The sequence below is a fragment of the Oncorhynchus keta genome, chromosome 15 (assembly GCF_023373465.1).
Source record: "Oncorhynchus keta strain PuntledgeMale-10-30-2019 chromosome 15, Oket_V2, whole genome shotgun sequence".
Lineage (NCBI taxonomy): Eukaryota > Metazoa > Chordata > Actinopteri > Salmoniformes > Salmonidae > Oncorhynchus > Oncorhynchus keta.
In genome coordinates this window covers 38786436-38930614 of record NC_068435.1, presented here as the reverse complement: position 1 = coordinate 38930614, position 144179 = coordinate 38786436, and the positions used below count along the sequence as shown (strand labels likewise).

Genomic DNA, 144179 nt, shown 5'->3' with positions numbered 1-144179 from the left:
TTTTTGAGCCTGAATGGATCCACTGCTTCAAAATGAGACTCCATTTTGAAGCATCCATCAAGGGGCCCTGGGTCTGAACTCCTCCCTGTGCAACTATACTTCCTGATGGGCCGACCCCAGGTGATGAGGGTGTGTTCTCAGCCCACTCCTGTACTCCCTGTTCACCCAGGACTGTGTGGCTACGCACACCTCAAACTCAATCATCAAGTTTGCTGATGTCACGACAGTGGTATGCCTGATTACCAACAAGGACAACAACCTACAGGGAGGAGGTTAGAGCCCTGGCAGTGGTGCCAGGAAAATAACCTCTCTCTCTCAATGTAAAAACAGAGGAACTGATCATGGACTACAGGAGTCAGAAGAGGGAGCCCGCCACCATCCACATCGATGGGGACACAGCAGGGGGTCAAAAGCTTTATGTTTCTTGGCGTGCACATCAGCGAGGACCTGAAATGGTCCCACCCCAACCGACAGTGTGGTGAAGAAGGCGCAACAGCACCTCTATCCTCAGGTGGCTGAAGAAATTCAGCAAGGCCCCTAAGACCCTCACAAACTCCTGATGCACCATTGAGTGCATTCTGTCGGGAATGCCCTCAACAGAATGGCTCTGCGGTCTGCCAAACGCATCACAGGGGGCATGCTGCCTGCCCTCCAGGACTGTTTACTCTGTGCATTTATAAACTGTATTCTCAACATAGCTCCTCCTAATCTACCTACTACTGTGAAACCTAATTTTCTTTACAAAATTATGTCCATAAATACCACATATTTATATTCTGTATTCTCACTGTAATATATGTACTTTGGATTGTTCTTTTTTTTTAGATTATTTGTGTATTAGTATTGTATTCGCTAGACATTCTACTGCACTGTCGGAGCTAGTAACAAGCATTCTACTGCACTGTCGGAGCAAGCAACACAAGCATTCTGCCACACTGCCGAAGCTAGCAACACAAGCATTCTACTGCCCTGTTGGAGCTAGTAACATAAGCATTCTGCTGCTCTGTCGGAGCTAGTAACACAAGCATTCTGCTGCTCTGTCGGAGCTAGTAACATAAGTATTATGCTGCTCTGTCAGAGCTAGTAACATAAGCATTCTGCTGCTCTGTCGGAGCTAGTAACATAAGCATTCTACTGCTCTGTCAGAGCTAGTAACACAAGCATTCTGCTGCTCTGTCGGAGATAGTAACATAAGCATTCTACTGCTCTGTCGGAGCTAGTAACATAAGCATTCTGCTGCTCTGTCGGAGCTAGTAACAAGCATTCTGCTGCCCTGTCAGAGCTAGTAACATAAGCATTCTGCTGCTCTGTCTGAGCTAGCAACACAAGCATTCTACTGCTCTGTCAGAGCTAGTAACACAAGCATTCTACTGCTCTGTCGGAGCTAGTAACAAGCATTCTGCTGCTCTGTCGGAGCTAGTAACAAGCATATTCTACTGCTCTGTCGGAGCTAGTAACAAGCATATTCTACTGCTCTGTCGGAGCTAGTAACATAAGCATTCTACTGCTCTGTCGGAGCTAGTAACAAGCATTCTGCTGCTCTGTCGGAGCTAGTAACATAAGCATTCTACTGCCCTGTTGGAGCTAGTAACATAAGCATTCTACTGCTCTGTCGGAGCTAGTAACACAAGCATTCTACTGCCCTGTTGGAGCTAGTAACATAAGCATTCTACTGCCCTGTTGGAGCTAGTAACATAAGCATTCTACTGCTCTGTCGGAGCTAGTAACTTCTGCTGCCCTGTCAGAGCTAGTAACACAAGCATTCTACTGCTCTGTCGGAGCTAGTAACAAGCATTCTGCTGCTCTGTCGGAGCTAGTAACAAGCATATTCTACTGCTCTGTCGGAGCTAGTAACAAGCATATTCTACTGCTCTGTCGGAGCTAGTAACATAAGCATTCTACTGCTCTGTCGGAGCTAGTAACAAGCATTCTGCTGCTCTGTCGGAGCTAGTAACATAAGCATTCTACTGCCCTGTTGGAGCTAGTAACATAAGCATTCTACTGCTCTGTCGGAGCTAGTAACATAAGCATTCTACTGCCCTGTTGGAGCTAGTAACATAAGCATTCTACTGCCCTGTTGGAGCTAGTAACATAAGCATTCTACTGCTCTGTCGGAGCTAGTAACATAAGCATTCTGCTGCTCTGTCGGAGCTAGTAACATAAGTATTATGCTGCTCTGTCAGAGCTAGTAACATAAGCATTCTGCTGCTCTGTCGGAGCTAGTAACATAAGCATTCTGCTGCTCTGTCGGAGCTAGTAACATAAGCACTTCACCTACTAGAACATCTGCAAATCTGTGTACGCAATCAAGAAACTTTAATTATATATTTTTTATAGCTGGGAAGGAAGAGTAGGCAACAGTTTAGCAGAGGAAAGACAAAAAAACACGATTGAGCAAAAAAACATTGTTTACTAAATACATGGAATTGTTTGATTAAGATGTTTTATTGTCACATACACTGGATACGTGCAAGGAAATGATTTGTTATTCTTTTACAGAGTACTTTACAGTACAACAGCATGTGTTTGTGAATTGGGATACAGTATTGAAATAACCATCTTCCAACATTTAGAAAATTAAACAATGTGGAACCAGCACTTGCAACATCAATCTACAGAAATAACCAGAAAAGCAACTAACAAAGTAGTACACCAACATCATAAAGACATGCTATAAAAAAGTTTGTGGTAAAATTGACAAATAAGAAAAAGTCATTAAAAATGTTACATTATGAAAATCTGAATACATTTTTTTTCTCTTCTCTAATCTGTATTAATACCGATAAAATACACACAGTATCAACATACACAAATACATTCAATTAGCAGACCAGTTGTTGTGAGGTTGAATGAGGCAACACTTACTGCATCATGGACATAAACTCCACAAACAATATTTCAACAAGGCACTAAACAAAAGGTCACATTTGGCCTTGCAGATGCTTGTCAGAACTCTAGCATCCTGGTTTGATCACTGTACTTGACTGACTCCATTTTTCCTTGAATGAACCTAACCGGGCCCCACTTTCCACGAGCAAAATATCAACAAAAGGTTCACTGTCCCTAAATCAGTTTTCCCTCCTACTTACTACTACAGAATCAAAATAAGCTTTCTGAAAAAATAAACATCTGATTTGATGTCTGCACAAGGAGGCCTCTCCAAATACTCACAAATACAATTTGGTAAATCAAAGCACGTGAACTGTTGGCAATACTGGGATCATAGTGAAGCTCCTATATAACCGTTTTGCTGAGGATTCAACACCTAAACACCAACCTACAGGTCTGTCTAGTAACTAATCCAGTTACAAGGACATCGTCAACTCCATCTGATGTTAACACTCCTCCTCCCTCTCTCTCACCATCTGGCACCATCTGGCACCATATACCGCTGCTTATAGAATCTTAATTCCCGGCTCGAGTCTTCATGTATAGCTAAACATACTGTCAGTTCCTCTTTGTTCACACGACAGAATCAGGCACCTGTAGGTCGATGACATCACACAACCTGTGTGTGTATAGTTCTTTAGTCAGTTTTAAGGTCATTGTGGGAAATGATCACATTTTGTCAGTTAAAAACACCTGTGCGCACGTGTGGAACACCACACATTTGTTAATTTTTTTATTTGTTGATAAACTGATCCATCCCTATACTTTCAATGCATTTTTCCGCAAAAGGTAGATAAACTGTTGCACCCCAAAAAAATTGCTGGGTCAACTTTGTTTACTTCTGTCCTCCACTACACCCCCTGCACATTTTACACAGTGAACATGTCAAGCAGCAACATACAACTGTAAATTACAACATACCTCCCAGAGTAATAACCTAGAACCATTTGACTTCCATTAAAAAAAAATCACAAGCCCTTTTTGTTGTAAGAGCACAGTATTCTCCTACCGATCTAAAAATGTTACATAAGGCCTGCAGGATTGAAACACTACCCCCTCTGGATAGAGAGAACATTATATATTATATAGTATTCAGACCCTTTGTTGAAGGACCTTTCGCAGCGATTACAGCCTCGTATCTTCTTGGGTATGACACTACAAACTTGGCACACCTGTATGTGTGGAGTTTCTCCCATTCTTCTCAAGCGATATCAGGTTGGATTGGGAGAGTCGCTGTACAGCTATTTTCAGGACTCTCCAGAGATGTTCGACTGGGTTCAAGTCCGGGCTCTGGCTGGGCCACTCAAGGACATTCAGCGACTTGTCCCGAAGCCACTCCTGGGTTGTCTTGGCTGTGTGCTTAGGGTTGTTGTCCTGTTGGAAAGTGAACCGTCACCCCAGTCCGAGGTCCTGAGCGCTCTGGAGCAGGTTTTCATGAAGGATCTCTGTACTTTTCTCTGTTTATCTTTCCCTCGATCCTGAATAGTCTCCCAGTCCCTGCCACTAAAAAACATCCCCACAGCATGCTGCCACCACCACCATGCTTCACCGTAGGGATGGTGCCAGGTTTCCTCGAGACGGGATGCTTGGCATTAAGGCCAAAGAGTTTAATCTTAATTTCAACAGACCAGAGAATCTTGTTTGTCATTGTCTGAGAGTCCTTTAGGTGCATTTTGGCCAACTCCAAGCGAGCTGTCATGTGCCTTTTACTGAGAAGCATTCTTCCGTCTGGCCACTTCACCACAAAGGGGGAGTCTGGCCCTTCTCCCCAATTGCTCAGTTGGCCGGGAGGACAGCTCTAGGAAGAGTCTTGGCGGTTCCAAACTTCTTCCATTGAAGAATGATGGAGGCCACTGTGTTCTTGGGGACCTTCAATGCTGCAGACATCTTCTGGTTCCCTTCCCCAGATCTGTGCCTCAACACAATCCTGTCTGAGCTTTACAGACAATCCTTTCGACCTCATGGCTTGGTTTTTTGATCTGACATGCACAGTCAACTGTGGGACCTTATATAGACAGGTGTGTGCCTTTCCAAATCATGTCCAATTGAATTTACCACAGGTGGACCAACCAAGTTCTATAAATATCTCAAGGATGATCAATGGAGACAGGATGGACCTGAGCTTAAGTTCGAGTCTCATAGCAAAGGGCATTACTATTATTCTCCCCAATTTCTTGGTATCCAATTAGTTACAGTCATGTCTCATCGCTGCAACTCCCGTACGGACTCGGGAGAGGCGAAGTTCGAGAACTGTGCGCCCTCCGAAACACAATCCAACCAAGCCGCACTGCTTCTTGACACAATGCCCACTTAAACCGGAAGCCAGCCACAGTCGGCTGCGACAAAGCCTGGACTCGAACCCAGAATCTCTAGTGGCACAGCGCCTTAGACCACTGGACCACTCGGGATTCAGTAGGTAAGGTATTTCTGTTTTTTAAAAACCTGTTTTCACTTTGTCATTATGGGGTATTGTTTGTAGATTGATGAGGAAAACATTAGAATAAGGCCATAACATGTGCGAAAAGGAAAGGGTCTGAACACTTGCCGAATGCACTGTATATCCTCCTCTTTCTTCTCAAAAACAAGCTGACATGAACCTCAGGTCACCTTCTTCCTTTAACACTAGGGGAAGCAGTCTCACATGTCCGCTCCCCCTGGGGGCTAGCGTTTGATCACCACCTGCTCGTAGGGCCCAGCCCCAACCCTGAAAGAGAACACCAGACATAAACACATGTTACCTCACCAGCCAAAACTCACACAAACAAGTGAAAGGGCATTACTGAACAACTCTTCACAACCAACAAACAGTCTATCAATCAAATATTCTTTAACTATCGATTGGCCCTCGTGCAGTTAAAAAAAAGATGAAATATCAGTGACAGTGCCTGTTGTGTCATTCTATTTCTGATGCATTAGGTAATGTCACCAACCTGGTGTGTTGGCTGCCCAGCGCCGTGCTTCCACCAGGACCAACAAACAGCTTGAGCCCCTCCTCTGTAACACGCAAAAACAAGTAAGTTACTGTCAATCAACGCAAGGTTGCAGCGCTGCGAAAATTGCTTAGGAACCAACAATGAGCCATCTAAAAATAAGTGGTTATTGACAAGAGTGTTATTCACAATGAGAAAGAGGCATGGCATAGTGGGACTTTGCTTTAGCAGCAAAGAACTAGAAATGTGTTACTTCAAAATGGCAAATATAGTAATCTGTTAACCCATTAGTCTAATCCATGTCTAAACCAGGGGAGGAGGTTTCTACTAAACTATAATGAATTGTTTTAAGAATGTCATACCAAGGATCATTTTGCTATTTGATTTCAAATTTTAAGACCCCTTGATGTATCGAAAAAAATGACAATTATTTTATGGAAAATCTGATTTGGCCTTTACTGCCCATACAAACGCATTGAATAACAGATTCACTACAACATCAAATTGATCAGAAATACAGTGGAGACATTGTTAATGTTGTAAATGACTATTGTAGCTGGAAAAGGCTGATTTTTATGGAATATCTACATAGGCATACAGAGGCCCATTATCAACAACCATCACTCCTGTGTTCCATTTGCATGTTGTGTTAGCTAATCCAAGTTAATCATTTTAAAAGGCTAATTGATCATTATAAAACCCTTTTGCAATTATGTTAGCACAGCTGAAAACTGTTGTGCTGATTAAAGAAGCAATACAACTGGCCTTCTTCAGACTAGTTGAGTATCTGAAGCATCAGCATTTGTGGGTTCGATTACAGGCTCAAAATGGCCAGAAACGAAGACCTTTCTTCTGAAACTCATTAGTCTATTCTTGTTCTGAGAAAGATCTCATACAACGCTGTGTACTACTCCCTTCACAGAACAGAGCAAACTGGCTCTAACCAGAATATAAGGAGTGGGAGGCCCCAGTGCACAACTGAGCAAGAGGACAAGTACATTAGAGTGTCTAGTTTGAGAAATGCCTCAACTGGCAACTTCATTAAATAGTACCCTTTAAAACACCAGTCTCAACATCAACAGTGAAGAGGCGACTCCGGGATGCTGGCCTCGTCACTGTCGACGTTGAGACTGGTGCTGAGAGAAGGACAGTATACAGTCTAGCCATACTCCCAAGTACTTGTATGAGGTGACTACCTTAAGCTCTCTAAACCCTCAGAGGTAGTAATCATACCGGTGGGGAGAGGGGCATTCTTCTTACCAAACCACATGACCTTTGTTTTGGAGATGTTCAGAATAAGGTTAAGGGGCAGAGAAAGCTTGTTGGACGCTAAAGAAGGCTTTGTTGTAGCGCATTTAACACAAAATGCTGGGAGGGGCCAGCTGAGTATAAGACTGTATCATCTGCATATAAATGGATGAGAGCGCATCCTACTGCCTGAGTTATGTTGTTGATGTAAATTGAGAAGAGTGTGGGGCCTAGGTTCGAGCCTTGGGGTGACAGGCAGTGGCTAAGACAGCAGATGTTCAGACTTTATACACTGCACTCTTTGAGAGGTGGTTAGCAAACCAGGTCAAAGACCCCTCAGAGACACCAATATGCCTTAGCTGGCCCACAAGAATGGAGTGGTCTACCGTATCAAAAGCTTAGACCAAGTAGCAGCACAATATTGCTTGGAATCAAGGGCAATGGTGACATCATTGAGGACCTTTAAGGTTGCAGTGAGACATCCATAACCTGAGCGGAAACCAGATTGCATTCCAAAGAGAATAATGGACATCAAGAAAGCCAGTCAGTTGATTATTGACAAGTTTTTCCAACACTTTTGATAAACAGGGCAAAAAGAAATATACCTATAAGTTAAGACCAGCCTGATCTCCCCGTTTAAATAAAGAACAAACAGTGGCTGCCTTCCAAGCAATGGGAACCTCCCCAGAGAGGAGAGACAGGTTAAAAAGGTTGGAGACAGGTTTGGCAATGATAGGGGCAGCAACCTTAAAGAAGGGTCTAAACAATCTGAACCAGATGTTTTTTGGGGTCAAGTTTAAGGAGCTCCTTTAGCACCTCAGACTCAGTGACTGCCTGCAGGGAGAAACTTTGTAGCGGGGCAGGGGAAAAAGAGGGAGAAGCATCGGGGCTAATCGCATTAGAAGGGGTGGGAGATGAGGAAATGTTGGACTGGCAAGGAGGCATGGCTGAGTCAAATAGGAATCCTGACTTAATGAAGTGGTGATTAAAGATTGTCAGTAACAACCACATCATCAACATTAAGGGACATGGGATGCTGTGAGGAGGAGGGTTTACTCTCCAGGTCTTTAACCGTTTTCCAGAACTTCTTGGGGTTAGACCCACAGAGAGAGAACTGCTCCTTAAAGTAACTAACTTTGGCCTTCCAAACTTTGAGCACACTTATTTCTCATTTGCTGTGTGCCGTGCCTTTCGCCAAATGGAATTCTTGAGGTGGAGTAACTCTGCAAGATTACGGTCGAACCAAGGGGCTGAACCGGTTTATAATTCTTATTTTCTTTATGGAGGTGTGTTTGTTAACAACAACATTGAAAATATCAAAAAAGAAGGTTCAAGTGTCTTCGACAGAGGGAATCAAGCTGATTCTATACCAATTTACAGAGGCCAGTTCATGAAGGAATGCTTGCTCATTAAAGTTTTTTAGCAAGTGTCTATGACAAATCGGGACATGTCATTTCACCAAGCAGCCATTAAGAACACAGGCTGTAAAGCAGTGATCACTAAGGTCATTACGGAAACCACCAGACTGATACCTATCAGGATTATTTGTGAGGATAACATCAAGAAGAGTAGCCATTTCTGGGTGTTTGGAGTCATACCTTGTGGTATTGGTAATAGTCTGGGAAAGATTTAGGGAGTCCCATTGTTTAGGACTTGGTCAGGTGGTTTAAGCATGTCCCAGTTTAGGTCACCAAGCAGAACAAATTCAGACTTAGTGTAAGGGACCAGGAGAGAGCTTAGGGCAGGTAGGGTACAGGCCGGTGCTACTGGTGGACGATAACACCCGGCAACAGTCAACAAAGAGCTATTTGAAAGTTTAATGCTTAAAACCAGCTAATCAAACTGTTTGGGGACAGACTTGGTGGAGACAACCAAGCACTGAAGGTGATCCTTGGTAAAGACTGCCAATTCCCCTCTGAACTAAGCCTAACCCTCTGAATTAAAGCCAGGGCTTGTGAGCGTACCCTCAGTGCTGGAGTCCAGTAGACCGTGGCTGAAGTCCTGGCTCTGGAGGATCTTATCCACAACGTCGTCCGCATCCACCCGGGTAGCATCCACTCTCTTCAGCTGAGACTCCACTGAGTTCTGCTTCATCAGATGCCTAAGGCACACACACACACGTAAGACAAAAAAACATCCACTCTCTTCAGCTGAGACTCCACTGAGTTCTGCTTCATCAGATGCCTAAGGCACACACACACGTAAGACAAAAAAACATCCACTCTCTTCAGCTGAGACTCCACTGAGTTCTGCTTCATCAGATGCCTAAGGCACACACACACGTAAGGGGAAAAAAGCACTGGTGGATGAGATGGAAAGAAAGACTCCTGTTGATTTACATTGCGATACTCATCTCTGTTCTTTCAACAAAGTATGTGAATATTACCTGCTCAGTCTCTCGGAGGCAGAGCTCTTTGCGGGGGTGGGGTGATATTCAGGCACGGGGAAGTAGGCACAGGTGATAGAGACCGGGGGTGTAGAGCGGGCCTCCTTCTCCCCCCTCTCAGTCCCCCGGTCCTCTCTGGGTTCAAGAATGCTTGCAATGCCCGTCGAGGCGGAGCCTGCTGAGGGGTTCCTCTTGTGCGTGAGCTCTGATAGGCTGGAAGAGCGCGAGTGACCTGTGCTGTAGCCTATGGGGAACGAGTAGGTAATGTTACCCTCCACACAACAGAGACACAGATTTCACAACAAGAACCATAACTTTGACAGCAAGCTATAGCTTTTCAGACATTCATGCCTACTGTTCATATCTTATTTAGTTCATGACACAAGTCATAGCCTTTTCTCATCCGCATTTGGTTCAGACGAGGCGTGTAGCTACTAGCTACCTGAGACTTTGGACTGTTGGCTGGCGTAGCTGGACGTTCTAGAATGGCCACATGCTCCCAGTTCATCAGGAACAGATACACACTTCCCTGGGGGCTCTGAGCAGGAGAGAACAGCAGTACAATATTTTGGCAATGTCAATACACAACATTAGCACTAATGATTACTGATTAACAGGGTTTAATCCTGCAATCCTTGTAAATCAAAGTGTTATGTGTACAGAGCCGGCGGGAGGTATGTGTGTGTTTGGGTGTGTGTGTGTGTGTGTGTGTGTGTGTACCTGGGACGGCGAGGCAGGGTGTTTGTGTGTCCCCTCCCTTCCTGTCTTCGTGGAGACACTCTGCCTCAGCCTGCTGAAGGCCCAGTTTCATGGCCGTGGACGGTGGCCTGCAGGGACATTGTCAGTCACATCAACTGCTTTCACTGACTCGATCAGCTGCTTTACAAACAACACCATCTGTTCCAAACCTACTACTCCCTACCATGCATGGTTGTTGATTGGTTTGAGTCTTTAATTTGTTTGTCCAAATGGTTATTTCAAAGTCAGTGGCTGAATTGAATACATGTTAATGTAACATCTAAAGCCATAATTGGCATATCCATTTAAAGCCATTTTTTTTTAAATGCAAAGTTCTTCTGTGGAACTGGAACATGTGAATCATATCCTATCAGAAGTGCTGATCTGTTAGCAAGAGGATTTTATGAGCCGTATCAGTTTAGCGGAGCTTCACGTTCTTCTTTAATAACCCCACTTTCACAACACAGGAAACCACCAGGTCTCACTTCTTTTATTTCTAAGATGAACGGGTCTAACTCAAGATTGGAGAGCGGGTGGACTCACATTACATACCAGAGACCAAATGATATACAAGAGACAGAGACCGTGAAAGTGAGGGAGAAGAAGAGAGTGGGAGAGACATTTAAAGAGAGACACTGGGAGGAGACAAAGTTAGTCAAAGGACCAGTGCAGTCAAAATTCTGTTCTTGCTGATAGAAACTAAAACTGTAAAAGTGTGAGAAAAAAAAATGTATCAGTGTTATTTCCTGATTGTATTTTCAACCAGCAACTATCTACACAGGACCTTCTAAATTCAGCCTGTTTGCACGGGCGGAAGTTTCAGCTTGCCACCACATCAAATCTTATTTGTCACTGTGAAATGCTGAATACAACAGGTGTAGACCGCACTGTGAAATGCTGAATACAACAGGTGTAGACCGCACTGTGAAATGCTGAATACAACAGGTGTAGACCTCACTGTGAAATGCTGAATACAACAGGTGTAGACCTCACTGTGAAATGCTGAATACAACAGGTGTAGACCGCACTGTGAAATGCTGAATACAACAGGTGTAGACCTCACTGTGAAATGCTGAATACAACAGGTGTAGACCTCACTGTGAAATGCTGAATACAACAGGTGTAGACCTCACTGTGAAATGCTGAATACAACAGGTGTAGACCTCACTGTGAAATGCTGAATACAACAGGTGTAGGTAGACCTCACTGTGAAATTCTTACACGCCCCTAACCAACAATGCAGTTTTAAGAAAAAAACGTGTCAAGTAGAAAAATAACACAGCAGTGAAATAACAATAGTGAGGCTATATACAGGCGGTACAGTCAATGTGCAGGGGCACCGGGTGGTAAATTGGTTAATAATAGACCAATAAATATTCTTTATTTATTTATTTGGATCCCCATTAGTCGACGCCAATGGCGACAGCTAGTCTTACTGGTGTACATTACAGACAAAATACTTTAAAACTAGCTGTTATTGGCAAATTTGTAAGTTTCCCCTTCCCTTCTACAGAGCTCTTACAATACTCCCAACACACACATTGTGTGTGAGTCACATTCTGTAGGAGGAAAGCTCAGTAAAAGACAGACACACTCTGTGGGGGACACCGAGGAACACTGAGGCACACCAGAACTTCATGATTGCATGAAAGCTTTCTCCCAGAATCTCTCCACTGTGTCATCAGAGGCATTGGCCAAGGCAACCCTCCCACACTCCCACACTCACTGCATTAGTGAGGACTGATTCTAAGTCCATTTTCACCCCCTCCTCCATGGTGAAATATAAACGTTATATTCCATTCGGTTTCCTGTGGGATTCAGACAATAGAGCGACGTGTTCCGAGAGAGAGCACTGGGGCGGTGCAGTAGAGTGTGATGCAGTGTGTGTGTGTTTGTTTACGAGGGTGTCCAAAGGAAAGGCGCCGCCAGGAGTGTGTGGGCACGTCATGCTCAAATCAGTCCTTTCTAACAGACAGAATCTGTGAGGAAGTTCTCTTATCATATCGAAACAATAGAACTCTTGCTATTCATTTTCAACAGGAGAGGTTGGTTTGATTTGAGTCCACAAGTATAACTTGACTTCAAATTGTTCATGTGGTGCTGAGGAAACTGTGCCAACGCTTGAACTTTCACAAACACGGGACGGTAATTAACCCCCTGTGTTTCTGTGACTCTGTTTCATAAAGCCAGAGATAGCAGCCGTGTCTGGGTGTACTCAGAGACAGGATGCTGAATGCATATGTAGGTTGGTGGTTTGCTCTGTGTGTCTGTGGTCTGGCCAGATGCAGACTTCTGTCTGTCACATCAATGTTTCCTACTTACCTTCACTGAATAATGGGCCAAAACTGCATTCATTTCCGATAAGCTAATCCTGCAGTTGTACCACTGATCCAAAATAAGTGAAGTGCAACGCACCAGAAGGATGGAACAAAGACGGTAATGAAAGGTGCACTTACGTTTTAAAGCAGGGGTCCCCAGACATGAGCAGTGTACTAATGACAACCTGTGACAGAGGTGACAAAAACAATGTCAGCCCAAAAAAAATGGCAGCACGGCTCATGCACATCCACAGGCAATACGAAATAGGATGAAGTGATCCTAGACCTGTGTCGAAGTACAAATTCTACCCGAAGCATGTACAATATACATTCATGACACAGGTACTTCTCCAATATCACAGGCTCAGAGGTGCCCGTCTTCACGTACATGTTAGAGCAGTTGCATCATTAGAATACCTAATCCTGAATGGTGACTAGGGGGCCGTGGAGGGTGATAGCTAACCATGTGCTTACTCCCAATGTGTGCCAATACTTGGGTATGTTGGCTATGACCCAATACTCTCACATGGTTCCCTTCCTGGTCTCCTCTCCCTCATAAACACTCATTAGTGAGACTGGATAGCTGACGTTGTGTAGGCTAATCCGTGTATTTCTTTCATCTATCCAGTCCTTTAAGAGCAGTGATCCCTGTGTAGACAAGTAGGTCTCCTCATTCTAGAGTCATAGGACAGAGCCAAGTGGACTAGGGCAGAGGAGGACAGACTCCAGTGTCATACACACATCCTATACAGTAGATGTTTTGGAGGCTTGTCTAACTGTACTGAAGTGTACCTTGAGTATAGAGTTGTCCTGTCTGGAGTTCTTGGTGTCGTAACCCTCTAGTAGGCATCGGCGCGTCGTTCTACCAGAGCCAGCAAACTCTGACAGGTTCAGGTCAGCAAAACCCAGCTGCAGAATAGAGAGAACAGATCTATTCAGGTTTATGGTAATTGCTTTTCAGAGCCTCAGTTCCATAGAGTTCTAATACAGAGCACTCTGTTTCTAACAATCACATCTGTAAGGAGCTATTGTAGTGGTCTTTAACCATTACATTCAGAAGCCGGTGATTGTCAAGCAAATAACTCCTGGTAATTGACCATTAACACATTTAGCACCTCCTGGCTTCCACGCATAGCCTACTTATGTAGACCTTTGGAACATCTACATAACATTTTAAAAAGTCTTGTACATCCATGTAATATAGCCTACACCTTCACAATAAATCCATTATTTATTTTAGGTCTAAAGAAGCATGATAAAAAAACGTACAGAATAGCGGTTAACAAAGAAATAGATCATTAATAACTCTAAATGAAGCATATAGGAGCAACTTAAGTTGTTCTACAAACGCTAGGCTCTATGTTTTGATTTTTAATACATTGTAAGGCTGCATGACGCGACTAATGATGATTTGAAAAAAGTAGCTTGAAAGGCATGAGCTCTGCTTTGTTTCTTTGTGCAGGCTGTACACACTTCATCAGTCTCTCATTCACAATTTATCAAGCACTTGATAATGCCTCAAATTTCACGGCGGCATCCCCTTTGTGGCCGTAACACAACCTAAAAACTTTTTTAAAAATCCATGCCTTTTGCGGCTAGTGGCCGTTGTGCCCTTGGCCCGGAGTGCTGCGTTGTGCTCTTCACCCCGAGCACTGCGCGCTCCGAATAGCCTCTCACTCACATCTCCATCACGTGATCAGGTCTTTCTCACAGGCTACAAGTGAAGACAGACACATCGGGAAGGTAACTGCGCACCTCCTTATCCAATTCCGAGGTGCATATTGAAGATATTGGGAAAAACTGTCCACAATTACTTTGTCAGCCAACAAGTTGAGTAGGCCTAATGAATAGCAAAAGTCCTAGCTTATGTCAATCTACTATCACCATAGTACAAAAGTTGACCTATTCTGTGAGAGAAATAAATATTCCAAACAGTCTGGGGACATTAATACAACCACTAGCATTAAAAAAAAGTTTTTTACACAATGTGGCTGATGCAACAGATCAGAACACTAGCTTAAAATGTTGATAAATTATTATGCTATTTATTCATATTATAAGCGCAGCAATGCGTACATGGCACTAGCCATGCTGTTGTAGGGGTCTGTCTAACCCAGCTGTAGTTAGTAGTGGTCAGTGTCTCTTTCTTAAAAGAGTGTGAATGTTCTATTAGCGGGGAAACACCATTATCAAAAATGACCGCAAATGCGATTATGCATGTAATGGCAATTTCTTATGCTGGGTATCATTCACAAGTTATGATATATAATTCACACTTAGGCTAATATTGTCACTCAGACTATTCTTGATTTAATCTTGTACTAAATACTATATGTGTGAAATTTGTTTTGATTTAGAACGGACCATTATCATGTACCTGTCTCGAAACAAGGGCAGCGTAAAAAAAAAATGCATGTCATCTATGCACTTAAATAGCGAATAGTGGACTCTTTTCCCGTGGTTCATTTTCATGCCAGTCAGGTAGGCTATGATACTGTTGTTAAGAAAAGCAATGTGCTTAATATTAGGAAAGTTGAGAAATAAATATATTAGGCCTAGTCTATAGAAAGCTGATGGGATCCTCCTCTATTTAGTAGAGGCCATCACTCTGTTTTCTAATGCAATTGCATAGCCTATTGAAACGTTGCACAACATCGACTATCATGAAGTGTTTGATTAGATTTTCCGATCACATTTGCATTGATGTCAGAGTGATTAGAGGGACAATAGAGTGCTGAGTACCAGGCAGTTAGCAAGTTTGGTAGGCTACTAATGACCACCAGCAGCATCAGAGCCAAGTCTTGGACCAAGGGGCTCCTTCACAGCTCCTACCCCCAAGCCATAAGACTGCTGAACAATTAATCACATGGCTACCTAGACTGTTTACATTGACACCCCCCTCCCTTTTTTTTAAAAACTGCTGCTACTACTCCCAGTTTGTTATCTATAGTATGCATAGTTACTTCACAAATGACCTCAACTAACCTGTACCCCTGCACATTGACTCGGTACCGGTACCCCCTGTAATAGCCTCACTATCGTTATGTCATTTTCTTGTGTTACTGACAAGTGATCGCCGGTGTGGCAGTAATACAGTCACCGCAACAGCCCTACTTTCAATATACTTCCCTTTTAAGAATGAGTCATGCGGTAGTGACGTCATTCTTTAGTTATTGCCATATAAGGATTAATGACTGCTTAAGGACAGATAAGTGTTAAACAGCAATCAGTAACCAAAGACGGAAGTTCGCAGTAACAGGCTAACTATACTCTTTAACCTCACCTTTACTAACAATGGACAAGTTACTTTCAGGCGGTGAATGACTAACTATGATTTGCATTATGATAAGAATGCTCTGTTATGTATGTACTTTAAAATGTCAGCATGCCAAGATGGTCATTGACTGAATTCAAAAGCAAAAAGATTACCTTGGCAAAGGTCTTTCCACCCTTCATTTCCTAAAATGACAAAAAAAAAAAGTGTTATCCATCAAACAAACAATCCTTGTCTGCTACAAGTACATCTCCACATTCGATCTCAAAACACAGATTTTGTAGCAATAGTCTTAAGAGTGATTGACATCTTGACAGCCTGTAGTTGACCAAGTGGTAGACATATTTTAGCAGTTGAACTTGACATAGCATTCACATAACTTTGGCAGCATTGTTGTAGTGAGTCCTGTACCTTGCGCACAGACACCCGACACACACAGGGGTCCAGTACTCCTGTCCCAGCGTTGGCACTCATCTTACACAGGAAAGAGAACCTCTTCCTCCAGCACACACAGTTAGCCTGGACCTGCTCCCTGGAGAAGACAAAGTTAGTAGCAGTACAATCAACAACAAAAAAACAGAACTGTGTGACAGTTGATTGGAATGTTTAGGTACAGTACACATTCATCCCCTGATCTGATTAATGGCTAAGATAAATCTAGGCTGTCAACAAAGAACACAGTCAATGAGAAGATCCTGTGTGCGAGAGATGAGACATGGAACATAAAAGCCTTGAAGTAAAAACAAACTTCCCCATGCTCTTTCCCTTCCTATGGAGTAGTCTCACATAAATAGATGTAGGCTAGGCTAAGTGAATTATAGATTTGTGACGGCAGTGTTCTGCGCTTCTGGCCCCTCACAGTGACAGAAGTAGGCTCCGGGAATGAAGAACACTATGCATTGGCTCTTTAGAGCAAGTGATATGTAAGGTGCTTCAGCATTAATGCAGGTGAAAAACTTTGTTGTATTCACGCATGACTATTTCGCTTTGGATAAGAGCATCTGCTGAATGGCATATATATGTACCATTCAAAAGTTTGGACACCTACTCCTTCAAAGGTTTTTCTTGATTTTTACTATTTTCAACATTGTAGAATAATAGTGAAGACAAATATATTAAATAACATATATGGAATCATGTAGTAACCAAAAAAAGTGCTAAACCAATCAAAATATATTTTAGTCTTCAAAGTAGCTACTCTTTCCCTTGATTACAGCTTTGCACACTCTTGGCATTCTCTCAACCAGCTTCACCTGGAATGCTTTTCCAACAGTCTTGAAGGAGTTCCCACATAATGCTGAGCACTTGTTGGCTGCTTTTCCTTCACTCTGCAGTCCAACTCATCCCAAACCATCTCAATTGGGTTGAGGTCTGATGATTGTGGATGCCAGGTCATCTGATGCAGCACTCCATCACTCCCCTTCTTGGTAAAATAGCCCTTACACAGTCTGGAGGTTTGTTTTGGGTCATTGTCTGTTGAAAAACATTGATAGTCGCACTAAGTGCAAATCAGATGGGATGGTGTATCGCTGCAGAATGCTGTGGTAGCAATGCTGGTTAAGTGAGCCTTGAATTCTAAATATATCACAGACAGTGTCACCAGCAAAGCACCCCCACACCTCCTCCTCCATGCATCACGGTGGGAACCACACATGCGTAGATCATCCGTTCACCTACTCTGCATCTCACAAAGACACGGCGGATGGAACCTAAAATCTCATTTGGACTCATGAGACCAAAGGACAGATTTCCACCGGTCTAATGTCTTTTTCTTGTAGTTCTTGGCCAAAGCAAGTATTTTCTTCTTATTGGTGTCCTTTAGTAGTGGTTTCTTAGTAGCAATTCAACCACGAAGGCCTGATTCATGCAGTTTCCTCTGTACAGTTGATGTTGAGGTGTGTCTGTTACTTGAAGTCTGAAGCATTTATTTGGGCTGCAATGTGAGGTGCAGTTAACTCTAATGAACTTATCCTCTGCAACAGAGGAAACTCTGGGTCTTCCTTTCCTGTGGCGGTCCTCATGAGAGCCAGTTTCATCATAGCGCTTGATGGTTTTTGCAACTACACTTGAAGAAACTTAAAATTTTCTGGATTGACTGACCTTCATGTCTCAAAGTAATGATGGGACTGTGAATTCTCATCTCCACAGAGGAACTCTGGAGCTCTGTCAGAGTGACCATCAGGTTCCTGGTCAACTCCCTGACCAAAGACCTTCTCCCCCGATTGCTGTTTGGCCGGGCAGCCAGCTCTAGGAAGAGTTTTGGGGGTTCCAAACATCCATTTAAGAACGATGGAGGCCACTTTGTTCTTGGGGACCTTCAATGTTCAATGAAAGGTTTTGGTACCCTTCCCCAGATCTGTGCCTCGACATGGTCCTGTCTTGGAGCTCTATGGGCAATTCCTTAGACCTCATGGCTTGGTATTTGCTCTTACATGCACTGTCAACTGTGGGACCTTATATAGACAGGTGTGTGGCTTTCCTAATTATATGCAATCAATTGAATTTACCACAGGTGGACTCCAATAAAGTTGATGAAACATCTCAAGGATGATCAATGGAAACAGGATGCAGCAGAGATCAATTTCGAGTCTCATAGCAAAGGGTCTGAATACTTATGTAAATAAGGTACTTCTGAAAACCTGTTTTCACTTGGTCATCATGGGGTAAGAATATTATTTTTTAATCCATTTTAGAATAAGGCTGTAACGTAACAAAAGGTGGAAGAAGGGAAGGGGTCTAAATACTTTCAGAATTCACACACACACACACACAATTCTCAACTGGGTAACGGTTAGACTTCCCTCATAGAACATTAGAGAGAGTTCAAGGAGTGGTCGAACAGACATCGGCTGTCGACCAAAGCAGACAGGTATTCTAGTAAAAAGGCTTTTAAATAATCACATCACTCAGTGCCGCCTTCTCCATTCTTTCAACTCAATCACACATTCAGTGACTGAGGAGGCCAATGGCCTGTCGGTGTGTGTGTTCCAATGAGCCTAAGGAAACGTATAATATTAATAGAGCAGAAAAAACATGTTTCTCTAACAAGATACTCAATCAAAACCTCTTCACAGGTTAAAAATAACAAGACAATGGCTTGAGTCATGGCTACGTACAGTATGGTACATTTACATAATTGGACAAATGCAGGCAGTTCCTCTGGGAATGCCAACCGAGTCGAACATTAAGAGCTAGCACGTGCTCCAGTTGTGTCCACTACTTTCCAGTGACTGACTCATTTAAGTGCAGTCCTACTCAGTGCGGTTGAGTGGCTTGACATGTGAATCTCTTAAAATACCACAAGGATCCGTTGGAGCTGTTAGATCAGTTCTCTCTAGGGAAAACAAGTCTGTGTGTTCAAATGCTACGGACAAAGTCCTATCCTGAATTCTGAGGAGGGGATGTTCCAGAGTCTAAACAGGAAGGAATGGTGAATGGGTAACATGAGAGAAATGAGTTAGACGCTGTTAAACGTGACTTGACTGATCCAATCTTTAACTGATTCGAAACTAGTTTTTAGACAATATATGTCTAGCCATCTCAATGGCTCTGGATCCTTGGAGAGCAAGTAGTTCTTGTTGCATCAACTGATGTTGAGTGGGATAATGAGGTTTTAGGTAATGTATGGGACACCCTTTAAAAAGTCTCATATGATGGGGTTCTTGAAACATGTTACTTGTAAGAAAAATATACATTTTCCAGCAAAGTGTTGAATGTGTGTTTGTTATAGAGTTCACTATGCGTAAAATCTCCCAAATGTAAAATCTCCAAATGTACCATGAAAACAGGGTTGGATTGGGGATTTCCACGTTTTTTCAACTAGTCTGATCAATAAGACCCTAGCCAGTCTAAACTAGGAGATATTAGAATATCGGTTTTAACAAAATGATAAGCAAATCCATTACTTTTCCTTGGCATTTCAGAGTGGGAAATGGAATCTAGCGAACGTTAATACTGACCTTAAGTTGCCAGACGTTTTAAGGTAGGCTACATAAAATGTCAGATATGACAGAAGAAGCAAGTCATGTTTGACAGTGGGCCTCGTGACTGAGGGTGTTTTGCTGTGTCAATCACTCACTCAGAACTAGAAGGCAGACGAGTTACCATGGAAACTACATCAAAATAACACACAGGTAGAAATACCAGGCTACATATTGAATAACGTTAATACACGAAGAGAGACATTGTTAGCTATTAACTTACACACAGCACATTATTCACATGCACCGCACTGTCTTCGTGACTAAGCTAGCTAGCTAGCTAGAGGGTGAAGTTAGTTAGCTAACTATAGCTGCTAGCTGTATCTGGCTAACAATGCCACTACTGCCAGCAGTTATCGCTCTCACCTCTCTGTACGCTGCTTAAAAATAGGAAAGACGTTCTTACCGAGAGGACTCTTCTGTAAAGCCACGGTCTAGCAGTCGTACTTTGCAGAACAGGACCCCGTTAACAAAGGGAACAGAAGATAGTTCGTCCAACTCGAAATCTACCTTAAATTTGAATTTCTTTTTCTTCATCATAATGAACGACATTATGCTAAAGTAACTTGGTGCCTAATTATAATAGTAACTATAGCTAGCCAAAAGTCGAGCTTCTTGACTGTCACTTCTCCCACTTGTCACTGGCTGTCTGAGTTCATTTAGCGTTTGACGTTGAGTTCAAATACTTCTCGCCCCCGTACCTATATCTAGGGTTGATGAGTAGCAGAGCGACACGGCGCAGTGAGTGTTAACACTAAAGCGACAAGCGACCATTTGAGAGGAGGCGTTCTCGTGCATGTTCAAAGAATGCAAGTAACGAGGGGTGGAGTTAGGGTAGATAGCCCGTCCACTCTGTTGCACTTCTAGAACCGGATACTGACAAATAAATGACCATAGGACATCAAATCTCATTTTATTGGTCACATACACATGGTTAGCAGATGTTATTGCGATTGTAGCGAAATGCTTCTGCTTTTAGTTCCCGACAGTGCAGCAATATCTAACATGTAATCTAACAATTCCACAACAGCTACCTAATACACACACATCTAAGTAAAGGAATGAAATAGGAATATATACATATAAATATATGGATGAGCAATGACAGAGTGGCATAGGTAAGATGCAATAGATGGTATAAAATACAGTATACACATATGAGAGGAGTAATGCAAGATATGTAAACATTATTAAAGTGAGTTGTGATCAATTTATTAAAATTATGTCAAGTTTGTATGTAGGCAGCAGCCTCTCTGTGTTAGTGATGGCTGTTTAACAGTCTGATAGAAGCTGTTTTTCAGTCTCTCGGTCCCAGCTTTGATGCACCTGTACTGATCTCGCCTTTTGTATGGTTGTTGGGTGTACAGGCAGATGCTCGGGTGGTTGTTGTCCTTGATGATATTTGTTGCCTTCCTGAGACATCGGATGCTGTAGGTGTCCTGGAGGGCAGGTAGTACACCCGGTGATGTGTTGTACAGACCGCACCACCCTCTGGAGACCCTTGCGTTTGTGGGTGGTGCAGTTGCCGTACCAGGCGGTGATGTAGCCTGCCAGGATGCTCTCGATTGTGAATCTGTAAAGGTTTGTGAGGGTTTGACGTGACAAGCCAAATTTCCTCAGCCTCCTGAAGTTGAAGAGGCGCTGTTGCTCCTTCTTCAACACACTGTCTGTGTGGGTGGACCATTTCAGTTTGTCCATGATGCGTATGCCGAGGAACTTAAACTTTCCACCTTCTCCACTGCTGTCCCGTCGATGTGGATAGGGGTGTACTCCTTCTGCTGTGGATAGGGGTGTACTCCTTCTGCTGTGGATAGGGGTGTACTCCTTCTGCTGTGGATAGGGGTGTACTCCTTCTGCTGTGGATAGGGGTGTACTCCTTCTGCTGTGGATAGGGGTGTACTCCTGCTGTGGATAGGGGTGTACTCCTTCTGCTGTGGATAGGGGTGTACTCCTTCTGCTGTGGATAGGGGTGTACTCCTTCTGCTGTGGATAGGGGTGTACTCCTTTTGCTGTGGATAGGGGTGTACTCCTTCTGCTGTGGATAGGGGTGTACTCCTTCTGCTGTGGATAGGGGTGTACTCCTTCTGCTGTGGATAGGGGTACTCCTTCTGCTGTGGATAGGGGTGTACTCCTTCTGCTGTGGATAGGGGTGTACTCCTTCTGCTGTGGATAGGGGTGTACTCCTTCTGCTGTGGATAGGGGTGTACTCCTTTTGCTGTGGATAGGGGTGTACTCCTTCTGCTGTGGATAGGGGTGTACTCCTTCCGCTCTGTGTAGCTGATGTGAGTAAGACCTTTAAACAGGTCAACATTCACAAGGCCGCAGGGCGAGACGGATTACCAGGACGTGTACTCCGAGCTTGCGCTGACCAACTGGCAAGTGTCTTCATTGACATTTTCAACCTGTCCCTGATCGAGTCTTTGTATGATTGAGTGTAGTCTGGCCCAGGAGTGTGAAGGTGAACGGAAAGGCTCGGGAGTAACGAACCGCCCTTGCTGTCTCTGCCTGGCCGGTTCCCCTCTTTCCACTGGGATTCTCTGCCTCTAACCCTATTACAGGGGCTGAGTCACTGGCTTACTGGTGCTCTTTCATGCCGTCCCTAGGAGGGTGTGTCACTTGAGTGGGTTGAGTCACTGATGTGATCTTCCTGTCTGGGTTGGCACCCCCCCTTGGGTTGTGCCGTGGCGGAGATCTTTGTGGGCTATACTCGGCCTTGTCTGATGGTAAGTTGGTAGTTGAAGATATCCCTCTAGTGGTGTGGGGGCTGTGCTTTGGCAAAGTGGGTGGGGTTATATCCTTCCTGTTTGGCCCTGTCCGGGGGTATCATCGGATGGGGCCACAGTGTCTCCTGACCCCTCCTGTCTCAGCCTCCAGTATTTATGCTGCAGCATGTGTCGGGGGGCTAGGGTCAGTTTGTTATATTTGGAGTACATCTCCTGTCTTATCCGGTGTCCTGTGTGAATTTAAGTATGCTCTCTCTAATTATCTCTTTCTCCCTTTCTTTTTTTATATATAGCCCTAGCTAGGACCATGCCTCAGGACTACCTGGCATGATGACTCCTTGCTGTCCCCAGTCCACCTGGCCAGGCTGCTGCTCCAGTTTCAACTGTTCTGCATGGGCAATATTATTATTATTCGACGATGCTGGTCATTTATGAACATTTGAACATCTTGGCCATGTTCTGTTATAATCTCCACCCGGCACAGCCAGAAGAGGACTGGCCACCCCTCATAGCCTGGTTCCTCTCTAAGTTTATTCCTAGGTTTTGGCCTTTCTAGGGAGTTTTTCCTAGCCACCGTGCTTCTACACCTGCATTGTTTTCTGTTTGGGGTTTTAGGCTGGGTTTCTGTACAGCACTTTGAGATATCAGCTGATGTACGAAGTGGCTATATAAATACATTTGATTTGATTTGAAAGGGATGCTGGCCTTCTAGGCAGAGGTCCTCTGTCCAGTGTCTGTGTTCTTTTGCCCACCTTATTATTTAATTTGTATTGGCCAGTCTGAGATATGGGTTTTTTTTTTGCAACTGTGCCGAGAAGGCCAGAATCTCGGAGTCTCCTCTTTACTGTTGACGTTGAGACTGGTGTTTTGGGGGTACTATTTAATGAAGCTGCCAGTTGAGGACTTGTGAGGCATCTGTTTCTCAAACTAGACACTAATGTACTTGTCCTCTTGCTCAGTTGTGTACCGGGGCCTCCCACTCTTTCTATTCTGGTTACAACCAGTTTGCACTGTTGTGTGAAGGCAGTAGTACACAGTGTTGTACGAAATCTTCAGTTTCTTGGCAATTTCTCGCATGGAATAGCCTTCATTTCTCAGAATAAGAATAGACTGATGAGTTTCAGAAGAAAGGTATTTGTTTCTGGCCATTTTGAGCCTGTAATTGAACCCACAAATGCTGATGCTCCAGATACTCAACTTGTCGGAAGAAGGCCAGTTGTATTGCTTCTTTAATCAGAACAATACATTTACATTTACATTTAAGTAATTTAGCAGACGCTCTTATCCAGAGCGACTTACAAATTGGTGCATTCACCTTATGACATCCAGTGGAACAGCCACTTTACAATAGTGCATCTAAATCTTTTAAGGGGGGTGAGAAGGATTACTTTATCCTATCCTAGGTATTCCTTAAAGAGGTGGGTTTTCAGGTGTCTCCGGAAGGTGGTGATTGACTCCGCTGTCCTGGCGTCGTGAGGGAGTGTGTTCCACCATTGGGGAGCCAGAGCAGCGAACAGTTTTGACTGGGCTGAGCGGGAACTGTACTTCCTCAGTGGTAGGGAGGCGAGCAGGCCAGAGGTGGATGAACGCAGTAGTTTAAAACAATAGTTTTCAGCTGTGCTAACATAATTGCAAAGGGGTTTTCTAATGATCAACAAGCCTTTTAAAATGATTAACTTGGACTAGCTAACACAACGGGCCTCTGTTCACCTATGTAGATATTCCATTAAAAATCAGCTGTTTCCAGCTACAATTGTCATTTACAACATCAACAATGTCTACACTGTATTTTTGATCGATTTGATGTTATTTGTAATGTACAAAAATGTGCTTTTCTTTCAAAACCAAGGACATGTGGTGAGTCAAAAGAGTGAGTGCAAAAAGGATACATGCGGATAGTCCGGGTAGCTATTGGTTAACTATTTAGCAGTCTTATAGCTTGGGTGTCGAAGCTGTTCAGAGTCCTGTTGGTTCCAGATTTGGTGCATCGGTGTCTGAAGTCTTTGAACATTTTAAGGGCCTTCCTCTGACACCGCATGGTATAGAGGTCCTGGATGGCATTGAGCCTGGCCCCAGTGATATACTGGGCCGTACGCACTACCCTCTGTTGTGCCTTGCCGTCGGATGCCAAGCAGTTGCCATACCAAGCGCTGATGTAGCCAGTCAAGATGCTCTCGATGGTGCAGCTGTAGAACTTTTTGAGGATCTGAGGGCCCATGCCAAATAATTTCAGCCTCCTGAGGGGTAAGAGGCATTGTTGTGCCCTCTTCATGACTGTGTTGGAGTGTGTGTGTGTGTTTGTGGACCATGATACTTTGTTAGTGATGTGGACACAGAGGAGCTTGAAGCTCCCGACCTGCCCCACTACTGCCCCATCGATGTGGATGGGGGTGTGCTCGGTCCTCCGTTTCCTGTAGTCCACGATCAGCTCTTTTGTCTTGCTGACAGGTCTTTGACCTCTCTGTAGGCTGTCTCATCGTTGTCGGTGATCAGGCCTACCACCTTTGTGTCGTCTGCAAACATAATTGTGGTGTTGGAGTCGTGTGCGAACAGGGAGTACAGGAGGGGACTAAGCACACACCCCTGAGGGGCCCCGTGTTGAAGGTCATTGCAGTGGACATGTTGTTGCCTACCCTCACCACCGGGGCTGGTCCGTCAGGAAGTCCAGGACCCAGTTGCAGAGGGAGGTGTTTAATCCCAGGGTCCAGGGTTCATACAGACAATGGCAAGTCAAATTCAAGGACTTTTAAGTACTTTTTCAAGCACTAATATTTATTTTCAAGGAACATCAATTTCTAATAGTTAATATTATGCAATTATTTCTAGTCACCATTAGATGGCAGTATAGCACCACAACCTCATGAAAAATAAAAACCTTAATTTTCATCACCACCTTACAAGCTCTACTCAAGAATAAACTCAGCAAAAAAAGAAACGTCCGTTTTTCAGGCCCCTGTCTTTCAAACATAATTCGTAAAAATCCATATAACTTCACAGATCTTCATTGTAAAGGGTTTAAACACTGTTGTTCACTGTTTTCCATGCTTGTTCAATGAACCGTAAACAAGTAATGAACATGCACCTGTGGAACGGTCGTTAAGACACTAACAGCTTACAGACGGCAGGCTATTAAGGTCACAGTTATGAAAACTTTAAAGACTAAAGAGGCCTTTCTACTGACTCTGAAAAACACCAAAAGAAAGATGCCCAGGGTCCCTGCTCCTCTGTGTGAACGTGCATTAGGCATGCGGACTGCAGATGTGGCCAAGGCAATACATTTCAATATCTGTACTGTGAGATCCCTAAGACAGCGCTACAGGGAGACAGGACGGGACAGCTGATCATCGTCTCAGTGGCAGACCACGTGTAACAACACCTGCACAGGGTCGGTACATCCGAACATCACACCTGCGGGTCAGGTACAGGATGGCAAGAACAACTGCCTGAGTTACATTAGGAATGCACAATCCCTCCATCAGTGCTCAGACTCTCCACAATAGGCTGAGAGAGGGTGGACTGAGGGCCGGCTTGTAGACCTGTTGTAAGGCAGGTCCTCACCATACATCACCGGCAACACTGTCGCCTATCGGCAAAAACCCACCGTCGCTGGACCAGACAGGACTGGCAAAAAGTGCTCGTCTATGACGAGTCAAGGTTGTCTCACCAGGGTGGATGGTCGGATTCGCTTTTATCGTCGAAGGAATGTTAGTCACATGTCTGTGGAACTTGTTCAGTTTATGTCTCATTTGTTGAATCTTGTTATGTTCATACAAATATTTACACATGTTAAGTTTGCTGAAAATAAACGCATTTGACAGTGAGAGGACGTTTCTTTTTTTGCTGAATTTACAAGGAAAGTTTTAAGTGACACCAAACTTTTGAACGGTAGTGCATGTTCTTTGATTTTAAAGAATAACACCTTGCTGAGTTTAGTACAACTGTCTTACCTTATCATTACCAAAACACCTATGATGCATTTGCTCAATTGTTTACATTTGTATTGTTGGCCCACTCTATTTATAATAATAATATAATAATAATATATGCCATTTAGCAGACGCTTTTATCCAAAGCGACTTACAGTCATGTGTGCATACATTCTACGTATGGGTGGTCCCGGGGATCGAACCCACTACCCTGGCGTTACAAGCGCCATGCTCTACCAACTGAGCTACAGGACCACAGGGGTATGTGGATTGTGGGTCCAAATCACAGAAAATAAAGTGTACAATTCGTCCGGAAGAACAATATAAAGTCATTGTAAATAATGACGTAAAATGACAAAAAAAATATCTACTTCATTAGCCTATCCATTTCAAAGCCTACAGAATTTCTACGACAGTGAATCCTGTCATTGTCTTCCGTCTATCTAAGGCGATCCAAGCATAAAACGCCACCTAGTGAGCAATATTTTCAAAGCGTGAAAGGCAGCTAGAAATTTGACACCTACATGTTTTAAAATAAAAGGTCTCTGCTCAATCCAGACCACCAAGCCAACGCCCCTAACAAAGTAACCGCATCCTGCACAGTGCAAGCTATTGTAAAGGCCACCTTAGTTATAAAACACGTTATTAACGTTGACAGGTTATTAACTTACTTATTGCACTGCACAGCCAGGGGCTCTCACTACATAAAGCGTTGTGCCAACCCTCAGCCTTTGCGTGTCTTCTACATTACCGTTCTCCAAGCAGCAGGATGTTATTCTGGTAGCACGATCGCGACTACATTTTATTTCAAAATAAGAGTCTCCCTGCAAAGATACGTTAAATTGGGAATTTAGTAATCTAGTCCAGTTCCATTTTTTTTCCACAGCATTGCTACCACCTTTTAAGAAATAAATTGATAACTTTATGTATTTTACTGGTATGTTGAAAGCCAATCTGTAGGCTATATTTAAAGTACACCTTTAATAATATATGTTATTGAAATTACTCTAAATAGAGTCATGGTGTAAATCGGTCTCTTGTGCTGGGCAAAGGGTTTAATTCACAGTGTGGTGGGTCCTTACTCCGCCCACTCCATTCACTGCAATGGAATACACTGTATATGGGATAGTTATTGGTTTGTAAAGAAAAAACCTGTTTCGTATCAACTGGGGTGGGAAATACTCAGTTGGGTCTCTACTAACAAAATATGGTTAGATTTTGGGGGAGGACTGTGTCACACGGCCTGCTGCTAGCTTTTCACTCTGCCCCCTCCATAGCCCCCAATGCAATACACTTTACATGGGATACATATTGGCTTGAAGAGAGAGCACTTACAGTTGAAGTCGGAAGTTTACATACACATAGTTTGGAGTCATTAAAACTTGTTTTTCAACCACTCCACACATTTCTTGTTAACGAACTATAGTTTTGGCAAGATGGTTAGGACATCTATTTTGTGCATTTCCAACATTTGTTTACAGACAGATTATTTCACTTATAACTCACTGTAATCACAATTCCAGTGGGTCAGAAGTTTACAGACACTAAGTTGACTGTGCCTTTAAACAGCTTGGAAAATTCCAGAAAATTATGTAATGGCTTTAGAAGCTTCTGATAGGCTAATTGACATAATTTGAGTCAATTGGAGGTGTACCTGTGGATGTATTTCAAGGCCTACCTTCAAACTCAGTGGTTCTTTGCTTGACATCATGGGGAAATTAAAAGAAATCAGCCAAGACCCCAGAAAAAGATTGTAGACCGCCAAAAGAAATTGTAAACCTCCACAAGTCTGGTTCATCATTGGGAACAATTTCCAAATGCCTGAAGGTAACACGTTCATCTGTACAAACAATAGTACGCAAGTATAAACACCATGGAACCAAGCAGCCGTCATACCGCTCAGGAAGGAGACGTGTTCTGTCTCTTAGAGATGAACGTACTTTGGTGCGAAAAGTGCAGATCAATCCCAGAACAACAACAAAGGACCCTGTGAAGTTGCTGGAAGATATAGATACAAAAGTATCTATATCCACAGTAAAATGAGTCCTATATAGACAACCTGAAAGGTAGCACAGCAAGGAAGAAGCCACTGCTCCAAAACCACCATAAAAAAGCCAGGTTACGGTATGCAACTGCACATGGGGACAAAGATCGTACTTTTTGGAGAAATGTCCTCTGGTCTGATGAAACAAAAATAGAACTGCTTGGCCGTAATGACCGTCGTTATGTTTGGTGGAAAAAGGGGGAGGCTTGCAAGCCAAAGAACACCATCCCAACTGTGAAGAACAGGGGTAGTAGCATCATGTTGTGGGGGTGCTTTGCTGCAGGAGGAACTGGTGAACTTCACAAAATAGATGGCATCATGAGAGCGGAAAATGATGTGGATATATTGAAGCAACATCTCAAGACATCAGTCAGGAAGTTAAAGCTTGGTCGCAAATGGGTCTTCCAAATGGACAATGACCCCAAGCAAACTTCCAAAGTTGTGGCAAAATGGCTTAAGGACAACAAAGTCAAGGTATTGGAGTGGCCATCACAAAGCCCTGACCTCAATCCCATAGAAAATTTGTGGTCAGAACTGAAAAGCTTGTGCGAGCAAGGAGGCCTACAAACCTGACTCAGTTACACCAGCTCTGTCAGGAGGAATGGGCCAAAATTCACTCACCTCATTTTGGGAAGCTTGTGGAAGGCTACCCGAAATGTTTGACCCAATTTAAAGGCAATGCTACCAAATACTAATTGAGTGTATGTAAACTTCTGACCCACTGGGAATGTGATGAAAGAAATAAAAGCTGAAATAAATCATTCTCTCTACTATTATTCTGACATTTCCCATTCTTAAAATAAAGTGGTGATCATAATTGACCTGAGACTGGGAATTCTTACTGGGATTAAATGTCAGGAATTGTGAACAATTGAGTTTAAATGTATTTGGCTAAGGTGTATGTAAACGTCCGACTTCAACTGTATATACCGGTCTCAGCTAAAGTGGGGTGTAAAATACCCAGTTGTCTATACTAACCAAATATGTGCAGGTTTGGAGGGGGACTGTATTTTACATATCCAGCAACACTTTGTTCTCCACCCCCTCCAGAGCCCCCAATGCAATGCATGTCAGATAGTAGGTGAACTGGGAAGGAACCAGTACACACTGCAAACTATTGTGAAGATGACTGAGATTAAGAGACGGTAATCAAAAACATAGATGTAGGACCATTGATAAGCACGGAAACACTTGAGTGTAATGATTCTGTGGATGAAGTAGATAAACAGCCTATAATTCAAGCAAGGTCAAGAACACTCCAGTGTGTTTTGTCAGCTGAAACAACTTCTAAGCAATTTAGGCAGGAAACTGCAAGTAAGTCAGTGTTAATGAATGGGAAAAAGTCCATTCACAAAGTGTTGTCAAGCATTTTAAGACATATAGCTGGGAAGGCTTATTTGCAGCAGAAGTAAAGGAAAAAAATCCCTATCATACAATTATTTTTAGGAATCACCACTTTTCCGTAAGTAAAAAAAAAATGCAGTGAAACAGGACAGGCTACACAACCATTGCTTCAACAGGGGCTTCAAAACAGCTATATGTGTGACATTATAATAATCTTTTGTGAAGGAAATGCTACCTGCAAAAGTCTTACCCAATGATCTCCTCCACATCCAAAGTTAATGCTCTCAAAATTGCAGTCGGTGCAAGAAAGCCATTGATAGCCAGGGTAAATAACAAATAGTTGAACCAAGTAATATTTCAGACCGATAGAAAAGTTCTCTCTACAAGAATATATGCATGCCAGTATATTAAGTGTATTTTATTGGGGGCTATGGAGGGGACGGAGTGAAAAGCCAGCAGCAGGCCATGCGACAAAGTCCCCCTCCAAAACAAACCATATTTGGTTAGTAGAGACGCGACAGAGTATTTCCCTTTAGCTGAGACAGGTAGAAGTTCTCTCTCTACAAGCCAGTATGTACCCCATGTATAATATTGTACAGTGTATTGCTTTGGAGGCTATGGAGGGGGTGGAGAACAAAGTGTTGCTATACTGAAACTATTATCTTTGACTGAAAAACAAACAAAAATAAAATGATAAATTATGCTTAGATTTAGATTTTTTTCTTCTAAACTTTTCTAATGGTGTTTTCAAGCTTCGGCATCTAGAAGGGTAAATGCTGCGAGTAGATGTCAATGTTTCTAATTGGCCTAGCTGGTGCATCACTATCACTATCTATCACTAGCTAAGGTCAAGAAATCCAAGGTCAAGCACAGAGTGTGACTGGGTCAAGCTAGAACTTGCAGTCAACTACTGTTGCAAGACAGTTGGCACAGGTCCTCCTGAAATCACAGCGTGAGCGCTTCGCATGCATACTGAATCCTCTGGTAGCCAACTTCGATCCAACCCCTGCAGCAGCTTGCTTGATGGACCCAAGCGTGTCTGGCACTTCGCTCAACAGATATGGAGCCAATGATGAGAGAAACAGAGACTTTTGCACTTTAGTTAATCAGAGTTCAACCGTGGAGCAACAGGCAACCAGGAAGATGCCAGCATGATGAATCCAGCAAGCATCTTGGCCACAGTGCTTCAGACATGCAATCTTCCTATCAAGGATTTGGACAGGTGTCACTGTCCAGCCAGAGGGTCAACCTGGCAGGGCATTATCAAATCAAATGTTATTGGTCACACATATTTAGCACATGTTATTGCAGGTGTAGCGAAATGCTTGTGCACTAATATGTAACAATTAAAAACAACACACACAAATCTAAGGAATTAAGAAAAATAACTTTTAATGTAAGAAAGAACACACAAAAAAACAAAGTACTACAAAGTGACTTAGCAGCTACAAGCAGAGGTTCTATGTCTGTCGGCGCCATTTTACGGGTGCACTGTGCAGAAATCACTCCACCATTTTCTGGTTGCTAAAATTAGAATAGTTAGCCTAATTTCAGTTTGTGTGACAAAACAAGCACGTATAGTGTAGTGCCCTCAAACTCAACTCTGGATCTCAAAGCCAGTACCTGTCACGTTCCCTGGAATAATGATTGGACCAAGCTGCAGCGCGATATGGTTTAGACATTTTATTTATTAGAAACGCACAAAACAACAAACCGTAACAAAGAGGTGTAAACATACACTAATCAAAACAATATCCCATGAAACACAGGTGGGAAAAAATGCTACTTAAATATGATCCCCAATTCGAGACAACGATAGCCAGCTGCCTGTAATTGGGAACCATATCAAGCACACCAACCTAGAAATAATAAACTAGAATACAACATAGACATACATATACTAAATCACCCCCTAGTCACGCCCTGACTTACTATACCATAGAGAAACAATTTTCTATAACCAAAAAGATTGTATTTTCAGCTGTTTGAAGCTGGTGTACATAACCAGAAGTAAAAGATGCAAAACAAAACTAAACAATGGGAAGAATAGAAATAGCGCACATAGAACAGATTTACTGCTTCTTAAACTTGCTTTTATTGAGAATTACATATCTATAACTAAAATTTCTGGTCGCCCAAAAAGTTACATATTGCATCTTTAAGTGCCCAGCGTGAGCTGTGGAAATAACTGGAAGAAGGAAAGGGGGGTATGTTTACAGTCACCTCTCCAATTCTGTCAGACAATGATGGCTTTTTATCTAAAGCTGTGCCCTGTGGCACTAGATCTGGTTTGTGTGTGTTCGTGGAGACAGTATTCTGTCTGTGGACAACTGTCATCATACTTGAGAAATTGAACAACCACTTCTCTAGAACCCAGTCTTCTTAAAAATAAACCAGAGCATCTTGTTTGGTTGAACAGAAACGCGTGCACACACACAGAAGCTGGCTGGCTGTGAACTGGGATTGGTAATAATCGGAGAAACATTTAGGGAGTCCCATTGCTTTAGGACTTGGTCAGGTGGTTTAAGCATGTCCCAGTTTAGGTCACCAAGCAGAACAAATTCAGACTTAGTGTAAGGGACCAGGAGAGAGCTTAGGGCAGGTAGGGTACAGGCCGGTGCTACTGGTGGACGATAACACCCAGCAAATCCAAATCAAAGTCCAAATTGGGGCTGGCAACAATAGATGGACCAGGGTGTACGTTCACATTTCCAGATATCATCAACAGTAATACAATCAAGACACGGCAGAGGACAGGGAGAGCTCTGCAGTGTTGATTTATGACATTTGAATGTGCATCAGATGGCAACACATAGCAAGGCTCCTAACCTCCCACACATAGGCTACTTTCTCTCCCTAAAACTAAAACTGAAACTAAATAATATGACAACTAAATAGAAATGTTTTTATCAAACTGAAACTAAATAAAAACGAGTAAATCAAATCTGAAAACTAACTGAAACTAACTCAATTTCAAATAAAAATCTAAAAGTGAATATAAATAAAAACAAATTAAATCACAAAACTATAATAATCTTGGTAGAGATCCTGCTGAGTCTCCCTCAAAAACGAACCATATTTGGTTAGCAGAGTCCCGGCCTACACTGTAGTTTCCAACCCATTTTAGCTGAGACAGGTAGAAGTTCTCTCTACAAGCCAATATGTATCCCATGTAAAGTCTATTACAGTGTATTGCACTGTATGGAGGAAGTGGAGTACGAAGTGTTGCTGGATATGTTTGACACAGTCCCCTCCAAACTATACATATTTGGTTAGTAGAGACCCTACTTAGCATTTTCCACTCCACTTTAGCTGAGGTAGAAAAGTTCTCTCTACAGCCCAATACTATTAACATTCCAGTGACAACATGGTATTTTTTCATTTTTGGTCTTTACTTTCATAAATTACTTATTGCCTTTTCTTGTTGGCACAATACTAGTGGCCAATGATTAAAAAATATATACATTTTTTGAACGAATTCTTCCCATTGCAGTGGTTTGAATATCGGGCTTTTTAAAAAAAGGTTTCGAAATTACCATACAAACGTGGCGTCATGATTTGTGCTGCTGGCAGGATACTGGTGCGTCCTTCCGCACACCCTCAATTTGACTGCAGTCATCCCGAGAAGTGCGTTTCAGGTTATTTACTGATATGCAGCAGTATTTGTAGGACGGATTACGACGAGCGACCCTTTTCCCAACCCGCGGTTCCGTATTGACTGAGTACTATGCATTCAACTGTCTGAAAAACATTGGACCTTGGCTATCTGTAGCCTCTTTGCCAACAGCAACAATGTATCATGTTATAAAAGGACTTGTTCTAACAGAATCCAGATGCTGGGATCCCGATAGTGAAAGGTCATACCAAGAATTATTCGATCAACTGGACACCAACAAGGATGGGAAGGTCGATGTTGCTGAATTGAGAGCGGGCCTAACCGCAATGGGCATGTCATTCCGCAAAGGTGCAGCGCAGGTAAAAGTAGAGCCATGCGGTTTCCTGACGTGAAATGATTTGGGATTGGGACATACAGTATGTGTAGAAAATATACGCAACACAGACCTAGACATATGCCACACATTCTCATTCACTTAGCATATTCGCCCATTTGTGGGCATTTCCCTGTAAATAAAACAACCTACACTTTATATAAACGAAATACTAAACTTTAGCCGACTAACTAGTTTCTCCCTGTCACATTCTGGAGCGATAACTCCGTAGTAACAGTGTTAGTGTCTGGTGTTATCAGGGCAGGGCTGGTTTAAAGGGGCAATCTGCGACTCAAACAACAAAGCGGGCACCCCACCACTGTTTCGGTAAACAGCTGAGGGATGAGGCTGGATAAATGTTATGTAAAAAAAGGGGGAGGGGGACTAGATCTGTCTCCAGCCATATGTTAGTACAACATTTGATGTTGTAGCCCGGTTTTGACGAAACTTGGGTGAATGGTATTGAGATGTGACATTTACAAAATAACACTGATTGGCCCAAGAGGGGCGCTGCATCATTTTTGGAGGACGACATGTTGAGTGTTGCCTTGTTTTAACCATGTTTTGAGGCTATACAGTATTTGTTTAAAATGAAATAACTCAAGTAAATCAAGTTTATGTTTTGGGTTCTGATGGGATTAGACAGTTGAACTAATCTCAGGAGGCTTTTATATGTCATATTCTTCAAGAATCAATGAGTATGTATCATGAATTTAAACGTTCAAAAATGAATGTAGCAATCACAGATTGTCCAGTGGGACACAGATTTCATCATCAATATGACATCTACAAATGACTCATCACCAGTATCAGGGAATGAAAACAGATAATGGTTTGTGTTGTTACTAGCACCACTAGAGGGGAGATACCTGCCCCATTGACTTGGCCACCATCTCCAGTATCAGGGAATGAAAACAGATAATGGTTTGTGTTGTTACTAGCACCACTAGAGGGGAGATACCTGCCCCATTGACTTGCCCACCATCTCCAGTATCAGGGAATGAAAACAGATAATGGTTTGTGTTGTTACTAGCACCACTAGAGAGGAGATACCTGCCCCATTGACTTGGCCATCATCTCCAGTCATTATGCAATATTCATTAATGTGCACAAATGCTCTTGTGGTTACATAGTAACGCTATAACATTAGCCTACCATTTAATGATAGCATTGAAAAACGATACTGTTCCTGTGTGAGTCACTATGCAACTGCATGAATTAGTGAGGCAGCCTATGTTATGCCTATGACTCGTAGTTGTGTGTGAGTAACCTTGCCAATGTACAAAGTTCTGCTTCAGCGGTTCAACTTCCAACAGTGAGGCAAATAGACTAATCCTCTCATTTGTCTTTGTGCAGAAAATTGTATCGTCTGGTGACCACAACAAAGATGGAGGGCTTGACTTCAATGAGTTCAACAAATATCTGAAAGAACACGAGAAGAAACTGCGCCTGACGTTCAAGAGCTTGGACAAAAACAACGATGGTAGGTTACCATAACATATCCTTCTCCACAAGGCACGGGTGATTTGGGGGGGGCGGGGTGACACAAAGTTTAGGAAGTACAGTACTTGATGAGCAGCGAGATCACTACAGATAGACTTCAGTATTTGACATTTGTCCAGGACCCTAGGATGCCGGGAGATGCGTCCAATACCGTCCACTAGGGGCAGCGTGAGCATGTATTACTATCTGGCTCCCAGATAGGGCGTTGTGAATGGGGATACAGGAAGGGTCACGGCTTCAATCTCATTTTGATTTCTGTTTGAACCTTATCCCAAACCTTAACCAGGCGACATTTATGCCTAAACTTAATCCTCAAGTTTTTATGATTAACCCTCAATTTGTTCTGTTTTTACAACCTTCACCTTTGACCTACTTTCACTTCACCCATAGATGTTCACCCCCCTGGACAATTGTTGTTGAAATCTGAAGTGAGACTGTGATCTTGTTGTGCTGAGACCTGTCTCTGTCAGAATGACTGCACATGATTCTCACAACAATGTAATACCACTGTTACAACAACAAGGCATGATAGAACATGCATTATACTTATGAACTAGAACATGTACTTAAACAAAACCCTTGAAATGTTTCTATCATTTCCTCCAGGGCACATCGATGCCTCTGAAATCAAGCAGTCCCTTGAAGAGCTGGGCATGGACATAACCAAGGAAGAGGCCCAGACCATCCTACAAAGGTTTGTCCTCATAAGCTAAGTGTCCCTTCATTAGCCATGTCATTTCTTACAAAACATAAACATTTTAGTTTATTCCACTTATCAACTAATCATCAAACCCTTGATGAGTTAAATTAGTGCTGGGTTGGAACAAAAATGGTCAGGTTGGCTAAAGCAGAAGTAGAATGGTAACCAGGCTAGTACTGTTACTATCTGCTCTGTGACCTCATATCCTGTCTGTGCAGCATGGACATTGATGGCACCATGATGGTGGACTGGAACGAGTGGAGGGATCACTTCCTGTTCAATCCTGCCCATAACCTGAACGAGATCATACGCTACTGGAAACACTCCTCGGTGAGTGGGTTACCCAGTCCGGAATCAGGATTCACACCTGCACCCACACACCCCTTGAAAGACAAGATGTGTACAAGCAATATTGTAGAGAAACTCCTATTTTATTGACTTTCTTTCAACAAAATGTTCATCTCCAGTGGATCAGCTTACAAATTCTGTTTCTAGGAGATAGCGAGTCCCTTTTATAACTTTTTGCTGAGACACTACATGCTAGGCTGGTGTTGCTGCAACTTCTCAAGCCACAACTGGTGAGATAGCAGGTCTGGACAAGACGTTCCTCTCTCAGCAGTGTGCAACTTTATCAGTCAGGCCTGTTGGTAGGGTAGGTGGTAGTGTGTGTTTCTCTACAGAAAGTTTTGTTGACCACAATGTGCTACTTACAAATAGCATGCAGTGGATCTTACAGGCCTGACTGATGAAGTTGCAATAGTATAAAAGGCTGCAGTGCACGGGGGCTATTGATGGGGGCTATTGATGGGGGCTATTGATGAGGGCTATTGATGGGGGGTATTGATGGGGGGTATTGATGAGGGCTATTATGGGGGCTATTGATGGGGGCTATTGATGGGGGCTATTGATGAGGGCTATTGATGGGGGCTATTGATGAGGGCTATTGATGAGGGCTATTGATGGGGGCTATTGATGAGGGCTATTGATGAGGGCTATTGATGAGGGCTATTGATGGGGGCTATTGATGGGGGCTATTGATGGGGGCTATTGATGGGGGCTATTAATGGGGGCTATTGATGAGGGCTATTGATGAGGGCTATTGATGAGGGCTATTGATGAGGGCTATTGATGGGGCTATTGATGGGGGCTATTGATGGGGGCTATTGATGGGGGCTATTGATGGGGCTATTGATGGGGGCTATTGATGGGGGCTATTGACGGGGCTATTGACGAGGGCTATTGACGGGGGCTATTGACGGGGGCTATTGACGGGGCTATTGACGGGGGCTATTGATGGGGGCTATTGACGGGGGCTATTGACGGGGGCTATTGATGGGGCTATTGACGGGGGCTATTGACGGGGGCTATTGATCACCACTGAGTGCAAAATGCTATGATAAATGTTCAAAACTCTTTGTGGTGGTTGATGGGCATAAGGACAATATAACGTCATTCTTCTTTCACTCACTAGGTGCTGGACATAGGTGAGAGCATTGCCATCCCTGATGAGTTCACAGAGGAGGAGAAGACCTCTGGTGGCTGGTGGAAACAGCTGGCTGCCGGGGCGATGGCTGGGGCGGTCTCTCGCACAGGCACCGCCCCCCTGGACAGGATGAAGGTCTTCATGCAGGTTGAGTACTGGAAGGGTTGTTACTAAAGAGGATGGGACTACAATGCTTTATAACTACGAGTATGATTTAACCACAACCCTTATTCCTAACATCATACCTTGTGAAAAAAGACTACAGTACAACGAATGCAAACATTTCATCAAAATGGTGTATTCTCCAACCCCTGTGGTTGTGTTTCAGGTCCACTCCTCCAAGTCCAACCGGGTCACCCTGCTGGGAGGATTCAAGCAGATGATTAAGGAAGGGGGCGTGGCTTCATTATGGCGAGGGAACGGGGTCAACGTGTTAAAAATAGCCCCTGAGACTGCTATCAAATTCATGGCCTACGAACAGGTTGGACAACGTTTCTTCTGTTTTTAGTTTGATGGATGGAGGGGGACAAGCAGGAGGAGAGAGACCTATAGAGGAAGTTACAACGAGACATTTAGAACAGGAAGTAAATAGTACAATGATGGCGGGAATAGGAAATGGGACAGAGAGGGGAAGACAGACAGGGAAAATGAACACCTACAGTATGTGAGAATGCTGTTCATTGACTACAGCGCAGCTACAGACAGTGTATGTCCTAAACTATGGACCCTCGAGTAGGTTAAAGTACTTGAGTTTGGCACTGAAATTCAAGTACTGGTATACCTTGAAAAACAGACATTTTCTCAATTTGACACTTGAAAGTACTTGAATTAATATGAGGGGAGAACAGATAATGATCAAATATGTTTATGAAAAATTATAGAACAATGTATTGGTTTTGCAAACTATTTTCCAGGCAGACTCCCAAGTTTTATTTCCTGTTGGTGTTTGGTGCTGTGGTTGCCAGGCGAGCTCGCTCATTCCACCCACACTGCCACTCAGCCAGGCAGGTACAGATCTGACTGATTAGGCGCGGCCAAACGTCACATCGATAGCTAAAATTCCCAGGGCGCCCGCAATATTCCACTTTATCAAGCGGCAGCTGTGTTCCTGCTGTTCTGGTGGCCGTTTACGTGCTGTTTTCCTCATACAGCCCTCCCGCCCTTCTCCAGTAGGCATGTCCCAAAACTCTGCTCATCACTACTCAAATTACAAAATCATCAGTACTGACTTACCACTCATGTATGTAGTAAATAAGTAGTGGAACAGAGTAGAACTTGTAAGGTAGTGATGAATATTATGGTTATTTTCTTTTCATGAGGTTGTGGTGCTATACTGCCATCTGGTGGCGATTAGTAACAATTGCATAATATTAACTATTAGAAATTGATGTTCCTTGAAAATAAATATTAGTGCTTGAAAAAGTACTTGAAAGTCCTCGAATTTGACTTGTTATTGTCTGTATGAACCCTGGACCCTGTGATTAAACACCTCCCTCTGCAACTGGGTTCTGGACTTCCTGACGGACCAGCCCCGGTGGTGAGGGTAGGCAACAACATGTCCACCCCACTGATCCTCAACACGGGGCCCCTCAATGGTGTGTGCTTAGTCTCCTCCTGTACTCCCTGTTCGCGCACCACACCAACACCACAATTATGTTTGCAGACGACACAAAGGTGATCACCGACAACAATGAGACAGCCTACAGGGAGGTCAGAGACCTGTCAGCAAGACAAAAGAGCTGATCGTGGACTACAGGAAGCGGAGGGCCGAGCACACCCCCATCCACATCGATGGGGCTGTAGTGGTGCAGATTGGGAGCTTCAAGTTCCTCGGTGTCCACATCATTAACGAAGTATCATGGTCCACACACACACACACACACTCCAACACAGTCATGAAGAGGACACAACAATGCCTCTTCCCCCTCAGGAGGCTGAAAATATTTGGCATGGGCCCTCATATCCTCAACAAGTTCTACAGATGCACCATTGAGAGCATCCTGACTGGTATGGTAACTGCTCGGCCTCCAACCGCAAGACACAGCAGAGGGTAGTGCGTATGGCCCAGTACATCACTGGGGCCAGGCTCACTGCCATCAAGGACCTCTATACCAGGCGGCGTCAGAGGAAGGCCCTTAAAATGTTCAAAGACTCCAGCCACCGATGCACCAAGTCTGGAACCAACAGGACCCTGAACAGCTTCTACACCCGAGCCATAAGACTGCTACATAGTTAACCAACCTGGACTATCCACATTTGTCTTTTTTGCACTCACTCTTTTGACTCATCACATACGCTGCTGTTACTGTTGTCTTTCCTGTTGCCTAGTCACTTTATCCCTACATGTATGTACATATCTACCTTTCACTGCTAGTCTACGGCTGTTGTTTACAGAGGGAGAGAGAGAGGGGTTCTAATAGTATCTCTGTGTTATCCTCATGGTGTTATCCTCATGGTGTATCTCAACTCTCTCCCCATCAGTATAAGAAGCTGCTGACACCAGAGGGAGGGAAGGTCCAGACCCACCAGAGGTTCATGGCTGGCTCTCTGGCAGGAGCCACCGCCCAGTCATCCATCTACCCCATGGAGGTGAGAGGACCACCCACTGGTACCGAGGGTTTCCGTCACTGTCAGATCCATGGAATTCGTTTGATCAAGTAGCAATCCCATAGTACAGCAACATGAATCAGTCAACTGCATTCACGTTAGCAGGTGGTATACAATTCATTTAACATAAGAAACACTTTATCTCAGGAAGAAATAGGTCCCAGAAAATATATTTCTGGGGTACATTTTGAACCTAAAAGTTTCAACTTAAACGTTAGTGTAACCGAACATACGAACGTTTCATGGGAACGTTGCAGGAACATTTCTGTGTATCGGTTGTCTGGACGTCACCTGATGGTCCCAAAGAATCGTTGTTTCTTTTCATTTACACGTCACACCTTGTTACTGTTGTGGAGTCTATCAAGGCCCTGATTGGTGAACCACTGATCCATTCACAGCTCTTTGTTTTTGGCAAGGTTAGGGACACTCACACACAGGGATTTTAACATAGTGTTTTCAACTTTCATACTGTATTTGACACACATCATGTTGACATGATTACATTGTGCATTTTCATTCATACAGTCATTATTATGCATTATTATGCAGTGTGCAAAGCTGTCATCAAGGCAAAGAGTGGATATTTAAAGAATCTTTGTTTAACACTTTGTTTGGTTACTACATGATGTTATTTAATAGTTTTGATGTCTTCACTATTATTCTACAATGTAGAAAATAGTCAGTTAAAAAAAAACCTTGAATGAGTAAAACTTTTGATCGGTAGTGTATTTTAATGTAATTATTTGGCAAACACCCTGAACTGATCAAATTAAAATCAGTTTGTCATTGAAAGATTGCCATCTGTAGGATCAGCACACATTATGACAGCATTTCCACCACCTCTCATAAACTATCAGTACTTATTAATTCTATATAGCTGAGCATCGTCTCTCCATTCTCTTCTTTCTCCTTTAGGTGATGAAGACCAGACTGACTCTGGGGAAAACTGGCCAGTATAATGGAATGTTTGACTGTGCCAAGAAGATTCTGAGGAAAGAGGGCATCAAAGCCTTCTATAAAGGCTACACTCCCAACATGATAGGCATCATTCCCTATGCTGGCATCGACCTTGCTGTTTACGAGGTCTGCAGGCTGACCATTTCTATCATAGAGTCAATGCTGTTTCTCATTCCACATTGTAGTACTGCAATGATTTACAGTTCACTGACGTGTATTACTGAAAACAAAGAATTCCAACATGTTGGACGTTTTTCAGGACTCAAGATTGAATCCACTGAATTGTGTTCATCGAACGGTTGTGTTATTCTAAATGAGAGAAGGCTGACCACATTAATGTGACCACTGTCTGGACACCGATTCTCTTTGGTGCCAGTCACATCCCCTAAATGATGATACTTCCCTTGTCCCTTACCCCACCCTCTCTTTGTGCACCCTAGAGCCTGAAGAATGCATGGTTGTCCCGCTATGCCAAAGACACAGCCAACCCTGGCATCTTGGTGCTGTTGGGCTGTGGCACCATCTCCAGCACCTGTGGCCAGCTGGCCAGCTACCCCCTCGCCCTGCTTCGCACACGCATGCAGGCACAAGGTAATAAATACATCTGCAACTAGATGAGATATTCTTTATTTATTGAAGCCGAAAAACATTCCAAATCATCTCTCCAGCAGCACAGAAAGAAATCTTTGACGAATTAAACCAGCTGCTACTGATATGTCCTGATATGTAGGCTGCTACAGACGGTGTATGTCCTGATATGTAGGCTGCTACTGATATGTCCTGATATGTAGGCTGCTACAGACAGTGTATGTCCTGATATGTAGGCTGCTACTGATGTGTCCTGATATGTAGGCTGCTACAGACGGTGTATGTCCTGATATGTAGGCTGCTACTGATATGTCCTGATATGTAGGCTGCTACAGACGGTGTATGTCCTGATATGTAGGCTGCTACTGATATGTCCTGATATGTAGGCTGCTACTGATATGTCCTGATATGTAGGCTGCTACAGACGGTGTATGTCCTGATATGTAGGCTGCTACAGATGGTGTATGTCCTGATATGTAGGCTGCTACAGATGGTGTATGTCCTGATGTGTAGGCTGCTACTGATATGTCCTGATATGTAGGCTGCTACAGACAGTGTATGTCCTGATATGTAGGCTGCTACAGACAGTGTATGTCCTGATATGTAGGCTGCTACTGATATGTCCTGATATGTAGGCTGCTACAGACAGTGTATGTCCTGATATGTAGGCTGCTACAGACAGTGTATGTCCTGATATGTAGGCTGCTACAGACAGTGTATGTCCTGATATGTAGGCTGCTACAGACGGTGTATGTCCTGATATGTAGGCTGCTACAGATGGTGTATGTCCTGATATGTAGGCTGCTACTGATATGTCCTGATATGTAGGCTGCTACAGACAGTGTATGTCCTGATATGTAGGCTGCTACAGACAGTGTATGTCCTGATATGTAGGCTGCTACAGACGGTGTATGTCCTGATATGTAGGCTGCTACAGACAGTGTATGTCCTAATATGTAGGCTGCTACAGACGGTGTATGTCCTGATGTGTAGGCTGCTACAGACGGTGTATGTCCTGATATGTAGGCTGCTACAGATGGTGTATGTCCTGATATGTAGGCTGCTACTGATATGTCCTGATATGTAGGCTGCTACAGACAGTGTATGTCCTGATATGTAGGCTGCTACAGACAGTGTATGTCCTGATATGTAGGCTGCTACAGACGGTGTATGTCCTGATATGTAGGCTGCTACAGACAGTGTATGTCCTAATATGTAGGCTGCTACAGACGGTGTATGTCCTGATATGTAGGCTGCTACAGACGGTGTATGTCCTGATATGTAGGCTGCTACTGATATGTCCTGATATGTAGGCTGCTACAGACATTGTATGTCCTGATATGTAGGCTGCTACTGATATGTCCTGATATGTAGGCTGCTACAGACAGTGTATGTCCTGATATGTAGGCTGCTACTGATATGTACTGATATGTAGGCTGCTACTGATATGTCCTGATATGTAGGCTGCTACAGACGGTGTATGTCCTAATATGTAGGCTGCTACTGATATGTCCTGATATGTAGGCTGCTACAGACGGTGTATGTCCTGATATGTAGGCTGCTACTGATATGTCCTGATATGTAGGCTGCTACTGGATATGTCCTGATATGTAGGCTGCTACTGATATGTCCTGATATGTAGACTGCTACAGATGGTGTATGTCCTGATATGTAGGCTGCTACAGACGGTGTATGTCCTGATATGTAGGCTGCTACAGATGGTGTATGTCCTGATGTGTAGGCTGCTACTGATATGTCCTGATATGTAGGCTGCTACTGATATGTCCTGATATGTAGGCTGCTACTGATATGTCCTGATATGTAGGCTGCTACAGACAGTGTATATCCTGATATGTAGGCTGCTACAGACAGTGTATATCCTGATATGTAGGCTGCTACAGACAGTGTATGTCCTGATATGTAGGCTGCTACTGATATGTCCTGATATGTAGGCTGCTACAGATGGTGTATGTCCTGATGTGTAGGCTGCTACTGATATGTCCTGATATGTAGGCTGCTACTGATATGTCCTGATATGTAGGCTGCTACTGATATGTCCTGATATGTAGGCTGCTACTGATATGTCCTGATATGTAGGCTGCTACAGACAGTGTATGTCCTGATATGTAGGCTGCTACAGACAGTGTATGTCCTGATATGTAGGCTGCTGACAGTGTATGTCCTGATATGTAGGCTGCTACAGACAGTGTATGTCCTGATATGTAGGCCTGACAGTGTATGTCCTGAGTAGGCTGCTACAGACAGTGTATGTCCTGATATGTAGGCTGCTACAGACAGTGTATGTCCTGATATGTAGGCTGCTACTGATATGTCCTGATATGTAGGCTGCTACAGACAGTGTATGTCCTGATATGTAGGCTGCTACAGACAGTGTATGTCCTGATATGTAGGCTTCTACTGATATGTCCTGATATGTAGGCTGCTACAGATGGTGTATGTCCTGATATGTAGGCTGCTACTGATATGTCCTGATATGTAGGCTGCTACTGATATGTCCTGATATGTAGGCTGCTATAGACAGTGTATGTCCTGATATGTAGGCTGCTACAGACAGTGTATGTCCTGATATATAGGCTGCTACAGACAGTGTATGTCCTGATATGTAGGCTGCTACTGATATGTCCTGATATGTAGGCTGCTACTGATATGTCCTGATATGTAGGCTGCTACTGATATGTCCTGATATGTAGGCTGCTACTGATATGTCCTGATATGTAGGCTGCTACTGATATGTCCTGATATGTAGGCTGTGTAACCTTTTCTTTCCTTCTGCATCCTTTTGTTCATTGACTGTCTCTCTCAGCAACTCTGGAAGTGTCGGACAAGTCCACCATGACTGGACTGATGAAGGGGATCATGGCTAACGAGGGTTTCTTTGGACTGTACCGGGGTATCCTGCCCAACTTCATGAAAGTGATTCCTGCTGTGAGCATCAGCTATGTGGTCTACGAGTACATGAAGACCGGCCTGGGGATCTCCAAATGATGCAGGGACAGTCAGACAGGATGTTAAGTCTTTAGGTCTTTTTGGACAGATCAGTTGGAACTTAGTGATCCGCACAGACTTTTATGATCTCACGTGGACAACCAAACGTTGCCATCTTGTGATCACTCTGTGTACTGGGCCTTACGAGGAGAACCATGAAATCAAGGTTGGGTCTGAGATAGGCCATAGCAGTAGACTCTCCAAAAATGATGCTCTCCTCTTTAACTCAAGGTGAAATTCCAATATGGTGCAATATACCTGTTAAGAACTGCATTATGGATCTTAAAACATAGAGGACGAGGTATCGATGTCTTCAGGTGAACACTGTGAACAAGGTTCAAGAGCTTTGTCGAAACTATTTTTGTTCCACTGTAATATTAGATGCTCCATGCGCACATTTTAGAGAATCCCACACTACTACAGTTTGCTATAGAATTCTGTGGTAAATTGTAGTCTTCCACTGCCTGTACTCCGTGTCATATGCCTAAGATATATTTAAAGAATGAAGAAAGACCCCTCTCTTTGGCATATGACATGGAGTACAGGTAGTGGAATGTTAGCTAAATTGACTGGTACCCATCATCAACGATCACTCGGGGTTGAGTATAATTGTCCTCCTGGTGGGTCCTGCTTGTGGGTCTTCAGATGGCTGAAGAGGCCGATCCGGGAACGACATATTTTGATGCGGTATGGGCCAGGGTGAGTGGTGGTGGTGGGTGGGCGTTCTTGATGGGAACTCTCTCCTTTTGAAAGTTGCCACTTGTCCTCTGCGGCACGGCAGAGATTTTCTTTGTACCATGCAACTTCGTCATGGACAGCTTTTCTCCATGTCGACCTGTCGAGGAGTGGAATATTAGCCAAAAAGGCTGGTACCCAGGCTAAGCAAACTGTAGAATACTATACTGCACACGGTAGAATCCCTCGGTCAGGGGTATTACTTAATATATAATTTGGTAGAATACTATACTACACAGTGTGGTATTCCTCATTCATGTGTAGTACTTACTGTAGAATTCTGTAGTGAACTGTAAAATATTTGAATATGCCCAGCCAATTTCCCCCCCCCCATTTTCCAATTTGTGCCACCCGTGAGTGAGAAGCCTACATGCCAGGTATAGACCATATATTGTGTTCCCTACAGGTTATGGGAAATGTGCTCTTAGTATTTTTCCAGTAGGTTTCCTCAAGGAGAAAGCCCCCACTTCTATAGCAAAGATAATAAAACAAAAGCACTATAGTAAATACTACAGTAATGTCTAAAAAACACCACAGTAAATACTATAGTATATATTCTACAATTTTTTAACTATAGTAATATTACAGTATGCTATAATAAATTGTAAATACTATAGTGTATTAGTAATATATGCATAAAACACTATAGTAAATAGTACAGTAATGTCCACAGAACACTGCAGTACATACTATAGTTTTTTTAAACTATAGTAATACTACAGTATTTATAAGTGTGCCTTACCCTGAGTTCAATATCATATGTTTCTATCTTATTTGGTTGGTTCTATTTAGTTGTACAGGTTAGTGTCATCTACCTTGTTGTTGACTGTTAAGCTGAATCTCAAGCAAAAATATTCATAGTTACAAAAGCTTGCATGCAAATATTGTCTATGAATCATTACTGGACCTGAGGGGGGAAGTCTTAAAAAAATGCTGCCTCTTTTTTTGCTAAGCTTGACTGAAATTCAAGTAGGTTGTGTACACTGTCAATACTGGTTTTCAGAATCACTTCAGGATCCCCCCTACACACACACTCCATATGCATGCAATGCACCCACTAAAGACTTTTACTACTTGAGGCCAATGGTTGTAATGTTGCCTCAATGTCTTATGTCTTAATTATGTTTGAATATGTAATAGGTCTACTATGCCTTAATCAATTGACATTGTGAGAGTTGTATGAATGTCCTGACAAAGCTTAGACTGAAAGTGTTATGGGTCGAAACAAATGTTTACAGATGGTTGTCCATATAGATATTCACAATGGAATGTTTTCAATTGAATTTAAATGAATAGTGCACACCCAGTGCAAAGCCAACTCCAAATTGTCAATGATGTGTGCATGTCGCATCTAGAGGTCTTGCAGTGCACGTTTGTGAATGCTTATTCCGCGAATGATTTAATTGATCTGTGTCAATCAACTCTAGATCATCGTCATCCCTGTGCGGACATCCAAAAACCTATCCAATCAATTTATCGTGTACCTTTAAAAATATATATATATTTTTCATAATACAAAAACAACTTACATCAAACATGTCTAACAAAACAAAACACAGGTATTAACAAGAAAATACTCAAACATACAAAAAATATCAATAAAATAATAAAAACAACTATTCTAGTGCAATTGTATTCACTCTGAGAAAATGTCATGATTAAGGAAGATGTTATTCACTAGAGATAATGTCTTAACAAGAGAATTCAATCAAATATATGTGTAATTTTGGTATAGAATTCTGGAATTTTTGTTTGTTTTATAAAGTAATTGGCAACAAGAATTTTAAAAAATGCAATCATTTCAATGGTCTTGTTATCATTGCAATAGTAACATATTATATCCTTCATGTCAAAAACATGGGCAGTGTTCATAATGGTAAATAAGTATTCTGCAAGGTTTTCACAGAATTCGGACACACATTTACATTCAAAGAACGAGTCAGATTCTCACCTTTTTTCCACAGAAAACGCAGATATCATCAATAGCCACAAATTTGGACAACAGAATTTACATGGATATATCTTACGTGGGGCGGCAGGGCAGCCTAGTGGTAAGAGCGTTGGACTAGTAACCGGAAGATTGCAAGTTCAAACCCCCGAGCCGACAAGGTACAAATCTGTCGTTCTGCCCCTTAACAGGCAGTTAACCCACTGTTCCTAGGCCGTTATTCAAAATAAGAATTTGTTCTTAACTGACTTGCCTGTTTAAATAAAGTTTAATTTTTTTTTTTAAGTGCACTTCCTTACATTTGTTTGGTATACAATAACCAAGCTTTTTCTAGACAATGTCAGGAATAAATAAGCACGTTCCATAAAGATTTTCCTCTCGTTGTAAGTTGGTTTTGTGAATGAAGAATTTGTCTTATATATTTATTACAACTAGATTTCTCAAGTAATCCCACACCTTCCAATCTCAGTTCTGGATAAACTCTGTGATCATTCCCAAAGCTAAGATGAGTTTTCATTAGTGTAGTTAAACCACTGGGAATGGCTTTGATCACAGAAATAAACTCTCTGAAAGGTCTTGGAAATTCATTCAATGTTATAAATTGTTCATATGTAAGAATATTACCTCTGATGTCAAAAACATCAAGAACAAAGTCAATATTCCTTTCATGCCAGCTGGGGTAGAACAATGACTTATTCCTTACAGGTATGTCTGAACTATTCCACAAAAGAGCTTTATGAGGGGAAAAATAGTCCAGGAAACATTTTCCAGGCCATTAAAGCTTGTTGGTAAAACCTAGCCAATTTAGTGGTTAACCAAATCCAACCAACACTTCCAGACCGCCTTCAGATCTTTCATTAGAGAGAACTGACTCTTTTAGTTTGTGAGACTTATTTTTCCAGATGAAGTCTAGAAAGGTCTTGTTGATCTCTTTACAACTAGAGGGACTTACAAATAACGATAATGAGGGGTACACGAAATGAGACAGTCCCTCTGCCTTGGACAGAAGTACTCTCCCAAGTAAAGAAAGATCCCTTTGTAGCCAATTATTCAATTATATTTTTTGTTTTCTTAATTTTAGGAGAGAAATTCATGTCTGACTAAGTGCTTTTTTTGACCGATGTATTCATAAATATTTAACACAGTCTTTTACAGAAATGTTTTCTATTTCTTTATCATCCGTCATATAAACATAAGATTTCACATGTAGAAACGTTCAGTTTTAATCCTGATGCAATAGAGAATGCAGTGATAGCATTAAGGGCATGGGCGACCTGGTCTTTGTTTCTTTAAAAAAGAGTATCAGCAAGTTGGGAAATTTGGATTTCTTTGTTAAAAATGGTTAAGCCATACAGATTTGCATCATTCAGAATATCTAGAGAAAGAAGTTCCACAACCAAAATGAATACAAATGGCATCTCTGTTGTACACCTCTGCTGATACGGAATATTTTGGATGTATTAAGGTTTAGTAACACAGAACTCTTTACACAGTTGTAAAACATGCGAATGACTTCGATAACATTTTCACCGAAGCCAAAACGTTTACCGATTGAAGCAAATCGATGTTGATGTCGTAATCGATCGAACGCGATGAACTAACAAATGTTTTTGAAATGAAACACAATATAGATTTAAACAGTGCCACAAAAAAACGTTTATTCATAGATAACTGTTCGCTATAGAGCTCAGCTTACTACTGAATATGGTAAATTGTTGTTCATCATGTTTACTGAGCTTTCAAGAATGTACTATATTTGTAATCTGTCTCGCTATTTGTATAGGAGAAACCCTGGGTGAAAGAATTGAAATGGGTACTAGAGGATTTGAAGGATGACCCTAAGAAAGCTGTCTATCGACCAAGCAGCAGGACCGAAGTTAAGAAAATTGTAAGACCTTTCTAAATGCGCCATCAACCATAATATGGAGGAAATGAAGTATACATTTAACACATAAGGATAATCACGTCACCCCTACCTATATCCTATATGTACAAATTACCTCGACTAACCAGTTCCCCCGTACACTGACTCCGTACCGGTACCATAGCCTCGTTAGTGTTATTTTATTGTGTTACATTTAATTATTTTTTTACTGTAGTTTATTTGGTAAATATTTTCTAAACTCTTCTTGAACTGCACTGTTGGTGTAAAGGGCTTGCCAGCATTTCACGGTAAGGTCTACTTGTTGTATTCGGCGCATGTGACAAATAACGTTTGATTTGTTTGATTTGACTTGAAGTAACGAATGAGATCAATTTAGGTCTGCATTATTGGTGATTCTGGAGAAGATAATGTATTAAGCACATGTTATTCTTATTCTTCCAGAATCCTTATACTTGATATATGCGTTCTCTAACTAAAGACATTTCAAAAGAAATTTGATTTAATAAAAAAAAAAAATAATAATACATTTGATTTGATTTGATTCTTATAGTACATAACCGCTGATAATCAAGAGTATCTGAAGGTTAAGAAGAGGACCAAACAAAAGTCAGAGAAGGTATCTAGCGATATATTTTACATGCCGATGATGCCATCCATAGTTGATTATTTTATTCAACACCTCCATACAATCAATAGATTAACAATGCCTTGTGCCATTTTGTGAATGAAATGCGTCTCAGTTAATGTTATTAGGCATCTAAGCTCAAAACACAACTTTGATAGAATAATAATAAACAGAAAGTCCTAACATATAACTGGTAAACCCAATGCCTTGTCTACATGCTCTCTACCCCTCAGCCCTATTCCCACTCCTCCAGAAGCAGGGCAGTGATGACCCCAGTTGTCCCTATAGCTCTGGGGGAGCTGGAGTCCCCTGGGACCAGTGATGATGAGGAGGCCACAGACCGGAAGGAGAGGGTCTCCAGTGCCAGGGAACGGCATGAGCAAGCCAGAGCCATGATGGACACATTCACTGAGAAGTTCCACTCTATCGCAGAGGATCTCCAAGAGATGAAGGTACTGGTCAGAGAAGGGACCAGTGGTCTCCAACCCTAGACTTTGAGATTGACAGAGTATGTATCAACCTTTGTTCCTACCCAGCACTAACTGATTCTACTGATCATCAAGACCTTCATTAGCTGAACCAGGTTGGTTAGTGCTGGGCTTTAAACAAAACCTTGTACACCCTGTGGTTCTCCAGGACCAGGGTTGGCGACCACTTAGAACTCTCCACCATAGCGCTGTTGATTGCTAGTTTGTCAGCATAGATATGTGTGAAAACCCTGCGCCTCTGAAGATATACTATGTTTATATCAGAATCCTACATGAGCTGTAGAACTGTGATGTGCTACTTTCCCCCTTGACTGCACCTAGATTCCCAGGAAGAGGTCCACTCGACTGCGGTCATCATGCTCCCAGTCTGCCAATGAGGATGGATCCCCCCTGACCTCTACCCAATCAGATAAGGCCCTGAGGCGAGACTGGTCACGACATATGATTACAGCCGGAGAGGCCGGTGGTGACATCATTCAAACACCTTCATCAGCGTCATTATTCTCTTTGCCAACCATTCATGAGGTCGTCAAGGGGAGCAGGGAGTCCAAACCTGATGTTTCCGGAGATGATGTCAAAAAGAGCAAGACGTCCAAATGTAAAGTCAGGCAAGGCTTTCGCTATTTCACCAAGGCTTTGACTGGACTGTTGGTTAGTACGTTTTATTTAAAAAAAAAAAAACATTTTACAGCTTTTTTCTCTGTGTCTGATATGAGACCTTAACTGTGAGTGTAATTGTTATTGTTAGGGGAAATAACCACACAAGTTTTCCATCGGTGCTATGCTTCTGCTGGTCTACAGTATCCCCCAAAACACGTTACAAATGCCGTGGTCTATTGATTGAGTCATTCATTGTAAGTTCCTTATTTATATGAAATAATGAATGACTTCGTGTCTCTTTTACTTTTCATGAACCTCCCAAAGCGTACAAAAGATGACCCTTCTGGAGATGGACGGATTGCGCGAAGTGTGACACCATCCAATGACGCACTCAATATGGTCATGGCTCCTCCACATCCACTCACTAACTGGCATTTGTGAGCTACGTTCAGACAAAAAGGCAACCACATTTTGTATGGATGATATTTAGCAGAGGATATGTTTTTCTTATATAAAGGATACAAATGAATAATACAACTGTTCTGTTGGGAGTAGCGGTGTTTGGGTGGAATCACTGGGGAAGCCAGAAAAAAAAGCCATATTACAACCTATGTGTTGTGATAATTGCGTTGTTTGCTCTATAAATCCTGTTAGTTCGTGTGCATTGCGACCGTGATATACAGCTCTGTAAAGAAATTAAGAGACCACTGCAAAATGATCAGTTTCTCTGGTTGTACTATTTATAGGTATGTGTTTGGGTAAAATTAACATTTTTGTTTTATTCTATAAACTATTGACAACATTTCTTCCGAAATTCCAAATAAAAATATTCTAATTTAGAGCATTTAATTTGCAGAAAATGACAACTGGTCAAAATAACAAAAACGATGCAAAGTTGTCAGACCTTGAAAAATGCAAAGGAAAATAAGTTCATATTCATTTTTAAACAACACAATACTAATGTTTTAACTTAGGAAAAGTTCAGAAATCAATATTTGGTGGAATAACCCTGATTTTCAATCCCAGCTTTCATGCGTCTTGGCATGCTCTCCACCAGTCTTTCACATTGATGTTGGGTGACTTTATGCCAGTCCTGGTGCAACAATTCAAGCAGCTCGGCTTTGTTTGATGGCTTGTGTCCATCCATCTTCCTCTTGAATGTTTGTATCAGGATCACTGTTATAATCATTGGCCAATACGGAGAATTAAGTAAAACCACAAGTCCAAATCCCTATCTCACATCCATTGCTAATTAGGAAAGGGGCAATTTTAGCTGGCTGGCTAGCAACCGGAGGACAACAACACAATAAGATGCAACAATTCAAGTTGTTTCTGTTAATAACATATGCTCTCAATGCGATTTGATACGAGGGCTTCCCTCGTAGAACAGCTGAGCGATTGTTAAAATACTTTTTAGCCCTTCCCCTTCCCAGCCCTTGTTTCTCTTTATTTCAGCATTATTAAAGTGACTGGTGTTCCATTATTAAAGTGGCAAGTGATTTCAAGTCTATGTATAGGACAGCAGCCTCTAATGTGCTAGTGATGGCTATTTAACAGTCTGATGGACTTGAGATAGAAGCTGTTTTTCAGTCTCTCGGTCCCAGCTTTGATGCACCTGTACTGACCTCGCCTTCTGGATGATAATGGGGTGAACAGGCCGCAGCTAAGATGGTTGTTGTCCTTGATTATCTTTTTGACCTTCCTGAGACATCGGATGCTGTAGGTGTCCTGGAGGGTAGGCAGTTTGCCCCGGTGATGCGTTGGGCAGACCACACCACCCTCTGGAGAGCCCTGCGGTTGCGGGCGGTGCAGTTGCCGTACCAGGCGGTGATACAGCCGACAGGATGTTCTCAATTGTGCACCTGTAAAAGTTTGTGAGGGTTTTAGGTGCCAAGCCAAATTTCTCCAGCCTCCTGAGGTTGAAGAGTCACTGTTGCACCTTCTTCACCACACTGTCTGTGCGGGTGGACCATTTCAGTTTGTCAGTGATGAGTACGCAGAGGAACTTGAAGGTTTCCACCTACTCCACTGCGGTCCCATCAATGTGGATTGGGGGGTGCTCCCTCTGCTGTTTCCTGAAGTCCACGATCAGCTCCTTTGTTTTGTTGCTGTTGGCTGAGGTTATTTTCCTGGCACCACACTCCCAGGGCCTTCACCTCCACCCTGTAGGCTGTCTCATCATTGTTGGTAATCAGGCCTGCTACTGTTGTGTTGTCTGCAAACTTGATGATTGAGTTGGAGGCATGCGTGGCCACGCAGTAATAGGTGATTAGGGAGTACAGGAGGGGGCTGAGCACGCATCCTTGTGGGGGCCCAAGTGTTGAGGATTAGCGAAGTGGAGGTGTTGTTTCCTACCTTCACCACCTGGGGGCGGCCCATCAGGAAGTCCAGGACCCAGTTGCACAGGGCGGGGTTCAGACCCAGGGTTCTCGACCGTAATGATGAGCTTGGAGGGTACTATGGTGTTGAATGCTGAGCTATAGTCAATGAACAGCATTCTTACTTAGGTATTCCTCTTGTCCAGATGTGTGATAACATTGTCTGTGGATCTATTGGGGCGGTAAGCAAATTGAGTTTGAGTATATTTTTACAGGGACAGTGCACATTAATCAACGTTTCAGTAAAAGTGCCGGTTTTAGCCAGCCGGTTAATTTTCAACCGCAGTCCCTGGGCAGGTTATTAAAAACAGTTACAATATAGACAATCATTGAGCAGTGAGCACACGCAGAGCAACATAGGACAAGCAAGACGTAGCATACAGACAGAGCAACATAGCACAAAAAGCAGCAAGACAAAATTCATAAAAGCAACAATGTGTTTCCACACCTCACAAGCTACAGACAACATGGAAAGCGGCAATACACAGATAGGGATTATGATCACAAACGTGATTGACCTTTAGCCATGTATTCATACATTTTGTGAAAGTGTGATAGGTGGTGCAGTTGTGTGTCTCACAGAGAAAGCAGATTTACTAAAGGTGCTTTTCCTTAAGGAAAATACAGTCACCTCTCATGGCAGACCTTGTGGATCTGCTGCCATATGTTTGGGTTTTCTGTTTGATGGCTATTGGGCTTCCTATCAAGCACTTTGAGAGCCTGCTTGTAGACGGACTGAATAGGTTTTAATGTTGTACAGCAAGCTTGGGCCCAACTAGCCAAGCAGTATGTTAAGTGGGGGAGTATTATAGATTTGAAGTACAGTTTTGCTACCTCTGGAGTCAAACAATTTTGTATAAATTGGAATGAAATCTGAATGACCTTTTTCACATGCTTTTTAAAAGAGAGGTTGGAATCAAGTATGATGCCAAGGTACTTAAAATCAGATACCACCTGGAGCTTCTCCCCTGACACATAGACATCTGGTTCAGTAGCATCTGTTGCCCTCTTTTTTTTCACATTGAGATGCAAACAAGAGTCACTGAGCCACTTTGTAAGCTGGACCATTACAGTAGTGAGTTATTGTGCAGCTTGTTGTTTGCTCTTTGCACATATATCACTGTATCACCTGCATGCATTTGAACTTCAGACCCAGTACAGACAGAATGCGTTTTGTAGTGGGTCTAGGGTGTCAGGTAAGGTAGAGGTGATATGATCCTTGACTAGTCTCTCAAAGCATTTCATGATGACAGACGTGAGTGCTATGGGCCGATAGTCATTTAGTTCAGTTACCTTTGCTTTCTTGGGTACAGGAACAATGGTGGACATCTTGAAACATGTGGGGACAACATACTGGGACAGGGAGAGATTGAATATGTATGTAAACACCAGCCAGCTGGTCTGCGCATGCTTTGAGGACGCTGCTAGAGATGCCGTTTGGCTGGCAGTTTTGCGAGGGTTAACACGCTTAAATGTCTTCCTCACCTCAGCCAAGATTGTTTAGTTTATAATCTGCGCAATGATGTGCCAAATCGTTCATTTATTGTATTTTTATTGGGTCATTAGAATAAGCTTCCATATGTGGTAATATTTCACTAGGAGCTGATCCGTGCACTATTGTGAAATAATTATATGGTGAAAGCAGTGCTGCGTTTTTAAACGTTTTTATCCTATCAGTATCGAAACATGGTTCAATGACGCACAGCGACCGCTCTCTCTGGGTGGTGTTTTCTCTCTGCGCAGTGTTTTGGGAAACGCATGATCCATCTTCGACTGTTGAAGGAAAGATGCATCGTTAAAACACTCGTAAACCTACATTCGGGAAACCGGGCCCAGGTTAGGTGTACGTGTATCACCTTTCAGTTCAAGAAACGGGTTTCTCTATTTGTCCCAATGTATGTATAGTTTTTCCTTGTGGTGTATCCGTAGTTGGTGATACGCATTGTGAAGAAGAATGTTGATGTTGTTGAAGAGGAAGACTCAGTGGTAAAAAAACTCCAAATCGTGTAATTTGGTGAGTAACTGCCACATACAGACTCGATTGATTAAAATGTGGTGTCATGATGTTAGCATAATGTCATGTGTTGACATTTCACACCCTAAGTATAGCCTAGCCCACGAAAGGCGTTGAGCCAGCTAAAACTATTCCCTGCTGCGATCAGGGAGCAATTGAATTTGATCTGTAGACTATAATCATTGCCAGATTGCTTGGTCGTTCAAGTTTGTTTCTTCGTTATTTTGGAGCAGCAAATCCAAGACCGACTTGATGATTGTCAGAAGTGTCTAGACAGCTGTTGGGCCAAGCAGAGCGCTTCTATTTATGTTGCAGCTAACGTTAGCTAGCTAAGTACAGTCAATATTCAGCTGTTACCATTATCGCCAACTTTAGACATGGATTTTCGCAGATTTGCTGGCTATTCTGTATAGCTAGCTAGTTATGCAAATTACAGGGTAGCACAAATGAAAAGGCAAAACATTTTGCTTAAAAGTCCAATGTATCCGTTTTTATCTCGGTATCAAATAATTTCTGTGTAATAATTAAAACTGTAATATGTAACCCAACCAATTTCACATAGAAAAGTGAGTTATAGATCTGTTATTCTCATTGATAGCAAGTCTAAGAAGTGGTAGATCAGTTCTATGTGTGATATTTCTATCCTTCCCATTCTTAAATACATAATTTTGTTTACTTTATTCTCTATCAATGATTGCCATTGCCAAAAATCTGTATACAGTGTTGGAAATGAAGTAAGGAGGTAAGGCAATAAATAGGCCATAGTGGCGAAGTAATTACAATTTAGCAATTAACACTGGAGTGATATGTGCAGATGAGGATGTGCAAGTAGAAATAATGGTGTGCAAAAGAGCAGAAAAACAAATATGGGGATGAGGTAGGTAGTTGGTTGGATGGGCTATTTACAGAAGGCTGTGTACAGCTGCAGCAATCAGTAAGCTGCTCTGACAGCTGATGCTTAAAGTTAGTGAGGGGGATATAAGTCTCCAACTTCAGTGATTTTTGCAATTCATTCCAGTCATTGGCAGCAGAGAACTGGAAGGAAAGGCAGCCAAAGGAGGTGTTGGCTTTGGGGATGACCAGTGAAATATACCTGCTGGAGCATGTGCTATGGGTGATGATGACTCTATATGTTTTCTTTCAGCTTGTCCTGGCTGGAGACTGAGTGAAGGATCATGGGTAACACAGGTGACCGGATGTCCAGTGATCGCCATGGCGCTAAGGCCCATCGATCAGACAGCAGAGGCAGCGACAAAGACCATGAGCCCAGCAAGATGGTGGACAGCACAGACGATCCTAACATCTTCAACACACACGGACTGGGGTCCTCCAAGGTACCTCAGCACTGGATCATAGGATTTATTTTATGGAGGGCTGTGAAGACCCTCACAGTAGCCTCTAACCTTTACCCTAACCCATCAAAAAGTTGGATGTAATCTGTTTTAGGAGTGTGGAAACAGATGTAGGTGGGGGGAAATGTCCAGCCCATTTGAAGGAGATGACGCCACCTTAGCTCAGGTCCAGGTCGCACGTAGACGCCATGGACAAGAGCTAAGAACACCTAGACCCTGTCATTCCCACGTTGTGATTTCAGCTGATTCTCCCCTCAGGCGTCGGACAAGGAGGAGCCTGACCTGGATGACTTGGTGAAGACAGGGCCTCAGTCCAGACCTACAGTCATCCGCTGGGCCGGAGGAGGGAAAGAGGTCTACATCGCGGGCTCCTTCAACAACTGGGGCAACAAGATCCCCCTCAATAAGAGGTAGGAGAGGAGCGGCCCTGGCTTACCAATAAGGTCTGCACACTGTATTACTCATATACTACCTTTTATTAGTGACACCATTTTGACACATTTAATAGTACATTAACACAGATTTTTTCCCCCCCAAGCCACAATGACTTTGTAGCGATCCTGGACTTGCCAGAGGGAGAGCACCAGTACAAGTTCTTTGTGGACGGACAGTGGGTCCATGACCCCTCAGAGGTAAACCCTACATAGGGCTCTGGCTTAAAGTAGACTACTAGATTGATTGATTGATTTTATTTTCCAGTAAAAAAATGCATATAAAGTACATTCAGAAAGTTTTCAGACCCCTTGACATCCATCTAAAATGGATAATACATTTTTTTTAAATCATCATTCTACACACAATACCCCATAATGACAAAGCGAAAGCAGGTTTATGAAAAACCAAAAAATTGGAGTCCACATGTGGTAACTTTAATTGTTTGGACATGATTTGGAAAGGCACACACCTCTCTATATAAGGTCCCACAGTTGACAGTGCATGTCAGAGCAAAACCAAGCTATGAGGTTGAAGGAATTGTCCGTAGAGCCCCGAGACATTATTGTGTCGAGGCACAGATCTGGGGAAGGGTACCAAAACATTTCTGCAGCATTGAAGGTCCCCAAGAACACAGTGGCCTCCATCATTCTTAAATGGAAGAAGTTTGGAACCAGCAAATCTCTTCCTAGTGCTGGCCGCCCAGCCAAACTGAGCAATCAAGGGAGAAGGGCCTTGGTCAGGGAGGTGACCAAGAACCTGATGGTCACTGACAGAGCTCCAGAGTTCCTCTGTGGAGATGGGAGAAACCATCTCTGCAGCTCTCCACCAATCAGGCCTTTATGGTAGAGTGGCCAGACGGAAGACACTAGTCAGTAAAGGCACATGACAGCCTGATTGGTGTTTTCCAGAAGGCACCTAAATTACTCTCAGACCATGAGAAACAAGGTTCTCTGGTATGATGAAACCAAGATTGAACTCTTTGGTCTGAATGCCAAGCCTCACGTCTGGAAGAACTCTGGCACCATCCCTGTAGTGAAGCATGGTGGTGGCAGCATCATGCTGTGGGAATGTTTTTCAGCAATCGGAACTGGGAGACGAGTCAGGATCGAGGGAAAGATGAATGGAGCAAAGTACAGAGAGATCCTTGATGAAAACCTGCTCCAGAGCTCTCAGGACCTCAGACTGGGGCGAAGGTTATTCTTCCAACAGGACAACGACCCTAGGCACACAGCCAAGACTATGCAGGAGTGGCTTCAGGACAAGTCTCTGAATGTCCTTGCGTGGCCCAGCCAGTGCCCAGACAGGAACCCGATCGAACATCTCTGGAGAGACCTGAAAATTGCTGTGCAGCGACACTCCTGATCCAACAGGACAGAGCTTGAGAGGATCTGCAGAGAAGAATGGGAGAAACTCCCCAAATACAGGTGTGCCAAGCTCGTAGCCTCATACCCAAGAAGACCCGAGCCTGTAATCGCTGCCAAAGGTGCTTCAACAAAGTACTGAGTAAAGGGTCTGAAAACGTATGTAAATGTTCTATTTCAATGTTTTACTTTTTATGAATTTGCCAACATTTATAAAAACCTGTTTTTGGTTTGTCATTATGGGTTATTGTGTGTAGATCAATGAGGGAATGTTAGTATTTTTTAATCCATTTTAGAATAAGGCGTAAATTCAAGGGGCTGGTTGATTGATTTAATTTATTTGACAATTATTTATATCCATACATAAGGGTGCTCCAGCCGCTGACGCCTCCACCTACAATTTAAGAAAATCATAAAGGACAACACAATAAAGCTTAACAGCTTATTTCGATTGTGGTCCTTTTGAAGGGGACAATGACAGACGGTTTGTTTTATAACATGAGATAACTAGTGCAATTCCCTTGCCTAATAAACAACTACGGACATACCCTTAATATATAAAACATTACATTCCCAATATATACAAGACGATCACAATATGATAAACAACAGGCACCAAAATACTATATGCAATCCCAGGCATTTCCTTCTCGGCCACGTACTATAATCTTACGGCTCACTTTTGAGACATGCTACTATTTAGCCATTTTTTCAGTGAGAACTTGAAACTACATTTCGAGGTTCTACATTTCAGATTATTTGGAAGACTATTCCAATGAAGCAGCATGAAAAAGTTTCCCCATACCACTTTTACATCTAAAAGGAAGTCAGTTTCACTCCTTCTAGTGGAATAGTTATGGTTATCTCGTACCAAGTTAAAGTAGTTACATACAGTGGATTGCGAAAGTATTCACCCCCTTGGCATTTTCCCTATTTTGTGGCCTTACAACCTGGAATTAAAATAGATATTGGGGGGGTTTGTATCATTTGATTTACACAACATGTCTACCACTTTGAAGATGCAACATATTTTTTTATTGCGAAACAAACAAGAAATAAGACAAAAAAACAGAACTTGAGCGTGAATAGATATTCACCCCCCCCCCAAGTCAATACTTTGTAGAGCCACCTTTTGCAGCAATTACAGCTGCAAGTCTCTTGGGGTATGTCTCTATAGGCTTGGCACATCTAGCCACTGGGCTTTTTGCCCATTCTTCATGGCAAAACTTCTCCATATCCTTCAAGTTGGATGGGTTCCGCTGGTATACAGCAATCTTTAAGTCATACCACAGATTCTCAATTGGATTGAGGTCTGGGCTTTGACTAGGCCATTCCTAGACATTTAAATGTTTCCCCTTAAACGACCCAAGTGTTGATTTAACAGTGTGCTTAGGGTCATTGTCCTGCTGGAAGGTGAACCTCCGTCCCAGTCTCAAATCTCTGGAAGACTGAAACAGGTTTCCCTCAAGAAGTTTCCTGTATTTAGCGCCATCCATCATTCCTTCAATTCTGATCAGCTTCCCAGTTCCTGCCGATGAAAAATATCCCCACAGCAGGATGGTGTTCTCGGGGTGATGATAGGTGTGGGTTTTGCGCCAGACATAATGTTTTCCTTGATGGCCAAAAAGCTAGATTTGTCTCATCTGACCAGAGTACCTTCTTCCATATGTTTGGGGAGTCTCCCACATGCCCTTTGGTGAACACCAAACGTGTTTGCTTATTTTTTTCTTTAAGCAAGCTATGAGGTTTTCTGGTCACTCATCCGTAAAGCCCAGCTCTGTGGAGTGTACGGCTTAAAGTGGTCCTATGGGCAGATACTCCAATCTCCACTGTGGAGCTTTGCAGCTCCTTCTGGGTTATCTTTGGTCTCTTTGCTGCCTCTGATTAATGCCCTCCTTGCCTGGTCCGTGAGTTTTGGTGGGCGGCCCTCTCTTGGCAGGTTTGTTGTGGTGCCATATTCTTTCCATTTTTTAATAATTGATTTAATGGTGCTCCATGGGCTGTTCAAAGTTTAGGATATGTTTTTATAACCCAACCCACAACTTTGTCCCCGACCTGTTTGGAGAGCTCCTTGGTCTTCATGTTGCCACTTGCTTGGAGGTGCCCCTTGCTTAGTGGTGTTGCAGACTCTGGGGCCTTTCAGAACAGGTGTGTATATATACGGAGATCATGTGACACTTGACACAGGTGAACTGTATTTAACCAATTATATGACTTCTGAAGGTAATTGGTTGCACCAGATCTTATTTAGGGGCTTCATAGCACTTTTCTGTTTTTTTTTTCTGTTTTAGAATTTTTTGAAACAAGTCATTTTTTTCATTTCACTTCACCAATTTGGACTAGTTTGTGTATGTCCATTACATGAAATCCAAATAAAAATCTATTTAAATTACAGGTTGTAATGCAACAAAAAAGGAAAAACGCCAAGGGGGTGAATACTTTTGCAAAGCACTGTAGGTACCTGTGGACCATACTGTGGACAATTTTACGTACAAGACACAATTTAATCTGAGAGGCTCCTCCACCTTGATCCATCGAAGGCTTTCAAAGAAAGAACAGTCGAACAGTCAAGATGCGTAAGTGCTGGAAGTTTAAGAATAATCCTGACTAATTTGTTCTGAGATGTCTGCAGTTGGTAGAGCATGGCACTTGTAACGCCAAGGTAGTGGGTTTGATTCCCGGGACCACCCATACGTAAAACGTATGCACGCACCACTGTAAGTTGCTTTGGATGAAATGGCTGAATGGGTCTGAATACTTTCCGAATGCACTGTATGTATATGCCATTTCATCCAAAGCAACTTACGAACCCACTACCATGGCGTTACAGGTGCCATGCTCTACCAACTGAGTTACATATGCACACAGTACAAAAACGTGACAGGGATAGCAGGATAAAGTCAGTGACTTGACTTATTTCCATGTCATTTTTGAGAAGCAACCCAGGCCTATCCCCCCCAAAAGAAAATGGCCATTTGCAGTCATGTGGTTTGGCGATCCAGCTGTACTGTCTTTGTTATTAACTCTTTATAAGCCCTGGTTAACCCTGCTATAACACTCCCTCCTGCAGCCAGTGGTGACCAGCCAGTTGGGCACCATCAACAACCTGATCGAGGTGAAGCAGTCGGACTTTGAGGTGTTCGATGCTCTGCAGGTGGACTCTCTGGAGTCTACCGACACCTCAGGTCAGTAGGCGCTCTAAATCCTCTGTTGTCCCTCTTGGGTTAAGCATAGCATTCTGCTGACCAAGATGTGTCAAGGCTAACACAGTCACGTCAATCCGTGCAGCTAGAAGAACAGCAAAGTAGTTGCGTTTCATTTAGTTTGACCTGCTTTTCTATTGACGTTTATTTTGTATATACCCATAAACATTATGCTGAGTCATGATTTTGACTGGCTGAGAAAATATGCCAGTCTTGTCCTGACGTTAATTCTGAATAGGACAGTGGAGATCGAATTTTAACATAGAAATTATGTTGCAAATGTCGAGAGACAGACAGAAACGTTTGTACAACCCCCCCCAATAATGTGTAGATGCCTTTTACGTTGCAGATCATGTTAATACATTGGCTGGCTGAGCTGATGGGACTGGGACAGATGATAAGCAGGGATTTCTCAGATGGAACAGAAAACAAGATTCTAATTATTGTGTCATAGGCTTACCCGTGATAAACAGCTTTTTTAGTATGGCTTAGAACGCTTCTCAACCAATCACAATGCTTGTTTTGACCAACCCGTTGTATAATTAATCATGAGCAGGTGTTTAGGATAAGTTATGTAAGTTGGTGAAAACACAAGAAATCCGTGTCACCCTTTGAGAGTATATGAATGTCATGCTGTGTGTGTGTGTGTGTGTTATTGTGTCTCCTTAGATCTGTCCAGCTCCCCTCCAGGGCCCTATGGACAGGAGCAGTACATGTTTAGGCCTGAGGAACGCTTCAAAGCCCCGCCCATCCTCCCCCCACACCTCCTCCAAGTCATCCTCAACAAGGACACCAACATCTCTGTAAAGTTCTTTCTGCCTCAGTCTCCCTCTCTTTCTATCTCTCTCTCCTGCTCTCTGTTCTCTTTCTCTCTCTCACATCGGCGTGTGGTAAACACTCATTCGGAAACTTCTTGATTGCTCATTCGTCTTCCGTCTTTCCCTCTCCTACAGTGCGACCCAGCCTTGCTGCCTGAACCCAACCACGTGATGCTCAACCACCTTTATGCTCTCTCAATAAAGGTACAGTAGGAGGGCATCAACAGCCCCATCCCACTTCTTACTGCACTACTTATAGATTAACAGTCCCTTTCATAACATAGCATTAGTAATGTATTACTTACATGATCAGACTTACATGATCTGTCTGTCTCTCTCACTCCCTTTCCCCTCCCTCAGGATGGCGTGATGGTGCTCAGTGCGACTCACAGGTATAAGAAGAAGTACGTCACATCTCTGCTCTACAAGCCCATCTAACCTGTCTGTGTAGGTGCAGATAGAGGGTGGCATGTTAACACTGTACTGGGTTTAACCATCGTGTAGCTGAGATTGCACTAAACTAACAGTTTACTGATGAGACTGGGGGCAAATCTCAAAGGACACCCTTTTCCTTGTCCAGTGACCTACAGGGCTCCACAAAGGGCTCAAAGTAATGCACTCGATGGGGAATAGGGTTTCATTTGAGTCTCAGCGTGTGACCCTCACAAGGGAAAATACTTAGCATTCACAGTTTGATAGCGATAAGAAAAGGGACTGAGAAGGAGACTACTGTGTGTGTTTGTGTGGAGCACTTCTTTGCATGTGGGCGTGTAGAAAGAACATTTAGTTCCATTAAAAACATGACGGTTTGAAGAAAAGTCCTGATGGAACTTGGAAATGCATATAATCAAGATGATGTTTTATTAAATGAGCTTTGAAAAGATATGAACACGGAAAGAGGGCCGTTGAATGTCACTGGCTTGGATTATGGTCCCATTCTTTCTCCGTATTATTACTGTAGTTGGACATGACTGGAGTAACTTCCTGGTTTGGTCCCAATGGGTCGATGACCACTAATCGAACCATGATATGCAATTGGATAGGCTGTAAATTGAACTGTGCTTTATGTCTTTATGACACGGTGATGCAAGCACTTGAGTTACCCACCCATGTGTCTCCAACAAATGCTTTAAGCAGGACTGTTGACATAAGCTTTTAACTATGCAGGTGTACGGAAAAATATTGCACAGTAGCTTTATGTTGGACCTCGGTGTCCAAGCTGCATTTTCTAGGCCTAGATACAGAAATGGCTGCGCTACGTGTCTCTCTAGCCCATTTTCTATTTATCCAATAGGAATCTATTTGTCTGTGTGCCATATTTATAGCTTACACTCCCAAATACTGGTTTGTCTTGAATGTTGTGGAGCAATTGAATGTCTAGTACGAACAGTTTACTGAATATGTGGTGGATTTTATGGATTTCAATCAAGATTCAAAATGTCATTCTGTAAAGTATAAAATGGCCAATATGGATTTCAATCAAGATTCAAAATGTCATTCTGTAAAGTATAAAATGGCCAATATGGAATGTGGAAAAGCGTAATTTACTTTCATCAAGATTGTTACATTTGAGTGTTCTGTGAATCAAACTTCACATTTTTGACCATACACCATTTCATATTTGTACGTTGTAAGAGTACTGTACCTGTTGCTTTTGATACCAGTAATCAACGTGGGCTGATATGTAGGTATATACTCCAAAGAGAATATAAATATATGAGATTTTATTTGAAAAACTGAGTAAAGAAATGATTACTGAAAGCCATAGCTCACTCTGAGACGATACACTGCAACACCTTCCTAATATTGAGTTCCACCTCGCTTTGCCCTCAGCCTCAATTCGTCAGGGCTGGGCCATGGACTCTACAAGCTGTCAAGTGTTCCACAGGGATGCTGGCCCATGTCGACTCCAATGCTTCTCACAGTTGTGTAAAGTTGGCTGGATGTCCTTTGGGTGGTGGACCATTCTTGATACACACAGGAAACCGCTGAGCGTGTAAAACCCAGCAGCGTTGCAGTTCTTGACACACTAAAACTGGTGTGCCTGGCACCTACTACCATACCCAGCTCAAAGCTACTTAAATATTTTGTCAGACCCATTCACCCTCTGAATGGCACACATACACAATGTCTCATGGCTTAAACATCCACCTTTAACCGGTCTCCTCCCCTTCACCTACACTGATTTGAAGTGGATTTAATAAGGGATTATAGCTTTCACCTGGATTCACCTGGTCAGTTTGTCATGGAAAGAGCAGGTGTTCCTAATGTTTTGTACACTCAGTGAACGATGTGATATTCTGGAACTCGATTAGGTAAAAACAAAACTTGAATTTTAAATCTGTTAGCTAACATGTTTTTTTCTTCTCCAAAATGCTTTGCAGCATCATTGTAAGCCAAGTACTGTAGAAGATTGTTTCAGTTTGCAAATAAAAAAGGGGAGACATGTTGACTCTAAAGTATCAGTAGTGTCTCTGACTGATGTTTGATGTGGCTGACTGTGTTCCATCTGGCCTAGCTGTAGAACATATTCAATAGAAGAAGAATCAACAGAATCAGTAAATGTCTGTACATTCCCCTTGCACTGTACAGACACCCCTATAACGCCAAAAGTTGTGACACGGTATTTTTTAAAACTTTTTATTATTATTTTTTTAACACAAAAAGTCCTCTGTGATAACACACACACACAGTGACCATCTTCAGAGACAGAGCCCATGGTCCAGCTCGGTGTCGGCATCCTAGTTAGCTTCATCACACACACACACAACCTGACAACCCAAGCTGCTCTTCGATATCACATAGCATTATTTACATAAGTACTACTAGACACAGTTAACACGGCTGTTGGATTCCTTTCTACACAACGCGTTGTTCACGTGATAATGTGCTGTTCTACTCTGACACAATCCTATACATCTATGGTTTGTGTTTCTGCTTTGGTAGAAAAATATTCATTTTCCTTAATCGTTCTCAATCTTCTCATCAAATCCTAATTTGTCAAATGAAACACACAGCATGGGGTTTTATCTTAAAGTGTTTGGCAATTTACCTCAAGGGACTTTCCATTGAGTTGAGTGCAAACAAGACCTTGTTGGCAGATCTACTGTGATATATATCTAGGATAGACACCAAACGCTAGTAACTCCAAGTAAGTGTTAGGAGCACATTTTAAAGGCAAGCAAAGCAACATTATCCATCCAAAGCTTAATATTAGGTGGGCGTGTAAGTAATACCACTGTTTGGTTTCCGTCATATCCTAAGAAAAGGCATACATTTATGATTTCATAGCTGTGACTATTTTATTACAATCTGGCATTATCAAAATCTAATAAACCATACAAAGCAGAAAAGAAAAACACTCAAGGACGCGTAACTATTCTTGATAAAATGATTGTTAACATCAAGCAGATCGTGCAGAGCTATTGCACAGCTACCCAGATATTCAACGTTTGCGTATAGAGCTAAAGTCTGACATGATTATCCACACACAAAAAAGGTCAACAGAATACAGTGAGAAAGACAAGCCATTTACAATGTGAAAATGGCTAAATGTACAGCAAGAACACTTAAAACAATCAAAAGCAGCGTAGGAAGAAACACCTTTGGGGGTGACAGCTTCACCGATTGTGAAATCTAGAACATTGGTCCCACCAGTAGCCTGCCAAAGTTTGGAACAGGTAGGAGAATAAGGAACATGTTGCCAATAACACCATGGGAATGCAATGGCGGTCTAAACCAAGACAAATACCTCGAAGAAGTCCAATGGAAATGTAACAATCCAGAATGATATTCTCTGGTGTTGTGGTACATCTCTCACAGCAGCCCAATTGAGTTTTTTTTTCATTCACAAAGCAGTAGTAGCCTAGTGTGAAAGATTCTCTTTTTGAAAGGTTTGGTCCATTAATGACAAGATGTGCTCGTTTATAAAGCACATGTCCAACTAAAGTGAACCAATCATCTGACGGTTACCGTCTCTGCTTCAAATGGCTCTCAAAGAGCAGCCAATCAAATGATATCGCCATCATAATGTCATAGATGGTCTCATATACTAGGCTGATGTCTTCCTATAGAGTCACATCATGCTTATAGTAGGCTGTCATTTGCATAGGTAAGGCAAACAAGTATGCGAAGAGTTCAAAGTTCAAACTTTGGCAAGTAATGGTGAACCTCTGTTCCACGAACAAAGGTTGAGACTGTTCCTTTTTAAAACCTCTGATGCATCGACACTGCACCAAAACTACATTTCATTTCACTCAGTAGTATTCAGGATAGTAAGTAGTATAATATTGTACTGACAATCTTTTTCACCTTATCAAGAGTGGCTCAATGATTAAGTTCCAGTGTCAGGCAAAAAGGAAAAATAGCTGGCGTGCCATGATCATTTAAATAACAACATTATTGCACATGCTCGTCTGAGGACTCCTAAAGAGGAGCTTGAATACGCGTGTTCGGCCTCGGTCCGTTTCAGCCCCTAGCGCCTTCTTTAGCCATTACCCATTCTGTGTTAGATCATCGGAGGGCTAGGTGGAGCCACAACCATATTGCTGTCACCTATCTGGCCCATTCAGATCTGTGAACACCGATGGGGAAGGGGTTAGTGATTGAAATGGAACGGGGCCTTTGTTCTGCTATCCAGAAGCCTTGGCTAATGGCAGACAGACCATTCAGAGGTATCATCCTCCACAGATAAATATAGCACACAATTACCTAGAACTGCCACACCTATACATTCCTCCACTGTGATTCCAGCAGATATGCTAGATTGTGGATGTCATTGTATTTTTTGCATTGTATTTGCAAAGAAAGTCCTCATTGATGAAATGCCACAAGAAGAAAGCTTGCATTTTTAGTGGCAATTGAAGTTGAAGATTTGTTTGAAAAGAAATGGATTGATCATGTATGTCTGTGAATGTATGTGTGTGTACTGTACTTTGTGTGTATACGTTTGTATACATTTCCTTTCTCAAGCCTTGAGTTCACATGCATTGACACTTATCCCATCCAAAAGCTACCAGGCAGAGGAGCACACTATCTATGCTCTGGGTAGAAGCTTCCCTCAGCCACAGATCTAGGACCAGCATTACCTTAACCATTAGGGAAAAAGCATATCTGACCTTAGATCAGTGTCTAGGACCAGCTTATCCCCCTCATTACCTTAACCATTAGGGAAAAAGCAAATCTGATCTTAGATCAGTGTCTTGGACCAGCTTACCCTCCTCATTACCTTAACCATTAGGGAAAAAGCAAATCTGACCTTAGATCAGTGTCTAGGACCAGCTTACCCCGCTCATTACCTTAACCATTAGGGAAAAAGCAAATCTGACCATAGATCAGTGTCTAGGGGCAGCTTAATCCTACTTCTTCTACAGCAGTCAAGGACACACATTACTGTTACCATCAGAGGCACATTTCAAACCACCTTCTTTTTCACACTCACAAGGCAAACATCAGACTGAACCAACAGTCTCTGGAGCTAGAAGACACCAACAGAAGAACAGGGGTGGGTGGGGATGGGAGAAAAGATGAATGAAGAACAGTCGAACGAGGGTAGAGGAATGAAAACTAAAGGAGGACGAATTCAGGTAAGGCTCGAGGTGCAAGAGTCTTGGGCAAGAATTGCCGGCAGGAGAGAAATGGTGGAGAAAGAAAGAATGGATGGAGTGCTCTGAGGGTTGACATTCGATGCTATAGACTAGGCTGAGAGGTGGATGGGGTGATGGGTGAGGCAGAGGAGGTGTTGTGGGGTCATGGCTGTTCTGGCGGTGAGGTCAGAGGTCGTGGTGTTGTACTGGCTGGTTCTTTAACAGGTCAGCACCTGGAGCAGGCACTGGCTGCCACGCTTCCTGGTTCCCGGATGCCGATTGGACATTGCCGGGGCGTCACCAGGCTTCAAGAAACTCCAATCAGTAGGCCGTTCATTGGCGTGACTTCGGTCTTCAGCTAAGAGGGAGGAGAGGGAAAAACAGGGAGAAAGAAAGAAAACATGCATTATTCACTGGTACACTCCTGTTACACACCCAGATGAGGACGCCACAGCCAAAACGTTTATGAACAACTGTTACAACTTCACACTGCAATGAAGAGTAGAGAGCGCAAAGGTTAGGTTATTCCGCAACGATTTTGAAGATTTGTTGCGGTTAAAGGTTAATGGAATATTTGAAATACGTTTTGGCTTTGTTAGCATGAAACCACAACAATAGCGTAAGTGCTTGCAGATGATGAGAAGCTGAAAATGCCATTGAGTGAGTGATAGTTGCAGCATGTATATTGTTATATAAAATCTGTTACCTTCCCTCAGTAAGTAACCTGTATTAAGTGTAACTACTGGTAAAATCATGTGTGTGTGTGTGTGTGTGTGTGTGTGTGTGTGTGTGTGTGTGTGTGTCTGTGTGTGTGTGTCTGTCTGTGTGTGTCTGTGTGTGTGTCCTTGGGAGAGAAATAGTTTCTAGTATTTTAATGTTTGCCTTCAGAGAATGGAAACTATGCATATTTTTAAAGTTTGCAATGGTACAGAAAATCATCATTGTGGGTGGTCTCCATAGTGGATCACTTAGGTTTACACAGGCAACCCAATTCTGATCTTTTTTTGCACTAATAGATTTTTGAATAATCACATCAGATATTGTAATTGGTCAAAAGACAAATGAGTGAAAAAAACATCAGAATTGGAAACACAGCCTTAGTACACTGAACAAAAATATAAATACAACATGTCAAGTGTTTGTTCCATGTTTCATGAGCTGAAATAAAATACCCCAGACATGTTTTATATGCACAAAAATAATATTTCCATCCAATTTTGTGAACAAATTTGTTTACATCCTTGTTAGTGAGCATTTCTCCTTTGCCAAGATAATCCATCCACCTGACATGTGTGGAATATCAAGAAGCTGATTAAACAGCATGATCATTACATATACGCACCTTATGCTGGGGACAATAAAAGGCCACTCTAAAATGTGCAGTTTTGTCACAAAACACAATGCCACAGATGTCTCATGTTTTGAGGGAGCACGCAATTGGCAAGACGACTGCAGGAATGTCCACCAGAGCTTTTGCCAGAGAATGTAATGTTAAATTCTCTACCATAAGCCACCTCCAACGTCATTTCAGAGAATTTGTCAGTACGTCCAACCGACCTCCCAACCACAGACTACGTGTAACCACACAAGCCCAGGACCTCCACATCCGGCTTCTTCACCTGCGGGATCGTCTGAGACCAGCCACCCGGACAGCTGATGAAACTGTGGGTTTGCACAACCGAAGAATGTCTGCACAAACGGTCAGAAACCGTCTCAGCTCACCAGGGTGTCTTATGGTGGCAGTGTGGTTATGGTATGGGTAGACATAAGCTACGGACAACGAACACGATTGCATTTTATGGGGTAAAATGTTTTTTTGTTTTTTTAAACATGTATTTTGTCGATGGAAATTTGAATGCACATGAGGTTGGTGGCACCTTAATTGGGGAGAAGGGGCTCATGGTAATGGCTGGAGCGGTTATGTCACTCATTGAGCCTGTTTGGGATGCTCTGGATCGAAATGTGTATGACAGCGCGTTCCAGTTCCCGGCAATATCCAGCAACTTCACACAGCCATTGAAGAGGAGTGGGACAACATTCCACAGGCCACAATCAACAGCCTGATCAACTTTATGCGAAGGAGATGTGTCATGCTGTATGAGGCAAATGGTCGTCACACCAGATACTGACTGGTTATCTGATCCACGACCCTGCCTTGTTTTTAAGGTCTCTGTAAACAACAGATGCATATCTGTATTCCCAGTCATGTAAAATCCATAGATTTGGGCCCGTAACTCAGTAAAATCTTTGAAATTGTTGCAAGTTGCGTTTATATTTTTGTTCAGTGTATAAACAGCATTTAAATATAATTCTAGGGGTGATAAAAAAACTCATTGAGGTATTGATTTAGGACAAGGCATTGGTTTCTACGACTTATATTCATCCATTTGTATGACTTATATGATAGTCCTTAAATATTACTTTTCTGTTGTTTGATTGGATGGTAAAACAGTGATGTCACACAGCACGACAGGCACAACAGGCCAAGCCACAGTGTGCCAAACCATTTACCAGCATAAGGAGTGGAAGAGGAGGAGCTTAGAGAGGAGATCCTCCGATCGTTCTTCTGGAGGTACTCAGGGGAAAGGAGGAGGAGGAGGAAGGAGGGAAGAGACAAACGCAGGATGAAGGAACAGGTGAAACAGACAGGGAGGGTGCAAAACAGAGACAACACTAGAGATACAGTACTGACACTAGGACTGGGTAACCAGATACTGAACACAACACATGAACAGCATTTTATGTGGTATACAAGATGGGAATACTTGGGTATACCACATACAGTATGTATTGAGGACAATTACAATCTCTTACCTCCAAGTTAGTCCTGGCTTTTTTCAGCACATCACGAGTCCTTGATACTGCAATGAAAAGGGGAACTGTACAATAAGAAGAAACATCTAACTAGGACCTTTTTCACACACACACACACACACACACACACACACACACACACACACACACACACACACACACACACACACACACACACACACACACACACACACACACACACACACACACACACACACACACACACACACACACCAGACCAAACACACACACTGGGACACCAGACCACACACACTGGGACACCAGACCACACACACTGGGACACCAGACCACACACACACACACACTGGGACACCAGACCACACGCACACACTGGGACACCAGACCACACACACACACACTGGGACACCAGACCACACACACACACACACTGGGACACCAGACCACACACACACACACACACTGGGACACCAGACCACACACACACACTGGGACACCAGACCACCAGACCACACACACACACTGGGACACCAGACCACACACACACACTGGGACACCAGACCACACACACACACTGGGACACCAGACCACATACACACACTGGGACACCAGACCACACACACACCCACACACAAACACACACAGACACTCACACTGGTTGACGATGAAGTGCTCCATGCCTTCCTTGGTGCGGCTGGTGCTCCTCAGTCTCTGGATGGTTCCCTGAAGCACCTCCCCCTGCTCTGAGATACGCCCCCTCAGCGACAGAATCTCCTCTTGCATACACTTCTCCTGCATGGGTCACAGCAATCAATCAATAAATCAATACAATGATCAATCAACTCAATATTTCAATCAAACAATAAACGAAACAACAGTTCACATCTCTGCCTAGCAGCCTGCCTTACCAATAGAGTGTCTCACAGCCATCACATGGTTGACAAACCACCAATTACAACGAAAGGATTCATAATATACTGGTAGTAAACCATGTATAGTGCACCTTCTTAAGGTTATGGGTGTAACAGTCTGTGCTGGGCAGGGCAGCCCTCCAAAACATCTTGATCAGGGACACAACCTCCTCTAGGATCTGTCTCAGGGTCTTGGTGTTTGACAGCAGACTCCTCACGCGCCCATAGTCCAGGAGGACCTACACAGAGACAGTTAGCTAGACATCTTCAATTTCCTAAATGTACCTGTAGCAACAGACTGTTTACATTGAGTATGTGGCCAGCGCGCAGGATTTGGTTCTGGGTTTCGAGATTAGGTCATCTCCAATTCAGTTGTAATAGTGCTACTTTCCCTCTTACCTGGTCGTGGCTGCCCTCCAACATTGATTGGCTGAGGCAGGCCTGCAGGGCTGTTTCCATTCGCTGGACTAGACTCCTCCCCTCCAGGACCTGCTGCTGCAGAGCGCTGTAGTCGTCCACGTGCCCGATGGCATGGCGCCCGTTCCGGTTAGAGAACGAGCCGTCCGGGGCGTCACCCTCCAGCTCTGAGTGGGGGTCCAGATCTGTACGAGGGGAGGAAGACGAAGAGACAAGGCCTTAGTGTCAGACTAACTGGTAAACGAGAGAATTTGAGATGTTATTTGTTTTTTGAGGAAATGGAGCGATTAAACATCCGGAATAACATCCTTCCTGGACAATTTTAACCTTATAACCAGACTTGTGTAAAATCCTACAGATTTAAAAATCAGATATGTACAACTCTCATTTCCCCATTTGTCATTAAACAGGATGCAGTTAGCGTTAGAGTCACACCATTGGCAGTGAGCGGGGTCTCCTCCAGGTCTGTGTAGAGAACGTGGTATGGAGATCCACAGTTAAACAGCCCAATGTCTCTGACCGGGGGAGACGGAGCTGGGTCTGCAGAACAACACACACACAGACAGACAGGGATGTTTGGCCACCACACACACACACAGACAGACAGGGATGTTCGGCCAGCACACACACACAGACAGACAGGGATGTTCGGCCACAACACACAGACAGACAGACAGGGATGTTCGGCCAGCACACACACACAGACAGACAGGGATGTTCGGCCACAACACACAGACAGACAGACAGGGATGTTCGGCCAGCACACACACACAGACAGACAGGGATGTTCGGCCACCACACACACACACAGACAGACAGGGATGTTCGGCCACCACACACACACACAGACAGACAGGGATGTTCGGCCAGCACACACACACAGACAGACAGGGATGTTCGGCCAGCACACACACACAGACAGACAGGGATGTTCGGCCACCACACACACACAGACAGACAAGGATGTTCGGCCACCACACACACACAGACAGACAGGGATGTTCCACCACACACACACAGACAGACACCACCACACACACACAGACAGACAGGGATGTTCGGCCACCACACACACACACAGACAGACAGGGATGTTCGGCCACAACACACAGACAGACAGGGATGTTCGGCCACCACACACACACAGACAGACAGGGATGTTCGGCCACCACACACAGACAGACAGACAGGGATGTTCGGCCACCACACACACACAGACAGACAGGGATGTTCGGCCACCACACACACAGACAGACAGACAGGGATGTTCGGCCACCACACACAGACAGACAGACAGGGATGTTCGGCCACCACACACACACAGACAGACAGGGATGCTCGGCCACCACACACACAACCCTGAACACTCAACATTCACTAAATTATAGTGCTTTCAATAACAAAAAACGGCATTACTCTGTTGTTATTTGTTCATTAAACACAGCAATCAGTCAGTTCAATGGGATTTACACGAGACAAACCGGTTGGTCCCATTGATAGTGTTGAAGAGTGGGCCAATATTAAGCTTAGGCTGGTATTGAGTATTGGTGCCTATCAAGCTGATATCAAAATGTATTTCCATACTGTAACCCCAAACCACACCACTACACCAGACAACACGCGCTTACCATGCAGTAGCTGCCGTCTGTAGAGGCTGTCCCTCTGGGGGCTGGCTGTAAGGGCACTGAGAGACGGGGTACGAGGGGGCTCCATCCCCCCAATGACGCCCACCCCTCCGTGGACCCCACCTCCCAGCTTCTGCTCCAGGTGTTTGTGGAGCTCCAGTTGTTTCAGGACACTGTTCTCTTGGACACTGGACTGGAGCTGGGCTCTGAGGCTCCTCACCTCCCCTAGCAGCTCCCCCAGCTCCACGGGCACGGCAGGGACCCCACCGTACTGGCCCTCACACAGGTACCCTGAAAATCACAATAACAGTGTCAGTCAATATAACACTGTATGTCATAGGCCCACAGCAAGTATAAAGTCCAAACAGAAACTTCTGAGCGTAATTTGGAATTCTATGCCAGCAGTGTCTGATATATGCAAATGTCCCAGTTATGTGTACGCATCTCAAGTTAGGTTAATATTTTAACATATGTTTCCATTGGTGAGCATTGATTTAAAGGCAACCTCCTGAATTGCAGTGCTATATGAAACCACTAGCTTGTGGATGAAGTGAGTAAGCTGACCTGGGTTGCCCTTGGCGTTGACACACACTCTGTGGTAGACCTGCAGCTCACTCTGCAGAGAGTGGAGCAGCTCCCTGCTCTCACACAACTGCTGCTGGAGCCTGGAGACAAGAGAGAGATACTGGGTGACCACACACACACTCTGTGGTAGACCTGCAGCTCACTCTGCAGAGAGTGGAGCAGCTCCCTGCTCTCACACAACTGCTGCTGGAGCCTGGAGACAAGAGAGAGATACTGGGTGACTACACACACACACACACACACACACACACACACACACACACACACACACACACACACACACACACACACACACACACACACACACACACACACACACACACACACACACACACACACACACACACACACCTATTGTTCTTGTCATGGCTGTTCTGCCTCTCCTGTCTGAGTGTGTGAATCTGCTGTCCCTGCTCCTGGCTATGTGTCTGCAGCCGTCGGAGCTCCTCCTTCCACTGCTCCGCCTCTAGCTCCGCCTGCTTCAGGCGGGCACGCCCCGTCACCACCACCTCACGCAGCTGCTCCGCCTCCTCACACGTATCTGAGGGGAACCACATATGATGGCGGGGAAAAGTTAGACACTACATCCCATCCTTTGGAACAAGATTAAATGATTCAGCCAAATAGAACAAATATGCAGAATGTGGTTCTATGTTGACCACAGCATGGGTTGGTGAGATGCAGTACCTGAGCTGGCCTGCAGTTGTGCCTGGAGAGCCAGGTTCTCCTCTTTCAGGACTCTGATCTCATTGGACAGCTGGCTGACAGAGTCCACCCCCTGGATGTAGATGTTAGTGGGGGCTCCTCCGTCGCGGCCGGTGGTGGCCAGGCGTTCCTCCAGCTGCTGCCTGAGCTTCTCGTTGGTCCTGATGGTCTCCTCCAGACGCTGACGCAGACACCGCACCTCTCTCAGGTGCTCTTCGATCAGGTCCACACCTGGGGAACGCAGGACAGAGAAGAGAGTTCAGATTCTTGTTTACGTCAGCATCTTTGTGCACAGTGTATATTGTGCATGCCGTGGTCATAGATGAACCGAGATGCTGTAAAATAGTGTATAGCCAATATGTAAAGTTCATCAAAAGTTGAAAGTTCATGGATTAGCATACAAAGGTAAGTTCAAAGATAAATCTTTCAAGTGCCCTATGAATAAACACAACTTGTAACCTATATGGAAAATAATAAGATCAATGAAAAGGGGTCTTCATGCCAGTGAAGCTGTTTCTTGAATTGTTTCCTGATGACCCAACCCTGGCTGGCTGAACCATGTTCTCCATATCCCACAATGCACCCTTCTCCACCAGGTCTGTGTTGGCCTTCAGGGCTTGGCCTGGGGGTCGGCTGCCTAGCTGGTGTGGGTAAAAGGCATGATGGGTAATCTGGCCGTAAGGGGAGTGGTCTGGCTGGTGGTGGGCGGCTGGTGCGAGGTTGGACAGAGCGTTGGCGTGTGGAACCACAAAGCCTGTAACCATGGATATGGGAGAGATGTCAGAAACACAGCCATACAGAACAGAGTCTGTATTTATGAGCCAAACTTAGGTGCTGTTAAAGGAGTAGTTCACTAAATTTAAACTTGATGTTAGATGGTTCCTCACCCTGGAAGTAGTCTATGGGCCAAGATAAACTGTAATCCATGGTTCATTTTTCTTTAAACAGCCACTACAAACTTCAGCTAACCTTAGCCACCACACACTAACAATCAATGGAAGTGATTGGGGCATGTGGACATGTTTTTAAAAAATGATGTCCAATTCACCTGAAATCAATTCAGATCAACTCCATATTTGGTTTGATGTTACTCTAAGGTGATATGGCCCCAACTTGTGTTTGATGATACAGCGCCTGCTTCTGGTCCAGATATGCTATATCTCTATAGAGAAACTTGTTAGAGGGTATTACAGTATACCTGGACCAGAAGCAGGTGCTTCTGGGATCTCTCAACCCCAACATTGACACATCCACACTCTATTCGCTGTCTCATCCTGATCCACACTAGGCCTGCTAGCCCTAACATCATCCAATCAATCGCATGTATTTATAAAGCCACTACTCCAGCCAATGCTGTCCCTGTCGGTATCACACAGAATACATGCTACAGATTCTACTCCATTCTGGTACTCCCCCAATCCATAGCACCAAGCCTGTCCCTCAGTTAGTATACTCCAAAAACACATGCTAACGCTAACTCTGCTCACTCTCATTCATAGCCATCTGTCTGTGCAGGGTATCCAGCTCCTGTTGCATCGCTTCCATAGACAAGGTCCTGGACTGGGGGTTAAAGGTCATATGCTGACCCCAGGGGTCATGGTTAGGGTATAGGCCAGGGAGGGACTGGGAGGCGGGTAGGGAGCAGGACACAGGACCAGTCTGACTGGCCAACTCAGGGGTGGAGTACAGCATGTTAGGACAGCTGCTGGAGGACTTAAGGCAGGGTGGAGGGAGGGAGTGGTGGAGGTCTGGAAAAAGAGTGGTGAAAGGGATGAGAGGAGATTGGAAAGAGGATGGAGGGAGGTTTAGAGTATGTGTCTACGAATAACACATATTACCTAAGTTTAAGTGGCTACTGTACCTGTGTTTCCTGGGCCATGTCTCGCCCCCTGTTCCTGCTCTCCCTGAGCGTATTCGCTGGCTTCGTCCACATCTGAGCATAGCTCCAGGTCCTCATTGGTCCGGCACTCGTCTGACACAAAGGAGGTCCTGTCTGATTGGTCGGTGGTCTCTGAGTGGGCGTGGCTGCTGCAGGGGGTGTCGGAACGCTGCTGTAGCTTGGTGTGGAGGGACTCGATGATCTTATCTTTCTGCTGGAGCTCCTTACTCAGCCTAGGGAGAGAAAAAGAGATTGATTATCTCATCCTTTACTCAGTTCCTACAATAGATACACTACCGTTCAAAAGTTTGGCGTCACTTAGAAATGTCCTCGTTGTTGACAGGAAAGCACATTTTTTGTCCATTAAAATAACACCAGTCTCAACGTCAACAGTGAAGAGGTGACTCCGGGATGCTGGCCATCTAGGCAGAGTTGCAAAGAAAAAGCTATATCTCAGACTGGCCAATAAAAATAAAAGATTAAGATGGGCAAAAGAACTCAGACACTGGACAGAGGAACTCTGCCTCGAAGGCCAGCATCCCGGAGTCGTGTTGACGTTGAGACTGGTGTTTTGTGGGTACTATTTAATGAAGCTGCCAGTTGAGGACTTGTGAGGCGTCTGTTTCTCAAACTAGACACTCTAATGTACTTGTCCTTTTGCTTAGTTGTGCACCGGGGCCTCCCACTCCTCTTTCTATTCTGGTTAGAGACAGTTTGCTCTGTTCTGTGAAGGGAGTAGTACACAGTGTTGTACGAGATCTTCAGTTTCTTGGCAATTTCTCGCATGGAATAGCCTTCATTTCTCAGAACAAGAATAGACCGACGAGATTCAGAAGAAAGTTCTTTGCTTCTGGCCATTTTGAGTCTGTAATCAAACCCACAAATGCTGATGCTCCAGATACTCAACTAGTCTGAAGAAGGCCAGTTTTATTGCTTCTTTAATCAGAACAACAGTTTTCAGCTGTGCTAACATAATTGCAAAAGTGTTTTCTAATGATCAACTAGCCTTTCAAAATGATAAACTTGGATTAGCTAACACAGCGTGCCATTGGAACACAGGAGTGATGGTTGCAGATAATGGGCCTCTGTGCGCCTATGTAGATATTCCATTACAAATCTGCCGTTTCCAGCTACAGTAGTCATTTACAATATTAACAATGTTACACTGTATTTCTGATCAATTTGATGATATTTTAATGGACAAAAAATGTGCTTTTCTTTCAAAAACAAGGACATTTCTAAGTGACCCCAAACTTTTGAACGGTAGTGTACACGTACAGACAGACATAGGCCACCAGAAAACAGGCCACAAACCAGCAGCATATACCTGGAAAGATCCACCACAGAGCTCAAAGGCCGCAATCACGTTCTAATATAATTTGTATAACCATTTTGGAGACACATCAATAGGTCATAAAAACCCACCGTAAAGCAAGCAGCTCATGGCCCATCTTATCATCATGGAGCTCAGCACGGTCACCTGAGGAGAGAGATGGAGTGGTAGTGGAGAGGAAAGGGAGGACAGAAGATCAGGGAATGTGTGTGTGTCTGCGCGTGTGTGCGATTGCAACCACTGTGTGTGTGTGTGTGTGTGTGTGTGTGTGTGTGTGTGTGTGTGTGTGTGTGTGCATATGTTTGTGTGTTCTCCACACTCACGCCCACTGATCTTGGTGCCCACACGTTGTGCCAGGGCAGTGCTCTGTGCCAACTGCTCTCTGAAGCTCTGCCCCATGTAGTAGTCGATGTCGTTGGCACGCAGCAGCTCCTCAAACGCCTGTCGAATCAACTACATTCAGTTAATAGCTAAATATATATATATTTTTACTTCAATTACATTTATTTGATTCAATCACTGTCGACGTGGTACATAATGTCCTGATCTGTGGAGAGATCGTCAGTGTCATACCCTGGTGGTGTCTCCCAGGTGCTGTGTGAGGATGTGACACACTCCGCGGCCCTCCCTCATCTTCTGACGCAGGTGGGACAACTCCCTGGCCTGTGCCTGGATCAGAGTGTTGTACTTCCTGTGCAGAGAGGGAGGAAGAGGAGGGGTCAAGACATTAAAGACAGAGATCGTCATCATCACCATTATCATAGTTATCATCACCAGTATCATCACCATTATCATAGTTATCATCGCCATTATCATTGTTATAGTCATCATCACCATTATCGTTATACAGTTATCATCACCATTATCATGGTTATCATCACCATTATCCTTGTTATAGTCATCAAAGCCATTATCATAGTTATCATCACCGTTATCACAGTTATCGTCACCATTATCATTGTTATCATCACCATTATCATAGTTCTCATCACCATTATCATTGTTATCATAGTCAATATCATCATTATTTCCTTCCTTCATTTCCTCACCCGGGCCAGGTAGCACACTTCCCCTCCTCCACCGCCCTTCCTTTCCCCTCCAGCCTGGAGCTCTTGAGTTGCGCCTCCAGTGAGGCCACTCGGGACATCAGCTCTCGCAGCTCCCGGCTGGGCTTGGGTTCCATGCGAGGCCCCAGGCTGTCGGACATCCAGCCCTCATCCTCCTCCACACCGCTGGGGGCTGGGGAGGCCTCGAATGCCCAGTTCACCTGATAGAGAGGAGAGAAAAGACTGAATAGTCACAGAAAATGTCATATCAGCCCATAAAGCAAGAAGCGAATAAGACACTGAAGCAATCAATCAACTGATCAATCAATCAGGTCTTGTATGTATATGACGTACCTTGCGCGGGGGGCGTTCCAGACTGGATGCGTAGTCGCTGGTGGTGGATAGTGAACGCACACGTAGCTGCAACCCACGAATCACCTTGTGACAGCGGGCCAGCTTAGAACGCAGGTCCTGGACCAATTGCTGTAGAGAGCCTGTCACTGACTCCTCCCCCTCGTCATAAGCCCCGCCCACCCCCCGTCACCATGGAACCAAACCCCGGCATGCTCATAGTCCTGCTGGTGGCTCAGTGAGGTACACATCTCCAGATCGTCAAACTCTGAGGGAGGAGCGATACAGGAAGAGACTAACAAGTTGTACAGATCATCACACCCGGCACAGGTAAGGTAGTGACAGGGGAGGTGTGTGTGAAAAGTCAAGTAGCTACCGTATGGCGAGTTTGAGATGTCTCAAGTGGCAAAGTGAGATAAAAGCAGTGAAAGGTGACAGGTGAGAGAGGTGTAAGACCAGGCAGGAGCGAGAGAAAAGACAGGTGAGACTGGGGAGACAAATAAAGGAGAGACATAGCTCAGTTACCCGGGCTGCTGGCGTCCTCTCTCTCTGCCTCGTTCTCACTACGGCCACACGTCTCATAACCCAGGTCCTGTAGGTCCACCTGGACCTGCTTGCTGTCCTGCTCTACTGACGTCTCCGCTGTGAGAGTGTGCGTGAGAACCATTACTCCTTGAGTAAATTACATCGAGTGACTCAATGAAGTGAATCAGATACACTGTATTTAATTGTGTACTTTCCAGACATGATTATGAGCCTCCGTAGCAGCATCCTGTGGTATGCATGTATGTTTTCGGCGTAGGTGTATGATGACTCACTCAGTAGTTCCCTGTAGTCCTTGAGTTGTTCAGCCTGCGCGTGGACCGTGGCCTCAGACACCATGAGTCTCTCCTGCAGCTCTCTGCTCTCCTGTCTGCTCAGCGCCAAATCAGAACGCAGACGAACCACATGATCACGGAGACCCGTCTCCACATGCTGCCAGAACCCGCCCACATCATCAGTGACATCATCAGACCCCGCCTCCTATAGGAATCAAGACAAGGCAAAATCCACTTGAATGCCCCTCCAACTAGTGGGAAACTCGTCTCTAACCCTTGAGTTCCGACTTCTCCCACACGCTGGCCTGTGACGTCATTAGCCAATTAGCATTTTCTAAATGAGTTCAAAGCATTTGAATGCATCCAACTGGCAATTTACACCTTCCCACTTGGTTATGAATGCAGCATTTGGCTAAGGTGTATGTAAACTTCCAACTACAACTGGATGTCCTGTGTCCTATTTCATAAAGCACATGCTGAAACACAGAACACTCCTTTCCCCTCGCCTGAAAAAAAGGAGCAGCAGTTGCCTGCCCAGAGCCAGTGCTGCTTATATAAACTATCCCCAGGCTAAGAAAACTGCCCTACATAGACTGCTATAGCTACACCAACACAGAGGGGGAAGGAAGTAGACACAGAGAGAGAGGGAGAGAAAGGGAGGATAGATGAGGGGCAGGGGACAGAGATAGGGAGTAGTGGAGGGAGAGAATATAAGGGAAGAGAGAGGGAGAGAGAATGAGATAGAGAGACAGAGAGTAAGATGAACATTTTGAATTCTACACAGAGTGAGATGTTAAACACTATTCCGGCAAGCACTGGTTTTGGGTAGAGGATTGTACCTTTACCTTCTCTGTGTGGTCTGGCTGACGGTGGGACAGGAGAGTACCCAGGTCTAAGGAGTGAGGTCTGGTACACTGTCTCTTCCCCCTTCCCTCTCTCATCCTTACTGCTGGGGGCCCACGCTTGCTCTGGGTGGGTCCCACCGCTGGTAGTACCTCTTCCTCCTCCTCCTCTTCCTCTTCCTGTTCCCATCCTTGACACGTGTCTGTTGGATCTTCCAGCTCTCCTAGACCTTCTACCTCCCCTTGGTTCTCTTTTAGGGCCTCGTTCTCTTGTTGCAGCCTCAGCAGTGTACTCCTGCACGCGATGGAGAGTAAACCATGGGATTCAGTATGAATAACAACAACTACACTGCTTAAGGGTTATTGTAATTGCTTATCCACTATTATTGTGATGTGATGAAAGAAACAAAAGCTGAAATAAATCATTCTCTCTACTATTATTATTACATTTCACATTCTTAACATAAAGTGGTGATCCCAACTGACCTAAAAAGGGAATTTTTACGGCGATTAAATGTCAAAAGCTGAGTTTAAATGTATTTGGCTAAGGTGTATGTAAACTTCCGACTTCAACTGTACATTTAGAATGAATTCAGTCAAGGAGCAGAAGAGACATTTTCGCTCATCCAACTACTGAGGTGCCCCTTAATATGCATCGTATACATGTGATGTAGACTATTTGATGTGTGTATGTATATATTTGTGATGTGCTGTATATCAAATCAATTGCATGTGCTCTATTGCTCTGAATTTGCTCTCAATTGATAATATTGGAAGAAAAAGTAGAATAAAGATCTGTGCGGCTCTCTGAAGGATTGTCTCAACCCAAAGTGGCCCCCTTGCAAAAAATAGTGAGTAACACTGGCATAGACCATTTAATGTGTTCGATTAGTAGATACTGACGTATGTAGGTAAGTGGGTACTGTGTATGTACATACCTCATCTGGGCTAGGGAGGAGTAGCCGGTGGTCTCCAGCTGGGTTCTCATCTCCTCCAGTTCTTCTTCTATTGCTCTCTTCTGTTCAGCCAGCTGCTTCACCTGCCCCATGGCCCCCTGGGACTGTGCTCCACTCACAGGTCCTCCAGACAGCACCCCCTGCCCACAGGCCATTCCAGAGTTCTGGTCAAGAAAGAGAGGAAAAGAGAGTTAGAGAGAGGGGTGACAGAATTACAGTTTCATAACATGAAAAAGGACTTGTTAGTCTGGGTACTGGTCTGCGTCTGCTTCAGCTAATCGCTTTGTTATTGTCTTATTTGGCAAGAGAACAATGCAGTGTTGTTGAATACAGAAACAGTCTGGCAACCAGGCTGGAAGATTGTCAACATTAAGCTCTAAAGTACAAGGGGATGAGATAAGTGTTGGAAATCCCATACCGAAGGCAACAACATTGGAACATTGATACTGGAACATTGAGAGGCAACCAGTCTGTTCGAGAGAGACTACGATGAGAGGCACAAGGCTAGTGTACAATTTAAGATTTAAAGGTAAGAAGTCACATGTACCTTAGTGGAGGCCAGGCTTTTGGCAGTCAGTTTATCCTCATCGTCTTCGATACTGTCTGAGAACTCATCAGTGCTGCCCTGTTCATCGTCTCCCTCCTCCTCTTCCTCCGTGCTGAGTTCTGAAAACACAACAGCCAACCGATCAGATCAGACACTTCCTCGTCCTTCTTTCCTCTCTCCGCCTCCCTTTGTCTCTCAACCTCTCCCCTACCAAGTTTGTCTATATCACACTCTACCACTCTCCCTCTAACTATTTTTCTTCCTCACTCTTTCTCTACCTCTCTCTTCCCCTGGTCAGAATCAAATGTTATGTCAGGAGTAGACAGCCAAACATACACACTGAGCCCAGCCATGGATAGGAGAGCCCGTCTGTCTTCTTCCCAACCCTGTAGTGTGTATGTGTTCACTCTGTGCTGGGGATATGGACACACACACACACACACACACACACACACACACACACACACACACACACACACACACACACACACACACACACACACACACACACACACACACACACACACACACACACACACACACACACACACACACACACACACACACACACACACACACACACACACACACACACACACACACACACACACACACTCTCCCTCTCTGTGGCGCTATGAGGCACGAAGTAATAACAACCACACAGATCTATTTTTAACATTCTGTCATAGAGGGTATGTCATCACACACACACTCTCCCTCTCTGTGGCGCTATGAGGCACGAAGTAATAACAACCACACAGATCTATTTTTAACATTCTGTCATAGAGGGTATGTCATCACACACACACTCTCCCTCTCTGTGGTGCTATGAGGCACGAAGTAATAACAACCACACCGATCTATTTTTAACATTCTGTCGTAGAGGGTATGTCATCACACACACACTCTCCCTCTCTGTGGCGCTATGAGGCACGAAGTAATAACAACCACACAGATCTATTTTTAACATTCTGTCATAGAGGGTATGTCATCACACACACACTCTCCCTCTCTGTGGCGCTATGAGGCACGAAGTAATAACAACCACACAGATCTATTTTTAACATTCTGTCATAGAGGGTATGTCATCACACACACACTCTCCCTCTCTGTGGCGCTATGAGGCACGAAGTAATAACAACCACACAGATCTATTTTTAACATTCTGTCATAGAGGGTATGTCATCACACACACACTCTCCCTCTCTGTGGCGCTATGAGGCACGTAGTAATAACAACCACACAGATCTATTTTTAACATTCTGTCATAGAGGGTATGTCATCACACACACACTCTCCCTCTCTGTGGCGCTATGAGGCACGAAGTAATAACAACCACACAGATCTATTTTTAACATTCTGTCATAGAGGGTATGTTATTGCTTTTACACAATGATTTGACAATTAGATGTTCAACGCTTATTTTTTGTTTTTGTAGTTTCACCATATTAAAATGACAATTCAATGACTTAAAATGAGGGACAGACATAAAGGAATCACTAATCACAGGAAATAAATAATAATCTTCAGAAATGACTTTGTCAAAGCAAAAAAAGAACCAGGGGTTGACAATGATGAAGAGAGGTGACAGGGTTGACGGAGGAACATGGAGACATTTGGGGGTTAAGTGGGTTAAAATCATCCTAGAGGTGACAGGGTTGACGGAGGAACATGGAGACATTTGGGGGTTAAGTGGGTTAAAATCATCCTAGAGGTGACAGGGTTGACGGAGGAACATGGAGACATTTGGGGGTTAAGTGGGTTAAAATCATCCTAGAGGTGACAGGGTTGACGGAGGAACATGGAGACATTTGGGGGTTAAGTGGGTTAAAATCATCCTAGAGGTGACAGGGTTGACGGAGGAACATGTCAAAATGCTGAATCTTGGCACTTTAGCAAGTTTTGTTCAAATAAAAAATCAGATTTATTGAATTCTCCATTTGGTCTCTATTTAGTATTAAACAACTTTAAAATGTTCAATATTGGTGCACAATTCCTACTTAAAATATCAAAGGAAATGACCCTACTGTGTGCATTCTTTGCATAACAACGCACCTCTGCCTCCGTTTAGACCGAAGATAATGAAATATTCTATGGAAGAGACTTATGGGAGAGATTATCCTTGGTTTAATGTTTTTTAAACGGCCTGTAACTCACTCAAAACCCTTGGCATTGTGTATTAGGGTAGGGTGGGCGAAAAGCTATGAGCGGTACACAGGGGGAGAGTTGGCTGAGGGACAATGAAGACCAGATCAAATGTAAAGACAAAACTCGCTCACTGCAAGGCTGTTTATTCAGCCTACAGAACCTCAGCACCTGGCCATTTTAGACAGAGCTGGTGTGTCCTGCACTATGACAGAGCTGGTGTGTCCTGCACTATGACAGAGCTGGGAGAACAGCTTCAATGCACCGTGGCATAGATTCTACAAGTGTCTTAGTAGGGTGTTGGGCCACCACGAACCACCAGAACCGCTTCAATGCACCTTGGCATAGAATCTACAAGTGTCTTAGTGGGGCGTTGTGCCACCACGAGCCACCAGAACAGCTTCAATGCACCTTGGCATAGATTCTACAAGTGTCTTAGTAGGGTGTTGGGCCACCACGAGCCACCAGAACAGCTTCAATGCACCTTGGCATAGATTCTACAAGTGTCTTAGTAGGGTGTTGGGCCACCACGAACCACCAGAACCGCTTCAATGCACCTTGGCATAGAATCTACAAGTGTCTTAGTGGGGCGTTGTGCCACCACGAACCACCAGAACCGCTTCAATGCACCTTGGCATAGAATCAACAAGTGTCTTAGTAGGGTGTTGGGCCACCACGAACCACCAGAACCGCTTCAATGCACCTTGGCATAGAATCTACAAGTGTCTTAGTAGGGCGTTGTGCCACCACGAACCACCAGAACCGCTTCAATGCACCTTGGCATAGAATCTACAAGTGTCTTAGTGGGGCGTTGTGCCACCACGAACCACCAGAACCGCTTCAATGCACCTTGGCATAGAATCAACAAGTGTCTTAGTAGGGCGTTGGGCCACCACGAGCCACCAGAACCGCTTCAATGCACCTTGGCATAGAATCAACAAGTGTCTTAGTAGGGCGTTGTACCACCAATGAGCCAGAACATCTTCAATGCACCTTGGCATAGAATCAACAAGTGTCTTAGTAGGGCATTGGGCCACCACGAGCCACCAGAACCGCTTCAATGCACCTTGGCATAGATTCTACAAGTGTCTTAGTAGGGCGTTGGGCCACCACGAGCCAGAACAGCTTCAATGCACCTTGGTATAGATTCTACAAGTGTCTTAGTAGGGCGTTGGGCCACCACGAGCCAGAACCGCTTCAATGCACCTTGGTATAGATTCTACAAGTGTCTTAGTAGGGCGTTGGGCCACCACGAGCCAGAACAGCTTCAATGCACCTTGGTATAGATTCTACAAGTGTCTTAGTAGGGCGTTAGGCCACCACGAGCCAGAACCGCTTCAATGCACCTTGGTATAGATTCTACAAGTGTCTTAGTAGGGCGTTGGGCCACCATGAGCCAGAACCGCTTCAATGCACCTTGGCATAGATTCTACAAGTGTCTTAGTAGGGCGTTGGGCCACCACGAGCCAGAACAGCTTCAATGCACCTTGGTATAGATTCTACAAGTGTCTTAGTAGGGCGTTGGGCCACCACGAGCCAGAACCGCTTCAATGCACCTTGGTATAGATTCTACAAGTGTCTTAGTAGGGCGTTGGGCCACCAGGAACCAGAACAGCTTCAATGCACCTTGGTATCTTAGTAGGGCGTTGGGCCACCACGAGCCACCAGAACCGCTTCAATGCGCCTTGGCATAGATTCTACAAGTGTCTTAGTAGGGCGTTGGGCAACCACGAGCAAGAACCGCTTCAATGCGCCTTGGAATAGAATCTACAAGTATCTTAGTAGGGTGTTGGGCCACCACGAGCCAGAAGCGCTTCAATGCGCCTTGGCATAGATTCTACAAGTGTCTGGAACTCTATCGGAGGGATGCCACACCAGTCTTCCTCCAGAAATTCCGTCATTTGGTGGTTTGTTGATACTGGTGATGAACACTGTCTGAGGTGCCGCGCCAGAATCTCCCATAAGTGTTAATTGGGTTGAGATCTGGCGACTGAGACAGACACCTACAAGACCCTTTATGTTCGTGTGAGACCCTCTTTCAAAGCCACTGACATCTCTTCTTCTAGCCATTGTAGCTGAATAATGGGCAACTGGGAATTTGTAAAAGACCCTTAGCATAATGGGACGTTCATTGCCTAGTTAACTCAGGAACCACACCTGTGTGGAAGCACCTGCTTTCAAAATACTTTGCATCCCTCATTTACTTGTGTTTGATTTATTTTGCCGGTTACCTGTATGTACAATAGAAGCATCTCTCTCAGCGCCTTATGAAAAGGTATATTCATGTACTTATAGTTGAACGCTATATAATTACATGATATTACAGTTAAATCATGACATATAAACCATATGAACGAATCATTTTCATTGGCGGACATCTCCATGTCCAGTCCTCACCAGAGCCTCTGGTGGTGAGGGTGAGACACATATGAAGCACACAGATCCAGACCGTGCAGACATGTAAGGGGAAAATGGCTCATAATAATGGGCTGCTAAGGGGAAAATGGCTCATAATAATGGCCTGCTAAGGGGAAAATGGCTCATAATAATGGGCTGCTAAGGGGAAAATGGCTCATAATAATGGGCTGCTAAGGGGAAAATGGTCCATAATAATGGGCTGCTAAGGGGAAAATGGCTCATAATAATGGGCTGCTAAGGGGAAAATGGCTCATAATAATGGGCTGCTAAGGGGAAAATGGCTCATAATAATGGGCTGCTAAGGGGAAAATGGTCCATAATAATGGGCTGCTAAGGGGAAAATGGCTCATAATAATGGGCTGCTAAGGGGAAAATGGCTCATAATAATGGGCTGCTAAGGGGAAAATGGTCCATAATAATGGGCTGCTAAGGGGAAAATGGCTCATAATAATGGGCTGCTAAGGGGAAAATGGCTCATAATAATGGGCTGCTAAGGGGAAAATGGCTCATAATAATGGGCTGCTAAGGGGAAAATGGCTCATAATAATGGGCTGCTAAGGGGAAAATGGCTCATAATAATGGGCTGCTAAGGGGAAAATGGTCCATAATAATGGGCTGCTAAGGGGAAAATGGCTCATAATAATGGGCTGCTAAGGGGAAAATGGCTCATAATAATGGGCTGCTAAGGGGAAAATGGCTCATAATAATGGGCTGCTAAGGGGAAAATGGTCCATAATAATGGGCTGGAACAGAGCTAATGGAACGGAATCAAATACCTGGAAACCATGTTTGATGTATTTGATACCGTCCACTAATTCCACTCCAGCCATTACCAGGAGCCTGTCCTCCCCAATTAAGGTGCCACCAACCTCCTGTGCTATCTGTATATACCTTATAGTAAAGTATATAAAGTATATGCCATTTAGCTGACGCTTTTATCCAAAGCGACTTACAGTCATGTGTGCATACATTCTATGTATGGGTGGTCCTGGGAATCGAACCCACTACCCTGGCGTTACAAGCGCCATGCTCTACCAACTGAGCCACAGAATCTATCCGGTTAGATATAATGATTGGAAATATTACTAGTGTGAGGCAGAAGGACTGCTTCACATAATATACTATACTGACTATGTTTTCTTATACCTAATAGTGACTTACCTGTGTCAAAGTTGTCAATCCACATCACAGTAAACTAGCCATGCAAACAACATGCTGGGATGCCATAACGACAGAGATGGTATTGTAACTCCCTAAAAACATGAGAGATCTCTTTCTTCTGTGAAAGAAAACTTATTTTATAAGGATATTCTTAGAATATTCTTAGAATGTGTGAGCGTGTGTGAGAGCATGCGTGTGTGTGTGTGTGTGTGTGTGTGTGTGTGTGTGTGTGTGTGTGTGTGTGTGTGTGTGTGTGTGTGTGTGTGTGTGTGTGTGTGTATGCAAGTGTTGGTGGGCGGTAATGTCTAAGAGTGTGTTTTGACACAGAGACTATGGAGACAGAATGTAGAGACAGGGATGAGAAAAGCACATGATCACCACTTTCTCTTTCTTTCACCTCAGGGATAGACGGAACACCCATTATCTGTTCTCTACTAGTTGGGGGAGAAGAGAGGGTTTGTTGTATTGGATAAGGGGGCAAAAAGGGAGAGGGAATCCAGTCCCCAATTCAAAGAAAAAAATCCTTTCAACAAAAAAAAAAAACAGGAAATATTTTATTTACTTTCCATTTCAAAGTACAAAAAAACGTGGGTTTCATCACCCCAAACTTTAATTGAAAATTCCTTCACTAATCCTAAAATCCTTAAAACCTAATCAATCTGGACCAATCGAATCTCGAATGATACTAGGTATAATCTTATTATCATGTCTTTATCACATGGTGATTGGTACAAAGTCTATCAATAAATGCAAGAAATAGGCCCGCTATCTAAGATACTTGGGTTGTGGGGTATCGAAGAGGGATAACAAGGTTAACAAATAACTAAGATAAGGATTCTTACTTTGTTAATTAAGAAAACACTATTGACTACTCACCTCGTGGCCCATGCATCGTCTTTGAGACTAAGAACAACTATGATAGGATCTTTAAAACCTGTGGAATGAAGATCTGCGGAGGAATACTAACTACTTGGCCATCCTTTTGATTTCAGCTAATATATCTTGGGCCTGCATACGGTATGTACACAAAGATGGTATTAAATAATAACATGGATGACTTGAAGACATTTACTGTAAAGGCATGGACTGGACTGTCTACACCACACATCACATTACCGTAAGGCTGGACACATTGACACCGAGAGACGGAGTACAATACAAAATAGCATTACAGAACAGCCGCACTGCAAAGCAATAGGCAGGCGGTTTGTAAAAACAATACAAAACACAACAATTCAAAACACACTCGCAGAATATATGAATAACAATAAATAATAAAACATCTAAGTTGCACGTTGCCACTTCATACAGTAATTAAAACCACCCCCAAAAACGTGTTGTTGGTTAGAACAGGCATCGGTTATTGTGTGGTGTCTGTGTCATCCAAAGAGGAACGAAGTTGCCCATAGTCACTGACCTTAGGTCAGTATTGAGTGTTTGGATGACTAATGGTTAAGGTTAGGATTTAGGTGAATGTAAACGGATCCTAGATCTGCACCTAAGGGCAACTTCTACCTGCAGTGCATTTGTCTGACTCATTGGCGCAGTGGCTAGACAGAATATCCTACAGAATTAGTAACAGTGCCCCAGGTAGCCCTGGAGGCCGGTCCCTGCCCGTCCCCACCTCCAAAGTCAGACTGCCTCTTAGCTGTCCTCTCCAGTGCCAGGGCGGTCTTCCGGGTCCTGGCTAGGACCTCCTCCAGCTGCCCTCGGAGTGCCTGAATAGAGTCCAGTTCGGTGTGCAGGGCCCGGGTCTTCTCTGAGCTGCTGAGAAAGGGGCAATGACACCACACACACACACAAACAAACATCCTCAAACACTGATTGTGGTTTCAAAGGTTGTTACTAGCCTACTACTGTATGTAGCAATGTGTACTAACACTAGCTTACACTGTCCACAAATGTGTGTATTTGTAGGCACCCAGGTGTGTGTATTTGTAGATGTGTTTATTCTTGGCCTCAGTGAAGGCCTCTCCTACCTGTTTCCTCCGGCCTGGATGTGGCTCAGACTCTGGTACAGCCTCTTCTCTGCCCTCAGAGCATCGTTCAGCCTGTGGTACTCACTGGCCAACTGCTCCAACACACTCTGACAGAGAGGTTGGGAAAAGGAAAGGGGGAAACATTATAAACACACAATCCACTCAGTAGGCGCCAGACCTTAACTAACAAGGACAATGTTGTAGACAATAAAGAACCAGGGATACCTGGTGGTCAGTGTTGGAGGGCTCCCTGGCTATTACTCCTGGGGCCAGGATCTTAAACCTATCCCCCTGCTTCTGGGCCTGCTCCTGGGCCTGAGCTGAACGCAGGGCTGAAATCTCCAGCTGAGCCTCCTTCTCCTTCTTCCTGACCAGCTGCAGCTCCTCCCGAATGGCCTGTATCTCTTCTGCCCCCTCTGGTGTGGAGAGCTCCATGCTCTCCTCCTGGCTCTGCATCAGACTCTGGGTGGGGAGGAGTAGGACAGTTAGTGTGTGTGTGTGTGTGTGTGTGTGTGTGTGTGTGTGTGTGTGTGTGTGTGTGTGTGTGTCAACCAGTGTCCCAGAATTCACCTGGATAAAAGCCTCTTTCTCCTTCAGCAGGTTCTGCAGTCGCTCTGCCTCTCCCATTCTCTCCTTCCGGAGCTCACCCATCTCCCTTTCCTGTGACGACAGCTGCCTACGCAGCTCCTGAAGCTGGCCCGTCCGCTCGCCAATCACTTGAGAGAGCCTATCAGAGTAGTCCTGAGAGAGGAGGTCGGAGGGAGAAAAGAGAGATTCTGAAATCGACTGTCAATTTATATGTTACATCCAGTCTATCATAAATGTTATAATAGACTATTGGATTTTTCTTAGTGATGTTGGGCTGAGTACACTGTACAGCTGACATAAGCTCATCATTCATATTCTCAGAGACAGGTCCTAGATCAGGGGTGTGTGTGTGTGTGTGTGTGTGTGTGGTACCTGTATGTACTGGTCCTTAGTGCTGATGGTGCTGAGCAGATCCTGGACCTGTGCTTGGTGTTCATGGCTCTGGCGGCTGCAGTCTGACAGCAGTTCCTGAAACAGTTTCTCCTTCAGCGCGAGGCGAGCCTTCAGCTCCTCCACCACCCCACTGGGGCCTGCCTGGACCTTAGCCAGGAGGGCTGCCGTGAGGTCCTACACACACATAGGAGAAAACAAAACAAACACACACACGTCAGTATATCTTGTCGTTTTTGGAGGGGGCAGATATAAGAGCAGGTTTTTCCTCATTGGACTAGTTTGAGGTTGTTAAAGCACTGCAAGTCATTAATATCAGCCAACAATGAAAAACTTCAACACTGGAGAGAAACTACTGGTTACAAGAACAAACAGAATGAAAACTGGTGGCACAGCCAGTCCTCACCAGTTGACCTCGTTTAGCGCACGCATGTTTTGCGTATGTGTTTGTGCGTGTTTCTGTGTGTTTACCTGTGTCTCCTGGCTGCGTGTCTGCAGGGCAGTCTGTAGCTGGCTGATGAGCGTGTCTCTCTCTCTCAGAGTGCACTTCTCTCTCTCCTCACTCTGCTGCTGGAGCCACTGCAGGTTCCTGAGGGCTTCTGCTGTCTGCTCCACGTCCAGCTCCTTACCCCGCACCAACGCATCCAGACTCTATACAAACACACAGTCTAAACATGTCAATGTATATAGATGTACCGTGTGTGAGAGTGGGTGTATCCTCGTGGTTGCTCGAGGTATCGTCCTTTAGTGCGTGCGTTTGTACCGTGATGGTCTCCTCGTTGTTGGACAGTATACAGCGCAGTCTCTCCAGGTCTCGCTCCTTCTCTCGAAGGGCCAGCTGTAGTTTCCTCACCTGCTCCTCCCTCTCTTCCAGACCACTGAACTTCTCATCTATAGACCGCTGGACAGAGAAAGAGAACATCAATCATTATTATTAGTATCTATCTATCTATCTATCTATCTATCTATCTATCTATCTATCTATCTATCTATCTATCTATCTATCTATCTATCTATCTATCTATCTATCTATCTATCTATCTATCTATCTATCTATCTATCCTTTCATCTATCCATCCATCCTTTCATCCATCCATCCATCCTTTCATCCTTTCATCCATCCATCCATCCATCCATCCATCCATCCATCCATCCATCCATCCATCCATCCTTTCATCGATCCATCCATCGATCCATCCATCCATCCATCCATCCTTTCATCCATCCATCCTTTCATCCATCCATCCTTTCATCCTTCCATCCATCCATCCATCCATCCATCCATCCATCCATCCATCCTTTCATCCATACATCATCCTTTCATCCATCCATCCATCCATCCATCCATCCATCCATCCATCCATCCATCCATCCATCCATCCATCCTTTCATCCATCCATCCATCCATCCATCCATCCATCCATCCATCCATCCATCCATCCTTCCATCCATCCATCCATCCATCCATCCATCCATCCATCCATCCATCCATCCATCCATCCATCCATCCATCCATCCATCCATCCATCCATCCATCCATCCATCCTTTCATCCATCCATCCATCCATCCATCCAGTAAGAGTAAGTGTCCTTACCTCCAATGCTCTGTCCCTGTCTCTGATGCGTTCTCTCAGTTTGTCCAGCAGAGCATCTCTGGGTTTGGAGCTGTCTGCTGATTCCAGGAGTTCAGAGTACTCCTACAAAGGGTGAGGGAGATAGGGTCAGTGTGTATGTGTGTGTGTGTTCATGTGTGTGTGTGTGTGTGGGGGGGGTTATGTCTCTCACCTGTAGCTGCCTCTCCTTGTCCTGAAGGGAGTGTTTGAGCTGGGTGATGTTCTTGTCTCTCTCCTGAACTTCTGTGCGTCTCTCCGCCTTACTCTCCTCCAGCTGAGCCTCTTTAGTCCGCAGCTCAAAGCCAGACTGAGCCAGGGCACTGCGCAAGTCCTACAGTGGGACAGAGGATAGGTTACACACACCACCTACATCATTGCTACAGGGGTCCACACCAACACATCCACACACAGAGCACACACACCTGGTTGTGTTTGTCGGTGACCTCCCTGTGCTGCAGTGCCTCCTTTAGGTCAGAGTGGAGTCTGTCTTTAGCTCTGCTCAGGTCCTCAGCCTGTCTCTGGCTCTGTCTCTGGGCTCTCTGACTGGCTTCCAGCTCCAGACCCAGGGTGAACAGAGAGCTCTGTAACCCCACCAACTCACCCTGAAACTGGGCTAAACTCGCACCCTCACTGCCCCCCTCTGGATCCTGAGAGAGAGGACCAAACAATAAAATCCACTGAGGTTAGACTTGAAGGTCATGAAGAAAGGGCGTCTCCATCCGTCCGTCCGTCCGTCCGTCCGTCCGTCTGTCTGTCTGTCTGTCTATCAACAGTTGGGTTATTACGGCCTTTTATTAACTGGTATGCTGCTGAGTGCTTGTCTGGACCTGTCTGGGGTGTGTGAGGTCTCACCTCAGTGTGTGTGATCTGGTTGCGGTGGGCCATCTCTCTCAGCTTACACAGTGTTGCATTCTGCCCCTCAATTAGCTGGTACAGCTCCACGGCCTGAAGAGGACATAGGGAATATTCTGCAAATCACAACTGAGTGTGTACTCAAATGTAGTCCCCTGGCTGCGACTCAGAACGGTTATGGTTCAGCAATGTCGCCTCAGTGTAGACCACACATACCTCGTTATCCTTGGTACTGACAGAATCGGTCAGGCATTGAATGGTGCGCTCCTGGCTCTGAGCTCCCTGGCGGATGGAACGCAGTTCACACTCCATCTCAATGAGCTTCTCCTGCAACTTCTGGAGGGAGGAGGGAAACAGAGAGAGAGAAAGAGAGAGAGGATGAGTAACTATAGAGAGAGAGAGAGAGAGAGAGAGAGAGAGAGGATGAGTAACTATAGAGAGAGAGAGAGAGAGAAAGAGAGAGAGGATGAGTAACTATAGAGAGAGAGGATGATGTAACTATAGAGAGAGAGAGAGAGAAAGAGAGAGAGATGAGAGAGAGAGAGAGAGAGAGAAAGAGAGAGAGAGGATGACTATAGAGAGAGAGAGAGAGAGAGAGAGAGAGAGAGAGAGAGAGAGGATGAGTAACTATAGAGAGAGAGAGAGAGAGAGAGAGAGAGAGAGGATGAGTAACTATAGAGAGAGAGAGAGAGAGAGAGAGAGAGAGATGAGTAACTATAGAGAGAGAGAGAGAGAGAGAGAGAGAGAGAGAGAGAGAGAGAGAGAGAGAGAGAGAGAGAGAGAGAGAAACAAAGGGACAAGAAAGTGTGTGTGTGTGTTTGTGTGTATGGTATGCGTTTGATGTAAAGATGGGTAATGTCTCTCTGTAGCCGTACCGCGTTGTTGGCTTCGCTCTCCTGGCTCTTGGCCTTCAGGGACTGGACCTGCTGCTGGGCCTTCTGCAGCTCACTGACACACTGACCTGCTGCACACTCATACTGGTTCAACTGGCTCTGCTGCTCCTCGATCAGAGTCTGGAACACACACACAAAGACTGGGGTTAACACACACACATTACAGTCCACGTTTACCGAATCCCGCTTCGCTCACAAATGAATACTATGGGAGAGATAGAGACAATAGTTTGGCACAGTATTGCTATCCAACCGCTCTCGCCACATCTGTTTATAAGAAAAAGGGACAATGCACTGAGCTGGGCTGTTGGTGACTGTACTTTCCAAACCAAATGCTCTGTTCACCCATCTTTCTATGCTGCTAAAAGCAGATCCATCCTGCGGATATTCTCTCGAGAGCTCCCTGTGTATGTTAAGTGCTCTGCGGTGCCCCTAACGTAACTTACGTAACCAGTGTGTCACCATCTCCCTTACAGCACTCACATCCTATATTTATAGATTTACACTACGGGAGAAAATCCCACAACACACACACACACACACACACACATGTAAGTAATATAAATCTGTTAAATCCCTGTTAGAATGGGAACAGGCTAGATGTATGTGGTGGTATGTGGATTGATCTTCTTATACTGTAATACATACAGTAGAGGTCCTAAGAGCTACAGTACAGACTATAGATACCTACAGGTCCAAGCCAAAAACATACCACATGGCTATAGTCCAGGCCATTTGAGTAGCAGGGAGAGATACTGCACATGCCATAGAAATAGAATGACTTTGAACTAGAAAGTCCATTCTAGTAATTATATGACTATGGTGCATGCTGTAATATAATGACATCCACGAGCCTGGTCTGACATTGCGCGGTACTATCAGGGTTCGCTGCCTCCGAGGCTTATTGCTGCTGTGAAATTAGGCCAATAGTGGTGCCACTCCATGTCCCCCCATGCGCTAACCTAGTTTAGTGAACAGGGCTGGGGCTGGCTGAGGCCTGAAATCCCATTCACATTAAGGAATGCTCCTAAATCAGACACAGGCACTGCCTGCATCTCTGTCACAGTCTATTATCTACTGAGGCTCACAGAGGAGCTAGAGTCAATATGATTGGAATTTGAGAGCTCCATAGAGCTACTGTACCAAAGCACCCAATGAACCTTCATTTTATTCCAAAGGACGCTTACATATCTTCTGTACACCGTGTTTGCTCTTCATTTCATCGACCTTGGTTGGACTGCAAGGCAGCATGACATGAGACGGCCTACTCTTTGTTTTGCAGCAATACATTGAGCTTTAAGCACAGAGATACAGCTTTAAGAGTCCGGGATGAGACTTGATTATGGAAAGAGAACCTGGATTTGTCAACACAGTTCTCACCACTCAGCGCAACTCAATATTAGGAAGGCGTTCCTAATGTTTGGTATATTGTAGATAGATCATACACAGTACCTCAGGTTCTACAGATGTAGGATCTTAATTTGATCACACTGTTGTGACAAATGTAAAACATGTATTGTATTCAAGGTTTATAAAGGCTTCTGAAGTTAGTCATTTCCAGTTTGGAAAATTTCAGACTTGATTTTCCCTTTCGAAAAATGTATTTAACCTCTACAAACGTTTCCATAAATTATAATAATTCACATTTCCTGTTGCTGCAGGATTATTTTCCTGCTGTAGCAAACTGGCTCAAATGAAGTACCTCTGTTCTGTGAAGATGGCAATATCATTCTAGGTTTGTTAATGTACCTCTGTGGTTGGCCAACCATGACAGCTCCACTCTCTGAGCGCACACTCACTCATTAGTATGGCTGACTGGCCTGAGGGCTCTACATGAGAATCCCTCACTGCTTTTAACACACAGACACACAAACAAAACATACATCTGAAGGATTGTATGATGTGCATTTTAGGCATGTAGACACCTGAGTCACACAATGATCTCACAGACACAGATGCACCCGCACACATACACACATACACACATTTATTAAAGTGCTACGGAGCGCACATCCTCTGTGCATCCTCTCTGGAGAGGTTAAAGTGATGTAGATGGACAGCTGGATTATCTAGCTAATTAGCCCGGAGTGTGGTGAGATCACGGAATGTTCTCACGGTTGGGAGCACTGCACTGTCTGCTGAATTCACAGATAACTAACTAACCTTCTGGAATAGTCTCCATATTCTGAGATTTGTATATCTGTAGATGATTAAAATATGCTACAAAAAGGTTTGTAGTAAAATAAGGTATCCTACTGAAATAAATAAAAAAACTCATTTGATTTCAGTTACTGTTCCAGTAGCTAAAAAGTGGGAACGACAGACCAGAGGTGAACCAATGTCTGACTGGAGAGCTGCAGTGTTATACCTGGTGGGGGCGTGGGGGAGGACACTCATGATACAGATCCTCCCACAGCTCCTCTATCTCAGCCAGGTCTAGAGCCCCATCTATCCCTCCATCCAGCCTGATCAGAGGGGCCTCCAGGTCGGGCACATGGACATGAATCTCCCCCTCTCCATTCAGACCTCCATACAGCAACCCCAAGGCCGGCTCATGGAAGCTCAGTCTGGAGCCTCCGCTGCTGGGGCCCTGTCTGTTGAGTACAGGCAGTCTGCTTCCCTTGGGGCTCTGGACTGGCCGGTACACACAGTTCTGGACCAGGCAGAGGGCCAGTGAGAGCCGGGAGGCCGACCTCAGTGGAGTCACCAGGTGGTGCTCCTCGGAGAGGGAGTCGGAGAACCGATCATCCAGGGGGTCCTGGGGATACTCTAGCCCCTCGGGCCCATCTTGGATTGCAGACAGCTGGGTAGATTCTCCGGTTATGTCCAGGGAGTCTATAGAGGGGCTGGAGCTGGCTCGGCCCACCAGGGTAGGGTCGCTGTCCGAAGCCCGGGGCGTAGGGTTGGACCCAGGGATCAGCGTGAGTGAGGAGGGGGTCCCCTCTGGATCTTTCTCCCCTCCTCTTCCTCCTCCACTTGCACGTCCTCCTCCAATCACGCTGACCGAATACCTCGTCGATGGGTCACAGGAAATACTCCGTGCCAACTTCCTGGGTACTTTACACACAGCCTCGTAGTCTGAGTCCGCCACTCGCCACGCCGTGCACCCTCGGCACTTCCTGGGTGAACGCGTGACAGTCCCACAGCGCTGTGACCCCACAGCCGTCACCTCTGGCGCAGGCCCTGCGCATTGTTGGGGATGCCCATGATGATGATGATTATGACCCCCGAACTCTAACCCCTCCTCAGCCCAGGACTCATACAGAGAGTACACCAAGTCCTCCTGGAGCAGAGCACAGTACTTAGCATGGGTCAGACCGGACATGTCCACCATACCATCCCCCTGTACCCTTCCTCCCCCTCCTCCCGTATCCCCAGGTCCAGTAACAGCCCCTGCACAACCGCCTCCATCCTCCCTGTTGGTCTTCCGGTAGAGGCTTCCGATGAGACCCCGTAGCCGGTGTTTCTCCTGGAGCAGCCTCTGCAGCCGTTCAATGGACAGGGCCTCCACCCGGGCAATCACCGTGTCAAACCTATACATGCGCTCCAGTATGAAGGTACACTTGGAGCAGGCGAACTCCCCGCGGCCGTCGCGGATCAGCTCTCGCCCCAGGGCGTGGGACAGGAGCACCTGCAGGTTGAGTTTGGAGGCGGGGTGGAAGATCCATCGCCGTTGGTTACCGCAGAGCTCCCTCGCGCAGATACGACACGCCTCCTTCATTCTGATGTCCAGCATTCCACACGCACACAGTCACGACGGAGGTCATTCACCTGAGCTTGGTGTTTTGTGTGAAGACTTTAGTCTAATGCCGAAAACACCTTTATTTTGTATGATAACCCTTTGTATTAAACTTCCATTTTCCTGAAGAAGAATGAATGGCGCTTCCATATCCCCAGAGTTCTTCCACTGACGTCACCTCGGATGCTCCTTGGTGGGGTTGAGGTCCCGGTTGCCGTTAAGTGTTGTATAAATAATAAATAACATTTGATTGATGGAGGTGAATGAGATGATGCGATGCTGTTATTAGCTCCAGTATGACTGCTCATCCATCAACATCTGTGTATTAAATCATTTATTAAGATGTAAATGTTGGCATTTTGCATGTAACCATGTATCCAATTTATCTGCTTCTCTCTCTTCAGAAGAGATGCAAAACAAATAGCAACCACGTGGTTTCAGACAAATAAATACCACTAAAATTCAATATAAACAACAGATAGAGAGTCATTGGAGAAACTCAAATATTGTTACTGCGAGCCTGCAAAGGAAAAGCAGACAAGCAGCAAGCAAGAGATGCTCACAAAATCCAATCCTCTAGATATAATGCCTTTTCCCCCTCTTCACATTCTGCCAGAGTTGCTGTTTCCATAGGAGTATAAAGACGTTGGATGGATTCTGATAGCATATTGCTTCTTAGAGCAGCAGATGGCAGACAGCAAGTCGTCCAGTATCCTTGGTCACCGATTCTGTTGCATTCCGTAATGGAAATTCTGATGCAATGACTTAAATCCGAAAGGGAAATATAAAGTCATTCTGGTGTTATATTCCCTAAATACACACGAGCCTTTCCTCCTTTCGCTCCCGGTTGTTTCATTTCGCGTTTCCCGACACAAGAAAAACACGCATCTCTTGGTTTGGCTGTCATGGGAGGCTCCCGCTGTCAGGTTGATCATCACCGGTAGACTACCACCCGTATCCCTTTAACCAAACACCGTCACTGCAGAGAAGTGACACATCAAAACAATTATTTCGGTAGCGGCAATCAGGTCCTCCGCAATCCCTTGACTATCTATCATTCATGGTGTATTATATCAACGGTGAAGATGGCGCGCTTCAGCCCAGCGGTATAGTAGATCCTTTTGGCAGATAATGATGTGGCAACGTAGTAGCACTGGCAAGAACGGCTGCAGCGGCGGAGCGCACCATTTCACGCATTAGGGGTGCTAAAATATCTGATCGTCTATATCAAGATATTAAAAAGTAGTCCTATATGACATAATAATACCGGTTCAACTGTCATATAATAAGAAGTTCATTTAAAGCTAAAATTCGATAAAATATTTTGATAATCTACAAAATGTCACCCGGGGTGCCATTAGTTATTTTGGTCCAGTCTACACTAAACTTTGTATTCGCTTTATTGAGCAGGTGAAATGCCTACTACCATTTAGTAGCATATAGTGACAATAGTGTTTGCATAAACTCTTACACCATGTAAAGCAGTAGATATATTTTATATAATAATAAAAAAGAAAAACATTATTTTCTCTAAATTTGGTCATAATAACCACCAGATTAGTGACGAGTGACGCAGTGGTCTAAGGCACTGGATCTCAGTGTAAAAGGCGTCACTACAGTCCCTGGTTCGAATCCAGGCTGAATCACATCTGGTCGTGATTGGGAGTCCCATAGGGCGGCGCACAATTGGCCCAGTGTCGCTGGGGTAGGCCATCATTGTAAATAGGAATTTGTTCTTAACTGACTTGCCTAGTTAAATAAAGGTTTAAAAATATATATATATATAATTGGGCTTTTATGAGGGCAATATCAATTTCTTATTAAAAAATAAACTATTTAATTTTTACCCCCGTTTTCTCCCAATTTCGTGATTACGATCTTGTCTCATCACTGCAACTCCCCAAAGGGCTTGGGAGACGCGAAGGTCAAGTCATGCGTCCTCCAAAACATGACTCACCAAATCAAACTTTTTAACAACCGCTCACTTAACCCGGAAACCAGCTGCACCAATGTGTTGGAGGAAACACCGTTCAACTGACGACCGAAGTCAGCCTGCAGGCCCACCACAAGGAGTCGCTGGAGTACGATGAGCTCAGTAAAGCCCCCAGCCAAACCCGGACGGCGCTGGGCCAATTGTGCGCCGCCCTATGGGACTCCCGGTCACAGCCGCTATTGGGCTCAAACCCCAGGCTCTAGTGACGTCACAACACTGCAATGAAGTGCCTTATACCGCTGCCCCACTCGGAGCGCAGTTTGGCGGGTCATGTTTCGGAGGATGCATGACTCGACCTTCGCCTCTCCCGAGCCCGTTGGGGAGTTGCAGCGATGAGACGAGATTGAAATTGGGAAAAAGGGGTAAAATACACACAGGAAAAAAAAGATCATGGCACACACAGTCAGCCAGCCAGAGAGTTGATATAATAATAATAATATATGCCATTTAGCAGACGCTTTTATCCAAAGCGACTTACAGTCATGTGTGCATACATTCTACGTATGGGTGGTCCCGGGAATCGAACCCACTACCCTGGCGTTACAAGCGCCATGCTCTACCAACTGTGCTACATGGACTTCAGCATAATTTTCAGTGAACGGGTAGAGCAGGCTCTTCTATATGCAAATAAGACCTCCGAAATAGACTTACAAGTAAAGGCCATTCATGCATTTCAAAGCAGAGGGGATACATATTACATAGATTTTCCTATTGTCAAAACATATCAGGAACACGCTTCCATAATAGTGAAGGTGGTCACTCTCCCTCGATCATTAATAATGATTATGGGAAGAAAACCATAAAGATCTGTCATGTATTACATAAATGTATGAGTGGGATATAACCGTAGTGGGTGGCTAGCGGTGTTAGTTACACAACAGATCAGAACAGATGGCCTGGCCACGGCTCTCACAGCTCCGGATGCTGCTAAGTGCTCTGCAATAAAGTGCTTCTATTCTAGTCAGTCTTGCCTGACTGACCACATACCCTGACCAGGGACAAATCTGGACCCTAGTTATAGCACATGGCCATCAAGACACGTGGTCAAGAAAAACGATTGTATTATATTCTAGAACTGTATATCCCAGGAGGACCAGGCTCCAATGCCTTCAACCAGGCATCTAATATATAGATGACTACATAAAGCTATCCATCACAACTAGCCATATAAGGCAGAGAGGAACCATGCTGTAGAGCAGAGAGTGAAAAACCATGACACAGTAGGACAAGGGGGCCATAAAACGGGTTACTACGACTACAAATGCTACAAGGAGAGAACAAAGAGAGAGGCATTTGTGGTGCAGTGTGCACAAGCCCTGGTGGACGGCTGATCGCTATTGTAGCGGGTGCTGTGACTGAAGGGATGTAGAGTGATATGTTGAAATGAAGGTAAACCGGTTTTGATGTTTTGATTGAAATGAATGATTGCATTTTTTGGCAACATGAGGGATGCTGCCGCATAGCAATCATATAAACTCACTCACTGACAAGGGCAAACCAATGACATCAAAACATCCCATTGGCTACACCATGAGAACGCAACATTTCAAATATGGTTTGGCTGTGTGAATAAATTAGCTGCACAAAAGTACATTATGCTTTAAGCTCAATGGAATCTGCAGTGACAGTGTATCCCTGATGGTGTACAGACAGACAGTCATGCACTCACACTGTGACTTCACTTATCAGCTATTAGGCCCAGGTCTCCATTGGAAAAATGTATTGTGTTATCCCCAAAGGGACACCTGTGTTATATAAAGCCAAGAGTAAGATATGAATCACAACAACAACAACCTGGGATTGTGCTCATACTTACTATGCTTCATTTTCAAACCCATGTAGGCTTCAGTGTTTTGCTATATGATAGTGCATGAAGAGGCAGCCATTTCCCCTAAGGGCAGAGCTGACCTTATGTCCTGGTTCAGCTCCTCACTAGTGCCTGATTATGAGTGGCTTAAAATGATAGTTTGAGAGTGGTTGGGGGTCCATCATTAAGCTTGTTGAGGATTTGGGATTTAAAATGAGGACTGCTTAAGTACGAAGAATCTTCTTCGGTAGAGTCCACTGCTAAATCAGAGTTGGTCCAAACTCCTCTTTAAGCATAGACCGCAATCAAGCAAGAGAGAGCTGGAAATCACAAATCACAAACAAACAAAAAAACAGCACTTTTCTCCCCTCTTCTTGAGAACAACATCAAATGAGTTCATTTATTTTATTTTGTGTCCTAGCATAAATAGCATCAGCTGCCTCTGTCCTTTCCCTACAGCCCATCACAGTACATTTATTTCACCACATTTCTCTCTCCTGGACGGCCTGACATTTTGATTGATCTCATTAGCCGTGGTGTCTGGGGAACCAATTAGAAGCTAGGTGTTAGTGTCTGTCTTAGACAACACAACTTGAGATCTGCGTGTGTGTCATTGTTAGCACCAGAAGGTCAGCATGACCTATTGACAACCTTGCTGAAACACGAGCCACTTAAATGCACACAAACACACATGCTTGCACGCACACTCACTCAAAGTACATGGATTTTTACGGTGGGGGAGTGCCAAGATGGAGTTTCTGTGGCTTCAAAACAGCACCCCCAGTCAGTCATCTAGTGTATATATAAATGATTGATTCAGAAGCTTACAAGTGCACACAGACACCTTTCTGTCTTGTATACAGTTGTGTACACACGATTGAGTTCATATATAGAACACGTTGACAGACAGGTGAAAAACAAATTCTACCTCACTAGAAGGCGGAACTACAGGCCAGAATATAATGATGTTTAGGTCCTTTGCTGTCATTAATGTGGCAAATAAATACAACGTTCAATGTATGCCATTGCCTATGCCCGTTCCTCTCATTCATTCGTTCTCCACTTGCAAAGACCCCTCCTCCTGACATCGATTGGCCCTTTAAATGCAACAATGATCCATTCAGCCTAAGTGACAGCCAGCCAGCGGTGGTGGCCCTGGGCAGTGGGACAGCGTCACTGTGTGAAATCTGAGCTGATATCGGTCCTGGCAGGCACATTTGCATCCCAGAGCCAAGCTGATTTACAAGGTAAAATGCCTTTAGAGGAACGTTGGGGCTTTGACTGCTTCTATTGAGAAACTCCCACTACAACAAATATGTGTAAGATTCAAAGCTGTCGCCAGATGAATAGAGCCAAGAGCCTTGGGAGTCAAAATGAGAGAAATGCACATGATCATATCATACTAATGAATTGTAATGACTAGCAATAGATCATGACTAATAAGTGATAATGGCTCAGAAGAGATAACTGTAGATTACCAAAACTAACAAGTGACAACAATCAACCAAACTATCTTGCTCAAACTGACAGGTATACAGTATGGATACACTACACTGTACTGCAGCTATATTTCAATTGTAGGCCTGTGAGGTGTTGTGACACTTTTTTACACTTGAAATAACGTTAGATTTCTTCTCACTTGACACACAGTACCACACAATACCTATTTCATTTCTATGACCTAGCTCCAACTCCAGTCAACACACACTCATAAGCCTGTTATACTGCTATCTGTGTCATTTGAGAGCCCCTCCTCTCAGAATACACCTGATGAGAATGGAGAATGTGTGTTGTCTGTTCATAAATACATCTTCACATCATTTGTTTACCACAGACTAAAATAACCCAGGTCCCCCTCCCTTCGGGCCGACAGCTCCCAACACAATACACAGGGATTAACAGCCATAGAGACATCAACACAGACGGATCTAGTAATGCTTTATTACTCAGGTCTAGCAACTGCTCTTTACCCACAACGCATGTGGTTATCATCTAACAATGGCTACTTTACTTTCAATGAATTCAATCAACTGCAAGGAAACAAATACTTTAGTGGGTTAGTTGATTTTCATGTACTTTTATTTAGATGGTGACTACATATTCTGTAGTGAATGTTACCTTACTTGGTGTGCCTGTCTGTCTGCTATGCATTTGTTATCCAGTAGAGGGCCTGCTCTCACCAACAGAGTGGGATCTGGTGCAGGCCTAACACCTCAAAGTGCGCACTCTTTATTTAACTTAATAAAGAACTCAAAGCTGCGATATTAAGTGTGTTGCTGTGCTCACTTCAGGATTCACTCACCTGCATCTCCTGCTCAATGCGCAGCCTCTCCCTGCCCAGCTCTTCCTGGTAGAACTGTAGGAGAAACAGCCAGGATAGAAAATTAGGCGTGTGTGTGTATGTGCGTTGTGTTTGAGTGATGGTGATATCTCACTCTCACTAACGAAGTACAACAGCTGTAGTGGTGAATTGATCATTCAGAGAGTAGCAACACTACCCCTCCCTGCCTGCTACCACAACAACACAACAACACAACACATCACAGCATTATGTAGGCCTTAACAGTCTGTGGGGACAGCATTATGTAGGCCCCAACAGTTTGTGGGGACAGCATTATGTAGGCCCTAACAGTTTGTGGGGACAGCATTATGTAGGCCCTAACAGTTTGTGGGGACAGCATTATGTAGGCCCCAACAGTTTGTGGGGACAGCATTATGTAGGCCCTAACAGTTTGTGGGGACAGCATTATGTAGGCCCTAACAGTTTGTGGGGACAGCATTATGTAGGCCCTAACAGTTTGTGGGGACAGCATTATGTAGGCCCTAACAGTTTGTGGGGACAGCATTATGTAGGCCCTAACAGTTTGTGGGCAACCAAGTGTCACCAGTATAGTGCAATTCATGTGTTGTTTAGTGTTTTGTAGTGGCTTTGCTGGAATGCATATTAAACAATTGGTTGTTTTGCCCCACCAGGATTAACATGCTAAAAATCACCACTGGGTGAGGTATCCCAGAAACCCTGTGAATGAAGCTATGCACCTGTTATCATAGCTCTGTACACACTACAGGAACTCAATCAATCAAATACATACAATACATAAAATAATACAATCAATCATTGAACCATTGACCCTAATGCAGCCCCGACACAGGCAATTTTCACATAATAGGGATCCTACGTACCTCCGCATCGCTCTCTTTCTGCAGCAGGGAGGAGGAGAGGTCCTCTACCTCTCCCTCCAGCTCTCCCACCCTCAGTGTCAGAACACTCTTCTGTCCACTCAGCTCAGTGATCATAGCCTCCTTACAGCGCAGAGCACTGGTCAGCTCCTCGATCACCCTACAGGAGGGGAAGGACAGAGGGGTCCGTGCCATAGACACGGTGGGCAAAGTTTGACTTCCTCAATTAGTGTGAAGGTGTGGATTGCAACTTTTCGGTCACTGGTTCAAATGTGTCTCGAATGAGCAGGTACTTGTGTTTACCTGTCTCTGTAGGTGTGTGGTGTGGTCTGGAGGTTCTCCTCCTCTTGGCTGTCCTCCATATCCTCCAAGAGGGGCTGGGGGCTCGACCCAGTCAGGGAGGCCATCCTCTCAACCTCACCTCGCGCTAGCTGGGCCTCCTGGAGGAAACACATGAAAAGGTCTGGGTGTCCGTCTGTTTATTTGAACGCTGATCTAATAATCGAACAACTCATTTCATCTCAACAAATAAGGCAACCATTGTTGGAACAGTTGAATTATGTGTGTGTGTGTGTGTGTGTGTGTGTGTGTGTGTGTGTGTGTGTGTGTGTACCTCCCGCAGGAGTTGTATCTTGGTCTCCGGCAACTCCTGCATGTGGTCGATCTCCTGCTTTCTCTCCTCACATCGTCTCTGCAGCTCTGCCTCATTGTGACTGGACCGGCTCTCTGCTGTCGTCCTTTAAGAAGAGAGGAAGAAATGAGGGAGCATTGTGATTGGTCAGGGTGTCTTCCGTTGTCCTATCACAGAAATGAAACAAGAGGCAACATCTAGCAACAACTACCAACAGTCATCCACTGTGCACGTGCATACACACTGGTGTTGCTTGTCATTGTGCCATCGGTGCTGGGCGGTGACGTCGGACCTGGGACGTTTAAGGTTTGTAGTGTGGTCAGGTCAGGACGAAGACAGGATATGAAGTCGTATGAATTCTCCCTGCTATAGCTCATGTGATACCCTACACCTCCGAGCTACACATGGAGACAGGTCACACACCCAGGGAGTAACATTTTATTGAGTTAACTTGTAGTTCTGTGTGAGCGCAACAAAAACATCACGCAGACCAAGGCTGGAATCCAGTCGAACGTGACGTAGCTATCATTATCAACTAGCTCTCACAGTCTCACGTCAGAATTAGATGTTCATCCATGTTTCAAACTTCTCCCAAACGTTACGTTTCAAAGTGTTTAAAGGCTAAGTTTAGACATAAACTCTGAATTTTTAATGTTAGGGTTAAGTTTAGGCATTAACTCTTATAATCTTAAGGGCAGGCATTAAATAGTTAAGGTAAGGCGTATCAGACGATTCAAATTGTGGATGTCCTTGCATGTGACAGAACGCTAAATTGTAGCTTGGCCCATCAGATAACATGGCACACTTTAGTCCTATGCCATCTTCGACAGGTGGCCCTGGTTATATCCTGGCACAAGTGCATCAGCCAATCAAATGTTGAAGTAGTTGGACATGTTCCAACACTTGTTCATGGACATACTGTATCTAAGTCCAACAGCACCTTCTTTGACTGACTAATCAAATTGCTCTCTGTATAAAGTGCCTAGTCCTAATTATCGCAGATTGTGGCAAGGGTTTGAGTCTCACATGAGATCCCCCTAATTGAAATGTTGATTTACATGCATTGCGTAATAAAGTGCTGAAAAAGGATGCCAACAGCTCGAAAACAAAGATGATTAATGAATTGAACGAGCTACCTCTTTCTTCAGCCTTGCACACAAACACTGCTATTGCCTAATAATCATATTGCATAGGCTATATTACATGGACGTCACCAGCTACAATTTAGCGTTCTGTCACATGCAAGTACATCATTGCTTTTCATTGGCTGATACGCATTTTGAGCTGGAGAACCTATTTAATGTGTATGTGCGTGTGTGTATGTGTGTATGTGCGTGTGTGTATGTGTGTGTGTGCGTGCGTGTGCGTGCATGTCTTTAAGTATCTGTTTCACTGAGTCACTCAACGACGCCATCCCAGAATTCCTGCTGTGCATCCCAAAATGGCACCATCCCATCTGCTCTGTATGTATACTCTATTCCTCCTGTCCTCTCGTCCTCTGTTTTTAACTCGGACCATCTGACTATAGCAGACGGCAGCTCAGATAACTAGGATTATTTTCAACCAGACTGTGTAATGCTACTGTCTGTCTGCATCGAGTGGCTGTTACTGCTGGGCAGTCTTACTGGTGGCTGTTAGGAGAAGATTAGTCCTTTATTCCCACTAGATATTTTTATATTATGACAATGAACTCAACACACACTCCCTCACACGCATGAATATATTCACAGCACACACACACACACACACACACACACACACACACACACACACACACACACACACACACACACACACACACACACACACACACACACACACACACACACACACACACGCTTTTACATTGTAGAAAGGCCCTTACACAAACACTACGCTTGACATACAGTCCAGACCATCACTGGATTACCCAGACTGAACTCAAAAACAACAAACTCAGAACAAGTGTTCTGTCCAGCTCTTGATGACTCCATGTGGGGTAATAATGACTCAGCTATTCTGATCTCCACATTAATACAGTAATGTAACGCTGATTAGCAGCCACGTGAGCAGAAAGACAGGGGGAACACAATGTACCCATCACACCAGCTGTGGAGCTGGCAGTGATTAGGAGCTAGCATGCTAAAGGGTCCCCTCCGTCAGCAACATATTTACTACTGAGACCCCCATCTCCAACACATGCCCCCTCTGATCTCAGGCTTTGGACTCTAGGCTGGAGGCACGAGCCAGCAAAGTGGACCTTTAATCTTATAGCAATCTGATGAATACACAGAATATGTCCATCAAATGAATTCCGCTTCAGGGGGGGGGATTAAATTCAAAGCCTAGCAGCAACAGCAGGGGGTGAGGGGTTGACGTGCCAGGTATTGCCTTTCATATCCCGTCTGCACGCCAAGATATCAGCCCTTTTGGCGATCCCATTGGGTTGGACACCAGGACTGCATGGGTGTGCGTGAGTGTGTGTACAGTATGTGCAGTGTGCGTATGAACATGTGTGTGTGTGTGTGTGTGTGTGTGTGTGTGTGTACGCTCCTGTGTGTGTGTGTGTCTTGTCCTCTTTCACCCCACCAGCTGTGGAAACATGATCTGTGGTGTTACCTCTAAAAGAGTGTAACCCTGTGAGGACTCCCTACAGATCACTGGTCTATGCCTACATTTTTAGGCTGCTATAGGCTTGCTAGCCAGCTATAACACCCTTTTAGTGAGACACAGCCTTGTTAAGGCCCATCAAAGACGAACACTCACCAGGGTGTTTTCCATAATCACTTGAGCAAATTGTATTTCTGAATACAAGCGAAGCATGTCACATTTAGTCATAAGTCTGTCGGTCTTTGGAAAACTTTAAGATAATTCTCAAGGGCATTTCAGGAAGGATAAAAGGACAGTATTATCTGGGTGGATACCGTATGTAGCATTGGTGATGTCATTGTGAGGCAATTAAGGTCATTCACAGTGCATGGTTACAATCTGTTGGTTGGCGGTCAGTCTACTTCACATTTGAATTTGAAGCCAGTGTAAGAAGTGTGAGATATTCCGATTAGATGACTACAGTTGGTCAACAGTCAGTCTGGATGTGTCGTGATGTACTTACAGAGCCTTCTCATGAAGGTCTTGTTTCTCCTGTACCTCCTGCTTCAAGCTCTCCACTTCTACCTTCAACTCGATGTTCTGGAATAGAGGTGGGATGGAACATGGAATGATTGCTTATTGTAAAAGAATGATGTATGACAGCACACATGACATTGTGTTATCCTCCTCCTGGCCCACATCAAAACGATTCATCTCAAAAGATAAGGAATATCAAATAGACATTTTAAAACAAGTCAATGAAGTCATAGAAACTCAAAGAAGTACAGACACAACTAGCACTGTAAAACACAGGAGGAGCATTGCAGTCTCACACAGTGACCGATACAGAACCATAATCACAGTGGCTATATCCAGGAAAGCCAAAGTTCCAACAGCTGGGCCTAAAATAGTGAATAAGAGATCATATCATTTTTTGACTCTAATGTGGATGATGCTAAAAATATTTGTTGTAATTTTTTTACCTTTATTTAACTAGGCAAGTCAGTTAAGAACAAATTCTTATTTTCAATGATGGCCTAGGAACAGTGTATTAGCTGCCTTGTTCAGGGGCAGAATGACAGATTTCTACCTTGTCAGCTCTGGGATTTGATCTTGCAACCATTTGGTTACTGCTGTCCAGTGCTCTAACCACGAGGCTACCTGCCACCCTGCGGGGCAAAAGGAGTGGCTAATAAGTCTGGCTGCACATCTCACTGGCTGACTTACTGCAAAATGAGAAAATAGGTGACTAAACTCAACAAAAAGAAGAAGAAACGGTTATATGAAGCCAAGATCAATGATATAAAGAATGATTAAAAACACTTTATAGTACTTTAAATGAAATTATGGGCAAAAACACAAATTGTATGGACTGTAGATGGACTAACGTATGGACTGTAGATGGACTGCGGTATGGACTGTAGATGGACTGCTGTATGGACTGTAGATGGACTGCGGTATGGACTGTAGATGGACTGCTGTATGGACTGTAGATGGACTGCGGTATGGACTGGAGATGGACTGCGGTGTGGACTGTAGATGGACTGTAAATGGACTGCGGTATGGACTGTAGATGTACTGCTATATGGACTGTAGATGAATTACTTTATGGACTGTAGATGGACTAATGTACGGACTGTAGATGGACTGCGGTATGGACTGTAGATGAACTGCTGTATGGACTGTAGATTGACTGCTGTATGGACTGTAGATGAAACGCTGTATGGACTGGAGATGGACTGTAGATGGACTGCTGTATGGACTGTAGATGGACTGCTGTATGGACTGTAGATGGACTGCTGTATGGACTGTAGATGAAACGCTGTATGGACTGTAGATGGACTGCTGTATGGGCTGTAGATGGACTGTAGATGGACTGCTGTATGGACTGTAGATGGACTGCTGTATGGACTGTAGATGGACTGTAGATGGACTGTGGTATGGACTGTAGATGGACTGTAGATGGACTGTGGTATGGACTGTAGATGGATTAGAGATGGACTGCTGTATGGAAGGACTGGTGTATGGACTGTATATGGACTGCTGTATGGGCTGTAGATGGACTGCTGTATGGGCTGTAGATGAACTGCTTTATGGACTGTAGATTGACTGCTGTATGGACTGTAGATGGAATGCTGTATGGACTGTAGATGGAATGCTGTATGGACTTTAGATGGACTGTAGATGGACTGTGGATGGACGAGAGATGGACTGCTGTATGACCTGCTGTATGGATTGTAGATGGACTGCTTTATGGACTGTAGATGGACTGCTGTATGGACTGTAGATGGACTGCGGTATGGACTGTCGATGGACTGTGGTATGGCCTGTAGAAGGACTGCTGTATGGACTGCAGTATGGACTGTGGTATGGCCTGTAGATGGACTGTGGTATGGACTGTAGATGGACTGCTGTTTGGACTGTAGATGGACTGCTGTATGGACTGTATATGGACTGTAGATGGACTGCTGTATGGACTGTAGATGGACTGCGGTATGGCCTGTAGATGGACTGTGGTATGGACTGTAGATGGACTGCTGTTTGGACTGTAGATGGACTAACGTATGGACTGTAGATGGACTGTAAATGGACTGTGGTATGGACTGTAGATGGACTAGAGATGGACTGCTGTATGGACTGTAGATGGACTGCTGTATGGACTGTAGATGGACTGTAGATGGACTGCTGTATGGACTGTAGATGGACTGCTGTATGGGCTGTAGATGGACTGTAGATGGACTGTGGTATGGACTGAAGATGGACTGTTGATGGACTACTGTATGGACTGTAGATGGACTGCTGTATGGGCTGTAGATGGACTGCGGTATGGACTGTAGATGGACTGCTGTATGGACTGTAAATGGACTGCGGTATGGACTGTAGATGGACTGCTGTATGGACTGTAGATGGACTGCGGTATGGACTGGAGATGGACTGCGGTGTGGACTGTAGATGGACTGTAAATGGACTGCGGTATGGACTGTAGATGAATTACTTTATGGACTGTAGATGGACTAATGTACGGACTGTAGATGGACTGCGGTATGGACTGTAGATGAACTGCTGTATGGACTGTAGATGGACTGCTGTATGGACTGTAGATGGACTGCTGTATGGGCTGTAGATGGACTGTAGATGGACTGTGGTATGGACTGAAGATGGACTGTTGATGGACTACTGTATGGACTGTAGATGGACTGCTGTATGGGCTGTAGATGGACTGCGGTATGGACTGTAGATGGACTGCTGTATGGACTGTAAATGGACTGCGGTATGGACTGTAGATGGACTGCTGTATGGACTGTAGATGGACTGCGGTATGGACTGGAGATGGACTGCGGTGTGGACTGTAGATGGACTGTAAATGGACTGCGGTATGGACTGTAGATGAATTACTTTATGGACTGTAGATGGACTAATGTACGGACTGTAGATGGACTGCGGTATGGACTGTAGATGAACTGCTGTATGGACTGTAGATTGACTGCTGTATGGACTGTAGATGAAACGCTGTATGGACTGGAGATGGAATGCTGTATGGACTGTAGATGGACTGCTGTATGGACTGTAGATGGACTGCTGTATGGGCTGTAGATGGACTGTAGATGGACTGCTGTATGGACTGTAGATGGACTGCTGTATGGACTGTAGATGGACTGTAGATGGACTGTGGTATGGACTGTAGATGGACTGTAGATGGACTGTGGTATGGACTGTAGATGGATTAGAGATGGACTGCTGTATGGAAGGACTGGTGTATGGACTGTATATGGACTGCTGTATGGGCTGTAGATGGACTGCTGTATGGGCTGTAGATGAACTGCTTTATGGACTGTAGATTGACTGCTGTATGGACTGTAGATGGAACGCTGTATGGACTGTAGATGGAATGCTGTATGGACTTTAGATGGACTGTAGATGGACTGTGGATGGACGAGAGATGGACTGCTGTATGACCTGCTGTATGGATTGTAGATGGACTGCTTTATGGACTGTAGATGGACTGCTGTATGGACTGTAGATGGACTGCGGTATGGACTGTCGATGGACTGTGGTATGACCTGTAGAAGGACTGCTGTATGGACTGCAGTATGGACTGTGGTATGGCCTGTAGATGGACTGTGGTATGGACTGTAGATGGACTGCTGTTTGGACTGTAGATGGACTGCTGTATGGACTGTATATGGACTGTAGATGGACTGCTGTATGGACTGTAGATGGACTGCGGTATGGCCTGTAGATGGACTGTGGTATGGACTGTAGATGGACTGCTGTTTGGACTGTAGATGGACTAACGTATGGACTGTAGATGGACTGTAAATGGACTGTGGTATGGACTGTAGATGGACTAGAGATGGACTGCTGTATGGACTGTAGATGGACTGCTGTATGGACTGTAGATGGACTGTAGATGGACTGCTGTATGGACTGTAGATGGACTGCTGTATGGGCTGTAGATGGACTGTAGATGGACTGTGGTATGGACTGAAGATGGACTGTTGATGGACTACTGTATGGACTGTAGATGGACTGCTGTATGGGCTGTAGATGGACTGCAGAATGGACTGTAGATGGACTGTGGTATGGACTGTAAATGGACTGTAGATGGACTGCGGTATGGACTGTAGATGGACTGTGGTATGAACTGTGTAGACTGTAGCTGGACTGTGGTATGAACTGTAGATGGACTGTAGATTGACTTTGGATGGACTGTAGATGGACTGTGGTATAGACTGTAGCTGGACTGTGGTATGGACTGTAGATGGACTGTGGTATGAACTGTAGATGGACTGTAGATGGACTGCCGTATGGACTGTCGATGGATTGTGGATAAACTGTGTAGACTGTAGCTGGACTGTGGTATGGACTGTGGTATGAACTGTAGATGGACTGTAGATGGACTGCGGTATGGACAGTAGATGGACTGTGGTATGGACTGTAGATGGACTGTGGTATGGACTGTAGATGGACTGCTGTATGGACTGTAGATGGACTAACGTCTGGACTGTAGATGGACTGCGGTATGGACTGCGGTATGGACTGTAGAAGGACTGCTGTATGGACTGTAGATGGACTGCTGTATGGACTGCAGTATGGACTGTTGTATGGACTGTAGATGGACTGTGGTATGGACTGTAGATGGACTGTGGTATGGCCTGTGGAAGGACTGCTGTATGGACTGCAGTATGGACTGTGGTATGGCCTGTAGATGGACTGTGGTATGGCCTGTAGATGGACTGTAGATGGACTGCGGTATGGACTGTCGATGGACTGTGGTATGGCCTGTGGAAGGACTGCTGTATGGACTGCAGTATGGACTGTGGTATGGCCTGTAGATGGACTGTGGTATGGCCTGTAGAAGGACTGCTGTATGGACTGCAGTATGGACTGTGGTATGGCCTGTAGATGGACTGTGGTATGGCCTGTAGAAGGACTGCTGTATGGACTGTAGATGGACTGCTGTTTGGACTGTAGATGGACTGTGGTATGGACTGTAGATGGACTGTAGATGGACTGCGGTATGGACTGTAGATGGACTGTAGATGGACTGCTGTTTGGACTGTAGATGGACTGCTGTTTGGACTGTAGATGGACTGTAGATGGACTGCGGTATGGACTGTCGATGGACTGTGGTATGGCCTGTAGAAGGACTGCTGTATGGACTGTGGTATGGCCTGTAGATGGACTGTGGTATGGACTGTAGATGGACTGCTGTTTGGACTGTAGATGGACTGTGGTATGGACTGTAGATGGACTGTAGATGGACTGTAGATGGACTGTGGTATGGACTGTAGATGAACTGTGGTATGGACTGTCGATGGTCTGTGGTATGGACTGCTGTATGGATTGTAGATGGACTGCTGTATGGACTGTGTCAGGATTTGGCCAGGGTTGTTCCGGTTTTGGTCACTAGATGCCCCCATTGTGCTTTTTGACCCTTTTGTTTTCCCTTGTTCCCAGTTATTATTTGCACCTGTGCCTCGTTTCCCTTGATTGTATTTAAACCCTTAGTTTTCCTCAGTTCTTTGCTCTGTGTTTGTATGCTAGCACCCAGCCCGAGCCATGCTGTGAACGCTTGTTTCGCTAGTTGGATTCTCTTGAGGTACTCTGGTTTTGTTCTTGTTTGTTTTTTTATTATTCTTTTGAGGTTTGTTTTTTCCCTGCTTACCACTTTGTGGATTTTCCTTGTGTCTTTGAGGATATACATTTGTTCTTTATTAAATCACCTTCTCTAGTACTCCTGTCTGCCTCATCTTCTGGGTTCTGCCGACTATGAGTGGCTCAGTTTACTAAGTGACTGTTTCTCACACTGGAGACCCGAGTTCGTAACCGAGTCCTGACAGACTGTAGTATGAACTGTAGATGGACTGTGGTATGGACTGTGGTGTGAACTGTAGATGGACTGTGGTATGGACTGTAGATGGACTGGTATGAACTGTAGATGGACTGGTATGAACTGTAGATGGACTGGTATGAACTGTAGATGGACTGTGGTATGGACTGTAGATGGACTGTGGTGTGAACTGTAGATGGACTGTGGTGTGAACTGTAGATGGACTGTAGATGGACTGGTATGAACTGTAGATGGACTGTGGTATGAACTGTGGTATGAACTGTAGATGGACTGTGGTATGAACTGTAGATGGACTGTGGTATGAACTGTAGATGGACTGTGGTATGAACTGTAGATGGACTGTGGTATGAACTGTAGATGGACTGTGGTATGAACTGTAGATGGACTGTGGTATGGACTGTGGTATGAACTGTAGATGGACTGTGGTATGAACTGTAGATGGACTGTGGTATGAACTGTAGATGGACTGTGGTATGAACTGTAGATGGACTGTGGTATGGACTGTAGATGGACTGTAGATGGACTGTGGTATGGACTGTAGATGGACTGTAGATGGACTGTGGTGTGAACTGTAGATGGACTGGTATGGACTGTGGTATGGACTGGTATGGACTGTGGTATGAACTGTAGATGGACTGTGGTATGAACTGTAGATGGACTGTGGTATGAACTGTAGATGGACTGTGGTATGAACTGTAGATGGACTGTGGTATGGACTGTGGTATGGACTGTGGTATGGACTGTAGATGGACTGTGGTATGGACTGTAGATGGACTGTAGAATGGACTGTGGTATGGACTGTGGTATGGTCTGTGGTATGGACTGTAGATGGACTGTGGTATGAACTGTAGATGGACTGTGGTATGGACTGTAGATGGACTGTGGTATGAACTGTAGATGGACTGTGGTATGGACTGTAGATGGACTGTGGTATGGACTGTAGATGGACTGTGGTATGAACTGTAGATGGACTGTGGTATGAACTGTAGATGGACTGTGGTATGGAATGTGTGGACTGTGGTATGAACTGTAGATGGACTGTGGTATGAACTGTAGATGGACTGTGGTATGAACTGTAGATGGACTGTGGTATGGAATGTGTGGACTGTGGTATGGACTGTGTGGATTGTATCTGGACTGTGGTATGGACTGTGGTATGGACTGTGGTATGGACTGTAGATGGACTGTGGTATGGACTGTAGATGGAATGTGTGGACTGTGGTATGGACTGTAGCCGACTCTGTGCTGATGCCTCAGTGCAGGTGTTGCCCTTGTTCTATTTTCTGCCACCTGTCTATGACAAACCTCAGCTGGGATTCTCCAGATAAAAGATGAGCGGTGTTTGAGCGCTACGGTGTAGCAAAGAACCTGTACTGCTGTGCAAAGACCCCTGACAAGCAGAGGACACAATATACCCTCCTTGAAACTCCAAATGCACCTATTATTTAGTCTTGTACATTATCCAGTGTCTCCTATCCCCTTCAAATAGATAGTCAGCAACAGTAACCCTACATTCACAACCTGTCCCCTCTCCTTCTCACCCCCAAATAACTTAAACATCTACACCTGACCCCCCCCATCCCTTCTATCCTGCATGGATTTCCCATAACCCCCCTCTCCCTGCTGTATTAATCAGAGCGGTGTGTTGGTGTAATGTAACATCAGTGGGAACATGGCATTCCGATGTCAGAGGTTATATTTAGACCAGGGGGAATGCAGAGCAGCTCTGGAGCTTATACCAGGGGTCAGGGGTTAAGATACACATTTTGTCTGCTCTAACAGACACAGCAAGCCAGGACAGGGCCCTGAGGCCAGTGATTTGGGATTTGAAAATGTCTTTGGAATGTGACTGTCCACTCAAAATTGGACAGTCTCTCTCCCTCTCTTTCTCTTAATCTCTTTCTCCCTCCAACGCCATCATCACCATGATAGGCCTGACCACTGGCGACGATGAGGCAGCCTACAGGGAGGTCAGTGACCTGGCAGTGTGGTGCCGGGACAACAACCTCTTCCTCAACTGCAGTCAGACCAAGGAGCTGATCGTGGACTAAAGGGAATGGGGTGAGCCCCCATCCATTTCAACGGGTCTGCCGTGGAGCAGGTCGAAAGCTTCAAGTTCCTCGGTCTAAACCACTAAGGACTTAAAATGGTCCACTCACACGCGCACAGTCGTGAAGAAGGCCCCTCAGGAAGTTGAAAAGGTTTGGTGTGGGCCCTCAGATCCTCAAACGTTCTACAGCTGTACCACCGAGAGCATCCTGACTGGCTGTATCACTACTTGGAATGGCAACAGCACCGCCCTCGATCGCATGGCGCTACAGAGGGTGGTGCAGATAGTACTATATCAGGCAGTGTGATAGAAAGGCCCGGAAAATAGTTAAAGCTTCCAGCCACCCGAGGCATAGACTGTTCTGTATACTTCCACATGGCAAGAGGCACACTCACAGGACTCTACACACTCACACACACTGACACTCTAAAACACACAAAACATGCACACAAATGTATGCTGACTCTACACTAGGGTTGCACATTTTGGGGAATATTCAGAGGTGGAAACTTTCCGTGGGGATTAACGAGAATATATGAGAATTAATGGGAATGTATGCATATTAATATTAATACCGTTTAAATGTACCGTAATTGCTGGACTATTAAGCGCACCCGAATATAAACCGCACCCACTGAATTATTTAAAAATATGTATTTTGTACATAAATAAGCCGCACATGTCTATAAGCCGCAGGTGCCTACCGGTACATTGAAACAAATGAACTTTACACAGCCTTTAAACTAAACACGGCTTGTAACAAAAATAAATAGGCTTTAACGAAACACGGCTTGTAACAAAAATAAATAGGCTTTAACGAAACACGGCTTGTAACAAAAATTAAACAGTAGCCTACCAGTAAAGTCATTGGTCACTATCTTCCTCCTCCTGTGCACTGAAACCACTGAAGTCATCTCCTTCGGTGTCGGAGTTGAATAGCCTCAGAATTGCTTCATCCGATGTTTCTCCCCACTTGTCATCCAAGACTCCCACTGAACAAGGAGCGCCACCTTAAATGCACGATTTACACTGATGTCGAGTGGCTGCAAATACTTTGGGCCATCTGCTTTTCTTCCCTCTGAAAAGTTTGTCTTTTTGCACTGAGTCAGGTTTCCGGCTTATAGTCCGGAAATTACGGTAGATGTTTTTTGCATTTGATATACTTACCATATCATATGGAGACAGAAACATAAACCTTTGTCCTTGTCATTAGTAGACATAATTGTAAATGATTAAATCCTTCCAATAGAAATAAAAAAAACTATTTAGTTACAAATTGAACTTTAATTAAATTAGTTGACTCATCACATGGGATGATTTCACTGAACAACAAAAGAAAGGGAATATTGAATGATCCCCAGTGATCCATCGCATCTCCCAAAAACGTTTTCAACATACATCTGTAAAATGATAGTCTAGAAAATAAAGCTTTGATTGTCTTCCTCTCAGACTTCCATGTCTTCTCCTTGGACCTCCTCAATGTCCACCTCTTGAACATCAGACTCTGAGGCCTCATCTTCACTGTCACTTTCCAACCTTGTTGAGGATGGCTCATTGTCAGCCTCAAATGTGCCTGGATGGACACCAATTTTTCAACCCTTGCATTGGTCAGCCTGTTGCGTGCTTTGGTGTCTGTTCCCAAAAAAGGACCAGTTGTGCTCTGAGGCAGCTGATGTTGGTTGGATTTGGAGGATGATGGAGGCAACAGGGGAAAAGTCCTCAGATCCACAAAGTCCCTTCCACCAGGTGACTGATGAGATATATTGGCACGATTGCCATATTGCATCTCCATCCCAAAGCCCTCGCTTGGAAGTGTACTTCGCCAGACTGCCAAGAACCTTGCCCTCATCCAGGCCAAGGTGGCGAGACACGGTAGTGATGACACCATAGGCCTTGTTGTTCTCTGCACCAGACAGGATGCTCTTGCCAGCATACTTGAGGTGCAGCATGTACCCTGTGGCATGTATGGGCTTCAGGCAGAAGTCTTCACGCTTTTTGATGTATTTCAGAACTGCAGTTTCATCTGCTTGGAGCAACAGTGAAGTGGGCAGGGCAGTACGGATTTCTTCTCTTACATCTGCAAGCAGAGTCTGAATAACAGACAGGATGGCATTGTCTCCCTCAATCTGTGCAATGGCTACTGCTATAGGTTTCAGGAGTTTCAGGCTGCTTACCACTCTCTCCCAAAGTTCATCATCCAGGAGGATCCTCTTGATGGGGCTGTCCATATCGGCAGACTGTGATATGGACACTTCTTGGAGAGACTCCTTCCCCTCCAGGAGACGGTCAAACATGATGACAACACCACCCCAATGGGTGTTGCTGGGCAGCTTCAATGTGGTGCTATTATTCTTCTCATTTTGCTTGGTGTGGTAGATTGATGTTATAACTTGATGACCCTTCCCATACCTAACCATTTCCTTGGCTCTCTTGTAGAGTGTATCCATTGTTTTCATTTCCATGATGTCATCGAGGAGCAGATTCAATGCATGAGCAGCACAGCCAATGGGTGTGATGTGAAGGTAGGACTCCTCCACTTTAGACCAAGCAGCCTGTGGTCCAAGGTCATTGATGACTGCCTTCAGCTCATCTGCAATGTAGAGACCGGTGTGTCTGTCCTCTATCACTCCAGTGGCCCTGCACATTGTAAATATAGTACTGGAACTGACCAGCTTCTTACTTTCTTGTTTTCTACTTTTTAAATTCTGGTGTGTTTTTAATCTACCTTAAGTTATTTTTAGTGCTACATTGATATTGATTACTGCATTGTTGGGTTCGGAGCTGGCAAGAAAGACATTTCACTGTCCTTTGCCATTTGCCATGACATTAAAACTTGAACTCTTATTTTATAAAGCATTACTTTTCACATCATGCGTCACTGCATGACAGGCAGACAGTAACTGGGATGTTTTCCTGTTATCCACACAGCTCTAAATATAGCAGTCTATGGTGCACTTGCTATTGCTGCCCCCCCCCCCTCCCCCCCCCTTGGCCCACAGCGACATTTCCCCTTATAACTAGACATGCACTGGAATGGGAAGAGGCGGCCGTGATTGGCCTAGACCTGGGATTAAGAGTAGTAATAGGCCTATTCGCTTACATACACACACAGGGCACCCACATACAGTATACACCACAGATAGATCCCTATACTGACACACACACACACAGGGCACCCACATACAGTATACACCACAGATCCCTATACTGACATACACACACACACACACACACACACACACAGGGCACCCACATACAGTATACACCACAGATATATCCCTATACTGACATACACACACCGATTGGGATGAAAACCACAGTTGAAACCCATTGCAGAAGAACAAATGTGTTGAATAAATGATTGCACTCTTGGACTACACGTAGAATCCCTCTGATTCCTAATGTTGGTCTGAGCAGTGAGTGTAAACCAAGACAACAGAAACGGTGCCAGGGAATTAACTGGATCATGCAATCTCCAAAGAAACAATCCAACACCAATCTTTATCTGAGAAAATCAAATGTTATTGGTCACATGCACATGGTTGGCAGATGTTATTGGTCACATACACATGGTTAGCAGACGTTATTGGTCACATGCACATGGTTGGCAGATGTTATTGGTCACATGCACATGGTTGGCAGATGTTATTGGTCACATGCACATGGTTGGCAGATGTTATTGGTCACATACACATGGTTGGCAGATGTTATTGGTCACATACACATGGTTGGCAGATGTTATTGGTCACATGCACATGGTTGGCAGATGTTATTGGTCACATGCACATGGTTGGCAGATGTTATTGGTCACATACACATGGTTGGCAGATGTTATTGGTCACATACACATGGTTGGCAGATGTTATTGGTCACATACACATGGTTGGCAGATGTTATTGGTCACATACACATGGTTAGCAGATGTTATTGGTCACATACACATGGTTGGCAGATGTTATTGGTCACATACACATGGTTGGCAGATGTTATTGGTCACATACACATGGTTAGCAGACGTTATTGGTCACATACACATGGTTAGCAGACGTTATTGGTCACATACACATGGTTAGCAGACGTTAATGGTCACATACACATGGTTAACAGATGTTAATGGTCACATACACATGGTTAGCAGATGTTAATGGTCACATACACATGGTTAGCAGACGTTATTGGTCACATACACATGGTTAGCAGACGTTATTGGTCACATACACATGGTTAGCAGACGTTATTGGTCACATACACATGGTTAGCAGACGTTATTGGTCACATACACATGGTTAGCAGATGTTATTGCGAGTGTAGCGAAATGCTTCTGCTTTTAGTTCCCGACAGTGCAGCAATATCTAACATGTAATCTAACAATTCCACAACAGCTACCTAATACACACAAATCTAAGTAAAGGAGTGAAATAGGAATATATACATATAAATATATGGATGAGCAATGACAGAGTGGCATAGGTAAGATGCAATAGATGGTATAAAATACAGTATACACATATGAGATGAGTGATGCAAGATGCGTAAACAAGAAGACAATGAAGTCACCGCATCATCATATTGTCTTGAAGTGAGTCTCCTCTTATATGAATAAAAGGTTATTAAACCGATGAAGCTTTAAACGTACATGAGATATTGAGGGCTTAATAGCCTACTATAACATGCTCAAACATGAAAGTGACAGTTTGGTCGAACGTCTCTCCACTCAGTTAGCTGTGGCATGCAGAGATAAAGGATGATAAGTCCGAGCACATTCAGGTCTTGTTTGTTTGGATCAGGTCAGCCATCTTGGAAGAATACAAACACACACGCAGCACATAGCCACGCACACTAATCTATCTACCTATCTGGAGTGGTGGTCTACGGGGATTCTGGAGAATTGACCAGTTTCCATATGCACACAGACAACAGCTGGTTAACAGAGTCACACAGTATATGATCTCACACACCCTCCCGTCTACCCCCTTTGAACATGCAGGCAGCAGGCTAACACCCTGTGCCCCCAGACTGCTGTCCTTTCCCTGGGATTAGGAGCTGTCTGTGTACCATTGTACTGAGGGTAAGGCATAGGAACTATGATATCTATACAAACACTCACTGCATGGTTCCCTGTGGTAGGACAATGACATCACAGGGGAAAGAAGTGCTAGATTCTCCACGGAGAGACACACGCGGTAGCCTGGTCCCAAATCTGTTTGCGTTGTCTTTCCAACTCCTATGGTCATAGTCGCGCTAAACAATACTCATCATGAAGAAAAGGCCATATATATTTATTTAAATGTTTCAGTGGCTCAATGGAATGAAAGCCAGCGGGTATTGAGACATTCCAGAACCTACGTTCCCTACAGATGTGCTAAAGCATCGTTGAGTGTATCAGCTCACCCCTTCTCCTCCAGCTAGAGTTTGGCTCAGTTCTATTTCAAACAGGACCAACGACAGGCAGTGTGTATTAATGTGTGCTAGTTACTCACTGTGCGGTAGACATGGTCGCTGCTGTCCTCGAACTTCTGCTGGATCCTCTCCTCCAGGAAGTAGATGCGGAGCTTGAGGCTGAAGTTCTCCTTCTTCAGGTCATTGAGGTGCTGCGACAGAGTACGGTGACCGTTAGACATGTCACTTTAAAAACAACGGCAACCCGTAGACATGGCCCTTATACGTCAGAGAACACGGTACCCATTTGACATGGCCGTGCTACAGGAAAATACGTGAACCGTTTGAGATGTCCGTGATATAGATCAGAAAGTCCGGTAATCGTTAGATATGCTGTGTCTTCTTCCCGGTGGGCACAATATATCAGTCATCGGTCTTGCGGTGTCAAGTGAAAAAACAATGGGGGTAAAAAAAAAAACTACAAAAGTGTCTTTCTGACCTCTTGGAAGCCACAGCGAATCCAAACACACACACTAACGCTAAAACACACAGACATGGGAGTGTCGTTGGGCCGTTCAGGGATGCAGAGGGCTACTCCGCTGCCCGGGCTTTCAGAGCTGTGGCCATGGCGGCTCCATGGTGTGTTCTGGATAAGAAGGGGCCGAACACAGGAGCTTATTTTACTGACACACACATGCCTGGAATCTCAGACAGCCAGGAGAGAGGGAGGGGGAGAGGGACTGTGGCGGGGGCAGTTATATGGGATGGCACTAATTCCAGAGAGAGATTGAGGTAAATAGGAAGAGGTGCAAGGTGGTCTGAATGATCGTACATATTCTCTCTCTGTCCCCCCGCAGTCTGTCCATTATACTGTACCTTCCTATCCCACACTCTGTCCACTATACTGTACCTTCCTATCCCACACTCTGTCCATGATACTGTACCTTCCTATCCCACACTCTGTCCATTATACTGTACCTTCCTATCCCACACTCTGTCCATTATACTGTACCTTCCTATCCCACACTCTGTCCATTATACTGTACCTTCCTATCCCACACTCTGTCCATTATACTGTACCTTCCTATCCCACACTCTGTCCACTATACTGTACCTTCCTATCCCACACTCTGTCCACTATACTGTACCTTCCTATCCCACACTCTGTCCATTATACTGTACCTTCCTATCCCACACTCTGTCCACTATACTGTACCTTCCTATCCCACACTCTGTCCACTATACTGTACCTTCCTATCCCACACTCTGTCCATTATACTGTACCTTCCTATCCCACACTCTGTCCGTTATACTGTACCTTCCTATCCCACACTCTGTCCATTATACTGTACCTTCCTATCCCACACTCTGTCCATTATACTGTACCTTCCTATCCCACACTCTGTCCATTATACTGTACCTTCATATCCCACACTCTGTCCACTATACTGTACCTTCCTATCCCACACTCTGTCCATTATACTGTACCTTCCTATCCCACACTCTGTCCATTATACTGTACCTTCCTATCCCACACTCTGTCCACTATACTGTACCTTCCTATCCCACACTCTGTCCACTATACTGTACCTTCCTATCCCACACTCTGTCCACTATACTGTACCTTCCTATCCCACACTCTGTCCACTATACTGTACCTTCCTATCCCACACTCTGTCCATTATACTGTACCTTCCTATCCCACACTCTGTCCACTATACTGTACCTTCCTATCCCACACTCTGTCCACTATACTGTACCTTCTTATCCCAAATCCACTATACTGTTTCTTATCCCACACTATGTCCATTATACTGTACCTTCCTATCCCACACTCTGTCCATTATACTGTACCTTCCTATCCCACACTCTGTCCACTATACTGTACCTTCCTATCCCACACTCTGTCCACTATACTGTACCTTCCTATCCCACACTCTGTCCACTATACTGTACCTTCCTATCCCACACTCTGTCCACTATACTGTACCTTCCTATCCCACACTCTGTCCACTATACTGTACCTTCCTATCCCACACTCTGTCCACTATACTGTACCTTCCTATCCCACACTCTGTCCATTATACTGTACCTTCCTATCCCACACTCTGTCCATTATACTGTACCTTCCTATCCCACACTCTGTCCATTATACTGTACCTTCCTATCCCACACTCTGTCCATTATACTGTACCTTCCTATCCCACACTCTGTCCATTATACTGTACCTTCCATCCCAACTCTGTCCACTATACTGTACCTTCCTATCCCACACTCTGTCCACTATACTGTACCTTCCTATCCCACACTCTGTCCATTATACTGTACCTTCCTATCCCACACTCTGTCCACTATACTGTACCTTCCTATCCCACACTCTGTCCATTATACTGTACCTTCCTATCCCACACTCTGTCCATTATACTGTACCTTCCTATCCCACACTCTGTCCATTATACTGTACCTTCCTATCCCACACTCTGTCCATTATACTGTACCTTCCTATCCCACACTCTGTCCATTATACTGTACCTTCCTATCCCACACTCTGTCCACTATACTGTACCTTCCTATCCCACACTCTGTCCATTATACTGTACCTTCCTATCCCACACTCTGTCCATTATACTGTACCTTCCTATCCCACATTCTGTCCATTATACTGTACCTTCCTATCCCACACTCTGTCCATTATACTGTACCTTCCTATCCCACACTCTGTCCATTATACTGTACCTTCCTATCCCACACTCTGTCCATTATACTGTACCTTCCTATCCCACACTCTGTCCATTATACTGTACCTTCATATCCCACACTCTGTCCATTATACTGTACCTTCATATCCCACACTCTGTCCATTATACTGTACCTTCCTATCCCACACTCTGTCCACTATACTGTACCTTCCTATCCCACACTCTGTCCACTATACTGTACCTTCCTATCCCACACTCTGTCCACTATACTGTACCTTCTTATCCCACACTATGTCCATTATACTGTACCTTCCTATCCCACACTCTGTCCATTATACTGTACCTTCTTATCCCACACTCTGTCCACTATACTGTACCTTCCTATCCCACACTCTGTCCACTATACTGTACCTTCCTATCCCACACTCTGTCCACTATACTGTACCTTCCTATCCCACACTCTGTCCATTATACTGTACCTTCCTATCCCACACTCTGTCCATTATACTGTACCTTCCTATCCCACACTCTGTCCATTATACTGTACCTTCCTATCCCACACTCTGTCCATTATACTGTACCTTCCTATCCCACACTCTGTCCATTATACTGTACCTTCTTATCCCACACTCTGTCCACTATACTGTACCTTCCTATCCCACACTCTGTCCATTATACTGTACCTTCCTATCCCACACTCTGTCCACTATACTGTACCATGATTACTACATGATTATGTGTGTGTGCGAGCATGCTTATATGTACACTGCATGCCTGTGTGTGAATTTATGTTGGCGCCCATGAAAGATGGTTGCTTTGGGCCGCGACCCTCTTTTAGAGTGGAACCTCTGCTTTCGTGAGAAGCTGGCTGTACATCCCATTTTACCAGAGAGCAGCAAAGCCTCCAGAATAGCATTAAATGAGGAGATTCTACATTCTATGAACTTAATGGTTTGTGCATGACTCCCACTAGTAAGATATTTAGATTTGGAATGTGTTTGAACCATGGACTGTTTATAAAGTGATTTGAGATTGATGAGAGAAAAGAGTTGGGGAGGGGGAGAGGTCGGGAGGTAGAGTGATGTGTGGAATAGAGTGAGGGACAGAATATGGGGGGGTGGAATGAGAGGTAAAGTAGATCAGATGGAGAATAGTGAGAAAGAAAGAACCGGTTTTCATATCACATAGTGTGGCATCAAATCAAAAGGTTAAAAAAAATGTTTGGCATGAATTCAGGGTCCAGAAATAGTCTTCTTTGTGACTTTGAGCCAGATTATAAACTCTATAATTGGGAAAGCTTTAGCCCGAGGCATGCTGTGGGGAAGAAGCTGTGTTGGGTATGTTCCATCCCTCAGACAGTTTCCCCAGAACAAAGTGCTTTAGCCAGGGTTGAACAACAACAAACACTTTCCAACATTACATGTCCACGATCGGAATGGCCGACCTGACCAGGAAAACGTTTTTCCTGGTGAGGCCACGTGGTTCGGAAGAACGCAGGGACTTCTTAGTTATCGTTTTTTCTCTCCAGATTTTCGTTGTGTAGACTGTTGTTTTCGTAGACTGAAGAATTGACTTTAACATCCAGGCTCTTGCAACAGCAGCTGGCCTACTTGATCTGCTCCTCACAGATTTCAGTCTGCTTCATTACAGTACATTTTGGGCCCACAAGATGGAGACAACAAGTTAACACAGTGAGGATACAAAGGTTTTGAGCATTGAATTATGGCCCGAAAGAGGAGAGCTCACCTGTTCAAACTCTCTCAGAGTGTGAGGTTGGAGAGGAGGAGAGTTGTCTGTTTCATCACTACGTACATCTGCAACATCAGAACCATTTAAAACATCTTTAGTACATCATCACAGTTATTACACAGGCAGGTCAAATTGTTATTGCAGTTCAGTCACATTCTTACTACTTTACCCTGCAACTGTTCCAGTTTCACGTTTTAATGTCCCATGCACAAGTACATTGAAATGTCTTTCTTGCAAACTCAAAATCCAACAATGTAATAATCAATAAAAATGTAATACCAGAAAAAACACATGAGAAATAAGAAATATGAACACAATAAGTGTAAGTAAGTAAGAAAACTATATACAGGTTCAGTTCCAGTACCATATTAACTATGTACAGGGATACTGGAGTGATGGAGGTAGATATGTATAGGGGTAAGGAGACAGGGATACTGGAGTGATGGAGGTAGATATGTATAGGGGTAAGGAGACAGGGATACTGGAGTGATAGAGGTAGATATGTATAGGGGTAAGGAGACAGGGATACTGGTGTGATGGAGGTAGATATGTATAGGGGTAAGGAGACAGGGATACTGGTGTGATGGAGGTAGATATGTATAGGGGTAAGGAGACAGAGATACTGGAGTGATGGAGGTAGATATGTATAGGGTAAGGAGACTATATACAGGGTCCATACCATATTTACAATGTGCAGGGATACTGGAGTGATGGAGGTAGATATGTATAGGGGTAAGGAGACAGGGATACTGGAGTGATGGAGGTAGATATGTATAGGGGTAAGGAGACAGGGATACTGGAGTGATAGAGGTAGATATGTATAGGGGTAAGGAGACAGGGATACTGGAGTGATGGAGGTAGATATGTATAGGGGTAAGGAAACAGGGATACTGGAGTGATAGAGGTAGATATGTATAGGGGTAAGGAGACAGGGATACTGGTGTGATGGAGGTAGATATGTATAGGGGTAAGGAGACAGGGATACTGGAGTGATAGAGGTAGATATGTATAGGGGTAAGGAGACAGGGATACTGGAGAGATGGAGGTAGATATGTATAGGGGTAAGGAGACAGGGATACTGGAGTGATGGAGGTAGATATGTATAGGGGTAAGGAGACAGGGATACTGGTGTGATGGAGGTAGATATGTATAGGGGTAAGGAGACAGGGATACTGGTGTGATGGAGGTAGATATGTATAGGGGTAAGGAGACAGGGATACTGGAGAGATGGAGGTAGATATGTATAGGGGTAAGGAGACAGGGATACTGGAGTGATGGAGGTAGATATGTATAGGGGTAAGGAGACAGGGATACTGGAGAGATGGAGGTAGATATGTATAGGGGTAAGGAGACAGGGATACTGGTGTGATGGAGGTAGATATGTATAGGGGTAAGGAGACAGGGATACTGGAGTGATGGAGGTAGATATGTATAGGGGTAAGGAGACAGGGATACTGGAGTGATGGAGGTAGATATGTATAGGGGTACGGTGACTATATACATGGTCAGTACCATATTTACAATGTACAGGGATACTGGAATGATGGAGGTAGATATGTATAGGGGTAAGGTGACTATATACATGGTCAGTACCATATTTACAATGTACAGGGATACTGGAATGATGGAGGTAGATATGTATAGGGGTAAGGTGACTATATACAGGGTCAGTACCATATTAACAATGCACAGGGATACTGTAGTGATGGAGGTAGATATGTATAGGGGTAAGGTGACTATATACAGGGTCAGTACCATATTAACAATGCACAGGGATACTGTAGTGATGGAGGTAGATATGTATAGGGGTAAGGTGACTAGGCAAGGATGTAAGGTGAACAGAGTAGCAGTATGTGAGTGTGTGTGCATGTGTAGAGTCAGTATAAATGCATGTGCGTATTATGTGTGAGTGAACAGATGATGAAGTGAGTGTGTAGGGCCCTGTGAGTGTGTAGGGCCCTGTGAGTGTGTAGGGCCCTGTGAGTGTGTAGGGCCCTGTGAGTGTGTAGGGCCCTGTGAGTGTGCATAGAGAGGTCAATAAAGATACAAGGTTAACGTAGATAGTCAGTGTAGCTATTTATCAGTCTTATTGCTTGGGGATAGAAGCTGTTCAAGAGCTTGTTTGTGTCAGATTTGATGCACCGGTATTGCCTGCCGTGCGGAAGCAGAGAGAATAGTCTATGGCTTGGGTGGTTGGAGTACTTAACATTTTTCCTGGGTCAAAGCTTTGGGAGAATCAGGAAGTCAAAATAAAAGGGGTTACCTGTCATGTGACCTGTGCTCCTGGATGAGGACTCCTCAGAGTGGGACACGGTGAGAAGCCTACACACACATAAACACACACACACACATTTAACTAGAGTGGCTCTGTGGTCAATATTGCTTTACAGAAATAGATACTTTTTAGCATACTACATACATACATTATAAAATGGAACAAGAGGGATAGGCAAAGAAATGAAGAGGCTCCCTTTTATAATAACAGTACCCCATTAACACATCTATGGGAGAGTGGTGGAGTCACACAGTGGGGGAGAGATTCGGGGGGGGCGGAGGGTAAAGGATGAGGGTGTGGGAGGTTAGGGGTAGGGTGGCAGACACATGGGGTCAGAGTTGAATCCTATCAGGAGGTCTCACGGTCACAACACTGCTGCATCCAGCGACTCCCCAAAAAAGAACACCACACAGCTGCTGCTTTCAGTGTGTCATACACACACACACACACACTGGCCACCATCCCATTGTGATGCGGGAAGGGGGGGGTGATATCAATGGCTGTAAACCTCAATAAAGATGAAGGGGTGAACTAATTAAAAACAAAAGTCACAGCCCCACTGGGTGTTAAAGCTGCTAACTTTTAAATGAGGGATATCCTGTCCTTATTAGCCAAAGCCAGGAGTGACTGAACCAAACAGACACAGAGTAAAGGAGAAATGAGGGATATCCTGTCCTTATTAGCCAAAGCCAGGAGTGACTGAACCAAACAGACACAGAGTAAAGGAGAAATGAGGGATATCCTGTCCTTATTAGCCAAAGCCAGGAGGGACTGAACCAAACAGACACAGAGTAAAGGAGAAATGAGGGATATCCTGTCCTTATTAGCCAAAGCCAGGAGTGACTGAACCAAACAGACACAGAGTAAAGGAGAAATGAGGGATATCCTGTCCTTATTAGCCAAAGCCAGGAGGGACTGAACCAAACAGACACAGAGTAAAGGAGAAATGAGGGATATCCTGTCCTTATTAGCCAAAGCCAGGAGTGACTGAACCAAACAGACACAGAGTAAAGGAGAAATGAGGGATATCCTGTCCTTATTAGCCAAAGCCAGAAGGGACTGAACCAAACAGACACAGAGTAAAGGAGAAATGAGGGATATCCTGTCCTTATTAGCCAAAGCCAGGAGGGACTGAACCAAACAGACACAGAGTAAAGGAGAAATGAGGGATATCCTGTCCTTATTAGCCAAAGCCAGAAGGGACTGAACCAAACAGACACAGAGTAAAGGAGAAATGAGGGATATCCTGTCCTTATTAGCCAAAGCCAGGAGGGACTGAACCAAACAGACACAGAGTAAAGGAGAAATGAGGGATATCCTGTCCTTATTAGCCAAAGCCAGGAGGGACTGAACCAAACAGACACAGAGTAAAGGAGAAATGAGGGATATCCTGTCCTTATTAGCCAAAGCCAGGAGGGACTGAACCAAACAGACACAGAGTAAAGGAGAAATGAGGGATATCCTGTCCTTATTAGCCAAAGCCAGGAGGGACTGAACCAAACAGACACAGAGTAAAGGAGAACAATACATTGCTTATCACCTCTTCAGTTCTATATTTGACTAAGTCTATCTCTAAAATCGTATATTTTTTATGCGGTACCTAACATTTTCTGATATTAATACCATAGCATTGTTGCCTTTATATTATTTTTTATTTAATCTATATTAACTAGGCAAGTCAGTTAAGAACACATTTGATTTACAATGACGGCCTACAAAAAGTCCAAAGGCCTCCTGCGGGGACGGGGGCTGGGATTTTTTTTTTTAAATCAATCTATCTAAATGTATAGCTGAAAGATTGATTTGCCATTTGGGTCATTTCAAAGTGATAAAAATGAAGGTTTTACGAATTGTCAACTTTATTTACACATTTACAAGTCAGATTTATCCAGGTAATTATGAGGCATAGTCCAATTGATCATTTCTCCCCCACAAGTTCTATCTGTTCCCATGATCCATCCACGACTACAGCTGTCACGCCGTGGTGTCACGCCCTGGTGTCACGCCCTGGCCATAGAGAGGTTTTTATTCTCTTTTGGTTAGGCCAGGGTGTGACTAGGGCGGGCATTCTAGTTTGTATATTTCTATGCAGCTGTCTATCGTTGTCTCTGATCGGGGATCATATAGAAGTTGTTCTTTTTCGTTTGGGTTTCGTGGGTAGTTGTTTTCTGTTTCGTGTCTGCACCTGACGGCAACACAATCAACAATACATATATCTAGCTATATCCATCTCCTTACAAACGGGACTCTTTTAAATTAAATTACTCTCTTCTAAATTAAAGTTGAGTGACACAGAATAACAGCGTAATTTAGCTGGCAAATACATGTCATAACGGTGAAAAATATTTGAGCCTGGCTGTCAGTCCATCTGTCTGTGACAGATGATGGTGCGCAGGAGCTCAGATCTTTGAAACACTGGCGGGTGTGTTGTCAAAAAGTTGCTTTGTTATTGCTAGTTTAGAGTTTCTTAATGTAAAATGGAATTGTGGGTGATTTTCACTCATCAAGGGATTAAGAATATTTTCTTGCTTTGTTGCACCATAATTTAGACTCCTCAACAAGACCAGTGCATGCTGGACACTATGAATAATAATCACGAAAGCCAGCTCTGTCTACTGGTAAGTGAAGCAACGCATTGCTTGTAAATGTGCATAGCCTACCGGTGGGTGATAAGGCTATAGCCACGGGAAGTAGGGATGCCCCTGAGAAATCAGCATTTTAAATCAAATAAACTGTGTTTTAATATTTGTTTCACAAAAGTAGTGCACTGGGCCGACTTTTCCAGGCAAGTGTTTGCACTGCAAGAGATCAAGCAGATAACGGCACTGTCGTTGGACAGCAGTAGGCTGCCTTTATAGTTGTATTTGTCTATGCAAATGAGAATGACATTTTACTGCTGTTCATAGCTCACTCAACTAGTAAATCATCATTTTACAATACATTAGAGTAGCCTACATGCTTGTACCCTACAAGCGAAGGAGATCACCAGCTTCTGATACTGACTGATCAAAGGGTGGCTGGCCCTGCTGCCGCTTGAGGACTCTGATCACATTATAACGTCTTGCCTGGGTTTGTTTACATTTATGTCTTGCCTGGGTTTGTTTACATTTATCTCTTGCCTGGGTTTGTTTACATTTATCTCTTGCCTGGGTTTGTTTACATTTATCTCTTGCCTGGGTTTGTTTTGTCGCCCGACAGTTTGACATTGCATAAATATAAAATGACGTAAATGAGACATACTGAGTCTGGCTTTAACCATAACCACAACCCTTACCTTAACTATTTTCAAATGTCAACTTCAATGTGGTATAGAAGTCCCAAGGATCCCGGATGGCAAGAACAATTATTATAAAAAAAATATATATATATATATATATATATTTTAAATTATGTATTAGAATAATAATGTATTATTATGAACAATACAAATACAAAAACAGAAATATACAAACAAGAGTACATAAACCTAACATATCTATTACATATCGAGATACATTTTCAATTTGTCAAAATGTTTCATGGTACGTATTCCTTTTTTGTTTTTACACTTACAGATCATTTGAAAAAAATATTTCAATTCTATCTTAAATAATGTGAAAAGGGGTTTGTTCTCCACCCACTTCATTTCATGGAGTCATTTCAAATAAAATCTTCTGACATAAGAACAGTCCCAAAATAAATGATCAAGAGTTTCTAGGTCACAACCACAAAATACACATTTGTTATTAATAGCTATTTTAAATCTGTGTATAATAAAGGTCTTTACAGGGTAGATTCTATGAATGAGTTTGTATGATACTTCTTTCACCTTATTAGATGTACAATATTTACCAGACAACAACGAGACTTTGTTCCAGTTTACTTGTCCAAGGGCTGCATTCCAGTACATTTTAGCAGAGGGAATAGTAACACATTGACATAGTTTCCTGTTACATATTATTACATTTATAGTTTAAAAGGTAAATTCCTTCTAATTGTATTGAGGCTACAAAATCCTCAACAGTTGCACTTGTAGTATTGTTAAATTCTCCTGAAAGAAGAATGGCACCTTTAGGGACAGCTCTAACAACTATTTGAAACTCCCCAGGAGTGAATGTAATGTTGTGTGTTCCCATGAATTTTGGATAATCATATAGTTGTCCATCATTATTCAATAATTGTTTAACCCAGATAATGCTGCTGTCAAACCAGTTCTGGAAAAACAAAGACTTGTTTTTGTAATTTATGTCTTTATTATTTCAGATTGTAAATCTATGTGGGGAAAAATTGTTTGTATATAAGGTTCTAACACTTTTCAGGTAAGACCCAGATGCAGAAGTAACAAAAGTTTATTACTAATACAGGGGCAGGCAAAACGATAGGTTCAGAGAGGGTTCAAAAGGTCCAGAACGGCAGGCAGTCTCAGGGTCAGAGCAGGCAGGGGTCAATAATCCAGAATGGTGTGGCAAGGTACAGAACGGCAGGCAGGCTCAGGGTCAGGGCAGGCAGAATGGTCAAAACTAGAAAACAGGAACTAGAACAGACAGGAGCAAGGGGAAAACCGCTGGTAGATTTCACGAGACAAAACGAACTGGCAACAGACAAACAGAGAACACAGGTATAAATACACTGGGGATAATGCGAAGATGGGCAATACCTGGAGGGGGGTGGAGACAAGCACAAATACAGGTGAAACAGATCAGGGTGTGACAGGTTCCAAGTTAGAAGTACTTGTTTATGATAGTTAGCAAGCTTAATAGGGATCTTGCCCACATCAAAGTTGCATTTGAATAAGAATTCTAGACCACCAATCTGTTGGAATATTAAATTAGGGATTATAGTCCAAATGCAATCCTTATTTCTTAAATAGTTTTGTATCCATTTGATCTTGAAGATTATATTAGAGGTTCTAAAGTCCAGAGCATATAACCACTTCTTAAAAGTGAAGTATGAAGTTAAATAATTTAGTATCAACAATTTTAGAAGAACGTCCAAGGCAGGGGATATATAAATTAATCTGGACAGACCTTCAGATTTTGACAAAAGTACATGTCCAGATAAAGAAAGATCTCTTCATCACCAGAAGTTAAATATATTTTCAATTTTCTCTACAATAGGAGAGAAATTTAAGTTGGCCCGCTCTTTCTGAACTTTGCTAACTTTTAGATATGTGATCACAACGTTTACAGGGATATTACATACTGAGGTTAAGTCACATCTTTTCAATGCAAATAATTCACATTTCCTAATATTCAGATCAACTTGATTCATGTGAGAAGGCATCATTATGATCTGTATCTCTTTATCTTGTCTATCTGAATATCTCACACCCTGATCTGTTTCATCTGTCTTGTGCTTGTCTCCACCCCCTCCAGTTGTCGCCCATTTCCTCCATTATTCCCTGTGCATTTATACCTGTGTTCTCTGTTTGTCTGTTGCCAGTTCGTCTTGTCTCGTGAAGCCTACCAGCGGTTTTCCCCTACTCCTGTTCTCTCTAGTCCCTATTTTCTAGTTTTCCCGGGTTTTGACCATTCTGCCTGCCCTGACCTGAGCCTGCCTGCCTATCTGTACCTTACTGACTCTGCCCTGGATTACTAACTTCAACCTGCTCTTGACCTGTTGTTTGCCTGCCCCCAGTTTTGTCAATAAGCATCTATGATTCGAACTGTCTGCATGTGGGTCTTATACTGAGTCTGACCCAGCAGACTTGGACCAGCTCCGCAACGCACACTTCTCCCAAGGAGTCACCATTGGGAGACAAGAGCAGTTACTTCGAGGTCTTATGGAAGGATTCTAGACCTTGGTGGAACGCCACAACCAAGCTTTCCATACATTGCTGGAGCAAGTCCATTTATTGTCTATTCGACAGCCAGCCCCTGCCATTACCTCCCAACCTCTCAGTAACCCCGCTGTCAGCAGCGCATCCCCCCCAGCCAACCCTGGCTTCCCGAGAACCCTGCTTACCTCCTCTGGAATGGTCCGCTGGAGATTCAGGGACATGTGGGGCTCCCTCATCTTTGAGCTAAAGCCCTCGTCTCTTCCCTTGGACTGCTCAAAGGTAGTGTACCTTATAGGTAGCGTACCTTACAACAGTGATGTCCGGGAAAGCTACTCCCGCGACGCCAAGACTCCCGTAGTGTGGCAGACTATGCGGTCGATATGGCCGTTGAGAGTGCCTGGAACCTGGAAGCCCTGTTCGACACATCCCTTCACGGGTTATCGGAGGAGGTGAAAGATGAGCTCGCAACCCGGGAGCTGCCCATCGATCTTGACCCTCTCATCGCCTTGAACATCCAGATTGATGGGCGACTACAGGAACGTAGGAGGAATCCCGGAAGTCCTTGACGTCTACATTTCAGCGAGAATCCGAGGTTACCCGAGTTCACCCGGGAATCACAGAGGTCTGATGACTCACCTCCTCCAGAGCCTATGCAACTTGGCAGAGCTAGATTGTCTCAAGCCGAACCGTTACACATACTGAACACCAAGAGCTGTCTGTATTGTGGGACTACAGGTCATTACATTTCTACCTATCCTGTAAAAAGACCCGGCTCATCAGGAGGTATGAGTACGCTGGTGGGCATTACTAAGAATGTCCAGTGTCCCCTTACTCATACCCCTCTCCATGTCATCCTGCTGTGGGGTGACCGGTCCAAATCTCTTCGGGTACTCATTGACTCTGGGGCAGATGAGAGTTTTATGAATGTTACTCCACTCAACCCCTCTCCATTCCCATGGATGTCAGAGCGCTGAATGGGCGTTTGATTGGCAGATTCACCCACAACACGGTCCCTATCAACCTGCGAGTGTCAGGCAACCACAGCGAGTCGATCCAGTTTCTACTTATCAAATCCCCTCAGGTACCCGTGGGGTTGGGGTTTTCATGGCTCCAGAGACACAATCCCCTTGATGACTGGACTGTGGGATCGATCAAGGGTTGGAGACCGTTTTTCCATGTTCATTGCTTGAAGTCGGCGCAGCCTGCCCCGGACCTCTCCGCCGTTCCCGCGGAATACCAGGATTTCTGGAAGGTTTTCAGCCACCTCGCTTCCTCCGCATCTGCACTATGACTGCGCCATCGACCTTCTCCCGGGCTCTAGACTGCCTGGAGAGTGGCTTTATTCCCTGTCAGGTCCAGAGACCAAGGTGATGGAGATGCACATTTAGGACTCCCTGGCTGCAGGCGGTATTCATCCTTCTGCCTCCCTCGCCGGCACAGGGTTCTTCATTGTGGAGAAGAAGGACAAAACCCTGTGTATCAACTACCGGGGCCTGAATGACATCACGGTTAACCTTTTTGGGATAGGGGCCAGCATTTTCACTTTTGGATGAATAGCGTGCCCAGAGTGAACTGCCTCCTACTCTGTCCCAGATGATAGAGAACCAGGTCTGTGAGGCACAGCATTCCCATCCGGACCCGGGGTGGGGGGAGGGGGCTAGCCAAATGTTTTTCCCGGACTCTGCTTGTTCCCCGTTTAAGGAATGGGCTCATTCCTCTCGACTGGAATGCCATCCTGGCTCCCGTTGGACCCTGTCCTTTGTACGAAAATGTTTTTGGTGGCCCACCTTGGTTCCTGATGTGTCATCGCCACCTGCACCGTGTGTGCCCAGAATAGTACTCCCCAGGAAGCTTCAGCTGGCCTCCTTCAACCACTTTCTGTTCCTCACCATCCCTGGTCACATATATCTCTGGACTTCGTCACTGGTCTACCTCCATCTGATGGCAGCACCACTATCCTTACGGTGGTGGACAGGTTTTCCGAAGCCGCCCATTTCCTTCCCGTCCCCAAGTTACCCTCAGCAAAGGAGACAGCCCAGCTCATGGTAGAGCACGTCTTCCGGATCCATGGACTTCCGGTGGACATGGTCTCTGACCGTGATCTTCAGTTCTCATCTCGGTTCTGGAAGGCGTTTTGCACACTCATTGGGTCGTCGGCCAGCCTGTCCTCTGGGTTTCACCCCCAGACTAAAGGCCAGTTAGAGCAAGCCAATCAGGACCTGGAGACGACTCTTCATTGCCTCATCTCCACCAACCCCACCACCTGCAGCCAGCAATTCAACGCCCTTCCCTGCTCGGTCTCTCGCCTTTCGAGTGTTTGATGGGTTATCAGTTTCCCCTCTTTCCTGAGCAAGAGGAAGCATACCCTCGGCCCAGATGTTCGTCCGCCACTGTCACCGTACCTGAAAGAGGGCTCAGTCTGCTCTTCACAAGACCACCTCCAGGTATTGACGTAAGGCGGACCGCCACCGGACCCCGGCTCTTCGTTACCATCCCGCAAACTTTCCTCCCGTTTTATCGACCCTTTCCCATCTCTAATATCCTCTGCTGTCGTTTCCTGTTTCCCCTCACCCTACGTTTAAATCCCACTTTTTTCATGTATCAAGGCTTAAACTTCTGTCTCACAGCCCTCTGTCTCCTCTTTCCAGCTCTTGTCTTGTCTCGTCAAGCCTACCAGCATGTTTCCCCCTAACCCTGTTCTCTCCAGTCCCTGTTTTCTAGTTCTTCCGGTTTTGACCATTCTGCCTGCCCTGACCCTTAGCCTGCCTGCCGTTCTCTACCTGACTGACTCTGCCCTGGATTACTGACCTCTGCCTGCCCTTGACTTGTCATTTATCTGCCCCCGGTTTTGTCAATAAACTGTGATTTTAACTGTCTGCATCTGAGTCTTATCCTGAGTCGTGATAGAATACCCCTAAAACTATCCTTATTGATATGAAGTGCCATAACTTGTGTGAACAATAAAAATAAGAAATTGGGCATCCTTGTTTAATTCCGCATCTAATGTCGAATCTCTGTGATGTTCCATGGGATAATTTAACAGAGCTGTTACTATTATTGTAGTGTCTTAATTACACTTTGAAAATATTCACCAAAACCACAAAAATCAAACCGTCTCAAAAATAAAATAATTTACAACCTTATCAAAAGTACAAATAAAAAAAAGCTATCTTCCATAATGTACTCATTGTAGTCTATCAAGTCCAATACTAGTCGAATATTATTACATATATGTCTGCCCTTCATAAAACCAGACTGGGTATCATCAATGATTTGGTCAAGACCTTTTTTAAGTCTTTCTGCAAAAATGGTTGCAAGTAGCTTTCCATTGTTCATTAATGAGATTGGTCTCCAATTCTCTAACACATAGGATCTTTGTTCGATTTGGGGATAACATAAATTAGGGTTTGTGTCATAGAAACAGGCAGGACCCCTAAATCAATTGCCTCCTTAAAAACATTAAATATAAATTCAACAATATCCTCCTGAAAATATTTATAGAATGCACTAATAAGGCCATCACTCCCTGGAGATTTGTTATTTTTTAAACTTTATGATACATTTTTTTATTTCATTAATATAAATAAATTCATCACAAGACATTTGGAAGACTTCATCTATTCATTTTTCATAGGCATTTTTTGAATTTTACCCCTTTTTCTCCCCAATTTTGTGGTATCCAATTGTTAGTAGCTACTATCTTGTCTCATCGCTACAACTCCCGTACGGCCTCGGGAGAGACGAAGGTTGAAAGTCATGCGTCCTCCGATACACAACCCAACCAAGCGCGCACTGCTTCTTAACACAGCGCGCATCCAACCCGGAAGCCAGCCGCACCAATGTGTCGGAGGAAACACTGTGCACCTGGCAACCTTGGTTAGCGTGCACTGTGCCCGGCCCACCACAGGAGTCGCTAGTGCGCGATGAGACAAGGATATCCCTACCGGCCAAACCCTCCCTAACCCGAACGACGCTAGGCTAATTGTGCGTCGCCCCACGGACCTCCCGGTCGCGGCCGGTTACGACAGAGCCTGGGCGCTAACCCAGAGTCTCTGGTGGCACAGCTGGCGCTGCAGTACAGCGCCCTCAAACCAAGGCCCCAAAGTCCTTTTTATCAGGATATTTAGATCTCCAAATATCAAATAATCCAAGACCAAGACATAGATTATTAAACTCAGGATTAACAATGCTGGATCTGTTCAGTGGGGGATATCTGTCAATCATCACATTAGATACAGAATTAAAATCTCTACGTAAGATAATTTTGATATCCTGTAATACACCTTTAACTCTAACATTTTTTTAAATCAATTTTCGCCTAAAATTACATACCCAAATCTTACTGCCTGTAGTTCAGGACCTGAATCAAGAATATGCATATTCTTGATGTGATTTGAAAGGAAACAATTTGAAGTTTGTGGAAATGTGAAATTAATGTTGAAGAATATAACACATTACATCTGGTAAAAGATAATACAAACCAAAAAACATGTTTTTTTGTTTAGTTTTTTCCCGTCATATTTGAAATGCAAGAGAAAGGCCATACTTTCAGTCTAGATATAATTTAGATTTTGGCCACCAGCTGGCAGCAGTGTGTGTGCAAAGTTTCAGACTGATCCAGTGAAGAATTACATTACCGCACAATATTTTCTGTCAAGTCTGCTTAGAGTTTGCCCAAATGTGCCGAATTGGTCAATTTATATATTTTCCAAGTGCATAACTTACAGAAAACATTCAAAAACCCTATGGTAATACATTTTTTTTAGTTTAAACACTCCCAGGAATGTCATACATGATGGATCATTAGCTTATACACTAACTTTCACACATCTAGATGGCCTGGTGGGGTGGGTGTGGAGCCAGAGACAGCAGTGGGGTCAAACTGTCGACCCCAGTTCCTACATTTGAACAAAAAATAGATTTTATCAAACAAAACTATAATTAATTTGTATCTCTGGGACCCTCAGTATGACAAATCAGAGCAAGATTACTGCATAGAAGTACATTATTTACCTTCAGAGGTGAATGTATCAAACCAGTAGCCGTGATAAAAGTTTAATAATAATAATATATGCCATTTAGCAGACGCTTTTATCCAAAGCGACTTACAGTCATGTGTGCATACATTCTACGTATGGGTGGTCCCGGGGATCGAACCCACTACCCTGGCGTTACAAGCGCCATGCTCAACCAACTGAGCTACAGAAGGACTCACAAAAAAAAAAGTTTTGTTGTTGTGGACTCTCCTCAAACAATAGCATGGTATTTTTCCACTGTAATAGCTAACGTTAATTGGACCAAGAAATGAATCTTTCCGCCCACATAAGACATGAGTCCCGGAAAGTTGGCTGTTGTATACAACGTCATTCTAGTCACATTAGCACGCGTTAGAAACAGCCGTCCCGGTTTAGGGACACCCATCACGTAGAGGTTAATCTCTTCTTCAAATTCTCGAAATCATATCCTGTTGTTTTGTTTGTTGTTCGATGCATTTATATTCCCTAATAAGAACATTTCACTGTTCAAATTCACTGTTCAAATTAACCAAAGTCCAGAGTGGTGAGTCTTACTACTGATGACCTCCCCTTTAAATGCACCTCTTAAAACTGCGACACCTGTAGAGTGGTGATTCTTACTACTGATGACCTCCCCTTTAAACGCACCTCTTAAAACTGCTACACCTGCAGAGTGGTGAGTCTTACTACTGATGACCTCCCCTTTAAACGCACCTCTTAAAACTGCTACACCTGCAGAGTGGTGAGTCTTACTACTGATGACCTCCCCTTTAAACGCACCTCTTAAAACTGCTACACCTGCAGAGTGGTGATTCTTACTACTGATGACCTCCCCTTTAAACGCACCTCTTAAAACTGCTACACCTGCAGAGTGGTGATTCTTACTACTGATGACCTCCCCTTTAAACGCACCTCTTAAAACTGCTACACCTGCAGAGTGGTGATTCTTACTACTGATGACCTTCCCTTTAAACGCACCTCTTAAAACTGCCACACCTACAGAGTGGTTGTTGCCATATGATAACCAGATATTGTTACCCCATAGATTTTTTTCAAAAAGCTAGATCTGAAGAACAAGCATGAGTCTCTTGTAGAAAGAAAAAGTCCAAATGAAACCATTTGCAATACAGGGATAACCCCTAGTTGAACAAAGTGAAAAAGACTAACTTCAACCAACAATATTGTTATGCTATTATAAGCTTTCCTAAGGATATGTAACTGAAAATGATTTCCATCCCATTATTAACAAAAACACAAATAAATACTGGTCATAAAGTAACTAATGTTAATGCGAGCGTAGCCAAATGCTTGTGCTTCTAGTTCCGACCGTGCAGTAATATCTAACAAGCAATTTAACAATTTCACAACAACTACCTTATGCACACAAGTTTAAAGGAATTAATAAGAATATGTACATATAAATATAGGGATGAGCGATGGCCGAATGGCATAGGCAAGATGCAGTAGATGGTATAAAGTTCAGTATATACATATGAGATGAGTAATGTAGGGTATAGAAACATTATATAAAGTGGCATTGTTTAAAGTGACTAGTGATACATTTATTACATCCAATTTTTTATTATTAAAGTGGCTAGAGATTTGAGTCAGTATGTTGGCAGCAGCCACTCAATGTTGGCTGTTTAACAGTCTGATGGCCTTGAGATAGAAGCTGTTTTTCAGTCTCTCGGTCCCAGCTTGGATGCACCTGTACTGACCTCACCTTCTGGATGATATGGGCGGTGAACAGGCAGTGGCTCGTGTGGTTGTTGTCCTTGATGATCTTTTTGGCCTTCCTGTGACATCCGATGGTATAGGTGTCCTGGAGGGCAGGTAGTTTGCCCCCGGTGATGCGTTGTGCAGACCTCACTACCCTCTGGAGAGCCTTACGGTTGTGGGCAGAACAGTTTCCGTACCAGGCGGTGATACAGCCTGACAGGATGGTATTGATTGTGCATCTGTAAAAGTTTGTGAATATTTTTTGTGCTGTTGCGCCTTCTTCACCATGCTGTCTGTGTGGGTAGACCATTTCAGTTTGTCTGTGATGTGTACGCCAAGAAACTTAAAACTTTCCACCTTCTCCACTACTGTCCCGTCGATGTGGATAGGGGAGTGCTCCCTCTGCTGTTTCCTGAAGACCACGATCACCTCCTTTGTTTTGTTGATGTTGAGTGTGAGGTTATTTTCCTAACACCACACTCCGAGGGATCTCACCTCCTCCCTGTAGGCCGTCTCGTCATTGTTGGTAATTAAGCATACCACTGTAGTGTCGTCTGCAAACTTGATCATTGAGGCGTGCATGGCCACGCTATCATGGGTGAACAGGGAGTACAGGAGAGGGCTGAGAACGCTTGTGGGGCCCCTGTGTTGAGGATCAGCGGTGTGGAGATATTGTTTCCTACCCTCACCACCTGGGGGCGGCCCGTCAGAAAGTCCAGGACCCAGTTGCACAGGGCAGGGTTGAGACCCAGGGTCTTGAGCTAAATGACGAGTTTGGAGGGTACTATGGTGTTAAATGCTGAGCTGTAATCGATGAACAGCATTCTTACATAGGTATTCCTCTTGTCCAGATGGGTTAGGGCAGTGTGCAGTGTGATTGCGATTGCGTCGTCTGTGGACCTATTGGGGCGGAAAGCAAATTGGCGTGGGTCTTGTGTGTCAGGTAGGGTGGAGGTGATATGATCCTTGACTAGTCTCTCAAAGCACTTCATGATGACGGAAGTGAGTGCTACAGGGCGATAGTAATTTAGCTCAGTTGCTTTCTCGGGTACAGGAACAACGGTGGCCCTCTTGAAGCATGTGGGAACAGCAGACTAGGATAGGGATTGATTGAATATGTCCGTAAACACTCCAGCAAGCTGGTTTGCGCATGCTCTGAGGACGCGGCTAGGGATTCCGTCTGTGCAGGCAGCCTTGCGAGGGTTAACAATTTTAAATGTTTTACTCACATTGGCTGTGGTGAAGGAGAGCCTGCAGGTTTTGGTAGCGGGCCGTGTCAGTGGCACTGTATTGTCCTCAAAGCGAGCAGAAGAAGTTGTTTAGTTTGTCTGGGAGCAAGACATCAGTGTTCGCGACAGGGCTGGTTTTCTGTACTCTGGAGCGGGATCGATTTGGAGGTGGAAGGTCCGTCATGGTCTGGGGCGATCTGTCACAGCATCATCGGACTGAGTTTGTTGTCATTGCAGGCAATCTCAATGCTATGCGTTACAGGGAAGACATCCTCCTACCTCATGTGTTATCCTTCCTGCAGGCTCATCCTGACATGACCCTCCAGCATGACAATGTCACCAGCCAAACTGCTCGTTCTGTGCGTGATTTCCTGCAAAACAGGAATGTCAGTGTTCTGCCATGGCCAACGAAGAGCCCGGATCTCAATCCCATTGAGCACGTCTGGTACCTGTTGGATCGGAGGGTGAGGGCTAGGGCCATTCCCCCCAGAAATGTCCGGGAACTTGCAGGTGCCTTGGTGGAAGAGTGGGGTTATCTCACAGCAAGAACTGGCAAATCTGGTGCAGTCCATGAGAAGGAGATGCACTGCAGTGCTTAATGCAGCTGGTGGCCACACCAGATACTGACTGTTGCTTTTGATTTTGACCCCCCCCCACCCTTTGTTCAGGGGCGCATTATTCCATTTCTGTTCGTCACTTGTCTGTGGAACTTGTTCAGTTTATGCTTAATTTGTTGAATCTTATGTTCATGTTTTTTTGCTGAGTTTATAAAAGCATGCCATAGTTATGGAATGCCGTTTGGGTCTCAAAAAAGATACACGTAAAATAAGCTTTTAATTTGACACGTCAAATAACAAAATTGTATTATAGAATGTTGTTGTGATGAATTTGCACGTGCAAACCAGGCGCCACCACGACTATCAGAGGCACTGTCAAAGCTGTACAAAAAGTTTGCAAACAAGCACCCACTGGCCACGAAGGATGTGTTTACAATACCGTGTTGGTAATAAGGCATTATTTGTTCGACCGCAACTTCTTTGCTATTTAGCTAGCTTTAGCCTAGTTAGCACCAATACAACTTATCGTTTTGATGTGTTTTTTGGGGGAACAACATTGTTTGCATCAA

At 44.2% G+C, this 144179-nt stretch overlaps 5 protein-coding genes across 6 annotated transcripts; 3 read left to right on the top strand and 2 right to left on the bottom strand.

Moving 5' to 3' along the window:
• Positions 1 to 2426: 2426 nt before the first annotated feature.
• On the bottom strand, positions 2427 to 20562 carry LOC118394901 (protein FAM102B-like). Its single transcript, XM_035788543.2, has 11 exons — positions 20170 to 20562; positions 16195 to 16315; positions 15939 to 15968; positions 13302 to 13418; positions 12648 to 12694; positions 10174 to 10280; positions 9896 to 9991; positions 9454 to 9697; positions 9032 to 9168; positions 5820 to 5883; positions 2427 to 5593 (listed from the first exon to the last, which is right to left on the bottom strand). The coding sequence occupies exons 1-11, from the start codon at positions 20313 to 20315 to the stop codon at positions 5551 to 5553; spliced, it is 1152 nt and encodes a 383-aa protein (XP_035644436.1). The 5' UTR covers positions 20316 to 20562; the 3' UTR covers positions 2427 to 5550.
• A 12807-nt stretch (positions 20563 to 33369) lies between these two features.
• LOC118394900 (calcium-binding mitochondrial carrier protein SCaMC-1-like) lies at positions 33370 to 47703 on the top strand. Its single transcript, XM_052463998.1, has 10 exons — positions 33370 to 33775; positions 35146 to 35272; positions 35899 to 35986; positions 36211 to 36322; positions 37464 to 37622; positions 37804 to 37956; positions 39957 to 40064; positions 40998 to 41165; positions 41480 to 41630; positions 44452 to 47703. The coding sequence occupies exons 1-10, from the start codon at positions 33593 to 33595 to the stop codon at positions 44631 to 44633; spliced, it is 1431 nt and encodes a 476-aa protein (XP_052319958.1). The 5' UTR covers positions 33370 to 33592; the 3' UTR covers positions 44634 to 47703.
• Positions 47704 to 49757: 2054 nt separating this feature from the next.
• On the top strand, positions 49758 to 51443 carry LOC118395142 (uncharacterized). The gene is made up of 4 exons (XM_035788913.2): positions 49758 to 49817; positions 50060 to 50278; positions 50636 to 50965; positions 51239 to 51443. The coding sequence occupies exons 2-4, from the start codon at positions 50093 to 50095 to the stop codon at positions 51353 to 51355; spliced, it is 633 nt and encodes a 210-aa protein (XP_035644806.1). The 5' UTR covers positions 49758 to 49817; positions 50060 to 50092; the 3' UTR covers positions 51356 to 51443.
• A 3273-nt stretch (positions 51444 to 54716) lies between these two features.
• On the top strand, positions 54717 to 64940 carry LOC118394899 (5'-AMP-activated protein kinase subunit beta-2-like). 2 transcript variants are annotated; one of them, XM_035788541.2, is made up of 9 exons: positions 54717 to 55128; positions 55222 to 55306; positions 56451 to 56640; positions 56917 to 57068; positions 57197 to 57290; positions 61525 to 61639; positions 62327 to 62460; positions 62611 to 62679; positions 62836 to 64940. In XM_035788541.2, the coding sequence occupies exons 3-9, from the start codon at positions 56482 to 56484 to the stop codon at positions 62911 to 62913; spliced, it is 801 nt and encodes a 266-aa protein (XP_035644434.1). In that variant the 5' UTR covers positions 54717 to 55128; positions 55222 to 55306; positions 56451 to 56481; the 3' UTR covers positions 62914 to 64940. The 2 variants fall into 2 exon arrangements, with proteins under 2 accessions (XP_035644434.1, XP_035644435.1); XM_035788542.2 differs by having other exon boundaries at positions 54717 to 55135.
• An 818-nt stretch (positions 64941 to 65758) lies between these two features.
• Positions 65759 to 123257, bottom strand: LOC118395242 (myomegalin-like). The gene is made up of 45 exons (XM_052464270.1): positions 122711 to 123257; positions 109349 to 109425; positions 106240 to 106363; positions 105930 to 106066; positions 105630 to 105786; positions 104749 to 104802; positions 97276 to 98649; positions 94890 to 95027; positions 94231 to 94350; positions 94015 to 94107; positions 93585 to 93809; positions 93335 to 93493; positions 93145 to 93246; positions 92313 to 92450; positions 92021 to 92200; positions 91532 to 91726; positions 91142 to 91312; positions 90797 to 91033; positions 90572 to 90678; positions 90217 to 90359; positions 82869 to 82987; positions 82304 to 82485; positions 81369 to 81660; positions 80524 to 80728; positions 80231 to 80347; positions 79912 to 79973; positions 79709 to 79867; positions 79358 to 79575; positions 78882 to 78999; positions 78632 to 78749; positions 78401 to 78455; positions 76958 to 77208; positions 76584 to 76844; positions 75599 to 75850; positions 75079 to 75327; positions 74743 to 74932; positions 74371 to 74471; positions 73810 to 74097; positions 72617 to 72721; positions 72164 to 72366; positions 71857 to 72003; positions 71507 to 71645; positions 70875 to 70921; positions 70572 to 70626; positions 65759 to 68418 (listed from the first exon to the last, which is right to left on the bottom strand). The coding sequence occupies exons 1-45, from the start codon at positions 122849 to 122851 to the stop codon at positions 68279 to 68281; spliced, it is 8145 nt and encodes a 2714-aa protein (XP_052320230.1). The 5' UTR covers positions 122852 to 123257; the 3' UTR covers positions 65759 to 68278.
• Positions 123258 to 144179: the final 20922 nt, after the last annotated feature.

What these genes read in the sequence shown, in the direction of transcription:
- LOC118395242 (XM_052464270.1), bottom strand. Translation starts at nt 122,851, where the DNA reads ATGTCTAACGGTCACCGTACTCTGTCGCAGCACCTCAATGACCTGAAG. An exon ending in TGGAACGCCCCCCGCGCAAG is followed by an intron (nt 79,576 to 79,708) that starts GTACGTCATATA and finishes CCTCTCTATCAG; the next exon opens with GTGAACTGGGCATTCGAGGC. An exon ending in CAACGCCAAGGGCAACCCAG is followed by an intron (nt 74,098 to 74,370) that starts GTCAGCTTACTC and finishes TGTGATTTTCAG; the next exon opens with GGTACCTGTGTGAGGGCCAG.
- LOC118395142 (XM_035788913.2), top strand. Translation starts at nt 50,093, where the DNA reads ATGACCCCAGTTGTCCCTATAGCTCTGGGGGAGCTGGAGTCCCCTGGG. An exon ending in AGGATCTCCAAGAGATGAAG is followed by an intron (nt 50,279 to 50,635) that starts GTACTGGTCAGA and finishes GACTGCACCTAG; the next exon opens with ATTCCCAGGAAGAGGTCCAC. An exon ending in AGGCTTTGACTGGACTGTTG is followed by an intron (nt 50,966 to 51,238) that starts GTTAGTACGTTT and finishes AACCTCCCAAAG; the next exon opens with CGTACAAAAGATGACCCTTC.
- LOC118394900 (XM_052463998.1), top strand. Translation starts at nt 33,593, where the DNA reads ATGTATCATGTTATAAAAGGACTTGTTCTAACAGAATCCAGATGCTGG. An exon ending in GCCCAGACCATCCTACAAAG is followed by an intron (nt 35,987 to 36,210) that starts GTTTGTCCTCAT and finishes CTGTCTGTGCAG; the next exon opens with CATGGACATTGATGGCACCA. An exon ending in TCGACCTTGCTGTTTACGAG is followed by an intron (nt 41,166 to 41,479) that starts GTCTGCAGGCTG and finishes TGTGCACCCTAG; the next exon opens with AGCCTGAAGAATGCATGGTT.
- LOC118394901 (XM_035788543.2), bottom strand. Translation starts at nt 20,315, where the DNA reads ATGTCGTTCATTATGATGAAGAAAAAGAAATTCAAATTTAAGGTAGAT. An exon ending in GGGGACCCCTGCTTTAAAAC is followed by an intron (nt 10,281 to 12,647) that starts GTAAGTGCACCT and finishes ATGTCCCTGCAG; the next exon opens with GCCACCGTCCACGGCCATGA. An exon ending in GCCTCCGAGAGACTGAGCAG is followed by an intron (nt 9,169 to 9,453) that starts GTAATATTCACA and finishes TGTGTGCCTTAG; the next exon opens with GCATCTGATGAAGCAGAACT.
- LOC118394899 (XM_035788541.2), top strand. Translation starts at nt 56,482, where the DNA reads ATGGGTAACACAGGTGACCGGATGTCCAGTGATCGCCATGGCGCTAAG. An exon ending in AAGATCCCCCTCAATAAGAG is followed by an intron (nt 57,069 to 57,196) that starts GTAGGAGAGGAG and finishes TTCCCCCCCAAG; the next exon opens with CCACAATGACTTTGTAGCGA. An exon ending in TTTATGCTCTCTCAATAAAG is followed by an intron (nt 62,680 to 62,835) that starts GTACAGTAGGAG and finishes CCCCTCCCTCAG; the next exon opens with GATGGCGTGATGGTGCTCAG.